A 131,362-nucleotide genomic window follows, 5' to 3' on the forward strand; every position below is an offset into this window, starting at 1 on the left:
TATCTCCTGCAATGCAATTATGCAGGCTCAGTAGAAAACTATTCTGCACATTTGGAGCTAAAGGACAATATAATAAATGACTGCAGTGAACTACATTGCTATTGCATCAGATTGCATCTGAATCCACTACTGGTGGGTTTTCTGGTGCTGGAAATCTGCCCTTCAGGATCTCATTGTCCTCTTGTTTGTTTGCTTACATCCTCCTTGATACTGCAATACCAGTGCGAGTCCAGGGTAGATTAGAAGCAGCTGTTTTGTAGCAAACAAACAAAAGCCGTTGTCTATTAGCTGTTATCACTTTTTTCCAGTGGGAAAAAAAAAGCCAGCTGTCTGTTTGCAGACAAGCGAAACTTCATCAAATGGTTGAACTTTTTACAAATGGAAAATTTGGAGCTTGATCCAAGAGCGATTTCAGGAAAACCTGATATTAGTGGAGCTTCATTTACTTTGAGGAACAATGCTAATTCCTGCAGTTCATGATACAGACTGTAGCTCTAAAGTCTCTGAGTAGTGCCATGAAAATATTTCCATGTTATTGTGCTACTGCTCACTTGGAGTGTGTCAAAGACTTCTACAAGCCTGACAGGAATATATTGAAAACATCATTTCAATAAATAAGCAGCATAAGATAGTAGGACTAGAGCTTGAAAGGGAAAAATGAAGTGCAAAACTGTCTGCCACAGTGGAGAACTAAAATGTAAAACAACTAAGTCTAGTTCTAAATGTATTTTTTAGCATATTGAAACTCTCCTCCAAATGATCATGCTAATCTAACCCATTGATCTCTGACTACAGGGGAACAGGGAATAGGAGGCAGTCTCTTCTGCTGTGGATCTCCCAATCTCGCTCACAGCACATGCAGTGAAAGATGCAAATAGGATTTAGACACCCAGGCCTTAATTTACTCCTGTAGCTCTAATGACTAGATGCAAAATGTACTGTTGGTATGTTCTCTGAAGAATAGGTGACAGAGTGTGAATGTCATAATCTTAATTTTCCTTTCACATTTTCTTGTATTTTAATTAGAAGATGGAGAAAGTCTAAAAAAAAAAAGTAGGACATCTTTCTTCATTACAGGATATCACCCTACCACAAGGGCCAGTTAAAATATCGAATTATTAAATTCAGGACATTTTATTTTAATTTATATTGCTGAACATTGTTCTTCAATATACTAATGTACATCTTCAGAAATATGCACAAAGTCTGGAAATGCACTTACTCTCTTCTGTGCAGTCTAATATAGGTTTGCTTTTACAAATAAAGGTAAGTTTGTATATTAGATTTCAAATAAAGGCAGTTTTGTCAGAGTAGACTAGAATGGTCTATAAAATCCCTTTGTAGATGGAAACAAACTAAAAAATTAACTTAACCGCTTTGAGTTCTAATTTGCATGTGTATTTTACACACTCTTTAGAACTTAAAAGTTCATGTTCATCTTGGGGACTTCCAGAGCTTTGCAAATCCCTGGCACTCTTAACATATTACCACATGGTTTTTGACTTAGCTTGAATGGGTAAGCATATGACTGTATTGCCAAGTTTTATGAGTCAAGTCATATGCAAAGTTTTATTGAGAGTCTTACAGTTTTTTAATAACCCTGTGATTTGGGGTAAGGGAAGACAAGACCTGGAATGACTCCTATACTGTTTGGAATAGGTTCTATTAAGATTAAGGTAGCTAAATAAGAGTGGAAGGTGTAACAGTGTATGTTAATGTAATACACATATATATATATGTCTCTGCGTGTGTCTGTACACTGTAATTTTGGACCTTTGAGAGAATAACTGTTGTATTCAGAAGTTTAGGAGGAAAAGTGTGGTACTCCTCAGAACACTTTTGCTCAAGCCAGTAGCTGTCAGTTACTCTGTCTGTATTTAGCAGCCTGAGAGAAGCTCTTAGGAGCCCTCTCCTCTAACCCTGTCTAACCTGTAGGCTATGTTAAGGTCTTACTACATTTAGTTAGATGATCTGACTCAGTTCTCATGAACCTTCACCTAAGAGATATCATTGCTTTCAGATTTAAGACTGGAGTTCCTCTTGCCAAATCTGGTTCAGTCCTGCATTAACAGCCAAATTAGGACTTTGACGGATAGTTTCCACAGGATGAAACAGTGGAAAGGAAGAGTAAACCTGAAGTAGTGTAACCCCTCTCTGAACACCTAGCTCCTGATAGGGGTTCCTCCCTTTGAAGCTAGTAGCTACCCTACAGAGTGGTTATGCTCACCTCTACAAGTTTACATCCCATGGTTTTCTCCAAATTGCAACTCACATCTACAAAACGGCATTAGGTATGGCTAAGCCAAACAAAATCTGTTAAGAATTTTTTGCCTTTCTTTTTCCCTTGGTCTTTGGGTTTGTCTGTTCTAAAGTTAAAATAGTATTAATAGTTTAGTTCTTCATTCTATCCATGAACCAGCTGAACAGTTGTGTTCTTTCTATGATTGGATAATTATCAAAAATTATTTGAAAGTTTTACACAAGTATCTTCACCTACAAATTCATTGTTTTGACTAGCCTTTAAACTCAGTGTTTTTTGTGTGTTGTTTATGTTTTATACAGTAATGTGTATACATGTGTAAAAATCATACAGAGATTTCAGTGACAGAAGTTTCTTCCATGTACTAATGAGCAGGTCCTGTTCCTTACTCCTGAGAAGCTACATCCAAAGGTAAGATAATGACTGCCAAGAGCCACCTTAGGCCTCTAATGACTGGAGTGAAAGACGAGATTTTTCTTCTGAAATGTGATGTGACTATGGACTCAGATTCTCTCCTATCTTCTGATGCTATTAAACCACTTTAGATAACCACTGATGCTTATCTAGTGCACTGGAAATCCTATAGTAAAATAATCCTAATATAGTGGTTCTTAAGCCGCTTCTGGGGCTGTTATTAAGGATGCAGACAGAGGAATGAAGGTATCACCATACTTGTTGATCTTTGCCTGCCATCTATGTCCACACGGCCACTGTAAGAGTTAAGCTGCTTTAGTTAACTGTAAGGAAAGAACAAAAGCAATTTTAACATCAGTGGTGTTACCATGTTGTAGGTACTCGTATAAGCATTATGTTACATGGTGTAGTTGCAGGCTGAATTAGCTCATGCTTTGTCACATGGCCTATTCCAAATTGAAATTCCTTCTGTTTGATTGTCCTTGCAGCAGCTGCAATGTACTTTAATAAATGAACAAGCTTGGGCAACATTTTTAGAAATGTCTAAAACTACAAAATTAGTCAATAGCAGTTCATCAGCATATGACAGAAGTGCTATTATTGTCAGGGAAACTACAGAGCCTGTGACTACAATTCATGATTTAATCTGGTCAGTTGAACATAAAACAGTTGTAATAATATTTAAAGCATAATATCCGATACATGTAAGAGAGACAGTCTAGATTCGGATGACTAACAAGAAAAAATAACTACTATTACATTAGGGACAGGAATTTCTTTTAACAAATTTAACAAATTTTGTAGGCAGTTCTTAAAACTTGCTTTCCCTTTCTCTAGCAGGGCATCCAGTTACTCTGTTTAGATTCTAGGCAAAGAGCTTACAAACTGTCTACAAACAGGTCCTCAGGTGATAAAGCATGGAGAGGAGCACTGACTTACTCCAAGTGCTCTGCAGTAGTTTGAAGAAACTAATGTGAACCCCAGAAGCAGCTAGTGGAGCACAGTGCTTAAACTAATATGCCCTACAAAATTAGTTTGGGTGCAAGCTACATGGATGCAGCTACACTGTCATTGACTACAGAAATACTTCACTTGCGTTAACTGAGCTACATTTGGACTGTTTTCCACTGCACAATGTACAGCATGTCCTATGGTCGTACAGTCCTTAGCATAATGGGACCCTACTCTTGATTGGCCTCTAGACCAGACAACGATACTAATATTACATACCAGGGAAATAAACGATCACTTAACACATTTGATATATCTCCCCCAGCATGCAACAGCAATACTAATATATACACCAGCACAATGCAAGCAGATTCTGATGCATTCTATATATTTTTAACACAATGGCCCTGATCCAGACATTTCTGGCACCATCTTCTACTGTCTTTCATCATTTGGCAGTGAAGTTATGTAGGGTACCCTAGATTTGAGGTAGCTGTGGTCGAATACTAAAATTAACACAGAATAAAAATCTAGTTTATTAGCACCCTTTAGACAACTGATGTGCAAACAACTGTTGTTTAAAAAAATATATAAATTACTGAAGAGATGGAACAAATCATTTTTGTCCAAGTCTTCATATGCTGTGCTGCAAAACAAATGCAAGTCTGGGAGAGAAATATGCTTCCTCTGCTGCCTACTTTTTTATTCTTTAGGTTTATAAATAATCAATTTTAAAAAACGAATATCACAATATGAGAATATTTAGAATTCTACTGATGTCCTTCTTATGATAAAGTACTTTATCTGCTGCTGCAGAAAACAGGTGAAGTAAATTCATATGTGGTAGAGGTCCCATCAAAAATTAAAGACTGATACTGAGTACAGCAACATTTCTTATGACCTTACCTGAAGGAAGGTTATGGGACAGAAAACAATGAAAATGGTAAACTACTGTTCTTTCATTTAGCTGAGATTTAGTTGACATCTTATATTGTCCCCATTCTTATTGTGTATTAAAATGGTGCCAAGAGGTCGCAGACAGGACTTGGCATTAGAGGGACACTGTAAGATTGTCTCCTACAAGTTTACAGACAGTCAGAGAAGGAATAGAGTGAAAGGAGTGAATTGGGGAGAACTTTTACAATGGGTCATAAAACTGCTGTTAAAACTGTGAGTGGCATTTGCTAATAGCATAGTCTGAAGTGATGAAAGGGAGAACTGAGAAGGGGTATGAAGAGAAAAAAAGAGGAAGGGTGGAAAGCAGAAAGCACATGTGGCAGGCAGCGAAGTGAAGCTGAAGTGACTGAACAACTAATGGTTAAAAAGAAAACAATGTTGAAAGTAAAACTATGGGAAGGAAAAATCATATGCTGATATCGTCAGTGGGTACCTGATAATTCTTGCTGAAGCTGTTTCAGTGGCTTCATGTGCCAACCTTGAGCTTCAGACAGAAGAATGACTGCCTGTTACAACAAACTTGGTTTGGTTCCAGGTGAACCATGTGTGCACTTTCAGAATGTTTTATCTTTTTCTGCCTTCAAATACAAAAGAAAAATGATGTCAACTTCTGTGTCAGCTTAAAATGATTCCTATTAATAAACTTTTATCAGTCATCTTCAGATAAGCATAAAAAAACCCCACCAAACAAAAAAACAGTCATGATTAGAATTTAATGTATATAAAGTTATGTCTTTGACTTACTACGTACTTTTCAGGCATAGGAGAAATAATATTCTTCTCCTGAAACATCAAAGAGATTAAGAAAGACAGCTCTCAGCAGAGGCCAACAGAAGAAGCAGAAAAAAAAAAAAGGAGTAAGACTTTACTCAGATAACTTTGCTAGGAAAGATGTCTTTTGAAATACTTTAAAGTTCATAGATTTGGTGAACTAGCTAAGGATGCTACATGGGAAGATGTTGCTTGACATCCCGAGTGTCTTATCTGGACTACTAACACATTTTCTTTCCTGGACTTACAAGATCCAGCTCATCTCATATGCAGGCAAACTGCTCCTGCAGAATTTTTTTCTCTAGGTCATTACTTCAGTATCACACCTTTTGCTTGCCAAGCTCATCTAGTACTGAGGCAGGACTCTTCTGCATGTTGTACTCCGCTCTGCATCTTTGAGAACAATGTTGAAATTAAGCCCATGATGCCAGGGGTTGATGCTTTGCTCTCTGCTGCCATGAACGACCAACCTGGGTACATGGTAAATGGTAGCCACTTGTTTGTGCAAGTGATTGAAAGCAGTTTTGCCAACAGAGATATTTGGGTTGTTTGGAATAGCATTTAATCTGAAAGGATAATTACTGTTGTCTTCTTAGTTATGCAGATAAAATCTATTGAAAGAGAATCATATCACATCTCTAAATAACATACAACTGGGTGGTAGAAACTGGGTTGAACTAGACAGACAAAATTAACTTTGGGAAGAGTGGAGGCAGGCTATGGATCATGTACTAAGTTGTTTAATGTCGACCTATGTCCATGGCAGAGTTTAACAGGTTCCAGTAAGGACTTGCACCCAGCACGTACAGCTGTAATTACAGTAGGAGGGTTAGAAGTCCCCGGGTGTTCATAGGCTCTGTGTGGTGTCTGTTCATAAAAGCAGTAATGCCTTTCTCAGTAGCTACAGACCAGATTTCCTGAGCATCCTTCCAGTGCCCCCTTGTTAATAATCAAAAATAAAAAAAGGAATAGGGTACACTGGGTGGAAAATAGGACATCTGAGGTTTCCCTGAAGAAGTTGGTAAGACTTCCAAGTAGTAAGAAACCAAAAATGTTGTTGGCTAAGGTGCTGTGAATGCTTAGTTGTATAAACCTATAAATGAAGGTTGTGTTTTCTTCTCCCTTAAATGTTAATTTTGTATGCATAATCACGGCTTCTGAGAAGTGAAGTCACATCCCTCATGATGAGTGGACACATTTACTGAAGACTAATCCATTGAGGATTATTAAACTCAGCTATTACATCTCTAGCACAGGGTCACAACTTCTCAGAGAGTTGGAAAGCATTCATGCTTGTCTGATTTACCTTCCTTTTTTGGTCACTACTATTAATGCTGCATCTTCATCCAGATGATCACCCTTAAATAAACCTCTCCTCCTTCCCAGAAGAGACATCCCCCCAGAATAGTTCTATTCCTTCCCAAATAGATGGTGATTGGGAAATAAATGTGGGAGAAATCAGAGAACAACAAATGAAACAGCCTCAAGTTGCATCAGGGAATGTTTAGATTGGATATTAGGAAAAAAATTACTCACCAAAAGGGTTGTCAAGCATTGGAACAGGCTGCCCAGTGAGGTGGTCTAGTCACCATCCCTGGAGGTATATAAAAGACATGTAGATGTGGTGCTGAGGGACACAGTGTAGTGGTGGACTTGGCAATGTTAACATTCGGATTCGATGATCTTAGGGGTCTTTTCCAACTTAAATGATTCTGTGGTTCTGTGAAAAAAGAAAGGAATACGGAGAAACAGTACAGAGCACTCCCCAGAGCAAGCACCATTCATGGAGCAAAAACTCTGGTCTGATCCTACACATCTGTTCTCGTGGTGTAGCTATAGCACCCTACCAATGTAAGTTAACTTTTGTTTTTCTCAGGAATGGTAGTGATTTGTTTTTCCAAGTAGATCTAGTAGAATAGACACAATAAGCACTTCTCCCAGTCTGCAACAGGCATTGCAAAATTCAAGCTAAATATAGAAGTTGATTTGTGAATCCTACTTGCTTGACACTCGGTTAAACAATTGAGAGCAATAGGTAACTGTACAACGGGGAAATGTTGTCGTTGGAGGGTGAAAAACGGGCAATATGTAATTGAACAGAAAGCGTCACAAGAAATGTCTGTGGGGTCCGTAATGTTGGATGCTGCGCACCTACAGCAGTTACGCTTTGTGCTCACACGGTAGTTTCTCCGTCTCACTGGTGAAACGCAGATTTGAAGGTCAGAAACACAGCGGCCGCCGGCTGCCGGGACGTCTCTGTGCTTTACACATCGGGTTTGATTTCGCAGTTTTCTTAGGGCAGAGAGCCAGGGCACCCAAAGACCCATCTGATTCTTTTCCGCGTACGCCGGCAATCCCGGCTGCTCTGCCGCCGTAGTGACGGGAAGAGTCCCCCTCGCTCCGCCGTCGGAACCCTTCCCCTCGGAGGACACCTCCCCGGGCCAGCGACACGGCGGCGCGGCCCGGGGGCACAGGCCGGCCCGCGGGGCCCGGACCCGGCGGACGCTGCCTCGGCTGAGGAGGGCGGCGACAGCGGCGGCTCCCGGGACGGGGCGGGCCAAGGGCGGGTCGAAACCTGCCGGCGGCGGCGGCGGAGGAGGAGACGGAGGGAGGAGGAGACGGAGGGAGGAGGAGACGGAAGGAGGCGGCGGCGGGGCGGCGCCGCGCCGGAGTGTGGCGGCCCGGGCCCTCCCCCGCCGTCTGGGGGCCGCTGCTCCGCCCCGCTCGCCCGCCCGGCCCGCGGCTGCCGGGAGCGACTCCATGCGCTCGGGCCGCCAGTGCGCAGCCGCGGCGGAGCCCAGCCGGGGAGGAGGAAGCGGCGCGGCGCGAGGGGAAGGAGGCCGAGGCCGGCGGCGGCTGATGGCTCCGCGGGCGGGTGGGCGGCCGAGGCGCGGGTGTGCGGGCCGCTAGCGCTCCCCGAGGCGGCAGCTCCGGGGGCGAGGGGGCGAGGCGCGGCCGGCCCCTCTTGCGGCGGCGGCTCCGGCTCCGTGTCGGGGGCGCGGCGGTGGCAGGTCCGGCTCCTCGTCGCCTCTCTGCGGGCTGGTGTTATGGCCCCTTGGGGGAGCGCAGAAGGCTCCCCGGCTTGGAGGTCAGCGCAGCTCCTGCTCCTCGTCGTCTCCTGCTGCGGTAGGTACCGGGGGAGTGACGCCACCCGTCCGCCTCCGTCTCCCGGGCCGGGAGGCGGCCGCCCGCCGCGGGGGAGGGGGGGAACAAAGCGGCCTTTCTCCGGGCCGGCCTCCGGCGGCGCGGCGGCCCCGGCCGGTGGCGGGGTCCCTCGGCCCACCCCGGGCCCTGGAGCCTCCCGGGACCGCCGCCGCCTTCCCCGCGGCGGCCCTGCTGGTGTCCCCGTACTTCCCTGCGCCCAGCCCCGTGTCTCCCCCCCGCCCCCGAGCGCGGCTGCTCCAGAACTCGCTCCGGGTGTTTTCCCTTCTGGGGGGTGGGCGGAAATCTCCTCAGGGAAGTCCTTAAAACTGAGGCTGGGATTGGGCCCAGCTGCCCTCGGCCGTCTCTCTCGCAGATGTACGTTGCCGGGAACTCTGGAGTTGGCGTGGGGCCGCGTAAACAAACCAACCCCAAATCCTCTGAGTCACGAATAATCGCAGTCTGTGGGTAATGGGGATGCTTGGGAGATGTTCCACGTCCGGCGGGGCTGGGACGGCCGTGGCCTGGGGTCTGGGGGCAGGACGCGCCCCTCATAGGGCCGAGGGGCTGGCGCGCTGTGATGAGTTTTGTGTCACATCAGCACAGGCCTGGAAGCCCTTCCAGGGACCTTTGCTGCTGCTCAGCCTGCTTTCAGTTCATGCGCGAATGCATTTCGTTTATGGTTATAAACCCATCTTTAAACACCACTGCTAATGAAAAAATACTTGTGTAAACGTGTTGGGGAACGTACTTACGTTGGCTTTTACAGTATGCAAAGTGGCCCAGGAATACACGATCGATCAAAACGCAGATACTTGACGATGAGAGTTGTCACGTGTTTTCTCACGGACTTGTGTTTGTTTACGAACTCGAGCGTAGGTTGTGTCCGTGGGCCCCCCGACGCGAGAAGCAGCCTTTGGCACGGAGCCGGGCATGTGCCTTGCTCTGAGGAGGACAGCAACGGGGGCTCTGGTTTAGCAGTTTCTGAAGTGGATGCCTTTGCTTTAAACACAAGATCAAGCATATGAAATTGGAATCTCTTTTACTGTTTAGGGAAAAAAACCTTGAGTCTGGAATATCAAGGTATTCCAGGTTTGTCTGTGCAGAGGGCTTTGTCTGGCAATGCCTGTGCTGCAAAGATCAGTGCAAAATACTAAATGTAGATGGAAATGTTCTCACAAATGTAGTACCATTTCATATTTACTTGAGTAGAAGTTAGGTAGACTTCTTCAAACAGCTACAGTTACGCCAGTACCTGTACCCAAATAGTTACTCTGGTACAGTTTAATTTTTGAGGGGGCCTACTTCCATGAACAAAGCGAGGTACTGACCAATCTTTGTACTGACCCAAAGTCAAGCAAGAGAGTTTTAATATCTATATAGACTGTTACAATTTTGGTATGTCAAAAGCTGAAGTGAAAGCATGTGAATAGGGGCTGGCTAATAGTAGAGCAGGAAGTGGCAGGGAAGATAGCAAGTCTGGATATATTAAGCTGTCCTTATGTTTGCATGCTTAATGTGCTTGAAAAATTTGATTTCTGTGCAGAGGTTTTTAACAAATTCTGTGTATTCATTTTATTATACTCACCACAGAATTGGAAGTAAAAAAAAATATAATTGTGATATATTTCATCAGCCTGACTTCAGTAGATAGGTTCAGATTGTGGTGCTGTAATTTAGACAGTATTGTCAGCATTTTCACGATAATACTTTAAACTACAAGCTTAATCTTAAAGAAAGAGCAACCAAGTAAAATTCTTGCTGAATAACGTTTTTCGTAGACCTTAATCAAGGCTTTCTAAAGTTCAACCAAGAATGAAGGCTCCATAAGTTTCTTCTGCCTTGCTGAGAAACACATCACCATCCATTATTGCCACTGCAGGGAAGAAGAAGCTGCTTCCGATTTTGATAAGTGGGCCGCCATATCCTCATGAGGGATTAATTTCTCTTAACAGTTTCTGTTACAAATATCTGAAGTTCTGACCAGTTTCACTGCTCACAGGAAAGGACCTTTCTCCTCCCCAGACTAGAGCATCCAAAATGAAAGCAAGTATTTGCTGTGTAGCGTAGCCCTATCTCTAGCTGTCATTTTGGTTTCTTCTGTTTGGGAGAAGGAAGTGGGAGTGGAAACTATGCCCTATGAAAGCATTTTACCTTCCTGTACAACTGCTTTTAGTTCTTCCAGACTAAACTAATTTAATATTGGCATCAGTTTGATCAAGGCACTGCTGACAGCAGAGCTCAGGACTGTGTTGTTGATCCTGATAGATCATTATGTTATTGCACGTTAAGGCTTTGAATACAGTAGGTGGTACTCAAGGTAAATGCATGTTTGGAAAAGAACTGGTGCGTCACTTCAGTTGCCTTCCATTATGCAGTCACACAGATAGAATATCTAGAATTTTCCACTAATTAAAATACTAAATTCACCAAGGTTGATATGTGGGCAATGAGCTCTCCAGAGAATGTGTCTCTGTTTCCCTGTAGTTGGTGAATTTTTCAAACCTTCCTTCTGATGATGACTATAATTATAAAAATTTGAGAAGGTGGAATACTGATGAGTGAAATATTGGAATAGCACCGACTAACGAGAATTATAGCTTGGTGGGGTGTTGGGCAATGTTATTTGTTTTTAATATGTCTGGCCTTCCTGTTGGCTTGAGAGTTTTATGTCCAAGAAATAATTGATTGTTTATGTCTCTATGTAATTCTGGCGTGGCTTTTATTGAGACACATACAAAGACATTACTGCATATCTCAAAGGCCCTAACAATTATCTGAGTTCAAAACAGAACCATATGTGGTACTAAGTAGGTTGTTTTTTATTTAAGGCGAAAAATGTCATTTGGGAAATCGGTCCTGTTCTTGAGGGCAGTGTTTTTCAAACCAGTTTGAAGATTGATCGAATGGAAATCAAATTAATCACAGAATCATTTGCGAAGACCTTTAAGATCAACAAGTCCGACCATTAACGTAACACTTCCAAGTCCATCACTACACCATGTCCCTAAGCACCACGTCTACATGTCTTTTAAATACCTCCAGGGATGGTGATCTTGTTTTCTTGTTAAAATATGAGTTTACATTGGAGAACTGAATTCCTAATGTTACCGTTTTGTTTGATTTTTTTAGTTAACCCATGGCAGGATGATGGTTTATATCTTACTGGTAGTGTGATGCAGCATTTTCATGGCCAGTTTGGGAGGGATTGGTGTTCCAGAGCAGAGGCTGAGTTCTGTAAAGTCTCTGAGGTGACACAGTGCAAAACCTGGGATGTGCTTTCCTTTGGATTGGAGTTCAGAAGCATGGGTACTTGGCTGCTTCAGATTTATAGAAAGTCCATTTTTTTTATAGTCTTAACTATACTTGTCAGCCCAATATATTAATTTGAATTTCTGTCCCCCTGAACAGGAGACCATGGGAAACTTTTACAGTGTTCTGTACAGTTGGTAGTAGTGCAGTAGTATAGTAGGCAAACTTCTCTGCTTCTGGCTTCACCAGATGTAAGGAGTATCTAAGAAAAATATTTACAGTAGTAGGACAGTGAGGCTAAAACAGTTCAGAGGTAGAAGTGGGGGCAGATAGAGATCAGTCTTAGTTCTCCTTATCTCCAGGATGGGCTTGGCTTTGGTGGGTACCTCTTGAAGCACTATTGACTGAGAAACATTAGAGGAGGTCAGAAAAGGCTTATTCCCCAAAACTAGTTGAAACGATGTTGTATATGTTGCAATGCTATTTGACCTTATTCTGTCCCATTGAAGAAAGACTTATTACGCTTATATAAGCTTTAAAATGCTTAGTTTTGGGTTAGAACAGTTCCAGGTTTCTGTGGTACAAATGTTGCTTGAGATTACACTGAGACTATATATATATATATATATATATAAATTCATTATTCATTTGGTTTTAAGATAAGGCAGGTAAAATTAGCATAGAAGTTCACTGGTCAGGACCCAAATTCTACTTATGTGTCAATCTGCTAATGATGTTATGAGGAAGAATAAATAATTCTTCAGGTTTGTTCACCTTGTTTGAAAGAATAGCCAGAATCATGTAAGCAAATAAAGTCTGCCAGCCAGTTTATTTAATTTTCTAAAGAAGTTGAACTGTAAAGCCAGAACAGACTGTCCTAAAGGAATGGCTTGACTTAATATAATTATTGTACCTTAAACTCCTGAATATCACTCTTTAGTGATACATTTGTGATGTACTGAACAGATACATTTTGCTAAGCTGTAAATCGTATTATTGGCAAAACTGCTGCATTTAATTTTAGAATGGTTTTGTAGTCCTTGAAGTGACAATGTTCTAATTCCAATGGCATAGAAATTGTCTAATAAATGGATATGTCAAGTTGTGCAAGTATGTACATATTCAACTGACTGTTCAGAGCCACAGTTAGGTCTGTAGTCAAAATATCTATGAGGTCACGTGGACAATATTCGAAGTGGTGCTCATCTGAAACACAAAGGGAAAAAAACACATCCTAGACAGTCTCATAGCAAAAAGTTTGAAAATTTAATCTAAGGTAGTTGGTGTGATTATTACTATGCACTAAATGAGAACATTGTCAGCCAGAGGAAGAGCAGAGAGGTACTTATAACTGGAATCAGGACAGAAACCATCTGACTCCATTCCTGTCATCAGAGCAAAGCATATAATTAGCATGGCTTTTTTGACTGTTTCTGTCATTGCTAGGAGAGAAAGAGCTCTGCTGGGTTAGTGTTGGAAGGGCCCTACAGGTGAATTTGTTTGACTCCTTTGCTTTAGTCACTCCTGTTTTAGTATCAAATAGATGTAAACTATTTGTATGGGTATTCTTTTCAACTAAGATCTAAATACGTTGTTTTATACTTGTCCTGGCTAAGACTTGCAGTTATAATCTGTCTTGTGGTTTGTTAATAGATCTCAAATTTTAAACTTAGCATCTTTGGTATGTTAGGTAGATCCCTCCACAAATAATTTATCTTTTACTACGTGCCTTAGTTTCCCAGGCTGTAGATGCTATTTTCATACTTGTCATGTATAATTCACTGATTTCCTTACAATTAAAAAAAAAAAAAAAAGTCACGAGTGCTGTTTGTACTGTGTACATAGCATGGTTTTGCTTTCCTAGATGTCTCTGCATTTTCCAGTTTTAATGTTCCATTTATGTTGTCCCAGATAGTTAATTATGGTGTTAATACTGGAACAGCTGAGATAGCTAGGCATTAATTGAAAAACTGTAATTTGTGAACAACCTGGGATTTTTTTGGCTTGTATGCATTTCAGAATTACTATCTGTAACATTTTGCAGAACTGATTATTACTGAGGTGTCAGCTGGTCGGCAAGATTCAGCCTGCTTAATTTACATGGTGGTAAGAATCACTGGGTACCAGTGCATTTGATACTAGGGAAGTTGGTTGTAGAACCAAGTTCCTATGTTTATCCCCTCAGTAAAAATAAATGCTCATAGAAAACAAATGTTTATAGCAGGCTATATGATACCATACTCTGAAGAACTATGTTCTGACTGCATTTTTTTCCTTACACTTTATTTTTTGTTGCAGTTGTTACTTTACTAATGCTTTATTACACGAAGGTTTACAGTTACATTCAAATACATAGTATTGATTCTTCTGAGTATCCAAGTTTAAATACTAAATTTAACATAACTGACAAATTGGTGCAAATACTTTAAAAAGCACTATTCTAAATTGTGGTTCTGACTTGTTTCTCTCAACAGATACAGTATATCCAAATTTAAAGTAACTTTTGTACATTGTTAATGTGTTGGTGATGACTTTTTACCAAGACAACCTTTCTGCTATTTTTTTTTTCCCTGCTATTCTATTTGACACTCTGAATTTTAGGTTATGAGAGAATTCCAGTATAACTTTCTCATCTGTTTTTTAAGGAACAGCTTTCTGGAACTAGGCAGGAAAAAAAATTTTAGACTTCCTCCCCCCCCCCCCCCCCATTACTGGACTAAAAGTAAAACAACAATCGAGTAAATTAACAATATGACACCCCCCACCCCCAATTTAAGAAAGCTTACAAGTAGAGCATATTTTGAAGGGGGAGTAAAAAGTTACATTAAAACATTTTGATTAGTAGCTTGGGTTGTCATAAGATGGTCTGTCTTTTCACTTAAGCAGTTTGTGACTCACCAGTATTTTACCAGATACCTTTAGTTGGTTGTGGCATTTTTTGATGAGCAAGAAAGCTGAACTTGCTCACTCTTGGTGAGCTGTGAGCTTTCCACAAAACGATGAAAGTGAACTAGTTGTGTTTCTCTAAGTGGAAAGTACACTTGAACTATGTATTAGGATGTGAACTGCATGTTTTCACCCATCTGATTGTGTGTCTGTAATTCATGACTACTCTTCCTTTAACCTCTGAGATGTTTCCTCTGCTAAGTGGAAGCCCCTGGGACTGACTCTGGGTAATCAGAGCAGACTTTTTAAGTCAGTTGCAGCCAGAAAACAGTAGAGTGATCCTCTAACAAGCAGCGTGAGCACACTTTGGCATGTGATAGAAGTCTATAATGAAGTTACTTGTGTTGAAAAGTTAGGAAAAGATGATTCTGGTAAAAGCTACTGTAACTTGGTTCATACAAAGCTGGAGTAATAAAGCCTATTGGGAGACATAGATAGCTCCCTCTGAAAGTACAGATTGTGAGAATAGTTCTTTCATGAACAAAAAAATCGGATTTTGATTTTCCTCTAATTTGTATAGTGTTATTAGTAATAAGATTGTTCTAGTCAATGATGTCTCTTAAAAAATTAATGATCTTACTCATTTAAGGAACTGCTTCTTTAGAAAGAACTTTTTAGTAACTGAAGGTGAGCAGTTCAGAACAGAAAATGGAAGTCTTGTTGATGCATCTGGTAGAAGGAAGGCATGTGCTTATACATTCATGTGCTTTGGCTTCTAGATTTTAGCTATGTATGAATTTTCATAAGACTTTGGTTAGTGCCTTTTTTTCCTATACTTTACAAAGTGTATTAGAATCCAGTGACTTAGTATACCCCGGTAGGATGTTTTCCTTCTATGAAATTGTATTTTGAGTATCTCAAGTAAAAAAGTAAAAGCTTCAGTTAGGGATATTGTAGTAAGTGGGTCTGAGACAGATAATGAATAGGTCATGTGGAGTAAACAAACCCATATAAGTGTTCCTCTTATCGCATAGTTTTAAGTGGAGGCTTTAACCCCCCCCCCTCCTTTTTTCCAGCACATAGCAACAGAGTCATTTCCAAAGAGAGAATGATTCTAGACTCCTAATTAATGTGCTGTTTTATTCACAATATTGTTGTATTTACTCCAGTCTGCTCTTCATACTACTAAGCAATTACGTTTTTCATTTGCTCTCTTCTAAAGAAGTGCTCTGTGAGAGTGCATAGGGATTTAACTCAAAATGCGTGTCTAAACCATATGGAAATATTTGTAACTGGATTGGGAGAGTACATCTTTCATTTTTTTTCTGCAATTGATAATTTTTTAAAAGTATGGAGACAGAACATTTCTCCTTTCCATGATGTTTAAAGATTTTGAAAGAGATGTCTATTGGTGAGTCTGGAAGATGCATGGTAAAATCATCAGTCACATGTCTCTTGATCCCAGCAGCATTCAGTTGGAAGTACTGACTGGGATGGATTTGGGTAGTTGTGTAATTAGTAGAAACGGCTTCCCTCATCAGACCGCCTTCCAGTTTTCATGTTTCCTACTTAAAGGTACTGAAAAAGCAACCAGTTCCATGGCTAAAGTTCAGCTAGTGCCTGTGGTTAGAGATATTCATGAAGACCAGAGTGCTGAGATGGCAAGGGAGGGAAAGACTGGGATGTCTTGGGAAGGTATGTTCACGACTAAAGGTGGCAGAGCCGTTCTTCAGTGTGGAAGAGAAACCCAAGCTGTCTGGGAGAGTAGCGATTGTTTAAGAGGCTGTACAAGTGGAAGGGAGGAAGGGAACTAGCCCTTTAATTTTATGGGGTGTTATGGTGGCTGAGTGAGATCTAATTAGTCTAGCAGGTAAGTTATCAGCAAGCAAGAAAAGGGGGTTGAGTGCAGGAGTGGTTCAGGAATCACATGAGGTCTCACTCTCAGGTCTTCCAGGTATTCTCAGGCAGTGGGATGTAACAGAAACATTAGATTGTTGCATTTTACCTGTGCTTTATAAAATAAGTGGATAAACAGAGATTTTTGAACATTTTGTAACTCAGCATATGGCTTTTGTCAGCGCTTTGAAACATCCCTTTTTGTGACCCTGCTGTGTGTTCCTTTTTCTGGCTGATATTGGCATTTGGCAATTGTGTACTCTTTAGCAGCTGGATGTGCCTAGGAGCTGTATGTTTCTAGAGTCCGGTTGCTACTGTCCTCCCTGTTGCTGCTGATCCAGCTAACGCTGTTTGCAGTGCCTGTTGCCAAATTGTTGTCTAGTTTGTCTCACTCCAAGCCCTGATTTCAAGTTATCTGTTGTGTCTGTCATCTGTGCACACTGTAACAAAGCTTCAGTGGTATCACAGTTCTCATGTAAACAGCAATCCAACATACGAAAGCTGAGTGATAATGTTGCTAATCTCTTGTTAAATCCACAATACTAGTTTTCTGGTTTTCTTCATCCATTGTGGAAATCTGGGAAGGTACTGCCTGTACTGCTCTTTCACCTTTATGCTGTAGATGAATAAGGCTTGGGAGAAGGGCTATACCTTTATTGTCTTGCCTTGGTGAGGAACACTGTCTGCTTTCCCCACTATCTGTTGGAACCACACAGCCTGTGTGTGGTGCTTCTGAGGTCCGTGAGGAGTTGTCTTGGAATAAGAGATCCTGTGTTCTAAATGTGCAGATTAGGAGGAGCTGCAGTGCTGCAAACTGTCCTATGCAATGACATCTCCCAGGGATCTAGTAGTGCTTGATTGTGAGTTTTTGGAATGAATATCATGACATACTCTGCTGTACATCTGTCTTAAAATGTTAATTAAAAACATGGAGGCCAGGAAGATGTATGTGGGAAGCAAGTGAGTAAGTCTACATTTGAATCTCTTTCACCAGTTTTCTGGAACTGTCCCTATTCTGTGGCTTTACAAAGGAGGTGGATCTGAAGTCTGGATACAGCCATTTAGAGTGTTGGACATGAAGGAATTTGGCATAAAATGCAATAGTTTTCAGGAATTATTAATGACCAAAATAAAACTGAAATTTAGGTTTTTAATCTGAGATCCTGCTTGCTGACCATACTGCATGTTTGGGCCAATATAATGCTCAAAGCGCCTAATTTGAAATAAGCATGTGCAGTTTCTCAGGTGTGTGTGTTGTTCATGTAGAATGATCGCATCAAACAGGTTTTTTCAAAGAAGCTGAGTTACTCTGATGGACAGGAGGTTTGAACTAGCTTTAAACTTGTGACTTTTTGAACATAGTTTATAAATTATTGCTATGAACATAAGGATCATGGCATAAGATTCTTTTTAGCAATTCCTTCATGCCTGTACTGAAATCCTTTGTACTTTGATGTATTTTTGAAGTGTCTAAAGATATTTTAATTTCTTTAGACATGTAATCAGAGTTTGTGTTTTGCAGTTTATGGGGTTTCATTGTTCTGGGTCTACTTTTCTCTATATCTGGAAATCTGCTATTAAACAGGCAGGACGTGTACTTAAATGAGCGATACACTTCATTATATAAAAGCAGATAAATAGAAATTCGAACATGTAGGCATTATGTCTGACATTGATCTTGTACTTGTCACCATGCTATGTCACATTTTTTTCTATTTTAAAATTCAGTGCCACCTTTTATAAAGGGTGTAGGAGCAAGTGCTGAATTTTGTTAGCAGTTTGGCTTTTAATAGAGTGAAATGTCTGCCTGTATATGTAATTTTTTACCCTTTATTTTACAGCTGAATTACAGAATCACAGAATCATCTAGGTTGGAAAAGACCTTGAAGATCACCTAGTCCAATCATTAACCTAACATTGACAGTTCTCAACTACACCATATCCCTAAGCAGTATGTCAACCCTATTAGTACATTGAAACCTAATTTACCCATTTTCCCCTTCAAGCCACGTTTCTTAGAAAGGAAACCAATAGCTATTTGAGCCTTAGAACCTTTCTGTAGCAGTACAGAGTGAAGCATCCCCTGTTGTACATGGTCATGATTATTATTTAAATAAAATATTACCAAGTACTATATTCTTCATTTAAACTTCTCAAGAGATAGGATTTACATATTTGTGTAGGGCAGACTAAGAACTTCTGTCGTTAATCCACAACTTTGTTTCCTAAGCTAAGTCTTAACTTTCTGTGTGCTTAAATTTGTCTCCTGTTAGTTTTGTTGACTGTTGCCTTAGCCCTTCCTTAGTAAAGTTAGTCATTGACTTAATCCATAATTCTGTGTTGGTGGAAGTTGAGAAAATTGAGGTAAATCTTTGGTTTTCCAGTGGGCATGTGATTTTGTGTAAGTAGTACTAAGTGCTGTGGTTGCTTTGAATATGTATATACATATACAAATATGTATATACGTATTTGGAATTTTAATCCACACTCAGCCTTGACTTTGCTGTGCTTGGTTGCGATGTTTAAATTTTACTGCTGGCATCAATAAGATCAAAGTCAAACCAGAATGAACTGCTTTTAAAAAAAGTGGTAAAATTATTACCTGCAGTTTGGTAATTGTAAGCAATTAATTTATCTTTAGAATTTAGGAACTTTCAGTGGTGTGTTTATTAATTCCGAATTGTCTTTACAAAAAACTGCATTTGAAAGTTTTACCCACCCAGGATTATTGTAGGACATTTATCTCTGTTGTAGGGGGTCCACATTAGAAACCTATACAGTTCGTTTTGCTTTGAGAGGACAAAGGCCAACAAGAATACCATCTGTACCATCCCTTTTAGCGAGAGCAAGCCCAACAGTTACCTTCTGGGGACTGAACTGGCTAAAACACTTCAAGAGTGAATACACAGGTCTCTTGAAATCAAGTTGTCTTGTTGCCCCAACACTGGTAATGACTGAATCCATGTGAAAGTTGCCTTGTAATGTCAGTGCTTAGTCTCTGAGTACTTCTGCAGACAATTCAAAAATTAAAATCAAGTAAATAGTCAAGTGGATAACAATCAGTGGTGAAGTATAAACAGTGTAAGAATTTGCAATATTCTGTTTTCACAGTATCTACTTTATCACAAATAAGCCTCTTCAGTTTTGCAATCTATATCAACTTGAAAGTATTTCTTAATTTTGGAAAGTAGTATATGTTTATACTATCAATGAAAGATGAGGAATGGAAAGTTCAGATACCATGAAATATTCCAGACTTCTTTTATACTTCTTTCCCAGAACTGTACCTCTTGTAGTGATATCCTCTTCCTTTTCAAATAGCCAACACACAGTGAAACCAATGCCCTTAAACTGGGCCTTATTATTATTCATTAGGCAGAGTTGTGAGTAAGGAATTGTAAGGGATGTAATCTGCTTTGTCAATGCACAAGTGTAACAGTGCTTTTCATGTAAATTGAAACAAAGTTACATCCAAAAGAATGCAACTGCCTGTCAAGTTTGGTAAGTGGTATTGACATAAAAACTAGTATCTTTTTCACATAGCTATTTTTCCAAAGCATTCTTAATCCTTTTCTTCAAAAAATCATTTCATTTCATTCATACGCAGGTTGAATCTGAGCGTCCCAACAAATAGCTGCTGTTTAAGTTTCTTTCCCTAGTTGGCTGTTACTTCATATGTGTCACCTCTTTGTAAAAGAACACCTGTGTATCGAGCAGTGACTTGCTGGTACTGAGCTTTCTCTTCTTAAAAACAGGCTTATACCAAAAGAATACTATTAACCTAACTTGCATCTGAATTTACTGTGCTTTACTGATGTGACATGCTTGGAAACAAACCTTCAATTAATATTTTTCTTTTAAAATATTCTTTGTGTAGTTGCCTGAAATCTCTTTTATTATCTGAGGTTTAAGTATTAAGATAGACTAATAACCCCTCACACAGACAGTATTCCTGAAAAGTATTGGTGTTTGCACAGTAGAAGCAGAAGCATAGAAAATAAATAGCTGTTCCATGGTTGTGCGTGAATAAAGTTTGTTAGTCCACATTTCTGGTCCTGTGCTGATTTTGTGTGTGAGTTTGAAGTGGGGAGCATTGGTTTGGCTTAACTTAAGGCAGAGTCAGCGTGGGAAAAGGCAGGCTTATTAAAGGGATGAGAGGCAACAGGAATGTGACTTACTGATCTGAACTGCTCTTCAGATAAATCTCAGTTCTCAGTGTAGGCAGACTAGTCTGTCCCTCAGATGGAAGATAAAGGATGAAAAGTGGTCCTGAAGTATTTAAGTGCAAACAGCAACCTTTTGGGAAAGATGCAGTTGCTGAGTTTTCATTGTGGAACTGGATATAGAGTAGTTTGAGAGCAGTGTGTCTGTTCAACTTTATTTAAAACTCCTTGTCTGTTTCTACAAATGTGACTACCAACTAATTTCTCTCATTCTCCAAATGCCAATCCTTTTCTGCTCATAAGAAATGGTCCACGTGTTTCAGCTGTTGTTTAAGTGAATAAGTGAAACCTGCTTTAAAATGTTTAGTGATGATCTGCTGCTGCCACTTAGAGAGCTCCTTCAGACCAGATACCTTTTATTGGCAGCAGACAGGTAGAACATTTTTTTATCATGGATTATTGTATTCTGTGTGGAATCTCTTACATTTAGTAATAAGAAATGTTACAAGGAAACCTTTACATTGGAACGCAAGTAGAAATGTACATTTTTTTTCTTAAAATACTTACTAACTGGATTTTTGGGACTGTTACTCTTCTACCAAACATAATAGAAATAGTCCAAAGTATTTGGAAGTGGTGGGGAATGTACAGATGTGCACAACTGCTCTTAGGCTGTGTAATCCATGGGAAATAAGGCTCAAGTTGATATTCAGATCACCAGATAACAGTGAATATGCACAAACTAAACAACTGAAGTGTGTTTTGGAGTATCAGGTTGTGGACTGGGTGGGCAGTATTTATATAACTTGACCTTCAGTCATCTGGTGTTTATCTGAATGATTCTTGGCAGGGATTTCCTCAGAGAAAGAGTTGAAACATGTTTTGATGTAGTATCCTATACATTTAATAAGATTTTTTAGGAAGCTGGAGTGCAGAAAAAAAAAAAATTGTCAAAACTGTTCTCAGGAAGGAAGTTAATGACTCATGTAAACATGTGTAGTGAGATTTTTTTTTGGTCAAGAAAGGAATAGATGAGAAGAGCTGGAAGAGCTTGTGTCAAGGCAAAAGCAGAGATAAGGTGTACTAGGAGTAGGGATAGCATACTGGAAGGTAATTATAAATATGAATGTCAGGGTAAATGGTGATAAGGATTTTGGAAATACCTGTTAGATCACATTCTCTCCTCCAAGGTGTTAATTCCTGTTGTTATGTGTAAGCCTCCCTTCCTATTTGTGCTTTTGTCATAGGAGCTCTGTCCTAGAGAGAACGTCTGTGTGTGTACGTATTCACTCGTGGCTACCTGCTTTTCCCTCACTGGAGAAGCTGGTGCTTTGGTAAGGTTTTTCAGTGTACTGCTGTGTGAGGCTCTCTCTGCTTTCTTGGTGAACGTCTCAGGACGTGGAGGGGCTGGGGAGCATGTACCTGTGTGAATGCCCTTTCCTAGTTTTGCTGGTGGGATGAGCATGTGGGTAAGCCTGAGAACAGGGGTACTGGAAATCGGCAGCCTCATGCCGGCCCTGTTGAAGCTGAGAGGGGTGGTACAGTCCCGAGTATGACTGTGTGAAAGGAGGCAGCTTACTTTTTGGTTATTCATCTCTCTAGGGCTTTTTCATTAAGATGGTAACATTAGGTGGAAGTGAATGGAACAGTTCACACCTCTCTAAATATGCCTATTTCAGCTATCTATCTTCTTGGAAATCTATTTGCTCTTTTGAATGCTGTGAACTTGCACCTAAAACATGAAGGTTGAGAGTGCAGTGGGACACCAAATCTGAGTTTATTTGACCCTGAGATAAACATGCATGATGAATTTTAAAGACATTCCCAATTTCTTGCAAAGTGCTGGGATTGAAATGATTCTGCTGTGCTGAGGTACCTGTATGTGGTTGACAGAGGGTCAGAGTGGGAGTAAGTGTCCATGTTTGAGAGGGAAAGCGGGATATAGTTCAAATTCTGTGTTAGAAAAAAAAAGAGTGAGATAAAGCTGAAGGATGCAGGACTTACTTTGCATGCTTACAGCTACTGTAATGTAATAAAACCTGGGATTTTGACCTGTACAATGTGAGACTCTTACCGGCTCTACTGAGAGTAGGCACAGAAAGTGCATTTAGGGTCATATAAACAGCCTTTATTGTACACTATGGCATCTACAAGTCACTGTGATTTCTTAATTACTGTGACAAATACTCCCCTTGCAAAAAGCCAAAACCAGAATCCATATAGTAAATTAGTGGTGTGTCTACCTTAACACATTAAAATTTTCCAGTGGTAATTTGTGTGTCTCAGGGATGTAGTTTGACAGCAGGGAGATGATACACTTAAGTGTTTTGAAACAAACTTTGTTCTGCCCTCCTTGACTAATGTTATGTACACTATGGCTGTCCTGAAAGTGTGCTGTACTGCTGAATTGCAGCTGTCTAAACTGGCTGTCAAGTGAAATGCTTGTTCAAATCTACAGAAAGGATTTGTTTGCTTCATTTTGCAATTGTAGAGTCACAGTACTATCCAACACCCTTGTTTCTAGTTCCTGGTAGTAGAAGATTGTGGGATTTTTTTGTCTTTTCTGACTACTGGAAATCACCATGGCAAGAGGCTCCAGTAACCTGCAGTACTGTGCAGTGTGAAGGGAAGTATTCTGGCTGTTTGACGTGCACTTATTGCATATAAAGGTGGCAGTGTTAACTGTCTTTATATTGCAATTACTGTTTGACAATGTTTTCACATAATCTCTCCTCTCTCTATAGCTACCTCCAGCACAATTAATGTAATTAAGACTTGCCTGAATGCTTCCTGAAGTTTCCACTTTGGGAAAGGGACAAGCCTTTACCTTCCATGTTCAGAATTTTGAACTTTGTTCTGAGTGATTTGGGGGAGAGAGGGAAGGTGAGGCATGATGAGTTCTTAGCACAGCTGTAAGTCAAAAGTTCTCTTTCACTTGGTTTTACTATCCTGTTGATCTGAAGTGGTTTTTTAGTACTAACAGTTTTATCACTTCTTAACAGTACTCAGGTTTAGCCATTCTTTCCTTTGTGCTTCCTACCATCTGGGTAGATCTGTCCATGAGAAACACAACGCCATTATATTTGCTTTCTTCTAACCCTTTTGACTCTGCTGTGGTTCCTATTAAGCACTGCCATTTGATTGTTTTGGCACCTGGTGTACTGGGATTTCCAATTGTTTTATGTATTGTACTTTTTTATTGTCCTTTCCTTCACCTGATAGAAATGTAAGATACACAGTTTTCAAAAAGCAGTGAGCTCTGTGGAGCAACAGTTGTTTTTCTTGTTTGTACAGTTCTTGACACAATAAAGCTATAATCATGATAAAAGCTTATTTGTGCTGTAATGAAAAAAATGCAGTAGTACGTTAGTGTTTTACAGACATCTTGAGCCAAGTAAAGAAGACTCTAAACTTTTTGCAAATTTCTTTTTAAGACACTGCATAGTGTTTGAAATAAAAGGTGTTAAACTTACAGGTGTACTCCTGCTAACGTGCAAGGTACAGCACCAGCATCAGACTTGTAGGACAAAAATAGCAGGATTAATATCAGATAACATGGAAGGGAGGGGGAGGGGGGGAATCCACTTTCCAAACAGAGGGAAAGAAATACCAGTTTGGGTGGTATGAGATTTATATCTGTTTGTCTATTGTTTTTTAATTATATAAATACATGGATATTTAAAAATAAAATCTAGACTAGTCCATGGGACTTTCTGAAGTTTCCTGGTTTAGAATCAATAACATGAATCAATGAAGTAGCTGTAGCAGAGTTTTCTCGCAGTATACACAGGTCTAGCATAAAACACGAGAGAGAAGATGTTTTCCTGAATTATAAGTTTTACTGAATATTTCCCTTATTTGTTTTCTTTGATGAAACTAATTTGTTTGAACAAAATAACATAAAAGTAGCAAGGCTGTCATACACAGAATTCTTACATGGGTTCTGAGCATACTCATGCAAGTATGTGTGCACGCATGTTCGTACCAGGAGTATGCCTTGGGTATTTTAAGATCTGATTCTTAAAGACGTTATTAATCTGAATAAAATCAATTTCATATCTTGTAGGCAATCTGTCTTCTATTAATGTCTGCCTTTTTTGAATAGAAGCAATTTGTGGTGCATTTTGAGGAATGCAGTGTGTTATGACTGACAAGTTATAGCAAGTTCATCTCTTACGCTTCCTAAGTCATGAGGATATTTAATAAACAGCATAGTTTAGGTAAGTCTAGGAAATTAGTGTAACTAATTAATAGCCTTTGCTATTGTAGTGATTGAAATTTTGAAGCTGACAAGTGACAGTAGGGAAGGAGCTATGTGGATTGAATGTCATTTTATAGTGAGAACGGAAGCATCTACGTGTTGTGGTTCCCTAGTAACTCAGTGACATCTCTACTTCTGTCTGCTATAACTAGGCCAGATCAAAATATTCATAATAATGAAATTAATTTTGCATGTGGGTGTTTGCATGAGATTAACAAAAAGCATTGTTTTACAGATGTTAAAGGCACAGGCAAGAAGGCCTTAGGAACTCGTCTATTCTTTGGCTGTGCTTTTTGCTGTGTTGCCGTCTGTAAGAATGATGGTATGCTGAGTTATGCTGTGCAAGTTTACTTCTACACTTTAATTACTTCAGTGAAGCATTACTAAGGGACAGAGACTCTGTTCTGTATTACTGGAAGATAGCTGGGCAGACTGCATGACATTTAGTGTTAAGTTCTGTTTCAGTCTGAATAGGTGCTGGGGGGTCTAAAAACTTCCTTTTCCAGACTTTGCATAAACAAGTCCACACAAGCATTTGCAAGGTCTGTGGTTTCTGTGAACTTTTTTTTTTTTTTTTTTCAGTTAAAGAAAACAAGCTTTCTTGGGAACTCAGCACGGCTTTTTAATTCTATCAGAAAGAAACTAAAACTCATTGAAGAGTATAAAAGGTTGTCAAAATCAAAGTCATATTTCTAGTAATAAGTAGCAAGAAGTAAAGAAGACAGAAGACACAGTTTTATCTTTCAAATGAGGGTATTTTTCCTACATGCAATAGACATGCTGTGCTCTTATGATTTTTTTACTTGATGTATGTGCAAAAAGTGCATGTAAATATACAGCTGCTTCACCACCCGTTCCAGTGAATGGCTTGCATTCCACTCAGTTATGTCATTATGGTGAATGCATCTGGGATGCTTTGCAGTTAATTCTAATTTATTGTTACCTTCATGAAGGCAGAGTTGAAACTCAGCAGGTATATACTCTTGACTCCAGTATTCCTTGGTTTGCTCAGGCCAATGTTCCCAGAAATAATCTAGCAAATCTGGAAATTATGGTTAGATTTCTTAATCCCCAATTTTTGCTCTGGTCAGAAGTATGAAATTTCTTCCTTGATTTCTGCCTGAATGAGCCTTTCTGTTGAAAAAGAAGTAGATTTTGTAATTATATTTTATGAATCCAACAAGCTTTCTGAATTTTGAAACTACTATTCTCTGGGTATATCTCAGGCAATTATTTTTAAATTTTTTTTCTTTCTAACATGACTAGTGTTTTTCTTTTCTGAGTTGTTGGTCACATGAGATTGTAGGCTCCATAATAAAGATGCATCAGTGGAGCAGTGTTTTCCTTCTTTTCAAAAATCCTCGTGATTCTCCCCCACCCCCCAATATCAAGTACTCCTACACTATTAAGTCTTTTTTGGAAAAAAATAAGTTCTAAGTCTGAGTCATGCTGTCATCTGGAACTAGAAGCTTGGATGTTTTGAGGGTTCGTGGTAGGGATTCATGGGGTAATAGCAGATATTTTCATTCCTGCAACCTTATAATAGATTTATGATGGCTGCAGTCATTAGTTTATGAATAATGATTTCGTGTCTTCTGTTGGCACTTTTCAAGATGGAATGGAATCAAATCATTTGAAGAAAACAGGATAACCAGCAGTATTATATTTTAAGAATATATGACCTGAAGCCCTACTGCTTCTGACTTCTGATACAGGCCTGAAATCTTCTGGCTGACTGTAGGTATTTGGGTTTTAGTGTTGAGGTTGGGGTTTTTTTTGCTAGATATAATATACAAGCTGTATGTAGACTGTTGCTTGCTGCCATTTGTTCCTGTAGTTACAAGGAATTGAGATGAGAAATCAATCTAAACCTGCATGGAGCAAAACCAAAACCAGGGGTTTTTTTACTGCAACAGTGATTTAAAGAAACTGTAGTAGATAAAAGTATGAAGCATGTAAAGAATATGAATCAAATCCGAAATGCTCTTCCCCCTACTGTATAAGCGCTGTGCAGCCCACACATCGAAATTTTCCCCTAGTCTAGCACTTCTCAATGTGAAATACTTTTAGTATCTGCAGTGGAATTTCAGAAGAATAGTTACATCAGTTGAACATGTATAAAGGCTCTGAACAGTCCTTTGTTAAAATAATTGAGTTTTATTATTTTAAACATAGCTTTTTAAATGAGGTGGGAACTTCGGCTTTCTCTAGGTTTGTAAGTAATATGACAGTGGAATGTTTTCAAATAGGAGGGCAAATTGTTAGGTTCACATTCATGATAGGGTTTAATCTGTTAAGAATAAGCACCTAAGTCTTATAAAGGAGATTAGTTCATTTAAGGATGGGTAGACAGTATAGTCTCTCTTGCTTTTATTTTTCCCACCTTAATTTCTGGTCTACTCCCTTTTCCTCTGATTTCTTTTTTTTTTAATTTTATTTAAGTTACTTGACATTTATCTGTAATTTAGAAGACTGTATTCAGTTTGAACTGTTTAATTGGTTTTAGTAATCTGTTTGGGGTTTTTTTCTACCCTCTGTCTGATCTGAAATGCTGTGCTAGATTACCACCTGAGAACACATACATTTTGCAGGCAGTGGTCAGTCAAGTAACTCCTTTATACCTGGCTGGGTAGAAGCATAGGGTTTGACATGAATAGAAGTACTTATGTGCTTAAAATCAGGAATCTTGTTGAAGCTGAGCCAGTGTCTCTGCTAGATTTCCAATTTCCACTGCTTGCTGCCAAGTATATTAGCGCTGTCTATAAATAGTTTGTGGAATTTTTGAGTGAGAATATAAAAAAAAAGTCAGGTTCTTTTCTGTCCCCACCTTTTCAAACTACAACTGAGAAGCCTTAACTATTTTGCTGAAACTTTCACAGAAAAATTCTTAAGTCACATTAGTTTAGTTATGAATTTAAAATTTTGTATTTTAATGACAATATAATCCAATTAAAAATTGTCTTGTGGGATTTACGGGTGTGACCAAATTTGTGGGTTTTTTTTTCCACCTTCAGCATTAAATCAGAGTTGCTATAGTTACTGCTGTAGCTTCTCTCTTGCAACCTAGGATAAAAGAACCTCGGGTTATCTTGGTAATTTGGTGCGCAAAGATCTCTTTCAAAAGTGTTTCTTGTTCTCTCTCTTGTGAGAGTCTTTCTTGCTGGTACACCCAGAAGAAGGGTTTGTGCTCCCTTAAAACAGGCAAGTACAGAACTGCTGGTTGCTTTGTATGTTTGGCAACAAGGGAGAGTTGTCTCTCTTCTAAGAGAGATGGAAGAGTGGACAGTGGCTGAGAAGCCACACCTGTAGAGTTCACACACAAGAGCTCACATTGTAGATCGTAGCATCTTCCAAATGTTTACATGATGTATCTCAGTGGTGCCGGAGGCTCTGTTTCAATATTCTGGCAGCATCTATTTCAAATTTACATGATGCTTGACACCTTGTTATGATTTATATGAAATTTTGTAAATTTTATTTTGTGTGTTGCAGCAGCATTCACAATTGGTGTAATATTAGTGAATAATATATGTGGTGCTTAATGAATCCAGGAAGAGAACTTGTGTTGCTCATGCTAAATGACTGTGGAGATTCTGCAGTTTATGCTTGAAGTTGTGGTGGAGCCTCCCTGGCAGCACTGGAGCTGCGGTGAGCAGAGAGCACACTTGGGATGTTGAGTAGCTGGAGATGTGTCTGTGTTGCCATGTCCCACAGTAGATTTGCAGAGCAAAACAAGTTATGCTGAAGATCTAACATTTGCTCTGTATGCATTTCTGAAAGGTTTTCCTTCGACTAGCTCTAGTGTGGTCCAGAGGACTGAGTACCAGTGGGAGCATGTCATCTAAAAGGAATCCAGTTTGATGGTTCCAAGGCCGCAGTGTAATGTGAACCAAAGCACAGGAAGTTTAGGCTCTGTGCAGTGAACATAGATTTGGAAACTGCGTGGCTGTGTTTTATTCATCAAGAGATGAATAAAGACCTGTTTTTCAAAAGTACCATGCAGCTACATTCATTTAAAATCAGTCCCTCTGTGAGGAGGGAAGAACAGTGTAAGAATGAGGGGGTGATACAAAAATGCAGTGTTGGACACAGTGCAGATTTTCAGCAGCACCATACTCATTGTTTTATGCCCAAGAAATAATTTTCTAAGTACAAAATGGTAGAGAATAGTTGTTGTAAACAGTAAAAATAAAAATTAAAACCTAAGTAAAACAGTTCCATTGCAGAATTGATTCTGTATTTCTTGTCTTAGTTTTCTAAATAATACTACATCACAGTTGGTCTGAAATAAAAATAGTACTATATAAAATAACAGCATTGAGTATTATGTAAACAAATTCTGTGCTTTATCTTTTTTTTACAGTGAAAGTTTATGTGTTTATTTCCTGCTTTTGTATCATAAACACATTTAAATAAGCCACTATTTCAGTATAGTTTCATCTGTTAGTCATTTTTATTCTTTCCTTAATTAAAGAAATTAATTGTGCCGTTGTAGTATTTGAGTATACAACACTTTTTCATTTCACATGAACATTTGCTTTCACTGTTTGAAATTTTACATATATTTACTATATCTACTTTGTAGCAGATGTTCTTCTGTTACAGGGATTTGGAATAAATCTTGTCACTCTGTTGCTCAGTTTACCTTTAGTAGATAATTCTGAAACATGTGTGCACAGCAATAAGGCTTTTTCTAAATGTTTGTCTATTGTATGCTTAATTTTATATTAAAAGAGATGGTTATTTAATCCTTCCCTTACCTGAAAGATAACTTACATCTTGCTGCACTGCTTAATGCTATATTACAATGGCCTCCTGAAATTCCTTTGACTCCAGTATTTAACCCTGAGGAAATATAGAAAAGAATTGCAGATAACTAGTTAACACCAAACTGTTGATTTAAAAATAAATAATATCAAATTTGTCAATAACTCTTGCAAAGATTCTTCAGCTAAACTGGAAAGTATTGATCAGTTAATGCCTAAAGTCAATACTGTCCCTTCTCATGATGCTTTATTAATTGCCTTTTGTCATTAAATATAGGAATTTATGCAAAAGCACGTGTTGACCTTTGTCAAGGAAGTAAGCAGCAGTTGGGTGTAGGACATATACTTCTGGTCAAAGATGCAGTGCACTATATAAAAAACAACAATAAAGATACAGAAATATGAGATGATTGGGGATCATGAATCCTATCTTGAGTAGTTAATCCAAATACGTATTGGTGCACAAACATGTTAATTTGATTTCATGCATATCTAGTCAGAAGATGCAGTGATTGCAAACGAAGCCATCAGAAGGCAGGAAGTAATAAATGGTCTCACTTGTAAAGGCTGTGGCTGGTTTCTGTAGGAATCTGGGAATGACACTGCTGCTTCACTTTGTCATTGAATATAGAGACATAACAAGCATTGCCTGGCTTCAGTGGACTTTGTACTCTGAGCTCTGCCACACCTTAACTTGAAGCATTTCCTGTAGCAATAATACTGTTTATTTCATTAACTGTTCTGGGAGGGTAAGTTTCAAATGCTTAGACTACTTTTTTTTTTTCTTTTCTGTGTGCTCCACTTACAGTTACTTGTCATGTAATGTTGATGTTGCACATGAGCTCTGTTCCTGCCTTCTAAGGAAGGCAAAGTCTGAATTTCTGTAGTAGCAGGGGTAGGAGAATACGTTCAGCACAGACAGAAGAGAGTACAGGAGGAAACCATATTCTCAGAGACTTTTCCAGGCTATAAAGGATGAAAAAACAAGTCTAGTCCCTCTCGTACCCTCACGTTCATTTGTGATTATAGAAAGTGGTGTTTTTTTCTCAGTTGCATGATTTCAATTTACTGTGTAGTGTTCCTCTGCAGTACAGGAGAGTTTGGCAGCAGTATGGCCATATACATATGGATATGTAGCTCTTTCCTGTTGTACAGCATTAAATCCCTGCAGCTAATGCATTTCATTCTAAATGCACAATAGTTTAAAAAATACAGGTGCAAAGTGTTCAGGAGGTGAGGAGGTTGTAAATGATGAGCCAAAAGACTGAGGAAAATCCTACCTAATTTTTTTGGCTCACTAACTGCATGTGACCCACATTTAAATAATTCAGTATGGTATTTTGGGTTACATACTGAACAAATGTTTTTATCATAGAATGGTTTGAGTTGGAAGGGATGTTTCAAGATCATCTAGTTTATCTGGAGGAGGGTGGTAGTACTTGTTTTTCTCTTGGTCTCCCACATGCCCTGCTCTGAGCTGTTACATCTTAACCTTAGATTAACTGTAGTCAGGGCGGGTAGGCAGTTAGCCTTTGCACTGTTCTCCCACAGACTTGGCAGATAGGTGTGACTGTGGATGAGCCTGACACGGCCTCTTCAGGTGGAGCTTGTTTCTGCCCCACTGTTCTTAGGTATTTGCAGGAAGTGTGGGTGGGACTGTCGACTGTCACAAAATGTGCTAGCAAAAGGGGTCGTTTCCAAGAAGCATGCTGAAATATTAGATGCATCATGGGTGTTTCCAGCTCCCAGATCTCTAAATCAAGAAGGATGTTGCTGGGTTTGGACTAGGGCATCATAGGACCGTTGCTAAGTGGCTTTTTAATGCGGTGATACATAAGGTTGTTCATGGAAGTATATTGTGAGATTCTTATTTTGATGGCATCACCCACACTTAGTTACAAGCATAATTTGATGAAGATTAATGCAAGGTAATCCCACGTGATAAGAGGCAGTGTAAACAAGTTAAACTACCCTTTGTAAGGTATAAAGTGGACAGAAATTTTGGGAGTAGGATGAAGAAAGCAAGTTTGGTCATGAAGTAAGTACGTTGTTTAACGTAAAGCAAGTTAAACATGTACCATGTAAAGGATGTTTGGAACCACATTATGTACAGGAAGCGTTGTTGATCTCATGTCCCTGATAATTGTGGTTCAAGAGAAATACCCTGTCCAGTGTGCTTATGTAGCACTCATTATGTACCACAGTACCTTTTAACTCAAGGCAGTTTAGAAAAAGCTCTCTCTGTAGCCATTCAGCTACAGCAGTTCCTCAGTTTATACCATTGTATTTATTTAGGGGGGGGTTGTAATTTGGCTGTTAAAGCTAGTAGCAGATTAATCTTGATATAGAAGAATTGAGCTTCAATGGAGATATGTGCGCATGAATTTTTTTGTGGACAATAACTACTTGGTATAACAGCAAAAATAAAAGTAACTTAAATGTGGGGTTTGCCACTATGGATTTTTGTTTTGTTGCATTTTCATTTCTCATTGAAACAGTCGAGTTAATTTCTCTGTGAAACACAATCTGGATTTAACTAGTCCCAAGATACATGATGTTCTTCCAAACAATTTATAAAATCCGATTTTACAATCACAGTGGAAAGTGTTGCATGTACCAAATTTTTGGGGTGCACTTTTACAATATTCATCACTGTGCATTTGTATTACTAGTTTTAGTCAAATGGAAATTAAAATGCAACTTTTGTTTAGAAGTCATTTGCTATCTTGACTATATCACTGTTTAGATAAACTACTTTGCCTGAAATCTCCAAGTTCTTATGTTTGGAATACAGAAGCTTGTTTAAGTGTTTTGGCTAAGGAGCAGACTTAATTATTGCGGCGGGAGGTTGGGGTGTCTGTTTTGCTATGCCATTTGAAAACTCTAAATTTGGGTAAAACTTAAAGCAGCAGCTCATTTCAGGACTGTAGGCTTAGTTTTATGCTCTGAATTTATATGCAGATAATCCTTTGATTACGATACTGATTCTATTTTGAGAGTGAGCTGTGCTGTGTAGGCTATAGGGAAGGAGCGATGTAGGGGGGTAAACACCCTAAAATCAACGCTCCTGTGTTGTGGTTAGCCTCCATGTTAGTCTGAGCATCACTGCTACTGTCTGGGTTTCAAATATATAGAATTTGGCAGCTATTTTTTCCAAGCATGTCATGTTTTTCAAGTGTGAAAGCACTCGTTTTTCTCCACACTTTCCCCTTAAGCTTTTCCTCTGCAGTTTGGTTAAAGTGTTTGCTGCTGTGACATTTTCCTTGTTGCCATCCCCACTCCCTGGCCTGTGATGAAACCCAAAAGATGCTAGTGAGTCAAATACCTTCCAAGCTATAGTTTTATCTTCCACATCGTTTTGTTCTCCTCTCCAGACTCCTTTTAGGAGTGTAGGACTCATGGCTCTTGGAGCAGCATGTTTGGAAGTGATGTTGCGAAGGTGTTGGTTTTTCGGGGGGGGGGGGTGGGGGGGTGTACTGTTTAATGTAGTTTCATGTAGACTGATAGGGACGAATGCCCCAGCCGCTGAAAAACCTGAAGTCAAGCCTAGTGTCTTGCCTGCTTCTGTGGTGAGTCATCTGTGAGACACAAATCAAAAGGAATTAATTCAAATGTTAATGGAACTACCTGTTGTCTCTTTGTCTCTGCCTGCTCCTAAGACAAGACAACATCTCAGCCTGGAGGATTTGAGTGGGGTATAAAACAACAAAGGCCAAAGGGACTAGCTTTGTGCTGTAAAAATAAAATAAAATTTCATGGATGAGTCTATCAGAATCAGTGACCAACTTTGAATGTAACCATACCTTGAACATTTGATTTTTAAAGTTATTCAAGACAGAAAGGCACCTCAGAAATTGGAGATTGTTCCATACGGTGAACACACTCAGTAACCAACTGGCTGATTTTTTTCATTGCAGTCAAGGAACCTTTAGAGGTATTACCTGCAGTGGTGGCAACCAACTCATGTGCACTTAAATAGAAAGCCATGAGAAGTACTTTCTATACTTTTTGTTTAACCTATAGATTACCAGTAGTTTAATGTATCTTGTGTCTTGCTTACTGAAGATTCTGTTGTGATTTTTTTTTTTTTTTTTAGAAAAAGCATAGGAAATACTTGTTTTTATCTTGAGCCTTGTCCATTTGAATTTAACTTATATGTGGTTGCTGAGTATATCTTAAGCTGCAGGACTAAAGTTGACATACATTTCTGTTTAATACCACTTAAAACAAGTGGTCCATTTGTCAAAAGTATTTATGAAAAGATATGAAGGAGATATGTATAATCTTGGTTACACAAATGATTTTTTTTGTTTTAAGAAGTCACCAAAAAAAAAAGGTGATGGAAGATGTCAGTTTTTGAATAACAACCTTGGTTTCTTGAAGGCAGAATGAATTAATGAAGGACTTTCTTGGTGTTTGTCTGCCAGTGCTGTGCTGTCACACATACTTAAAACAGCTCCTGTGACTGATGTGGACAAACTTTGTGTCAAGTTTTGTTTAGGTGGCATCTGTTTCAGTTTAAAATGTCAGGTTCAAGTGGGAACGAATAGTAAATATTTCTTTAAAGCATCAAGAAATATGAAAGCATACTGGTGATCTAAGAAAATTTTTTTATATACTTACACTATGCTGTATTAAATAGACGAACAGGAATTTCAAAGATAATAGTGTTCCCGTATTTTAATGGAAATTATGGATTTGTTATCCGATATATTGATATTCTAGTGGGCTCAGTTTATATGGAACCATGTGACATAATTGTTGAGATCATATAAGGATCACTGCCTAAAAATTTCATAAAGGTGTCAGCAGTTAGTAACACTTAAATGGCATCTAAGCACACTCTATTTCAGTGACAATTTCCAATAAAAAAGGAATTAATAGTCTGAGAGGTTTCTAAGGGTCATCTTTCATGTAATGAAGGATTATTGGGAAGGAAATAATTTTTAAAAACACACCTTCTTTTGATACTATAGTACTTGGATCTGAGTTGAGGCTTCATTATCACACATAAGTCCTTCTGACTAATAAATGAAGTTTGACAATAAATGTGACATAGTTTTATGTCAAGAGCTTAACTGTTAGATCATAAAGCATATTTAGATGGAAAATATTAAAGTGTTCTGGTTTTGAATATTGACTTAAGTTTTCTTAAGTCAATGTATTAATTCTAAGTCAAGGTATATACAATTTGGATGGAGTTCCCATTTTAGTACACTTTTATTGATTTATAGTTTTTGTCAATTCTTTATATATACATTGCTTTTCTTTTTAACACTTCAGTGTTATGTCAGTATTGTCATATTTTGTTATTGTATTTTTGTCAGAACTGATTTCATTAAAATTCAAGGAGTTTTGTTTTCTTGGTGTTTTTGTATAGGCAGTTTGTCTGTAATTCATATGTTGGGGGCATCAGTGGAGTGCCCAGATATTGACTGCCTTCAGTGTAAATACTTCAGTGTTTTTCATATTTCTAAATGTTTGTGAATTCCTTCTTTTCGGTCATGCTGTTCATTTTCAGTGTTCAATAACAACTACAGATGTAGTTGTATGTGCTAATAACCCCTTTTTGAAAATAAAAAAATGGTGAATAATCCCCACGGTAATTTGAAAGATGAAATACCAGTAAGCTATTTTTATTTTAAAAAAAGAGGTCGTGAAATGCGTTAATGTTTTCGTTATGTTCATGGAAATAATAGAAAACAAGACAATCAGAAATGTCCTTCTCTGGAATCAGTTACAAGTAAAATCACTTTACAGCAAAGATGGTGTTTATTTTGTAAATTTAGAGCTAAGTGTTACTGAAGACACGAAATCAGGGTGGCAATCACTGCTTAGCATCTCAGTTTATGTGCAAAATGGAGAATTACTTGGAGAATAGCTTTTCAAGACTTACAGGTATATTTTACTTTTGAAAATAGTTTCATTGGAAATTAGTTGCTCACTAATGCAATATTTGAAATAGTTTTTGTTTTAAAAACTTTTGTATTTTGAACATCGAGGGAAATTGCTACAGTGTAGAATATTTTTAAATTGAGACAAAGCAACTTGGTATGTAAATATATGCAGTGAAATTAGTACATTAAAAATGGGAAGGGGAACATCACTTCTAAGAACACAAGAATTTGGTGGTTTTTTTTTTAAGTAGATCTGCTATTTTTCTGCAAATTCTGATTATCAGGTTTCTAACTGTATTGTGTCTTTAGGAAGTAAAAAATTGCATCTTTGTGCATTTGGTGTCAACCCTGGGAGCAACTTCTGAAACATCTTATTTGTAACCACTGCAGTGGAGGAGCACTGAGATGCTTGCTTAGGTGTATATGTTTTATGTCAACTCTTAACAGTCTTTAAGCTTGGTATAGAAGGAATTTGCGTTTTCTTCATGCATTTAAGGTTCTTGTTATCCAAATATCACACTTACGTGGCAGTGCTGGTAGAAGAATTGATTTCACATGTATGAAAATCTGACGTGGCAAATATTCAATATTACAAAACTTTGAGGGATTAAGAGTTGTGGTTTTAAAGTTTTAGTGATCTGTTTTATATTATAGATTCACCGCCTATGTTCAAAAGAGTCTATTCATGAAAGTAGCACTCTCTTTGCAAAATGCCTGGAAGATTTTGTTAAAAATTTGTTGTAAAGGTTAAAAGAAGAGATGTTGAATAAAGGAGAGGAGAATGGGAGCTGTTCTGTGGGAGGAGTTGTGCACAAATACAACTTGATCTGTCACATCATGTAACAGGGCTACCTCCTGTCAGCAAACTTCAGCAGACTTTGGAAGAGTACAAAGTAGTATGAGGTTTGGAGGAATAACTTTCTTGTTCTAACGTTTGATGACCACAGGGGTCTCATTGTAGAGTACACCTAGTTTTAATGAATGCTGGTGGTGAGCTACTCTTGAAGGTAGATAGTTCCTGGTTGTATCTTAAACATCTTTCTGGATAAAGGTTATAGGGTGCAATTCATTATGAAATAAATGGATGTCTTCCCCTGGATGTCTTTTATTTGCATAGCATTTACTTAAAAATCTTGACCCAGGAGGCAATGGGGAAAATGCATTGAAATAAAGCTTTTTTTTAAAAAAATAGCATTTGATGCAAAAGTCATACAAAGTCTACCATCTAAAATACCTGAAGTTTCTCAAAACTCTTTGCTACTGTCAGTCTCTTATTCCTTAACTTTGTTGTGTATTTGTTCCTAGTACACTAATGATGCTTGTTTTTTTATATCCATTGTATAGTAACTTTTTCTCTAGTTTTTCCTCTTTTATCATAAAATGAACATAGGACCTTTAATGTTTAATATTAATTAAAATAACTTCAGTTTTGTTCTTTCTCTTCTGTAAAAGGGTATCTGAAGAATTTTTACAAATTTTATCTTGGAAATTAGCTTATTCATTATGTTTAATTTTAGGAAATGGTGCTCTTGCAGAACATTCTGAAAATGTGCATATTTCAGGAGTGTCAACGGGTAAGTCATTTTTTGTAATGTTTAAATTTCATGCATGACTTAAATAGTAAATATTGAAAGCCACCTGGTATCTTATGAAGAGATATTTGGCTATAAAAATTATTACTGCCTTTTGCAGCATGTAATAAGGAATGAAGCAACTGGAACATGGAAAAATTCTCATAAGATAAAATTGATACCTGCATGCTCATGAACAGATTATGCCTTTCTAAGTGGACTGCTTAATTATTTTTCCATACAAACATTGAACTAAGAGAAAAGTTGGTTTAAGTTGAATTGATATTTTCTTTCCACAGTAAAGTTTTTGTGAAATGAAATTTATTGAAATGTAATTTTGGACAGTGCTACTATCAAATAATATAAATCCAGGAGTTATGCGTTTCACCTGATTAGATTGAAGCAGTAACTGAAACTACTGTACACTTGACTGCACAGTTTCCTTAATACAAGAAAAAAAGAATTTTAGAAATCATGAAACTGGGAAGCCATTGAGATGCTGAGAGAATATGAGGTATAAAGGCAGCACACGTTGCTCAAAGGTTGCTACTTCTCTTCCAGTATGTTGGGTCTTAGGCATCTTCTGGACAGCAGCCACAGCTGGGACTGTTCTGTGTTAGTGATGTGACTGTATGTCCCTGGAGGCATTAAGCAATACCAGTGTATACTCTCTGTTCTTCGGATGTAAGCACTGTTACCTAAACTGCTGGTGTTATGTTTAATGATAGGATACTCAGAGTATGTGCAAATGGGGAGATAAACACTCTTCTTCAGTGGGTAGAATATAAGCCTGATTCTTTCTGTAGGGAAGCTGCCACTAATCCCTGGAAATCAAACTGAATTTCATACCCTTCTCCTAAAAAAGGAGTCAAAATGCAAACTCATACTTTTTGACAACAGCTTGCACATCTCTAGTTATCCTTGCAGTATCACTTCAAACATTACATTGCTACTTGTGCACGAGGTTATGTTTTTGGATGTGTACAGCCAGTAGATGGTCTGTTACACCATACTGCCTTCTTTTTCCCTTTCATTGTTTGCTGGTCAACGACTGGCAAAGATCTAATTGTAGAAGATCTTTGCTATCCATTCTTGTGCTGCACCATGAAGAATGCTGCTAGTTTCAACAGTAGCAATGCAGCAAGTATCATATATAGTACATTTATGTCACACTGAAAATAATAAATAACAACACAAGTATTGTTGGAACAATAGTTGCTGGAATTGGATTGTACAAGATACATAGCCTAAAATCTAGCTATGCAGCTTTCGGGATATATTTTAACAACCCTTCACTCCTTTGTTTACTGTAACACTTGTCACAGGTCAAAATACAGGCAGAAAGGCATCTGCTGTGCAAGAGGTAAATGGAATTTTGACTTTGCTTTCAGTACTTCGGCCAGCATGCTTGAATAAGCGGTGCCAGGAAGAGGAGAACACAGTGTACTTTCTACACAAGATAACAGCAGCTGGTAGATAGACCTTTAACTACGGAGAAGAAAGATTCAGTGAGGACCTCTATTCAAAAATAATAAAAAAAAAAAAATCCCATATATATATTTACATATACATACATATATATGAAGAAGTAGTTCTGGTGGTCCTGTGTTCTAAAATAGCTTTCCAGCTGGGGAAAAATAAATATCGTACTCTTAAACTTTATATCTTAATATGAAATGAAAATTTTTCACTTGGAGAGGTTTGAGATAATGGGGATGAGGGTGGTCCGTTGATGAGAACCAGAAGAAAGCATGTAGACAGACCCCTTGGCATTTTCCTTACAGTTCTTTGTATGTACACCTTCAATGTTAGGCGTATAACAAATGGGGATTGATTTAGATGGTTTTTTGAGTTCCTCTGAAACAATCTGGGTCTCCCAAACATGTTTTCTGAACTTGCAAATGATATATTTCATCAAGCATACCAACTTTATAGTTATGAGCAGAGTTTCTGTAAAATAGAACCAAAACCATCTGGCCTTTAATCTTTCTAAATCCAACTTTAACTTGGTGTTGAAACCAAGCGAGTGATTTTTCTGGACAGTTGCTACTGAGACGGGATTTAAAATGAAAAGAGTGTCTTGATGGTAGATTTCCTGTCATGCTGCCTCTGTAAGGCTACATGACCTACCTTACTAAATTATGTTTTAATAACACAGATCTCTGTGATCTTTGGTATTTATGCTTCTGCTGTATGTTATATCTGCCAAGTTACAGGTACACCTCTTATATATGAACATGCTTTTTTCTACCAACAGCAGTAACAGAATGTTGTCTCATGTATAAGCTATCACTAGAGAACAAGTGTTCATGCCTTTAAAATCTGAAAAATGGAGAAATATTTTCGGGTCTGTCTTTGGGGTGTGTTGCACAATAATTGTTACAACTGCAAAACAGATTACCCCCATCACCACCCCATTTTAAAGCACTTCTACACTGTCGAAAACACTTATTCACAGCAATTTAAAAAAAAAAAAAAAGTATAACGATACCTTTTTACTGAGCGTGTGTCTGTATTGCAGAGTAAAGGGCATTTTAAATGAAAGTCTTACATCTTGACCTGCAGGCAAAGATTCCTATGCCTTCTTCCACGGTAGTTCTCCAAATAAGACTTTCAGTGGCTCCTGAGAGTTACAAATGCAATAATTATACTCCCTATTCATGATTTAGACTTTATCACAACATTATTCTCTTTTTACTCTAAGCTGTTTTAAACACCTTCAGATCATTTATCCAGCTGTATTCATGTCCTTACCATGTCCAATATAATGCATACCTTATCATCTTGTGGTTCACATTGAAAGCTAATTCTTTTATCTTTTCAACTAATCTCCTGGCATTACTGTGAAGATAAATCCCTAATCTCCCTCTCCCTGCTTTTCTGAAGTGACTTTTTTCCTTGACATGTTGTTCACTGTTACTACAGGTACTTTACTTCTCTAGATCTTGCTACAGAATTTCTGCATGGGTTTCTTAATATTTTCTTGTTATAACTGGCAAGTTGAATATGTACTGTAAAGTTTTCATTGACTCTCTTCTGTTTACCAGTCAACATTCCATAGGTAGTTTATGGTCATGTTCTGTATTGTTGGGCAATGAACAAATTTCAGGAAGAAGGGAGTAAAAAAACATGTTGTATATGTTTTTAAAAAGTCTGCAAGGGAATCCATACACACCAAAAAAACATATGCACAGCTTATCTTCTCAGCAGGTTTTTTTGATCATTATTTTGCACCTTAGTCTGTGAAACATCTTCAGTCCTAATTGCAATATTGCAATCTTCTTAACAGAGTTATAGAAAAGTAACAAACAGAATTGGAAGTAGATTATTAATAAAATAAAGGCTCACAAAGGAGAGCATTTAAAACAGGTAGGAGATGGCTGAGCATAATTGTACCAAAGAATGTAGGGGAATTGAGAGGAATGTAGGCAGAGACAACATGCATATAGAAATGGTTGTGCAGGAGGGATTTGTTCCCACCCAGAAGTCTCATAGGCACCAGCATGAGATTTGAAAACTTCTTGGGCGTACATCACTGTGTGTCTTTGCTTCTCTATGATGCAACCTTCTCAGTTTGTTTTCTGCTTCTGCCTCAGTTGCAAATTCATCTCCTTTTTTGTCTAGCTACTCCAATTTTCATTCTGCTATTTTCTTATATATTTTTAATATTTGTAATAAATTATTCCAGTTGGTTTTCCTATAATTTTAAGTACCTACAGACATAACTGACCTGTATGAAAAATGCCTGCAGGGCCACTAACAATTGAAATTAGAAGTGCAAAGTCTCCACAATTTAGTGTAAAGATGTTTGCCTCTGTTGATACATTTCTGTTTTTCACACTTGTCAGTTGAATTGTTTTTTTGATTCTCATGCCTTCTTGATGTTGCTCATGTTCTCCGTGTTTATAAACACATTAATAAAATGTATGTTATATTCTCAAAAGCTTTAGAAGAAACATCCTATTTAAGCAGAATCAGGAATTGATTTTAAAGGGCTTGCTATTATTTTTATAATAAAGTAGATTCCCTTTAAAACTGTTCTATTTCAAAAGGTTACCCTTGATTTTAAAAATCTTTGAGAAATAGAATTTCTCTCAAAATGACAGCACTTCTGAGGTGCAGCTTGTATACACAGCTGATCTTGACTGTTACACACTTTTTAAGCAAATAGGAGTTTTCTGTTGTCTCCTGAGTTGTAAACAATTTCAGTGCATGAACATATACCAAGTGTGCAAGTTCACTTAGCTTATCTAGTTTACCTGAAGTTAAGGAAACTGTAATTCCCTTTTCAAGTCTACTCCATTTTAGCTTTTGAACCCCTACTTTCTTATATACATATTTCAGTTTGATTTTTCTCTCTTCTGGTATTGTTCAACCTTTATTTTACTACCTGTGATAATTCTTGCTTCCTCATGCCCTCCTTAGTCTGCTTCTCTTTTCCCATATTGGATGGTGCTAGAAGTGGTCATATTTTGCCCTCAGCTCTTTAGTGGAAACGGAAAAATCCATGTTCTGTATAAGGATGTGGCTGGTATTGCAAATAAAGGCCAAAAAACCTGAATTAGAGTAAAACTGGAAGTTTTCATGGTGCTATGAAAATACAGCTTTGGTTATACAGGCTTTCTATATGTGGAATTTCTTCCACTCAGACTCATGTAACAAGTAAAAGTTACTGCCTGTACTATTGCAGGGATTGGGTTGAGTAGATTATAGTTGTTAGGGTGCACTGTGCCAGCATAGGAGGCTGCAAAGCTAATTACATAGTAATTTACAGTTGTTAGCAGTGTTTGGAGGTTTCTATTCGATGGAGGCGTGCTGTACATATAATTATAGCACGCTTAAGATTTTGGAGGTGAACTTTTGTAAAATCGAATGAACATATGTTGGATGGATTATTTTTATCTTTCAGTGTAAAGTTTTTCTTTGTTAGGCAAATTTAAAAGCTTCCTTAGAGGTTCTCAGTGACAAAATCTCATATGTCAGTTTGTAAATATATAGAACGAAGTGGATGTTGTAATAGTATAAATTTCACCTAAAGGCAATTTATTTTAAGCTGAGCAGTTTTTCAGTAGCAACCAAGTAGTGTGTGGAATTGCTTGCCAACGTCTGCAAACTCGCTACAAAATGCTTTATACATTCTTCCATTTTTATGTATGTGTGTTTATTTCAAACCTGTTAAAACTGCTATTCTATTTCGACGTTTAATTGTGAATAACTTTTTTTTTTCCTTCCAGTCCCTCCATTTCTTGTCTGAACAGATGTAAAATATATTCAAATCATTCATACAGGAGCAGTGTTCCAAAATATGGTGTTAGAGCACCACCTACAGGGTTTGCTCAAAATGAAAAGAAAGTTTCCAGTGAATAGTTGATTGAATATTCAAATAAAATATCTTTCTGTATTTTCAGATTTTATCCCTAGATATTAGGATAGGTCATGTGTTCTATAGCTAAAGTATGTTAATACTTAACTTCACAGCCTGAGAAGCTCTAATAAGTAACATGTGAAAAACTATTTAAAGCAATGTTTTCTTTCAGCTGTACTTGAAAACAGTAAATTTACTGAGTTTTGATTCTAAATTTCTGTATTTAAGCTAATACAGTAAATTCAAGCATACACCAGTATTATTGTCCTTCAATCCTTTTAAGCCTATTTTTGAACACGTATTTGTTATGCCATATCAAAATATTTTTAGGTAATAATAATTTAAGAAAATAACTTTTTATTGTATTAGAACTAAACAATATTTTCAGGTCCCTGTAGTGTTGAAAAAAAAACTCTTAAAAGCTTGATTGTGGATAAAAATAGAAAGAAAAATAACCTGTGTACAAATTACATTATTACAAGTTTTGCACTATGCAGCTCATTCTTCATCACGTTTGTTCACTTCATCAGTTCTGTTTTGTTATTTTAGTCGAATACATATTCAAAATTTTTAAGAATTCTGGAAGCTTTTAATCAGGCAATGAAAATGCTTCATCTTTTGAAATAGTTCTTATGTTTGAACTACTGTGTGTAACTCTGCTACCAGTAAACTTTGAGAGCTTGCAGGTTTTGGACTAGCAGTGAGGAAACTGTAAAATAAAAGCACAGAGGGCAATTATTTTTAATGTGGTTTCTGACCTTTGAAACTTCCTCATAATTTCAAGCTCAGTAGCAAGAGTATTCTAGCCTTCCTATTTATGTGAAGGTTGTGAATATGCTGTATGACAGGTGTTGGATATAAGGCTACTAAGGGGGGAAGAAACCACCAGCAAAACAAAACCACAAAGCTAGGAAGACATTACTTGAAGTAAAATCAGTAGAGCTGAGAACACTCCAGCGAAGGGAACAAGCAGCTGAGTTAAAGCTAATACAGGAAGCTACACCTATAATACGGTAAGAATATAGATGGCTGAGTTACTTCAGTTGCATAGAATTAGTTCTATAAATACAAGCTTTCTAGTTCATTATCAGAAATACAGTTATGCAAGTTCCTCTTAGGAATAATCCCTTGTGAACCTAACTTTTAATATTTATAATTGAAGTGTGCTGCGGTAAGTGCTCTTTGCCTTCCAAGCATTTGGAATTGTGTGTATGAAGATCATTTCCATGCCAAGGACTGGAAGCAGGTATTTAAATGTTGGCCAGGCACTGAGTCTTCCTAAACCAGGAAATTTCAGCTACTTGATTATTTAGCTTTAACTTATTTTTCACGTTCTAATGCATTTGTCAGTATAAGGTGTAAATGCATGGTTAAATTGAACTGAATCTTTGTGAAGGCTAAAAATGAAATTAGGAAATGCAAAATCTTTCACTTTAAAAAAATATTATTCTACACAGACTTTGACAACTTTATTTTTAATCTGTAGTACTGATTGACATTAGTATAAACTTCTGCACTGGCAACAATGGAAAACATCTTTCAGCTGACTTGTTTCATTATTAACTCCTTTAGACCTTGTTCTTATTGCTACATCATCTAACTCAGTGTGATTTTTCCTGATTAGTGCTGGCTGATATTTTTTTTTTTTTTTCCTGCTGGCTTTTAAAAAAATGGAATTAATCAAATTGCTTTCAATATATATGTGTATTTTAGCTTGTGGAGATATTCCAGAACAAATCCGATCACCAAGTGGGACAATCACAAGTCCAGGGTGGCCCTCTGAGTATCCTGCCCGAATCAACTGTAGCTGGTACATCCATGCAAACCCAGGGGAGATCATTACTATAAGGTAAGAGTGCAACACGGGTTAAAGAATTACTGACTAGATGTTTTTAACTGTCACTTGTGTAGGTACCAATTTTTTCTTCCTTCCTGTAAATGTAGGATTTCTGTTTTGTCTGTTTTCTGCCTGATTTACTCTCACAGCTATGTAGCATTTGTTTTCAACTGGAAAATTGGCAACTAGAAAAAGTTTCTGTGTGCTTATTTTTTTAATTTCTTTTTAATGTCTCTGAAATACAGAATTTTGTATTAAAAAATGTGTAGGGGAGAATCTGTAATGCTTCATTGTTATGAAGTCTCATCTTGTACTTAAAAATGACAGGGTATAAATAGTAAATCAATAGACATTAATGCAGTCTTGGAAATGCTGAGTTTTTGTCCAGGGAGCTCCTCAGAGTTTCACCTGTCTTGTAGCTTTTCTAAAGAAGTAGTGTAAAAAAGTTGTAGGCTCAAGTTCTCATTAGTTCATTCCCCATTACTGCCACAAGGGAAATGTAGGCTTGTTTTAGCATCAAGGTACAAATTAGTAGTGCTTCATAGGCTGATCATGAAACTGTATTAGCCGCAGATTTACTTGAGTTTCCAGTACAAACATGCTGACCTAAGAAGCAGCTTTTCATCGTGAAGTATTTGCTTTGACATCAGTTACTCATTTAAAGTACTCCTTTTTAATTGAAACAATTTTTCTACTAAATATTAAAACGGCATAAATGCAATGTAAAGTAGGTAGACATGTACTATGTTCCATGTCTACTAGATTGCTTTCTGAACTTTTTCATACTGTTTATTTTTAATAAAACTTTTTTTTCCTCTTGCATTGTTTTCTACCATTTATACATTTCCTGTTTCATTTCTGGTTTACTGCTTTGTTGTCTGTACAGAATCTGTTTTGCCCAGACTGTCTTCCCTTCATACTTCATTACCCTGACAGCATGTCTTGATATAGTTGTAGCCACACTGTAACATTCCATGACATACCTGTTGGGTAACTGAATAATGCAAATAAGGGAAAATCTTATCTGAAATCATAGTTTTGAACAAGTGAATCAAGTCAGATCATTGGCTAAGTGCAGCATTAGCTAAAGTTCTGGTGAAATTTGGGTTAAATACAACCACTTCGTAGTATATGAAAGTCATTAAATAAGACTCATAAAGACAATTTCATGAACAGAGTTTTTCATTAGTTTTTAGTTGAAGGCTTGATGTGGTTTTTGTAGCAAAACTTAGCTTCTTAAATAGTGGATCCAGTATTTTGGTTAACAGAATGAATTCTTGATGTCCTTGTAACATAAAAGTATCATCACCACAAGGTTAAATCCTGTTTTTACATGGGTAGAGAACCTGTTCTCTTTATTTCAGACAAAAAATCCCTTGCAACTAATTTTCATTTTTATGAGTAGTAATTCATCAGCTTGGTTATGCAACATCCAGTTCAGTAGCAATTTTGACCTTTTTTTTTTTTCTCTTTCAGCTTTCAAGATTTTGATGTTCAGGGATCACGACGATGCAGCTCAGATTGGTTAACAATTGGAAGCCACAAGAATATTGAAGGCTATAGAGCATGCGGCTCCTCCATTCCTTCACCGTACATCTCTTCACAGGATCATGTTTGGATCAGATTTCATTCAGATGACAGCATCTCCAGGAAAGGCTTCAGATTAGCTTACTTCGCTGGTATGTTTCAAATGATGTCTAGTACAGTTTCATGGTTTCATTTTTTATTTCCTGTTCAAGAATATATATGTATTTCTATGTATAATTATGTATTTTCTGTAGTCAATTCAAGGCTTATTAAAATCAGCGAAAATATACATTGTGTGCATGGGATCAAAATACTTTACAACTTGAATATTCTAAGTGGGATTCAGTGATTATAGTAATAAGCAGAGTGAATGATTTTGGGGAGGAAGAAAATTCACTACTAATACTAGGCAACTGGAATTTGTTCTACCATAGTTTAAGAATTTAAATATTTTCATCAGATTAAAATTCGTTTGTTGAAATAGTTGGATACACTTCTGAGTATCATAAATATGACAAGAGAGCAGAAACAACAAGGATTTTTTACATTTCTCATAGAAATTGCATTACATTTTTTCCTATTTCCAGGTGTACTATCTTTAAGAAAAACAAACAAAAAAAACCTATATTAATACTCTAGTCAAGTATAGACATGCACATGCAGAATTTTTCCTGAACAATTCAAGTATGCAATGAAGCTAGTTACTAGTAGTGATAGTTTGAGACTGTTTTGTAGGCAATTCTTGCTCTAAGTAGCTATTGCCAAGAGAGAGGAGGAAGGAATGGGTGAAGACTAGTTCCAGATTTTTTTTCTGGCCTTGAGAAGTATTACAGTTTTATGTACTAGCATGATTAGGGTGTTCTACGTCCTGATCATCCCAAATAACTGGATTTGATTCTTCTTTGTTTTCATGATGGTTTCACATTCTCTTGCTCCCTCCCAGTGTATGCCTGTATCCACTATTTGTGAACCTGCGTACCAACTTTTAACTCCTTCATAAAAAAATTCACACTCTTACACCTATCCATCCATCTACAAAACTATTCCACAAAGATTCAGTAAAATGAGCCCTGATTTCCTCTAGCCTGAACCGTATTTGCTCTTGTTCTGTATTCTTCAGTCTTTCTACCTAATGGCTTCCTCCACCCTGTCAGAGTCTTTCACAAACCTGAAGTTTCAAGGTGGGCTTAGCCCTCTTTATCACCTGTTTTCAAGCCTACAAAAAAAGTTCCTTCTAAGGTTCAGCTCCTTGTAGCTTAGCAAGTCTTGGGGAGAAGTAATACATCCTTGCATTTGATGCTGGCTTTCAGGGCAGTGTTCTACCTGGGTTTTGCTTACTGTCTCACCAAAAAAAGATGGAGAGGAAAGCCACTGTTGAATGAGTCATCGTCTCCTACTTTCTGCTAACTACCCACACACACTCTGTTATCCTGTGTGAGGCATCAGCTTCTGCCCTTTTTATCATCCTTCTCCTCATAGGCACAGAGGGAAGGCATCATTCCTGCCTGAGGGGCTTTGAGAAGGAAGGACATTTTGGATGAGGGTGCAGAATGGGCAGGGGAGGCAAGCCACAGCCTTAGTAGAGTTTTTCTGAAAATCCTTTTCTCTCTTACTCTAATCTTGAAATAATTTCATTTTGTAACCCCTCTTGGAAGAAGCTGTAGCATTTTCAACAATAAGCAGTTTTTTCTATTACTTGATTTCTTGTTCGTGTCATGCAGTAGTACTTAGTTTAGAGTACTTAAGGCTTTAATCTTATGTTTTTAAATTTCTTTTTTAAGAAAATTGGGGGGTTTTGGGTGGTAGTGGTGGTTTGTTTTTTAAAAAGTGAACCTTACTAAAACCTTGGTTTGAGCTTGGTCCCTATGTTTCGTATGATGTTTAGGAACTATTTCACTGTCGAGGTGGAAGTGTAGTATTTCAGTGATCAGAGTAGTCTTGTAATGTTATAAACTGACCTGTATATAGGAGAAGAGTTGACAGATTTGCTTTAATAATAATCTAATCGTTTCTGCTTTTGAGTGTGAAAAGGAGACTCCTGAAATACTAACAACATTCTTGCTATACATTCAACTCTGTCATTACACTGTTTGATTTCTTCTCATTAGCATCATGCAGCAGTGCCCAGTTCAATGCCTTAGAAGACTATTTAACTCAGTCTTGTTAAGTGTACTCTCAAATGTGGCATGTGATCTTAGAAAAAGGGGAAAAATAGTAGCCCTTTATTTACATGGGTGCAAGTTAAACCTACTTGTGCTGGAATGATAGAAACAATGTAGATGATAGGCACAAAAGGACCATTAGGGAGCTACATGTTTAAAATCTGACGTGGAAGATAGGCCATGTGAATTGTTTGAGTTAATTCTTGTTTAAAGTAAATAATATCTTCCAGGTAAGTATTCATATTTCATTTTAAACAAAGAAATAACAAAAAAAGCATTATAGTTAGGAAGGGTACTTGACTAGAAGGTAAATTTTGTGTCATGTCACTTGCCTGCCTTCCCTCTTTCTTTCACCACTCTTAATTTATGAGCCCCTTAAATTATGGGCATCAGAATGGAATAGAGTTTACTAATGGTGATGTACAGTGGAAAATAGAATTAATAAAAGTACAGAGGTCTATGTTTACTGTAAATGCATGAAAGGATTGTGTTAGTCCTTTGGCTGCAACTGCACATGGGTTTTGCTAGTTATCGTGTACTATCCTGAAGCTTTTTGTGGTACAGCTTCCAGAGATAGTCTTGCTTTGTACATCTCTTATTATTTTATGACTCTAATTTTTGATTTGTACATAAACTTCTCTGTCATAATGACTTCATGATTGGTGATTTAAAATGTTAAATCCTGAGCAAGCAGGCAGCTCTTTTCTGGGATGTTTAAAAGCCTGCAGAAGTTAGTTTGAAATTGTATCCTGTTTTGTTACTACAATATTGCAGCTAATATCTATGACTCACGTTATAGCTTTCTACTCAACCTTTTCCAGGTTTTACAAGGTAGAAGCATTGAGCTAGTCAGTACTTGAATAAGTTCAATTACTCTTCTTATGCATATTCTACTATATTGCCCTCCACCTATGGTGCATAGTCATTCAGTTTAGGCAGGACAAGTCTACTAGTTCAGTTTTGCAGGTTTCAAATTCGAGGCCGAGGTTCTAAGTATTTGCCATATTAATATCATAAACAATGTGTGTGTGAGTGTATAGTATATCTCTAAAAATACATATAGATCCATATGTGTAATAGAACAAGCAGATCATATAATAAAACTTAATCACTGGCAGCACATACCTTTTGCTCTCCTTTCACTCTGTCAGCAAATTCCTGGACTTAAACACTCTTCAGCAGTGCTTATAATGTTTATCACTCTTGTTGGTTTCATTTTTTCCTTCATTCATTTTCAAAAAACCTTAGCATTTGTGAATTTTTAAAATGCTGACATTGCACCTTTTAAAAAAATTATTTCAAGGTAGAGTGTTTCTTAAGATACTGAAATAGTAAAAAGGAGAACAGAGGTGTGATAGGAATTGGCCTATCACAGCAGATTAGTTGCAGCAAGGGAAATTCAGGCTAGATATGAGGACTTCTATCACTTTGTGTGGTTAAGCACTGGAACTTTGAAAATATTTGATTGGACAAGGCCCAAATCAGACTTCAATTAGCCTTGCTTTGAGCAGGTGATTTGATTAGGTGACCTCCAGAGATACATTCAAATCTGAATTGTTCTCTTGTAAAACAAGATAGAGCCCACTTATGGGAAGGTCCGTACCTCAGTAAGTTCCTCATGTTGTCTTTCTTGTTCTGTATTTTTTAAACCCTAAGTATAGTGGTATTTAGATTTAGTATATGTTTGTCTAATTTATTTCCCAAATTAATTCTGTGTAGGTCCATCTGCATTGCAGATTTTGGAATTGTTTTGGAGGATTGACCGCAGCAGTTTGTTTTATAGCAAATTTTACAGTTTGTATCATGTTTTTTAGAAATTGCAGTAATTTTAAATGTTATGGCGGTATTTGACTCAGCTAAGCCATTGCAGAGCTAAAATATCTTTCTTCCCAGCTTGCTTCCCATGCATTTAACATGGTTGGAACTCTAACAAGTGAAGGCCTGGAAAAAAATATTTTTGATCTTGCAATTATGGTAGTAGCCAGTAGACCACATTTCCTTGACACACCCCCCAAAACCCAAAACAAAAACACCGCCCACCCCCCCCGCCCACTTCCATGTTTTCTAGACCACTACGTGGATCCTTAACTTTTAAAGTATAAATTTCTCTTCAGGCAAGCATGTATTTTCTAGATTTGCTGCACCTCTCCCCTTAGTTGCTGGAGGAGAGGTGGGAGCAGTAGGAAGAGGTGAGGACGGAGGTTTCTCTTCGGTTGGTTGGTAATAGGTGATCTTCAACCGTCATCTTCTCTCTTACCATAGATCCTTTGGTACAAAGTAGGAACCTACAAAGACAGGAGAGGTCTGACTGCTTTTACAAGGTAAAATTTCAGGAGGTAACCGGTACTGCAGGACACAATATTTCTGTATTTTGAGTGATAGAGGAGAGAAACGGTGTTTTTCTGACTTATTTTTAGCACTTTAGAAGCCAGATTTTTCAAGCACTGTAAATGAGCATTATTTTCTTGCTTGGGTTAGTTATATGACTGAAAGCAGCTAAGGTTGAGGCTTATGCTGATGTGTTAACAGAATTTCGACTTGAAAAAACTGTTTTATCTTGAAACTTACTTGAAGTTGTAGTAATTTACAAAGACTTTAAATAGTTGTTTTGCCTTTTTGAACTAGCTGGTACCATGAATAAATGTGATACAAACTATAAAGTGCTAAATTCTAAATAGATACGTTTTATAATTTCATTTGTTTCAGGGAAATCTGATGAACCAAATTGTGATTGTGACCAGTTTCATTGTGCTAATGGGAAGTGTATTCCAGAAAGTTGGAAATGTAATAATATGGATGAATGTGGAGACAACTCAGATGAAGAAATCTGTGCCAAAGCTAATCCTCAGACAGCTTCTTCCTTTCAACCTTGTGCTTACAATCAGTTCCAGTGTCTTTCTCGCTTCACCAAGCTTTACACTTGCCTTCCAGAATCTTTAAAATGTGATGGTAACATTGATTGTCTTGACCTAGGAGATGAAGTAGACTGTCATGTGCCAACATGTGGGCAGTGGTTAAAATATTTTTATGGTACTTTCAGTTCTCCCAATTATCCTGACTTCTATCCACCTGGAAGCAACTGCACCTGGCTGATAGACACTGGTGATCATCGCAAAGTAATTTTGCGATTCACTGATTTTAAACTTGATGGTACAGGTTATGGAGACTATGTCAAAATATATGATGGATTAGAGGAGAATCCACGGAGGCTGTTGCGTGTGCTAACAGCGTTTGACTCTCATGCTCCCCTCACAGTTGTTTCATCCTCAGGACAGATAAGAGTTCATTTTTGTGCTGACAAAGTGAATGCTGCAAGAGGATTCAATGCCACCTATCAAGTAGATGGCTTCTGTTTGCCCTGGGAAATCCCATGTGGTGGAAATTGGGGTTGCTACACAGAGCAGCAACGATGTGACGGCTACTGGCACTGTCCAAATGGAAGGGATGAAACCAACTGCACTATGTGCCAAAGAGATGAGTTTCCATGCTCTCGAAATGGTGTTTGCTACCCCCGTTCAGATCGCTGCAACTACCAGAATCATTGCCCTAATGGGTCAGATGAAAAAAATTGTTTCTTTTGTCAGCCAGGAAACTTTCATTGTAAAAACAACCGCTGTGTGTTTGAGAGCTGGGTTTGTGATTCTCAAGATGACTGTGGTGATGGCAGTGATGAAGAGAATTGCCCAGTCATTGTGCCCACTAGAGTAATAACTGCAGCTGTCATTGGGAGTCTTATCTGTGGATTGCTGCTTGTCATTGCACTGGGATGTACTTGTAAATTGTACTCACTCAGGATGTTTGAGCGAAGGTAAGTAGAACAGATGGTCTTGAGAACTTAAATTTTTAAAGTACTTTCATATCTTCTATTGTTATACTTGAAACATTTTTATTGATATGCGGTTATTGTTGCATGTGATTTCTAAAGGCATTGTTCCTTCTTCTTTGACAGTAAAAACATTAGTTGGGAATAGAAGTATTCTGATCGCTTAACTATTGAAAGTTAAGCTTTCAGATGTTGCTACCAAAAAGAAAGTGTGGAAAATCTGCATTTCTGCAATTAAATATCTCAAGTCTATATTTAACAGTATGTTTATTCTATTGTAGACTATCTCATACCAGGATTACACATTCTTCAATTTTTCTAAAATAATATAAGCATCTTTCATGGTGCCTTTTATATTTAGTCCATGCTTTTTTTAAAAAAAAAAAAAAAAAAATTATAGTCAGGTTGATATTGTTGTTCGTGTCTCAGCTGGACAGACCCATAGGAATGACTGCAAGGACTTACTGTATATTCTTTGTCAATTAAATTAATAAAACTTCATCTGCTGAAATTTATTATTTCAGATTATAATAGTCTGATGTATTTCTAAAATTATATATTATACACATCATAAGTCTTATGTATTACAAAATTTATTTTTCTCTTTGAAAGATCATTTGAAACTCATTTGTCAAGGGTTGAGGCTGAACTGTTAAGAAGAGAAGCTCCTCCATCCTATGGACAGTTAATTGCCCAGGGTTTAATTCCACCAGTTGAAGATTTTCCTGTTTGTTCACCAAATCAGGTAAGATTCCAAAATAGCAGACAGACCACTTAAATTTTAAGGAGACTGAAATAAAGATATTTTAACTTTCATCTGCATTTTCTTATTCTATAGCATTTTCTTTTCTTCCCTTCATGCCAATACTATCATACTAAGGATTAGCAATTGGACAAAATCATGATACGGCAGCATCACAGTTTTCTTTGCAGGCTTTTTTTCTTGTTAATGAATACCAGCGATTCACTCTATAGAATCCCTCTTGCATGAAAAGTAAAAGATTGGTAGATCTAGTTTTGTGTTCTGTATGCATGTTGCTTATAAATTAAGACTGCAAGCTGGCACCTTGAAATTTAGGAAAGAAGAATTGAGACTTCTTATACAAAATGATAGTTCATATAACCTCTGTGTATGTTTTTAGGTACGATCATGCCCACTATGCATAGATGATGGCAAAGGCAAGGCTGTAACACCATATAAAATTAACAGGAATGACTAACAAAGTAAAAGCTAGTAAATGGGAGTTAATAGTGTCTAGGCATCTTGATTCTCGGATGGATTATGAGCACATTTCTTATTTGGCTGATGAATGAGCTTCTGCCAAAACAACTTTTTCCTTTAAAAAAAAAAAAAAAAAGGCTTATAACACTCTTGTCAAATAGAAGAAAGGTCTCAGTCTAGGAATCCTACTGTGGTGATGTATTATGGTTGGCATCTTGTATTGTGTGTTGCAGTTAATACAGCAAAGTTTACTCTTAGCTAATATTGCTGAGTATGTAAGAAAATACAAGACCATAAGAAGAGGAATTGGTTTTTTATTTTGAACAGAACTGATTTCATTACACTTATTCTGCCATAGATGTCACTTTTTCTTTCACACATACATCTTCACAAGCAGCATCTGTGATCTGTCACAAAGGATTTTTCAGAGAAAAAGAGGAAAATATGTTGCAGTTTCCATGAAAGACTCTGAAAACAGAAAGAAGACATTGTGAAATTTTTCAGTAGTTAGATTAGCACTAAAATTTATTAATGAGCTTATTAATGAATGCCTATAATGACCACTGTAGAATCCCTCATTCTTATTGGATGGGTTATCATGGTTATAATAAAGATCAGTATGTTTCTGTTCAAAAACAATTCTGTGCTTTTACAAATTTGGCTTGCCTGTCCTCTTTTCCAAAATTAAGCTTCACCAGTTTGTGATGCAGCTATGCTCACAAGCCTCTTGAGGTAGGGTTAGGTCACGGAAGATTAAGACAGTGCAGTTGTCATGCCCAGATGTGTAAGTCCTCTGGTACAGGTAACTTAGAACAAACTAACTTAGCTGGATTTTCAAGGATGGGTAGCAGTCCCTCCAGTAGCCTTTGAAAGTAAGGCTACTGAACATAAGTGTTTATGTGCTTGAATTCAAATATAATTCTGTGAACTATTGGAAGAGGTAAGTTTTGCATTAAAGTATTGTTTGGATACTGTGCTGTGTATTCCCTGTGACATCTGAAGGATTGTGGAAGGGATCCGAAGGTAACAGCATGAGAATACTGAAGTTCAGTGTTTGTAAACAAAGTGAAATAATATGCCTGTATATTAAATGTTCAGTTGGGGAGGGGGTGGGGGGGAGGCTCTTCTGAGGAATATTCTATATTTTTGCCATAATCTTTATTAAAAAATGTGAGCATACACTTTGTCATGTAATTAAACACATCAGTGAATGTTTTCAGAATTGTGGGCATCTGGCAGAACTTACACCCTAGTGTTTAAGAATTGATCTACTTAGCTGAGACACCGTTTTCTGTAAGTTTGAGTAAGGGAGACCTACATCAAATGTGTTAATATGTTTGTGTTGCCTTACAATTTAAAAGTTACATAAGGTTTTAGGCAGAAGTCAGGTATGTGTTCTATAACTGAATGACTAGAAAATGTATACTGAATTTGTATAATGTATGGTTTAGAACACCTAAGATAATTTTACTTAAACAGAAGCATTAAAGTGTTTTGAAACAAGATTTAACTAATTATGCCAGAACAGGAAAAAAATCAGACTAAAAGACTCTGCTAGAGAGGATGTTTAATTCAGTCTCTATTACAGGTAGCCTTGTGATAGTAGAAAAGGAAAGGTCACCTCTGTTAAATCTTTCTGAAAGATTTAATTTTTAAATACTAAACTTTTTAAGGCATGTTTCTATGTCCTGTACTCTAAAATCCACAGTGACTACTTCATCTTCTTGGTAAGACTGTGTGTGACAGATCTTGCATACCTGCTGTACTGGCTCTGCACTGGGTTTGTGGATGTGCTTCTCTGTAATCAGTGTTCCATATTCAGGTCATAGTGCCTTGGTTTTCACTTTGGCTTTATTTAGAGGTTCTTGATTTGGGCAAAAGTGTACTATCTATGCTTTATTGCTCTGTTATTCCCCTTTTTCTTCCATGTGTACCTCTGCTTAATTTCCTGGTTCCTAATGTCTTTTTTTCTCAAGAGAATCTAGACTTTTTTCATGCCTGCTTTGTTCATAAAATAGCCTATTGCTACATACACCAGATCCTCAATATTAAAGATGCAGCATTTTTTTAATATTTAAGACTCTACATTTAACTTTGTGGTTATATGCCATTTTGCACAATAGTTGTTCTTCCTTTGTTAGAACAGTGCCAACATAATGTCAACACTTGATTGTTCCTTGTCTTCTCCTTTAGGCTTCAGTTCTGGAAAACCTGAGACTAGCAGTACGATCTCAGCTTGGATTTACCTCAATCAGACTTCCTATTGCTGGCAGATCAAGTAACATTTGGAATCGAATTTTTAATTTTGCAAGGTCACGTCATTCTGGATCATTGGCATTGGTCTCAGCAGATGGAGATGATGTTGCCAGCCAAAGTACTAGTAGAGAAGCTGAAAGAAATAATACTCACAGAAGTCTGTTTTCAGTGGAATCTGATGATACAGACACAGAAAATGAAAGAAGAGACACAGCAGGAGCAGTTGGTGGTGTTGCTGCCACCTTGCCTCAGAAAGTCCCACCTGCAACAGCAATAGAAGCAACAGTTGGAGCATGCGGGAGTTCCTCTGCTCAGAGCAGCAGTAGCGGTAACACGGATAGTGGAAGAGAAGTGACAAGTGTAGAGCCCCCAAGCACAAGTCCCGCACGTCACCAGCTCACTAGCGCACTAAGTCGTATGACTCAAGGCTTACGCTGGGTACGCTTTACTTTAGGGAGATCAAGCTCAGTGAATCAGAACCAAAGTCCTTTGAGACAGCTTGATAATGGGGTAAGTGGAAGAGAAGAGGATGATGATGTTGAAATGTTAATTCCAGTCTCTGATGTAGCATCAGACTTTGACATGAATGACTGTTCAAGACCTCTACTTGATCTCAGCTCAGATCAAGGACCAGGGCTTAGACAGCCTTACAGTGCAACACATCACGGTGTAAGGTCATGCAGTCGAGATGGCCCCTGTGAGAGCTGTGGCATCGTACACACTGCCCAGATACCCGACACTTGCTTAGAAGCAACAGTGAAAAATGAAACTAGTGACGATGAGGCATTATTACTCTGCTAGGTACGGATTGTTTAGGAAAGATTGTGTACAAGTTGGAGCAATATCTGTCATTGTTTTGTACTTCACAGTTAAAACTAGTTTTTAGTTTTAAAAAATCCAGGACGACATTATGTTAAAACTATTTTAGCCTGTGTGGTTGATTAAACATTTCTTATACTGGATGATGTTATGAACGTTTTAATGGTTCTGAATACACAGTGTGTGTATCCAGTATAATCTGATTACTCTTTAAACTGAAGTTATCCCAGTTAGTTTCAAATTTAGTTTATCCTGGTATTGTAGTTCAAACCAGAAACATGGCTGCTCAAGACTTATTTGGCTGCCTGTTTAACCCCACATTAACAGGTGAATTTGTACAGAATTATTTTCCTTTAGGAATTGACTCTGTTGTATTATTGCCAACATACTTGTAACTTAATATACTAAATACTGGTAAGGATTGTTAATGTAAAATATGTACTTTTCTTTGAGTTTTTACAACACTTTGTCTCAATATTCTTGAATTTCATCATAATGTGAACTTATTTAAAGGGAGGAGAGACTTTCTCCAGGAGCATTCTTTTTCTTTCAGAAGTACAAAATGCGATGATTTGTGAAATCTAGATATAATAGATAAGCTGATGGAAAAAGCTTTTATAGCACTGACTTTCCTAAACTGCAATCTAATATGGTACAGCCAAATAATACGTAAAATCCCCAGTCATTAGTCTTTTTGATTTGAAGTTAAAAAGGGCCGAAGATATTACAATATATTAGTTCTTTGAATATCCGATATGTACAAATACACTACAGAATAAGTTCCAACTGGTAATAGATCTTTCCCTAATACTGTAGGGTATAAAGCTTGTTTGGACTCAAGGGATTTGCACTAAAATCATATTAAGGTCTCTAATGAGCTTAGTGCACAAGCACTATCACTTTAAGTACTATTATTGTCTAATATTGCAATGGCTATATATTTCCATGGCTCTTTTCTTGGGGTGTTGCATTTTTGTTGCAATTGAATTTGCTTTACTAATTCCCTATTTATTCGTTGTATTTAAAAACTGGTTTACTTGGTTGCAGACTGGTTGTTTAAAAAAAATAAATCCCTTTTAATGTATTTTTTTTATGATACTACATGTTGGAGCAAAACAGATCAGTGGGGAAAAAGGCTCAAAACTTCCAATTTTGTGATAAGCAGGTTAATATGTGGCTACTAGCGTGACAAGAAGAATCTACACCTTTGAAAAACAAAAATGTCAACTACTGTTTTATTTATTCTTTGCCAGTCTGTTTTTAGTAGGCTTAAAGATCCAGTATGAAATGTATTTGTGTGTGATTGTATGCTATTTATTAAATTTTAAATACTTTGTTGAATGTCATTTTAAAGCATGTTTAAAGTCTTGTGCATTTCTGTCTTGTTATGCTGTTGGGCAGAACTGACTAAAATGTTTTAATATGTATCAAAATTAAATTGAATTTTTGTTACACTTTTGAGGTACTTTTAAAGATCAATCCAAGGTCTGTCTGGCTTTTTTTTTTTTTTTTTAAATCCTCATCTCTGAAGTACAAATCACATGCAGAAGAAACAAATAATGGAATGGATTCCAAAGTGTATATATCTTCTCCCTCTTCTCTTCATTCACAGACACTGGGATGAGAAAAACAAACAATTTTACCACCTGGTTGATTTTTTTCATGAGAGTTAGCAGGTAAATTCTGAGTTCAGGACATGGTTATGTAGATTTGTGCTTTTGAGGAACCTTATGTGCAATACAGCTGTAAAAGATTTTATTATAATGACCCATGTGGTTTCAAGTTTCAGAATAGATCACATCACACTGGTACCAGATCAGGTACAGATTGGCCCATAATTACACATACACAAGTAAAAGTCATCAATGGCCATTTTTATTCACATTGAATAATATCTAAGTCTGTGAGTAATCTTTAGTCTGATTTCAGTGGCGTTGCTTACAGAGCAGGCAACTTTGCAATATGAACATGGTAACACACCCTGAAATATATGTGAACGGTATATCCTGGTATAAAATACTGGGTTTTTAAACCTTCTAAGTAATTGTCATTAGAAAGTGGTTATGGAAGTGTTTGTCCACGAGGCAGATACATTTTGAAGAAAGAGTCTTCACGGAATACCTTTGGTGTTAAACACACACAGTGATCTAAATTTGTTCCATTTGATGCCCCAAATAGCATGTACCAATGGACTCCATATTGCAGATGTAAAAAGAACACAATGTTTGATTTGTTTTAAAGGAGAAATGCTACACATTTAACTGAGAAGTTGGATTTGATTGAGAATTTGGAAAATTGTAAATAAAATTCATTTGTATGAGGCTAATTTGTTTCAGTGATTTTTTTTCTCAGTAATTTTAAAGGGAGTGATCAGTTTTTCTTTAGACTGAGTTGAGGTTCTTTTTTGTTTGGTTTGTTTTTACTGAGACTTCCATTAATCTTATAATAATAAGTATAATATAATAAGTAATAATCTTATTACTTCATTTCTTTTTATTCTGGAGAGCTTGAATTAGTGTTTTCTTCAAATGATTCTTGATTTCTCTGTGCTGCAATGCTAGGATATCTGAACAAAAGTCAGAATGAATCACTGTGGGATTATCTTGTTTTCTGTAATAAATCACCCTAATCTGAAATCTTTGAAGAATGTAGGTTATTCTGAGGCGAGTTTTCTCCTCATGTAAAGTTTTCTAAGCATGGAAAGAGTTTGTCATTGTTCCTTTTCACATGCCACACTTTTCTTGTCATTTGATTTGCATTGGAACATTAATGGGGTTGACTGAGCTTCCGATGCTGCAAGGGCTTATTTTGTTTCAAAGTGAAGTCCATATTCAGTACAAGTTCAGGCAGTATTGCTGATAACTCTTCTTTCAGAACAGGTTCCGGGAGAGAATGCTGGAATTAGCTACAGTATCTTGTGTTCCACTTCCTATCCAAATGCCAAAACAAGAACTGTGACAAAGCTTTGGTTCAGTCTAGGGAAATCACAGTTCAAGTTTGAGACACAAGTACTTTTTAAGTCTTTACATTAAATACTCACTGCAGATTAAAGTTAATCACAGCTTTTCCTGTTGGGATGAGTTTTTGCTTCCTTTCTGAAGAGTGAATGTTTATTGGCCTGTTTCGTTCTCTTGCAGCTATTTGACTGCTGTAGTTTCTCATAAAACTTAAGTCAACAGCTTTTATCTTCCTGTAGTTGTGATGAGACTTTTTGTGGGGTCTGTTCTGTTGGTTTGTGGGGGTTTTTTTCCTCTACCTCTTCTCTTCCTCACCTGTGGGTTTCTGAAAATAAGGAGTTTGTAACTGAACTTCTCCAGAACATCAGCTACAATTCAGTTGCCCAAAGTGGGGTATGTTCTGAAAAGACAAGGGAGAGTCTGTCCTGTTCTTTTGCCAAGTTACTGAAAGTGTGGAGAGGTAAGCAGATTGATAGTTAAAACTCTTTCCTTTCTATCTTCATGTGGGATTTGACTACTGTAGTTGCCTTTCCCTCATCAAAGTAAATTAAAGTCTGTAATTACTGGACTTGATATAGAGAACTTTCATAACACAACATTTCTTTCATGTCAGTAGATTTGTCCAGTTGAGGCTTCCATTCACTTCCAGTACCACGCTATGGTCTAACTGGTGAGTAGTAACTTGGGGGGAAGACAATGTAGTATTCACTAAACTGAAGTACTGTCTAACAGTTTGGATAGCAAGACTTCCTTCATCACTGATGGAGGAAATGAGAAAAGAAGCTGTATAAGCAATCTGGTTAGTGATTCCTAATCACACTTTGAGAAAGGGCATTTGAGGAAAGCTAGCCTTAACAAATTTGGTTAATCTTTTGTGAATATCCAGGCAGAAATTAATGTTTATAATATTTCCACACACACTGGAATCCAGTAGAAGAGCTTAGCTTTCATCATTAGTTCCTTCTTGTGACTAAGTTGCATCATACTATCCAAGTACCAAAAGATGCAATCTGAAATACTTCACTTGCATTCAATTTGAAAGATTATTCCACATTAAAGTCACCCTGTATGCTGCTTATGCAGGAAGGAAAGGGGTGGAACACAGGAGGCAAAAAATTAAAAGATGAGTCACTGTAGTTTGAATTTGAATGATGGGAGAGTTGTAATAAAATGGACTAGAAACTGTAAAGGAATATAATTATAATCTATTATATGGCACAAAGAATTTTTTATTTTTTGAGATAAGCAATTGTAGGACACCCCCCCCCCCCCAAAAAAAAAAAAAAAAAGTCAGAATGGGTAGGGTATATCAAATAGGGAATGTATAAGAGAAGGAAAGGAGGAGTTCTGGTTCAGGGTGCACTTCCTAACAAATAATAGCGCTTTCTTGTGCAAAATGTAAAGGGCAAATGAATAAGCTTGTTTTAAGGAATAAGGAAAAGATCCCTGAAATAAGCATATGTTGTAGATATTACCTAAAAGGGGCAGGTATCTGAATCCAGAGCATAAATCTCAGATTTTGTCATAGCATTGTTGACTTGTGGTGTCACAGAGGTAAGGCAGAATAATTAGTAGAATTAACTTCGTACCTTTGCAACCAAATGGTCATGCATCTAAAGGTATGCCAACAGAAATGTTGAAATCATTTTTAGCTGCTTCTCCAGGTGTAGAAAATTGAGAACAGCCGGTAAAATTTATTGTTTTAAACCTGTGCTTTTTATTGTCAGTTAAGACAGCCCCAGGTAGAGGAAGTGGTTCTGGCACACTAGATGAGAAAGGCAGGAGCAATATACAGGATAGCGAGGAAGGTTGTAAACACATTTCTGCAGTGGTATAGCAAGGAACAGAGGTGTTCAGCTTTGCTTTCGCTTGCCTGGTATGTTGGGCAGCAGTTCTAACTCTGCATTCATGCTCCTTCAAAAGGAAGAGGTTGAGTTTGATAACTGGCCAAAGCAATGTAATATTTTGCAGTTTTTTTATAGATAATATATTAGTAAGTTTCTAATGTGCTTTTGTGGTTATGTTTCTTGGAGTTTGGAAAAATTCCACTTATGAACAGGCTTTCTTTGGCTGAGATTACCCATCAGGAAGCAACTGACAGATCTGAGTATTCTTTTTTTTTTTTCCAGAATGTCCTGAGACCTCTAACTTCAATGCTTTCTCCCCACTGTTCATCATCAATCTCTAGTTTTCTTCACAAAACATCTTTATTGTTTGTCCAAAAGCCTATTTGTCTGCTTCTCCTACATTTTGAGAAAGCTCTGCTTCACCAACTTTTATTTGAAGCTTAATGGCAGTAAGAATCTTTGGGTTAAGAAAAAGCTGAAGACTGAGTGATGATAGAAGGGCTTTTCAGAAATAGAATACGGTAGGAAGGATGTGAAGGCAAATAAAGAGTAAGGTGGGATAATTACAGCAGAAGGTAGAAATTAGTAACATTTTATGCTGGGATACAGCATTCAAGGTTCCAGGGAGAGGTGGTGAGTATGTGTGTCTCAGAAGGCTTTAAACTGATTGTGTCTTCATTATAATGACTTCTAGAAGATGTTCTCAAAGTCTTCTGAATGTTCCAAACTTCACTTGTCCATTTCTTGCAAACCTATTTTCTTAATTTGCTGAATTATTTTCTTTTGGTAAATAATAGATCTGGATTACGTTTTCTTCAGGGTTCTTCATCTTAAATCACTTACATTCATCATTAGGTTACTGAGAAATCTCTTTGATCATACTTCTGTGCTAGCTACACTAAACAAGACATTCCAATATTTAGATTTCCAGGATTATTTGCTTTGTTACAGGCCACAAAAGCATTCACATAAGATTCAAGTTCAGGGTTGCAGTTGATGACTTTCTGCAATGTCTCTCAAGTCATTGAACTACTATGTAATATTTTAGTATGAGTAAATGTTTCTTAACAGGGAACTTCTCTGCATGGTTGTGTTTTAAGACAAGCTGGTAGCTAAGCACCACAGAGCTGCTCACTCATTCCCTGCCATGGGATGAGGGAGAGAATTGAAAGGTTGAAAGTGTTGAAGCTCATGGTTTTGAGATAAAGACAGTTTAATAGGTAAAGCAAAAACTGCACACACAAGCAAAGCAAACCAAGGAATTAATTCACTAATTCCCATCAACAGGCTAGAGCCATCTCCAGGAAAGCAGGGCTTCATCACATGCAACAGTTACATGGGGAGACAAACGCCATCACTCTAAACATCCCCAGCTTTTATGGCTGAGCACAACACTGTATGGTCTGGGATATCCCTTTGGTCAGTTGGGGTCAGCTGTCCCGGCTGTGTCCCCTCCCAACTTCTTGAGCACCCCCAGCCTACTCGCTGGTGGGGTGAGGTGAGAAGCAGGAAAGGCCTTGATGCTGCATAAGCACTGCTCAGCAGTAACTAAAACATCCCTGCGTTATCCACACTGTTGTCACAGATCCAAAACATAGCCCCATGCAAGCTGCTATGAAGGAATTTAACTCTCTCCCGGCACAACAGTGCAGAGTCAACTAAGGATTATAGAGCAAAGATTTGTTTTAAACTGTGCAAAGAGGAAAAAAAGTGTAAAATGTTTGTGTGTGAGTAAAGGTTACAAAGCCAATTAGGAGACAGAAGCCTTGTTGCAGCAGCAACATGTATTCAGTGATCACTAAGAGTATGGGGCCATTTGTCTTTTCACAGTATTATAAGGATAATTTCTGTTCCACGGGTGAAATTTTGGGCCATTCTTTCCAGGGACAGCTGAGCTGTGAAATATCAAATATTTACCAAATGTACATGAATGCAGGTAATGTGAGATTACCTTGTTCCTCCAAATGGACTAAATACAAGGACTGCTTAGACAAAATGTCATTATCTACCAATAACCTATTTAATGTGTTCAAAGCCACCTGTGGGATAAATTCAGTTTTCCCAGGCACAGCATTCATAAGACCTCACACTTGATTACCTTGCCAGTTTGTGGGACCTGCAGCTCTGAGTTGTGCATGAAGTTACAGTTAGGAAGTTATAGGCACTCGAGAATAGGATTCACAAAGTCTAGATTAGCCAGGAGAAAAACAGAGGAAGGGAAATGGAGCTCAAGCCTGATGCTGTTCAGAAAGAGAGGTAAATAGGATTTTAAGCTGTGCTAGTCTTCATGCATTTAGGTGTCAAAGTCATGTCAACTCTTTCCTGTGCAACACCCAAATAAAAGGGAACTGAATACCCTGGTGCTTAATATAATCTTCTGGGATGTGGCAGGCCTGCCTTCAAATCTTCTTCTGCCCAATTTGGAGGAAGGATTTGAGCAGGAACAGTTTACCACTGCCACTAGCCCGAGAGCATACTTGGAGGAGATCTAGGTCTGTCATGTAGAAACTAATTTCATAGAAATAAATAAATATTCATTGGCCAGAGAGAAATAGTAAGAAAGTGACTATTTTAGGTTGGCAGTTTCAGAACCAAGTTGGGAAATTCAGGATGAAGTCTCTTTGCCAATAAATACTGAATAATTTGTTGATTTTGTCCCACGTGAAATCATTAAATGCACATTTGGGCAGATATATGAACCTGACTGCTGCACCCCACATGGCTGCCCATGATCAAATGAACCTCTGTTTCTGCCACCCCCTCTCCACACTTAACAAAGGTTACTTCATTTATGCAAAGTGAAACTTTTGCACCTGAGACGCAGTCATCTCAGATCCCCAACAGTCCAGCTATTCAGGTGCCCATCTGCATGGCGTGAGAAATGGGTCACTGCCTCAGCAGCAGCAGAGATTCAAAGTATAGCCCTGTTACCCCATTTCAGTGCCCATCTGAACCTCTTCCATCCTCACTAATGTTCACAACTCCTGTTTTAGAGCACCTTAGTTTGACTTTACTCCTGCATCTTTGTTCCATAGCTCTTCATCTGAATAATCATATTGCTGAAACTCAACAGTTCATGGCTTCTGAAGTCATCGTCGCTGACTGGAAGAGGTCAAGGGGATGATGATGCTGGTGCTCAGCAGAATCGGGGACATGCTTGGGCAGCGCCTCTGCTGAGTGTGCACACCCTGGGCTATTGGAGGAGAGAAGCAGGTGCCTCTGGGATAGTGTAAATCAGGTCTTTCCTCTTCTGCTCCAAGCATTTAGCTCATTTTCTAGCTTAATTTTACTTTCCCACCTCTTTTTCTGGGTCTATATTCTGAAACTCACAAGCTACCTCTCCCAGCCAGGGTCACACCAGCCCTGTACGAAACCCACGGCAGAAGCCCCGGCTCTCCCTTTCCCCCTGGATCTCAGTGCCCTGGAGCAGGTTCTGCCACCTCGGCCATTGGGAAGGGGTCCCTCAGGTGGGAGAGGCACCAGATGTCAGGCACAGCCCGGAGCCATCCAGGGCAACTGGTGGTTGTGTGGGCAACAATAGAGCGTAGGGTGGGGGCATCAGAGGGAGCGCTGGCCTGAGCACACAGAGCAGTGTCAGAGGGGGTGGTGGTGCAGATGGCGGAAGACAACAGCTACCGGAAGATGATTTTCATGTGGTCCTTCGACAGCAGACATGTGACCCTGGCACCTGAGCCTCCTGCTGACAGGGTGAGGAGCAGCCTCCAGAAATCCCTGTAGGGCTTCTCCCCTCAGGCCGGTCTATTGTCCAAGTAGTGGCATTAGGGGCAGGGAGCAATGTTTTTGGGTCCTGAGGGTTGTGTGTCCCAAATCATCTCCTGAGAAACAGCTTAGGAGCAGTTCCTGATGGCTGGTGTCCTCCAGCAGTGTCTCAGTCCTGTGGCAGCAGAGTGGACCCACCATAGCAGCCTTGGGGGGCTTGGCTGAGATGGGTGTGACATTTGGGTCACCGTAGCCCTGCGCTCTCCTGGCCCCTCTGCACAGGCAGGACTCACAGGCTCCTCGGGCACTACTGCAGGGAGCTGGGGTCACCCTTGGGCATCCCAGTCGCTTCTGTGGAGAGCTCAGGTCACCCTTGGTTTCCTCAAACACTGCTGCAAAGAGCTTGGGCCACCTTTGGGCATCACAAGCCAATGAATAGCCACATTTTTAAAACAGCCCTGCATGTTTCAAACCCCAGGGTGTACAGGGCAGCCTGGAGCAAGTGCCATGAGAACCCGTCCAGACCCTCCTGAAAGCCTGACCCCGCTTTCTCCAGGCAGAGTCTGGAGCAGAAAGGGCCCAAAGCCAGCACTCTGCCACCAGCCTGCGCTGCAGCTCGGCTGCCTGGGCACTGGGGCTCCACTGGGGGTGGTGGGTGGAGCTGCCGGGGGCAGGAGGGGAAATTCCTCTGATGTCTGTTTAAAGAGCAATGAGTGTGTGTGTTTAGGGCCATTTGGAGATAACTGCTGCTCTGGGAGAAGGGTGGGCAGTGGGCAGTTTAAATACTCTCCAGCAAAAGCAACTTTCTGAGCTGAGGCCTCAGTTTCACCTTCTAGGCTCCCATGCCACACCAAAAGCTGGCTCGGCAGAGACTTTTGATCAAGGGGGGAAAAGTCGTGAATGACGACTGCTCTGTGGTGGCTGATGTATATGTGGAAGATGGAGTGGTGCGACAAGTGGGACCAAACCTAAACCCTGAGCCACGGACTGGTCTCATTGTGCTGGATGCGACCGACAAGTTGGTGATCCCTGGGGGCATCGATACTCATACACACATGCAGTTCCCTTTTATGGGTAGCAGGTCCAAAGATGACTTCTACACAGGAACCAAGGTGGGTGCACATATGCGTGTCTGTGTGTGCATCTTGGGCTTTCTCAAAAGGGATGTCTGCTGGTTGTTCAATATTCTAAAAGAGAATAGAGTGTGAATCAAGTGCAGGCAGTGGTTCCTGTTCCTTGTCTGGGACAGTTCAATAAGCAATTGCGGTACTGAGATCCATCTTCAACGAGTATGTTATTTGGGTCCCTTCAGAGACTTTTCTGGCTGCAGGTGGCAAGTGTTAAGCCGAATTATTTACCCTGGCTGTTGCCATGCAGACTACAACTTGCACTGGTACATGCAACAAGCTACGTATTTTTCTGAGCAAAGGTTAACTAAAGCAACAGTTTAATTCCCCAGTGCATTGGGAGCACTTCTAAGGTCATCTGATCTTTCTCCTCTGTTAGCATGAGGGAATGCAAGCTTTTCTACTTCATTCACTTTGGACCTTACTGTGTCTCTTAGTGAAAGGCCAGTTCAAATACACTTTCTAAAAGTATCTCCCAGTTTCACACTTGGAGTGGTTTTTTTCAGCTTTTTAGCCGATTCTATTACATTCTCACTGCATTAGCAGTGTATCAATTACTAGTATTAACAGTATTATGCATCACCTTCATACTGTAAAAATACACAGAGCTCCCTAAAATTGGCAAGGGACTTTTCAAAGAGCAGTAACCACACAACTATTAAGAACCTTTTAAAGTTTGCCATCTTGCTTAGATTGACCCTATTCTTTAACAGGAAATGTCTTCTCTTCCTTCCCCATCATGTCATGAAAGTTAGATTGAGTGGCATAATAGTACATTTCCATACTCTAACAAGGATTTGGCTTTTTTTAATGTTGAGTACTGAAGGGAGGACTACAAATGACCTGTATGCTATCATTAAATTACTGTCATATTTCTTTCAATAACTATACTTATTCAACTCAAGATAGATTTGTTGGTGTTGCTGCTGTTATCTGAATAGAAATATTTTACAATGGATAGTTTTAAGCAATAGAATTGTTCTTCTCAATGAGTACAGAAATCATAGTGGTTTATTACAATAGACTGTAATTATTCTGCAAAACTTTGACGCAAAATTATTGTGTCCATCACAGCAGATCTTTTCTGCCATACCAAAATGGCTATGTTAAGCATAGCATGTCTCTCCAAGTTAAACATAAGATGTAAAAAAGAAAGCTACAGCATTGAACTTCCACCTCCAAAACTGATAGCTGGCAAGGGATTATAAATTTGATCATGTAAATTTATTTCCCCAGAGTCAGTTTCTCCCATAGCTATGGACTACCATTCTGGTAGAAATGAATGAATCTATTATTATACAGGCCTAACAATGCTGTCTTTCTCAAATGTCCACAGAAGAGAAATATTAAAAAAAAAAAAAAAAAAAAAAGTAGTTATAAAATGGCTTCCACAAACAGTTTTTGGTCTTCACACTGGTTTTGGCAAAAAATGGAGAGAGAAAAATCAAGTCCACCATGTCTATTCTGCTTGTCTACAAACATCACAAAGTGATGGCTGAATGAAATGCAGAATTTGATTTCTGGAATACTTAGTTTACACGACTTCCAGTACACAAATATATATATTAATGTTTTGTTATTTTCTGCAACAATCCTTTATTTATCTCTGAAGACCATTTTTGTAAACTAATTATCAACAATGTATTTAGAAAATTGGCATTGCAAGAGAAATCAAACAAATGTGACTTGAAGCCAGAATATTATTTTGCTTGACAGAAGAAAACGTGTAAAAGAAACAGCAATGACTCTGGCTTTCTCTTAAAGGACCTAAGTGTAAGTGATCTCATTCTTCAAGTGCCTCCCTTGACTTTAAAGAGAACAAAGATGCAGACTAACTCAGATGTAGGTGCCTATCCTGTGAAATTCCAAAGAAAGGGAGATAAATTATGTGCTAACTTGCAAAAAAAAAAAGAAAAAGTAATAGTTTTTTGAGGTTCTAAGGTCTTTTTTAATAACTTTTGGAAACACTGGACAGGGAAGCTGCAAATCAGAACCTGATTTGCACAAAACAGGATGTTCAGATAGTTACTCTGGTGCCTGAAAGGAGACTCTCGGTCTTAACCCAAACTGAAGCGTGGAAAGTGTTCAGAGCTACTTACTGAAGGTCATCATCTAACAAATATTTTGGCAAGAGAATCACGGAGACAGAGTTGTGTTCCAACTATTGCAAAATATGCTGCAATTATTAGCTAATATTTACCCATTCAGTTGGATAAATAAGGGCACAGAATACCTCTTTTTACAAAGAGGGGAAAAAACATGTTAGAGGAAAAGAGACTGAATGGAGTTGTGGAACCCATGACTATTTTTTCTTGAAGCCTATAAATATTCTTTAATTCTAAATCCTGTTTAATAAATAAGAAGTCAATCTGTCTTGTTGAAAAAATCTGACAGTTTGAAAACTTCTCTTGGAGAAAATATTTTGCTAAGTTCATCACAGATTCACAAATGATTACATCACTCTTCAAACTTCTTTTTTTGCAAAATATACTGACATATTTACAATTATGCTTCTGATTGCTAAGTGAAGGGAGAGACTGATTGATGTAGAAACAGGAAGAGTAATATAGCATGAATTTGAACTGTGTATATTCTGATCTGAATTGGTTGTACCTGTTGTGCAAGGGGATGTTGTTCAGAGCAATAGAGAGTATTTCTCTGGCTAATTTGCAAGATTGCAATGATTAGAGCAAAGGAATTTCTATATTGGATCAATTTCTGTTAGTCAAGGATCTGGTTTCTGGGAGTGACTAACAAATATTCAAAAGAAAAAATAATAATCCAATTGTCCATAAAGCAGAGTGAAATTTATTGGCTAAAAAGCAATATCTGATCCTCATAACATAATAAAAGTAAGATTTTTGTTTGTTTATTTATTTACTTGTAAACATTTTTATCGAGTATGTAAATACCTCACTCTATTTCAAAACTGGCTATGCAGTTTTACTAAATGATACCCTGTCAGTAACAAAAATATTTTTACAAACTTTAAAAATCCTTTTGGTGTTAGACAAGAGTCTCGGGATTTTCATACTGTATTTTCAAGCTGAATCTTTTATTTTTCCAAAGTATATTTTCCCCTTAATACTTTCCTGTGACACAGGCTTCTTTTTTCTACTACATAGACTCTGAGGAAGCATTTCTCAAGTTGACTATGGTCTTCTGGTGCTATACTTTCTTGGTGATCCCACCCACTTAAGGAAACTCAGTGCTGCAGACTCATTTCCAACTCTGATAAGATTTTGTACATGTGTGAACACTTCCTCAGTCTGAGAATTTCCCCATGATTCTCCTGAATACATGTTTGAGAACATACTTCTCAAAGGAGGTGAAATCTATCTCCACAATCATTTTGCAAATTCAGACTTTACTCAGAGAAACTCTTCAGTGGCTTTTGGCTTTCCAGTGTATCAAGATTAATTGTTGCACAAGGAATGGGAGAGAGTGGGATGGAATTTGCAGTCTCTCTGATTGCTAAATACTAACTTTATTCCTTTCAGGCTGCTATAGCAGGAGGAACCACTATGATCATTGACTTCGCCATCCCTCAGAAAGGCTGTTCTCTTACTGAAGCCTTTGATACATGGAAAAGCTGGGCAGACCCCAAAGTTTGCTGTGATTATGCACTGCACGTGGCAGTTACGTGGTGGAGCAGCAAGGTAGACACAATAAATGATTTTCAGTTCCATAAATTGGTACCACATCTGCTTTGAATTGGTCCTCACGTGCTAAATACAGTTTGTTGGCTGTGTAATAGTTAGTATTTTTGTGTAGAAAAAGTACATTTGAAACAGTCCAGACCCTATTAAAAGTACATGTATATGAAAAAACAAAGTCTTCAAAGAGCTTGTATCTTTAGATAATACTGCACAAAGTTAAAGGAAAATGAAGCATTTTGCAAGATCAAGACCAGGCAGGCCAGAGGGGGCAAGATATGTTTGCATAAATTTTGCCTTTTGATACTTGCACAACTTGATAGTCTATGCTCCTGTTGAGTCTTGGTGTGGTCTGTTGGTTTTTTTTTTTAATAAGGGTATACATGAAAAATATGGTACATTTGACTTTATTTGTAAAGGAAGGATTCTGTTCCTAGGTGACTGCAGTAATATCTCCTTAAAGTAAAGCAGGACTGGAGCCAGTAATTACTTGAATGGGAGATTATCTAAAAAACCTTTTTGGAATTTACATATGGAAGAATCGTCCTTGTTATGTGAATGTTTGCTGAAAGCTGTACTGAATAAATTAACTTTTCAGGTGCTTGACATCTATCTGAACCTGACCCATGTTTTACAAGACTGCTTTGGATCCTCAGTGAACATGCATCAATATATAGATATCTTAAGTAAATTCCATTTTAAAATATGAGTATTTCCTCTAATTTTTAACTATTAAAATATATAAACTGAAGCCTTCACTCTGCAAACACCCCATCTTTGGTATTCTGTGCACTAGGCACTAAATAGACTGACCACAACTTCTAGCTCAAAGCAAAGACATAAAATAAATTATCCAGTGAAGCTTGAGGAATGTGCATTTGAAACAGCCTTAGTAGAGAACGGTGGAATTGTACTGAAAAATCCAATCAAACTAGGGAGGTGTAAATCAATGAAATGTTCTGGTATATGCTAAGAAGTTAACTGTTTTTAAAGGGCAAGACTGAAAGAAATAGAAAGGTCTGATGTTTTGAGCTGTAAAAGACCTGGGTAAAGACAACTGATATTTCATGCCCTTCTAATTAGCTATCATCTCCTCAGGATTTAAAGTATTGATTAAAAACATTCATTCTTTACAATGCCTTCCTTTAGTCATAGTAGTCAGCGAAGAAGAAAATAAATTACATGCCTCTATATTTGTGCTAGAGCAGGGCCTTATGTCAGGTATTGATTTGTTTGATAATTCCCACTGGAGGTATGTTCCCATCCCTTCTTTGGATAAATCCAGAAAATTTCCTTGAGTTTTATATCAATATCTCACCTTCCCTGGGCAGATCCAATCAGGTTATTAGAGAGAAAATGAGTAATAGTGTTTTACTTTTTGAAACTAATTCATCCCATGGAAATTGTAATAGCATCATAGATACACATCAATTACTGTCACCATCATTTTCCTGGGAAGGGAGGACCAAAGTTAGGCACTGGATAGTTCTTGCTAACCAGCTGTACAAGAAACCATTGGGCTAAAATCTGCATCTTTCTTTCATGTTTTGTTGGGCTTCACATACCCTAGCAGACATAGGGAATCCTATCAAGGAGTGCGTACAAGAAAAAAAGCAGCTTTGCATCTAGAGTCTTAGAGATATTTTGTTTGATGACAAAATATTTCAAAAGTCTGTGTGTTTAGAGTCAGGACAAATCTCTAGGAGATAAGATCTTTTCTATCACTCTGTTATTTGCCAGAAGATGAAGCCTATTATGATCCAGTTTTGAAAATCAATTTTCCACATATCTCCATACTGTGTAAGTTTGATACATTGATTGTAATATTGGACTGTGTTTTCAACATCATAAAATTTACTTGGAATAAAATTCTGCTTTGCTATCTTTTGTAAAAAGCCTTCCCTTCCTGCAATTAGCTTGTCCCTCCAGTATCAGCACTGCAATGGTACTGATTTATGTACTTTGAGAATCAATTTGATATATGAAAAATAGTAGAAGTCAGTAAATATGTGACTTGGGTTGTTTCAACTGAACATGTGTTTGATGGATGAGTAAAGGCTCACCCTTCACACTTAAACAATTTCTTTGTACAAAATTGTTAACAGGTAAAATATAATATTGCTGGGTTTTTAAAATTGCTGACTGTCTTTTAGGTGAAGGAAGAAATGAAAAGTCTTGTTCAAAACAAAGGCGTCAACTCCTTCAAGATGTTTATGGCCTATAAAGATCTATACATGGTCAATGATGAGGAGTTATACGCAGCCTTTTCCTGCTGTAAGGAACTTGGAGCAGTTGCTCAAGTCCATGCAGAGAATGGGGAGCTAATTGCACAGGTAGGCTTTTGATATTCTGTCCATTAAAGTCAGGAATATAAATGATCTTGTTACCTAAGCACTTTGATAGATGTATTAGTACCGTCATTGTATCATAGGAAAAGGCTTTTCTACCCTATTTTACTTCCAGGGATCTGAAGACAAACATCTTGCTCAAGATCCTAAAGGATGCTCGTGGTGGGCTAAGAAATTGTAACATGGAGACCTGGATTCAAGGTAGACAGGAGGCAAATGATCCTGTTATAATGAGAGTCATACTTGCAGCATAATATATATCCGTGCAATGTAATAAGTATACTTGACTGACAAAGAAAGCAGCTGTCAGAGCCTCTCCATTGACCAAGTCAAAGGGGAAACACTCAGCCAAGTATTTAGATGTCAGGTGTGTGATGCCTAACCCTAGGTCTCTCCAAATATAGTCAGCTCAACTAATAGGAATGAATCCAGAAGTATGGAGAAAGCTTCACTGACTGGGCACAGAAGTCTCAATGTCCCTCTATGCGTAGTCAGGCTCACTGCACACTTGCACTGCTGTCTCAGTGCTGTGTAGAGGCACTGGGAGTATAACTACACTGATGTCTTTGAGTCTCTTCAACTATTCTAGTCAATAGTGCTTTGACTCTGCCCCAGGTCCCATAACAGAAATTAATTTATTGCTAAGTGATCTCAAATCAACAAAGCCTAAGTTCCTGGAATATAGTAGGAACAAAATCTTACACCTTTTAAAACCTTAGGGCCTCATTCAGAGGCTCTGGATGTGTATCGTTGTGCTTAGTGAGGTCCTTTTTTTTTTTTTTTCAAGGAGGGGTTAGTACTTTTGTCTCTTTTGCCAGTTACTGGCGTTCTCTGCAGTCTGAGACCTGTGTTTATTGAGAGATATATTGGATTTCAAAGAACACAACAATAACTTACCTAGAAAAAAAAATCTGAACTGCCTTGGGTTTTTTTTGTTTTTTTTTTTTTTTTTCTCAAAATAGCTGCAGTGGCTGGTTTAGGATCCGTTTGGCTGACAGCATGTTCACAACACCATGTTTTCACTTGAACTCACTCTTATATGTTTTTGTGTGGTGTTCAGGGTGCAAAGAAGATGCTGGCAATGGGAATAACTGGCCCTGAGGGGCATGAGCTGTGTCGTCCTGAAGAAGTGGAAGCAGAAGCTACACAAAGAGCAATTACCATAGCAAATGCTGTAAACTGCCCCCTTTTTGTAGTCCATGTAATGAGTAAATCTGCAGCAAGGGTGATAAGTGATGCACGAAGAGAAGGTAAAACTCCTCATTCTTTTATGCTTGGGCAATGGCATTGGAGGAAGGGTCATGGAAAACCAAACATGGCATCAGTGTCCTACTTGTCATGGGTGCCATAACCCTCAGGACATGGATGATTTTCTTGGAATGGGATGTCTAAACTGTGTGTGTGTGTGTGTGTTGTGGGGCCCAAGGGGAGATAAGCAGTGTGCAGAACAGCAGCTAGGATCAAGAATTTCCCTTCTCCCCATAGCAGACTTTTTGTCCTTCGTACTGTACCTCCAAGGTCAAAGTGATGGCCAGGACAGCATTATTACATTGAAAATGGTGTGACCAGTCTGAGACAATATATCTCTGCTATTCCCCTTCCTTGTGTTATAGTCTGCAAGCCTTTACCAGTTATTTAGATGAGAAATTCTACAGCAGAGATCACACCATGTTTTTACTGACCCTGCCAGGACTCCTGTTCACTGGGCACTTAGAAATCATGGTGATGATGACAGTGTCTGAAAGCCTCGATTCCCTTCAGGGAAGGGTTTCCCAGGTCATGCACTGCAGGGTTCATAAATAGTTCTGGTCAGCCAAGGGAGCCTGACCCTCTTGACCATCTGTTGGGCAGGCTAGAAGCAGCCTGAAGGTTGTAGGGATTCAGGATGTTTTACCTCTTCATCAGTAAGGTCATCCAGAGCAGCCTGTGGAGCCACAGCACTGTGAGGAGACATTATATGGGTGGAAGGAGCAGTACAGAAGCCTGTGATTTGGAGGGCCTAAAGGATTATGGAGTATCTGTCCTTTTTATCTTTTTACATCTCAGTTTGTGTTCATCTGACCTAACATGAATTGCATACAGACCCCACTTTCCTTATTTGTTGACTTTAGATTCTTACACAGGGGGTGTAGATTATTAATATCAAAATGCAGAGTATGAGAGCTTGAAGAAAGTGCAATCAAAACCAGAACGATATCATTGTGCTAATATAGATGGATATGTTTACGTGGATTATGTATTGAATATGACTCCTAGTAAGACTTTTCTGTAATTTAAATTTATAGAAGAATCTACCAGAATATTTTTTACTAGCACATCTTTTGGCACTGTGCTATATTAGACTCCTCCACTAGATGACAGTGCTGCTGGCAATGTGGTCCGTCAGTGTATGGTTGGTTGTATATTCACAGGTGTGGTATCAACACTAACTAAAAGAAGCTGTTACAACAGTTAATAGACCCAGATTAAAGATGGCTGTGAACATAAAACAGCTAAGATAGGAGGTGGTGTTTTATCATACACTATTCAAGCAAAAAATTCTATGCTAATAGTAAATACTGTAAAGTATTGTTAGGCATGTGTTATAAGTAGTCTGCAGTGCCAGTGTGATAAATGACTTCATATATGTATGCTTCTTCAATGTGTTAAAGGAAAAATTGGTATAATTTATGCTTATTGTGGTGCAAATTGGATCTTACAGCTTCCTGGGTTGATGCAGTCAGAATCATCAATGTTTGCCTTTGTGCACAGAACATATAACATCTCTCCATAATTAATTTCTATTTGCATATCAGTATACTGTTAAGGAAACAGAAATCTAGGATTGATTAAGAAATTTTAAAAGCTATCTAGTGTATCATAAAGATATTTACAACAATCTCGTTTTTAATGAGACTGACCTGTATAAATTCTGGCAATTAGAAATTCGTTGTGGTTGGTTTCAGTAAAAGCTATTTTCCATTCTTTGGTTAAAAGTGGTAGTACAAAACAAACAAACAAACAAATTCTCAAAGTACTGTATGAATGACATAAATAAACCCCAAATATTTTGCTGAAAGATATTCAACCTGGACAAGTTAAAATCACTTTAATGTGAAAACTGTGTAAACTCCAGAGGCTCTCAAGCATTTGAAATATTCACTCTGATGTAGTTTATTCATCTTTTCAACATTATTTCTCCATCTCTTGATGCTATATTCCTGCTATTTACAATTGTGAAATTTTTCATGTTCCTTTCCAAGCACTTACCATGAATTACAGTGTGGGGGTGCATATTCATCCCTGCCCATGTCAAAGGAAGATTGATAGCCCTTCCTATTCTATCTCTGACCTCAGAAAGGGAGAGACTGGACTTCAATGAGCATAATCTATTTTCTGGGTGACAGTGTGACACCAGAATTGAAGCATTGCTTCTCAAATTCTGTGGGATGATGATTTTCCTAGTCAGAAATATAAGTCAGCCCACTTCTTCTTTGTCCCTCATTTGGCTACACAAGGTGAAAAATAATATTAGAGCTAGACACTGAAGGCCTGATATAGTTTGCTGAAGACAGTAGGCATAATTCTGTTTTCTTCAGTCCTTAAAGGCTAAAATCAGTCATACAGACTGTAAAAGGATACTAGTTCTTATACCAGAATAAGCAAACTTTATGGAAAACACGAGTGACTGTCTTTCCTTTTCCTTTCCATGCCAGAGTTCACCATCTATGTCTACTCTGATCTCCAGCAACACCGCTGATGGGAGGAAATCTCCAGATTGTAGTAGCATGTTTTTCATGAACACCAGTAACAGTTACAGTGCTACAGAATATTCAACAGGAAACCCAAGATTTCCATATTGTGACTGTGTTGGGGAGGGACAGGTTAATTCATGCTCTTATTCTGATCTTTTTCTGGGTCTTACCAGCCTGTTTGTCAAAAGCAATGGTTCACCAGTTCTCTACCTGAGGGAGTCAAAGACAGCACCTCTCTGTGAGGACTGTTCTTGTTCATCTCAGTGGGCTGTTTCTTCACCCCTGTGCAAAACATGATATTGAATCTTGATAGAATAGGTAGAGGAACCGTCTGCTTCCACAGAAGGGGAGGTCTGATATCTCTGTGTGCTTGACAGTCTTGTTGCCTTGAGTGGGAAGACAGAGAATCCTCTTCCTGCTACTGTGTAATGAGAAGGCAAGGCTGTAGAGCGCTGGTGGCAGGCAGCACAGCTCCCTCTCCTTCTTAGGACTATCTCATGTGAACTTACTGGGGAAAACTAACGTGGCCCTGTCACCCATTCTTTCAGCCAGTAATGCCTGTGAGGAAGCAAGGCTAATAAAATGTGATTTAGCAGTATGTGATTTACATTGCATCCCACTTAAAAATGCTTTCATTCTAACTGTACTAAAGTCTAAAGATCATATCCATTTGCCTATTTAACTCTGGTGTTACAGCTAAGGAAATAAGACTTTCTAGCGCAGATCAGAACTGGAGAGCAGAATCTTACTAAAAAGTCAATTTTTAGAAAGGTTTCTCCCTTTTTAAAAAAGTGCATACAAAAATATGTATTTGCTTAGATTACAAGAAGCTTGCTTAGACTTATAAAGTTGATACCTCCTACCATCAGTCATGGGTTAGGTCTGCTCTTAGTGAGAGGAAGGGCATGTCCACAGCTCTGGGTATACACATTCTCAAACTGATTCTGAGCACAGGAGTGTAACTAAAAATGCAAACTTTTTAGCTGTCTCATGCAGGACAGCTTAGGTCCAGACTGAAAGTAGTCTAATTGATGCAAGGCTATGCCTGATTCAATAAACCCTGGCATGCAGTTCTACTTCTTTCAGATCATAGCTGGTCAGTGAGTATCTTTGCCCCATATGACTATCTTAAGTGCTTCTGAAACTTTTACTAGAATAAGCACACAGGGACCAGTTTTTCAAGCCTGTGTTAGTTGGTGGTCTTCAAGTTTATAGTTCTTTTTGAGTTCTCATAGGTGGCAAAATAAATTGCAGTAACTTGTTCTTCTTTGTTATAAAGTAATTTATGTGAAAATAGCTCTAGTCAGCCAGTTTAGGCAACTGATGAAGAAGTCACCAAATTCACAGCTATTTCCCAGAAGCTCAGAAATGTCAGAAATAGCAAACAGCAGAACACTTTCTGCTTACTGTTTTTACTGAATGCAGAAAAACATAACAAATGGAAAGACCTGATTTATTACTGAATTTTTCCACTTTTATGCCTATAGGCAGAAGCCAATTAAGTAGAAGAACCTTAATGCAGAATTTCCTTGTTATTTCAGTTAAAGCAGTATCTTGATGTTATTGTACCCTTCAATCTGGCTAGTCACGGTCCAAATGAAATGCAAGAAATTACACGGTCAGCAGAAGTGCCCAGATGAAGTCCATTGAAGCTGCAATGTTCAGATTCAAAATCACTTGAGGAAATGGCTTGTACTCCTTCCCACTTATGTGAACAAGGAGAGAAGCTCAGGTCAAATTCTGACTGCAGAAATCCTGTCATCAGCCCTGGTACATGAATTAGAATCAAACTCAACATATATGACTGTGAGCTTGGAGACTTCTTTTCATTTTTATGTTGTGAAACTGAGATAAGAAAATTATTTATGGAACCTAAACATCTACTCTTCCTACCATTTTCACTTTTATCATTTATAGCTATGTCCTAATGATTCATAGTTCAAGTTTACTGTGGACAGAAGTTTCTTTAGCTTGTTTATATATAGTTGGAAAGACACACACCACACCACAATTCCCCCTCCCCTCCTTTCTACTGACTTTGCTCATAAAAATTCTCTCAAAAGTCTAATAGGTAAATATCGAAGATTGGTTATATATGCAGGACATTTTCTGTATATATCTAGGTTTGTGGTGGCCTGCCCTCAAATACTGTGTTTGGAATTGATCAGGGAAGGCCAAGATCCCCCTGAGTTCTGCAGCAGCTCTGAATTATAAAAAAACTAATCTGACTCAAATCTCCTCATTCACTGACCTGTCATATCACTTCCATGGATGACTTCATATTCAGGTCTTCAAGTTTTGAAAATAAGATGCAAAAACCAGTAGATAACTTCTTAAGTCATTATTTCAAATCTAAAAACTTGTAGCAGTCTCCCTCTGAGCCCAAGTGTAAATCTGTAATATATGTAGATAAGCACAACTGGGAGCTTAGAATGCTTCAAGAGAAAGTGTCAATGAGACAAGCATGTTCAGCATGTCAGAGCATGCTGGGGTGGTTATAGCAAATTAACAATGCTAATAAAGAGTCTTTAGGTCGTGGAAGAAGTTATACTATGTAGTACTTGGAGTAAATGTACAGTAAAGTAATGTCAGAGCAAGTCTTGAAACCTTGTGGAAATAACTGGGACTACAAGGTTTAAATGGTATGAGACCTTTTTGCTAGTCTAGCACAGAAGATTTAAGGAGTGGCACTACTTCAGTGGGAAACATATTGTGAAAATAATTTAACTACTCAGTAGCTGCCTGTGCTAGTGTAGCAGCTATAATCTGGTAGCTCACCGAAGTACCAGAATCTAACATACAGAGAGAAATCTTCAAAGGTTTGCTTTGTTGTTTTCCATGAATGTATGACTTACACACAGAAAGCCAAAGAAAGGTCACTCACTGCCTTATATCACCAAGCAATTACCAGCTGAGCCCTTGCTGGGGTAATGCAGTGATAGTTCTAATAAAAATTGTGGTTGGAGTGAAACCTGGGACCCACTGTCTGTAGGGAGCCGGGAAGGGAGAAAGCTCTTGTTGGGATCCAGCAGAGGCTGCCTTTAACCAGCACCAAGCAGCCTATGAGTGCGTGTGCGAGGTCGAGCTGACTCTGCTTCTCTGGTGAGCATCACAGTCAGGGACATTACCACCTGTCACCTACAGAACAACAAAGTGGCTGGACCACCTCCTCAGTGAGTGAAACATCTTGTTTCATCTCCCATTTTGTTCTGATGAGTTTCAAACCCCTGTTTCCTAGGAGGAAAAAATAATTAAAATGTTAGCTCTGTCCAAAGGCTAACAGCCACACTGGGTTGGTGTCCTCTTCTGAGAAATCTAGAATACTGTGCAACAAAGAATTAAAGATTAAAATTTGGGACATAAATTTTAGAATTATTTATAATTTTTTTATTTGGGACATATTTTTACACTCTAATTTATATCTGGTGCTATATTGTTCTTTCTGGAACAGTTATAGCCTGACAATTAAAAGCACCACCTTGCAAAATCTGTATGCTGTATATATTATTAGTCAATAATTTTAGAACACCAAACAGGTGCTACCAAGAAATATAATTAATGCAACTGAGGACTGTGTTCCTTTTGAAATCTCAATCATATGCCTGGTAAACAACGTGTAAAACCCATTATAATATATCTGTCAGCAATTTAATTAAAAAACTTGCCCAAGCAATGTTTTTATGAGGAAATATATTGGGAGATCATCAGCAGAATATTCAGAACAGAGATGCTGTGTTATAGCTTAGTTTATTATGTTTTTCTAGATGTATTTAATTTGAAATACTCATACAAATTTAAATCCATTGCCACCAAAATAATCCAGAACAGAGGAAATACAAGATATGTATTTTATGTGTTTGATGATGATATTATTGGTTTACATTTTTCAGGAAAGGTGGTTTATGGGGAGCCTATTGCTGCTAGTCTTGGCACCGATGGCACCAACTACTGGAATAAAGACTGGGCTCATGCTGCAGCGTATGTCATGGGACCTCCACTGAGACCAGATCCATCTACTCCTGGTTTCCTCATGAACTTACTGGCCAAGTAAGCATATAAACAAATAGTGACAGCTGATGCCCAAATATGCCACAAATTCTTTCTGAAGTATATACTAACAGGTTGATGCCCTGGAGATTTTCTAAGCACAGAATGGTACATTATCAGGACAGAGAAATGGAAGGTGAAACCATAGGTGAAAAACATTTTTTTTACAGAAGTTAGAAAGTGTTCAGATTTTGTTTCTCTGAACTCCTGTGTCCTTCTGCCCCCATTTGACTTTAATCAATAACCCTTTCTTTGTTAATACTGCAACAAAAATTGAAACATGACCAAGGGGGACAGTAAGGCTTAAGTCGATGGAAATGTATAAAAAGTGGGGTCACAGCTAGGGGTTCAGGGTTTTATTGTCAACTTCCTTTTTCACTTGAAATTTGCATGCTGCATAATAACTAAGCTTAGTGACTTCTGAAGGTAGATATGTTGTCCACTTCATAACATCACCTTCAGAAGGAAGTAGGAACAGAAGTATCCTTCAGATACCTGCGGTTAACAAAATCTGTGGTTTGATGGTATTTAGTTACTAATAAAGCTTAACTCCACAAAAGAGTTGAATTTGACCAAAGAGTGAATCTCATCTGTGAATGTATGCCTGAACACTGGCTGATGGTTGTGCAGATCCACAGTAATTTCACAAGGTATATGTAATTACACAGTCTAAAATTACCCTAAGTGAGGATGGAGCCAAGCCCTTTGCTCTGGGCAAAGTGGGACAGTCCTCAATTTGTGAGACACCTTTGACATATCCAAAGTAGAAGTGTTATTTTTGGTGCTTCATTTTTTCCGAGGGGTTTTCTGAGGAGGAAACTACTTCACAGGGGAACTGGCTGTTACTGTGGAGCTCCACTTGGAGGATGGAACTGAAGACAGGCTAGCAGGGCATACCAGTTTTTCCTTGCAGGACAGATGGCCAGATCTACCCAGACTTGCAAGAGATTTTCCAGTGTGGTACTGTCTGGTACATGCTCTGATTCATAATGAAATTTGTTTCTCCTTAGTGATGACCTATCTGTGACAGGGACTGACAATTGCACCTTTGACATATGCCAGAAAGCTCTGGGGAAGGATGACTTCACAAAAATTCCTAATGGAGTGAATGGTGTGGAAGACAGGATGTCAGTCATATGGGAAAAAGGCGTTGTAAGTATATCAAGATGTCTGAACATGGAGGTAATTGATTTCTCCATCAAAATGTTATCTCTCAGCAGTTATCAAGTTTCCAGTTTTATCAAGTGTATTTATCATAAGATAACTCCTTTGATCATACAACAGAGTCTTTACTAGCTCTCACTGTATTGTCCTGGGAGATAGAAGAAGATTCTTAGTGCTTAAAATGTAGCACTAATCACTTCAATCGTTTAGCAGCAAAGGACCACTATTGTTTCAGCAGTAGCACACAGTACATTTACTTGCAGCATTTTTTTCGACAGATAAAAGGAGAGTGAAAGGAAAGAGATGCATACAGTTTTGACTTGGTCAGTTCTATATTTTTTTTTCTTTTTGATTTCTCTCAAACTTAGCTGTTGGAGGAACTTCTGCACTGGGTGTGTGCTTGTCAACTTCTACTGTGTGTTTTCAGCTGGAGGAAACAACCTAGAGATAAGAAATGCTTCTCTAATGTATGGCTCAGTCCTGTGACATGATGAGATGCACCTTCAAATGCCATTGACCAGATTCTCAGTGCCAACACAAGAATGCTCAGTGTTTCTAAGAACAATGCACTTCAGGCTCTAAACAAATATAAATATGAAAGCTAGTGGCCAGGCTTTTTCGATATGGGGTAGTCTGATGAGGGAGGGAGGTAGGGCAGTCTGGTGAGTGATCTGCTGCTTACTGGATGTTACAATTGCTCTGTCTAATACTGTTAAATTCCAGAGGCTCTAGTTTAACTTTCTAATTAATAATAAATCCTTTTGCAGTAGTAAAGTCTTGTTGATAATGCAATACAAAGCATATTTATTTTTCACAGTAGAATTAATTTACCTCACACACTTAGTAAGGATGGGGTTCAGAATATCTCTCGTTTACGTCTATTTGGGATTCAGCTCCAGCTGGCATGTACAAAGCAGACTTCTGCCTATATCCACCTGTGGCATAGATCTAGTGAATTATTTATGGTGTAAACTGGAATATAATCTATCTTGTGGTTAGTATGAAAGTGAGACATGAATATGTCCATCTGTGCAGTTTTGAACAGTGTATCCTCTTGGGCAAGATAATTTTTCTAAAGGTTCTTTAATCAGTAATATATTCTCTTTTCTTGTAAAATATTACACAGCTGTGAGTTTGTCTGGAAAGCTTCCCTCCTTTTCCGTACACCATTATTTAGAAGAGCAGTTTTCACCACTTTCATTATGCTTCTCAGATGATTGCTCACAAGCCACTATACAGATATGTTTTTATGACATTCTGATTCCTAGACTGACCTATGTACAACATTACTGCCAGTATAGCTGGCTTTCCGAGCAAACAACAGTCACAGAGGCTGGATTAAATCAGTCGTGTAGCAGTGGACATCCTAAGATATATGTATATCCATTATTATTTGCCATTTTGCTGATGTGTCACATCAGCAAATCTGATTCTTGTACTACTTGATCTCAAACATGTACTGAACAGTACTATCCTCTGTGTTATTGCTGAAGAGATTTGCAAATCACCTTTCCTATATTACACACTGTGCCTTGCCTCTCTTTTATCATCTTCTAGGCTCTTCTTAATACTGTCTCACCATTTTCCAAAGCCTAGATACTTGAGAGATGTCAAACCTTCTGGAAACTGCTGAGTAGGACTACAGATTCAAAACCAGCTAAAAAATTTTACTTCAGTTGACTTGGGACTGGATCTACAGAGCATTGGGCTATAAAGTTGTCATTTTTTTCCCTTTGTTGTGGGATAAAGTAAGATAAAGTTATCATTTTCAGTGAATGTACATATGTGAATCTGAGACAAAGTCATTTTTATTTCTTTTAAACTCTTCAGTATACATTTTAAATAAATATTGATGTGATGTTGGTAGAGAGCTGTCACCCATCTTAGCCTTTCAAACAACAGGAACGTTTTTTTCATTCCTTGTTTAAAAAAGTAATGAGTTTGCTTTCGCGTACTCTTCTGCAGTACAGTGGGAAAATGGATGAAAACAGATTTGTAGCTGTTACCAGCACAAATGCCGCAAAAATCTTTAACCTTTACCCAAAGAAGGGGAGAATTGCTGTGGATTCTGATGCTGACATCGTAATTTGGGATCCTAAAGCTACAAGGTATGTATGGATAGTTATTTCTTTCTATCCAGTTTCTCTGCAGGAAAAAATAATCTCATATTCTCTGTACAATAAGCCTTTGGGCTGAGGTTATGGCGTTTTCCAACCACACTTCACGTGAATTATTTACAGGTTATTTGTCTCCTACAATGGTGTATGTAAGCAGAGATCTTTGATCTCCAGATGGATTTAAAAAAACTCTCCTGGATGCTGACAAAGTGAAAAAATAACAAGGACTGTACATTATGCTACCAGGGTTTGGTATCTTAAGACTAAAAATAAACACTTTGGGATTTTAGAGTAACTCTGTTAAGTGCTGGAGTATGTTTAGCTTCCTCCCACTGCAAAGAGCAGGGAGAGAATCCTTCCTGCACGATGACCCATTACAAGCTTCTGTTTTTATTTACAGCTACTTTAAACATATACAAAGGTGGTCAGGATGGGTGGTGAAAGTGTGGGGTCTTGCCTCCCTAATGTCTTCTCCCTAGCTGATAGAGCAAATATAATGATAGAGCCAGGAGTGAGTTTAGTTCTAAAGCTCAAGCTGTGCAGGCTTATGCTTTTATTTAAGAAGTTTTCTGATTTTGTGCACAATAAGTCTGCTAGAGTAGAGCTTGCCACACCAACAGCAGATGTGTAAGAGGTGTGCTGATATCTCACTCTGCATGACTTGATGCCATGGTGCATTTTGGCTACGAAGGGTATGCAGTGTCTTTTTAGGAGCTTCAACTCACACAGCATATTGTGCATTACAGCTGATTCCAGTCTTCAGGCATATTCACACCATCAGCCAGCTCCATACTCAGGCCACTATAACTATCTCAGGGATTAAACATCTTGAGTCTTGCTCTGGCTCTTGTGCCCAACCTGGTCTTTTTTAACTGCCTGGAAATGGTCTGGCAGCCGGCTGTCACACAGCCAGCTTACCTGGGGAGTTGCCTTTCTCAGCTGAGATGCCTATGGGCAGTGTGTGTGCATCCTGCTGCTCAACTGCTGAGCAGGTTAGTTTAAATCTGCAGGCACTTTAATCGTCAAGTCTGCCCCCATGAAGCCCTGCACACAACAGCAACATCAGGTCAGGAGGTGTGCTGGGCTGGTGCTTTCATCTTGTGAGCAGTGTGAGCATACAACTGTGCTGATGGCACATGTTTACCCTCCTTGAAATCTCTTCATCACTGTCATCCAAATAGTAAATCCATAGAAGATAGCAATCACTAACCCTAGATGAGCTTTGTGGGGTGTTGGGCATGTTGACAGTATGGCCAGTTTTCATCAAGGTTATCACAGTGTTTGGTGTCCCTAAAGCCCAAACTGTTGTAACTCCGATGACATTAGATTTTCAGCCTTTGGTTTTTTAAAAAAAGAGTTGCAGACTCCCCTCATGGTAGAAGTAAGTTTTGAAACATAACTGGGAAATCTGATTTTGAAAACCAAATGGAGGAAAAAAAGCCCTAATCCTAGCTTTTCCTTATACAAAATTTTCTTGACCAGTTTTCTGGTTTTTGAATTTTTTATATTCTCCCTCATTTTATTATACTAATGAGTACCAAAATCATGTGAGCGTAAGAGAACAAGCATTCTGTGTTTTAAGCGGCAAAGCTTGAAGACATGGAGGTTGCTATTCAGAAGTCCTATAAAAAACTGGCAGCACCAGCAAAAGAAGTTTCAGGAGCGTCAGCCCAAATAAACATAGAGGCCTGCTCAGCGCTGGGTCAGAGAGATTTTCATGTGCATTATGCCTTCTGGCATGTTGAGCAAGCGTATTTTGAGATACTAGCAATGAGCTATTTCAGGACAGTGGAGCTATGAACTCTGATTAAAAAAAACCCTAAAGGATTCTTTTCTGAGCTCACTTCTGCTCTGCCTGGGAACACATAAATCTAGAAGGATAGCAGAGTTCTGACATTGTTCTCAAGGTGCTTTGTCAGCTCCTGTAATTATCCTTTAGCCTTCCAAACATTCCTTCTTCTTCCCTTCACTCTCCCCTGAGTGCTCTAATTGCTTTTTTGCCCACTGCAGCTGTGAAGGTGCAGTTTTTCATCAAGTATTTTTTCAAACATTGAACTGTACATTCTTACTAAGCAAGCTGATTTTAAGTTCAGGCAATGCTCTTCTCCTGATCTGGTACTGTTCCCACTGTTTACCCCTTTGGCTTTGCTGGGAACAAGCCTCTCTGCAGGTACAATTGTGTGAACTATACGGATAAGTATTAATAAATCTCACTAGTGCTTGTCTATTCATTTCACTGCAAATCCTGAAGAGGGCACAAACAGCCCAGCAGAAAAAAAAAAAAGATCTAGCTAATGGACTTCAAACATTTAAGATATTACACAAGGTGCAGCCTCATGTACTTTGTTGACTTGGGAGTGATTTTCAATTTCACAATAGGCTTGTTCCTCTTTCTGGCTAAGTTCTTCCTCTTTTGAGCATGACTTTTTTCCTTGTTTGTAAATCTAAATTTTGTAAGAGGAAAATAGAGTTTTCCAGTTCTGATTTGAGGCTGCGTTGCTGTAATCTTAAAATAGTGGCTGATACTAGCCTAAAGAGTTAGACAATTGCTGAAGTATTGCTGTGAGGAACTGGTATTATCACAATCTGTCAGAGGAAATTTATAGGGAAGATTCTGAAGTTATTCTGAAAGGTAGTGAAGCCCATCAAAATACAAAAACTTATATCCCTACGAAATGGGCTGCATTTCCCCTCCCACTTCATTGCACAACAGCAACATGCTGGGTGCTATCTGGGCATTCAGGCTTTTCTCTTTTCTTGGTTTCAAAAACCTAATGAATTCAACGTGACGGCTCTGCAAGCTGGGAGCAATTGCAATTCAAGGTTCCACTTCCAGCTTTCAGCTACTTTCTACTGGTCAGCTTAGCTGACTGGCCTATTTCTGCAGCATTTTCTGGTAATTTCTGCAGAAAATATATGAACAGTTATCAGATTTGCTGCTGTATTTAAAAGTTTCTAAATACTGGTTGTAGCGGGTCTGCATGAAAGCAAGCATTATTGGGAAGAAAGGCATTAAATTTATAAATTAGTTAGAAACTGCATTAGAAAAGATGGGTTATGAGTTCTGCCAGGTTAGGTCTATTTCTTAGCTTCCTTATACTCATTGCATATTCATTAAAGAACACACAAATACCAAAGGGACCTGTTGGTTTATTGCAGCCATGTGCTACCAAACATTATCTTGCAGACCTCAACACCCTCAGCATCCCAAGTACAGCCTGTGCACACAGGATTGTTTTGTGAGAACTCCTTGGAAAAATTCATGTAGGCAGCAAATGTCTACTCAATGTACCGTTTTATTTTAATCTGTGCTTTGATCAAGCATGTTCACTGACTTCTTTCAGCTGTACACAAATAATGTAACAGCCCCAAGTCTGTGAAACAAAAGCAACTGTAAAGATTGTTCCAGAATGAGAGGGCAGAGTAAGCAAGGAAAAGGGAATGTCACCTGTCAGCAAGCCGGTGTCCTCTATAGCTGATGCCTTTAGCTATTTTAAAGCAAGCAATACAAAATCACTAGGGCTCGTTTCAGAAATGCTCAGCAAGTAACCTAAATACTGCAGTACCCAATTCAGGCCATGGAAAGAGCTAAGCATCCCTTGTAAAGTAGGGGCAGAAGGTACTAAAGATCTCGTAAGAGACATTCAGCTCCTGGCAGATATTAGGGCTCAATAAACTCACTGTGGCCTGCCAGAGCTTTGCAAATAAGCCCTGGATCAGGCCCCATAGGCAACATCAAACACCTGTAAGTATAAAAAACCTGCCTCAAATGAAGTTTAACTTTCTAAGTCCAGCCATTTCATTATAGCGACATGCAGTCTGGGAAGCCTCATGCACTGGGTTTTTTCCACTCACTAAATATAGCCTAAAAGTAAGCTAGTTCTGAATGCAGAGGCAGAGCTGGCTGTGCACGTAGGAGTCTCTAGCCTCATCCTCCTTGGGCTCTGCTGGAGTGGCTTCTTTGGCAGGCCCAGTGTGTGCCCCACATGTGCCCAATGGAGCTGGGCTCAACCCGGATCACAGCAGTGATGGCTGCATGCCCAAGCACACAGCTGCTGGAGCCGTGTCCCTGATTAGCAGAGTCCCGAGGAGAGGAGGAGAGGGAGGAAGAGGACATGTTACTCTGTAATCTACCTGCTATGACATGACTGGGAACAACAGGGTTTCTAGCCCATTTCCACTGTTGTTTATGCATTTTAGGGGAAACAGTCACCGGTCACAAACTAGTGAGAAGTCAGACTGCCCCAGTCTGCTGGCATATGTGCCCTTGTGATGGTTTGACTCTGGCTAAATGCCAGGTATCCACCAAGTCGCTCTATCACTTCCCCCCCCCCCCCCCCCCCCCCTTTTCCCTTTGTTTTCTCAACAGGGTAAAGAAGATAAACTAACCCTAGTGGGTGAAACAAAAGCAGTTTTAATATAAGCAAAGCGAAGCAAAAGTCCACGCGCGGAAGCAAAAGCAAACAGACTTATTCTCTATTTCCCATGGACAGGCGATGTCGGCCCTTCTCAGGAGCAGGGCTCCAATACCCGTAGTGGTTGCCTCGGAGGACCAAGGGTGCCCCCACTCCCTTCCTCCTTTCTCCCAGCTTTATACTGAGCAGATGTCACATGGTATGGAATATCCCTTTGGTCGGTTTGGGTCAGCTGTCCTGGCTGTGTCCCCTCCCAAGATCTTGCCCACTCCGTCCCACTGTGGGGGGGGAAATGTCAGAAGGAGCCTTGGTGCTGTGTAAGCACTGCTCAGCAGCAGCCACAACACCAGGGTGCTACCAACACCCTGCCAGCTCCAGCATAAACCACAGCACCGTGAGGGCTGCTATGGGGGAAAACCGATTCCAGTTCAGCCAGACCCAGTACAGCCCTCAAATGCCTTTGTTTGTATGTAGATATATTCATGGATAAACCTTTTGCATTTGTTAGAACCAAAATCTGCAGCCTATGTCTATCACGTTTGTAGTCAAGTCTTCAGGCTCAGAGGCTTAAGTGGGGACAAGTTACAACATTTAAGCACTCTCCCAAGCAATTGCCTATATTTTGTAACATGAAAGAAGAAGAAACCAAGATGTTAGCAGACGATTAATATAAATAACACTGAAAATGTCTTACTCTTTTGATGAATGAGTATAATTTTGAATACTGGTTATATGGATAACAGCATCTAGACACAATGAGGCAAAATGAAATAATGTCACATACAAATATATGCATGGGACAAGTACATTCTGGCATTTTCAATAGCCCCATATTCTTTTGCACAAGTGCAAGTGTGTGCATGCATGAATGCACATTAATTCACTAGAATCAGAGTTCCTGTCAAAGGCCTGTTATCTCAAATTAAGGAGACATGGAGAAAGAAACAATAGGCACAAATTAAAATACAGACAATTCCATTTAAACGTAAGAAATAACTTTTTTGCTGTGAGGATGATCAAACACTGCACAGGTTGTCCAAAGAAATAGTGGAGTCTCCATCTTTGGAGGTACTTGTAACCAGATTGGACACAACCCTGAGAAATCTACTTTGCTAACCCTGATCAGAGCAGAAAGATTGGAATAGATGATCTCCAGAGATGCTTTCCAACCTCACCGACTCTGTGGTTCTGTGAACTGTAACAAAATAAGCCTTTCCAAGAGCACGATGTACGTTTCCTTAGTAACTTGCTGTCTCGCAAAATGTCAGCCACTCTCTTTAGAGAACAGAATCTTACAAATGTTACCCCAAAAAATTAAATTGTCCTTATTTTCTCCTCATATAACCTTGCCTTTTTCTCCCTGGTAATCACTTCCATATTTTCTTTAGTCATTGAATAGACTAATACGTATTTTCCTCTCTTTTGACGCTTTTCTGCAAGCTTAATTTCTCGTTACTCTTTCCCTCCTGCCCATTATACAGTTTGACAATTTTCACTTCCATCTGATAGCAACTTAGAGTGATTGATAGGACCAGATGGATGGTATTGTTGACAAATGAGTTACCATAATCAGAAAAATAATTTTGTTGTCATTTTTTACCCATCTTCAAATGACAAATTCTAGGAGATACGATTTCATGAAATAAAGATCCCATCCCTCAGATAAGACACTTTGACCTGAAGCTCCCAAACATTAACTTCCTAACTCGCCTTGAATCTGTTATTTTATCTACAAATCTCCTCACTTCATGTGGCTACTTAAAGGTAATGATTATTTAAAGATATTTTTAAAGAGACTAGGAATACAACTTCACTAATAGTTGCCTGCATATATATGCATGTGCAGTTACTGCAATTCCTTAATATAAAATAGGCCATGGGGTTTTTGATCTACATTATAGGCTTAGAGGTAGCATTATAAAACTTTCTTCTTTTTCCTCTCTTTTTTTTCCCACCCTTGCTTTTCTTTTTAATAAAACCGACTCTAACATTGACGAAGTTCAATATAATTATCAATATAAATGAATAGACAGCACAGAAAGGTGAACATTCTATTTATTTTTTTCTAGATTTTAGAAAAGCAGGTTAACAATATGGAGAGTTCAAAGGCATCTGAAAGTGATGTGAAGAGGCAGCTTGCAAAGGCAAACTGGCATTTCTCACCTACTCCCATCTCCAAAAAGCTTAGAGATCCTGCACTGTAAGCACTGAGACAAGTTGCTTACAGCTCAAATACTCCCTCTTACATAAGTGGATTTTCTATGGCAGCTGTCAACAAAGCAGTTGTTTTCAGCAATGTACTCAGATAATTTTAGCTGCCTTTATTACTATGTTTTAAATTAATTAGTTAAGTAATTATAAGATAGGTGTCCATGCCCTTTATTGAACTGTTCATCAGCTACTCTTGCCTAAGGGCTATTGACTACAGAATTCCTTCATATTCCTCTACCTGGAATTTTAAAAGAAAACTGTGAGGTATGCATCCAGTTTCCATCAAAAGTAATTAAATTCTTTATTTTCTTATGCCCACCTTGAAAATTAAAGTGATAATCCTCACAGCAGTTTAAGTACTACTGCTCACTCTTGTCCAACAGATCCACCTTCACTCGGCTGATGTAGCTTCCTTCATGTCCTGTGCATTATGAGGGGTAGAAGATCACTCTAATGTCTAATGGTTTCTCTTCATCCAGTTCCCCTCTGCCTGACTGTAACTCACTATTTAGTATTTCAGGCTCTGACTGAGGAGTAGACATGTTTATGATGCTCCTGAGTTGAGTTTGACTTGAATGAAAACTGGTACCTCTAACTTCTTAACAAAGCCTCAGGGCATAACTTTTTTCCTGACCACCTGTACAGTCTTGAATTTCACCCTACAGCTTTCTGTATTAGTCTAATCTGATGCTCTTTTCTAAATTTCAAACTTCATTTTATAGTTTATTTAGATATAATATTCTAGGAGTGGCAATAAAACCCATTCTCACATAGAGCATAAATAAATACAGCATTACTAGTCATTGAATCCTCACACAGTCAGAGAAAATCTGGTAATAGCTCTCAGACTAAAATAGTTGCTATTTGACTGAAAATTAGTTGAAGAGAAGCACTGCGTTGAAAAAAAAAACAATTTCAGAAGCATGTCTTCCTCTTTGGTACTAGGGGAATGTCAATGTTTATATCGACACCGTAAAAACTCTTTGCAAGAGAGGTGTATTGAAAGCAGCTGAAGTGAATGACATGGAAACACCAATGTAAGTAGGAACAAAACAGGGCCTTATGACTTTGCAGTATCCTCTTTGTATAGGAGAATGTTCTTTTAAATGTTGAAGTAATCATTCTGATCTCAGTTTCTATTTGAGAAAGAGTTGCTTGAAACAAGAACCACTGTAATTTATAACCAGCATTAGAGAATTTTACAAATTTCACTAAAAATATCCGATACAGGCTTTTGACGCCTGGAGTCAGAATCTGCTCTCTCATGCTGAGTAATCCCTTATGTCAGGCTTCACTTAGGATGCTGCAGACAGCTGTTAGATTACACTTCACTACAGTGGCATTCCTGTTTTTTTGGATTATAAGTAGGTTAAAGCCATTCTTGCCATTAGCCGAGTGGTCAATAGTGTTCAGACATTCAGAGCAAACATTGGAATTTCACTGAGATTCCTGGCAAGCTGTCTGATACTGAAGTGGCTGATACAGCAGTAAACAGTCTGTTGCATAAGGTTGCTGTGTTGTGAGCTTCAGACCCAAGCATACCGGCTAGTTCTGTTTTAATTGATTGCTCACTTGCTGCCTGAACCTTTCACTGCCATCGATACCATCAAAAGGTTAAATCACAGACAAATTTTGATTATCTCTGTCAGGGAGAATGTGCTTCACCTTCCAGAAAGGGCACCATGATCTAAGGCTTGTTTCAACCAAAAAGTTATAAATGAACTTCTATATAAGTTTGTTGTTGAGACAAGCTCTGAGAAATGTGGGTTTTTTGTATTGTAAGGTTTATCTGTACCAATGGATATTACTTTTAAATGTGCTAACTTCCATTCATTTTGTATTTTTTATGAAGGACATACTTACCTCTGAGATGTGTTTGCCTCTAGCAATCCTGCTCTAGCACATTGAAACAGCTCACATGTTGATTTGAAGGTTTTTGCTTATTTTTCTGTTTGCTTGCTCAAATTACCTTTTCCATTTTTCTTGTTGTGTCTCAATGCTATTGTGCAAATAGATATGATGTATACCCAGAGAATGTGAAAGATAACTATATTAGTTGTTCTTACTTACTGCTCTAGCAATTGGACCTATAAGGGTAATGTGGTAAGCTAGAGGAATATGTTCACAAACTCTTTGTAGTGCTATTATAACACCCATGGATAAAGTTGTTTGACAGTATTCATAGGACTGGTGAATACACGAGGTCTGACTTCTATTGCTCACACTTTCCGCTGTGAATTTACATGATGCTGATACTGGTGAGAAGGCATGCAGAAGTTTTCTATTCAAGGTGTGCTGAACAAGGAAGAGTTTTTATTCCTATGGGAAGACTGGTCATAGACAGTACTTCTATATATACAGCCCTTGAAAAGTCAGTTGCTACCAAGATTTAAATGTAGCCCTTAGCAGAACCAATTTCTCTTACTTCAACAGAACAATATGAAAGGAAAAATAAATATCCATCCATAAATTAATTTTTCCTCTGTATAAGTAATCATTTGAAATATTTGATATGTGATTGCTTTTGAAAATACCTATGTTTCAAGAAAGATACAGATTTTTTTTTGGTTTTCTCATTTTGATAAGGATGTTAACTGAAGTTTTAGAAAATTAATCTCCAAATAGATCAATATTTAAATCTATTAATATTTCACATTACTTTTGACTTTGATAATTCTTTTGCAAAAGATGTAGTCTCTGGAATAATGTTAATGCTATATATGCATGATAGGCTTTTCACTGTGTGAGCACCCATTCTGGAAAATTCTGACCACTAGCCAAAAGCATGAAGCTTTCTTCCTTTCAGAAATTACAGATTACAATGAAAATCTAAAGTCTGAAAATTAAAACAAAACAAAACAAAACAAAACAAACAACAACTCAGAAACAGGAAGTTAATAAAATAATTAACTAAAATTCAAAATCTTGTGCATCATTTTAGACACAGTAGACAGTAAATAGCTCAGTAGGGAAAATAGATAATGAAGTAAACACAGCCTGCCCTTCCAGATGCTAATGTCACCTCTAGCACTGGCTCTGCCTTTAATGTAACTAGTTAGGGTTGGAGAAATTGGCTAGAAAAATGGTGATCATAAAGAATGAGGTCTATGCATAAACAAAGAGATAATACCATAGCTCAAATAAGTAATGTTGAGGTCTATCATTTGCTTAATACCCTTGGAGGAAAGGTATGTGGAAATTTGTTGTTGTCATTATTATTTAGCAGCATTGAGATATTGGGGCTGTCAGTCACTGGATCAATCCAACCCACATGAAGAGTTACCAAATACATTACCGTCTACTGACTTTCCAGTGAAATAATTTTTGTATTATTCGTGAGTCTCAATCTTTGAAACTTTGCAGCTGTACTTTTCAAACTTGAAATTGCAAGCCGTTCTAGCTAAAAGGTCAGAGCTTTTCCTGACCTTAGCATACACAGATATTTGCTTGACAAGGAAGAATGAAATCATGCTATCCAAATAAAATATTGCAACCTGATTTTTTTCCACTAATCTCTTTCTAGTGGAAAATTTTGCATTTCAAGTCTGCAAAGTTCTGTCCTTTTGACTCCTTCTTCATTTTTTTGAAATGCAATTATTGTTCAGTGAAATGTTGTTTCTCTATCCTATTTTTACAGCTTTTGATGTACTGTACAATGTCGTGGTTAATAATGCTGCTAAATTTTCTTTATCAATTTCTTAAAAAATTTATAATTAAGTAAAATTCAAGGATCATAGTAATTTGGGGTGTTGTTTTGTTTTGTAAACACAGGACAATATCTGCAAAGACACATCACCAGGCCAACAACTTCAATATCTTTGAAGGAATGGTCTGCCATGGTGTCCCAGTTGCGACAGTTTCAAGAGGCAAAGTGGTTTATGAAGGTGGAGCTTTCAATGTCACAGCAGGAGAAGGCAAATACATCTCCCGTCCACCATTCCCTCCATATGTCTACGAACGAGTCAAGCAGCGGGAGCAGGTTAATTAAACTAATAAATCTCTGTAATGCTTTGTACAACATGAGGATAACTAGCTCTTGGGAAGAAAGGATTGGGGATTCAACAGTAATTTCCCTTACTAATCAAAATCTGCTAAGGTGGGAGGAAATTAAACTAAGGACTCAATTTTTATTGCTCTTTATCTTACAGAAAAATATCATAGACTAGTTCCTGCCCTTAGAGTAGTCTGTACAGCTCATAGACTAAGCTTGGGTACTTTTTAAAATAAACATGTCCAACTTGCAATAAAAGCAGACAAAGTTTTGCTCCACTTTTGAGTGGGTGAGTAATCTGACTAACTGCTATGTTTCATCACTGATTTCACTAAAAATCAGAGTGGCTTAATATCCTATACAGGAAGAAATCTGACACCGAGGAAGAAATCAGTAATTTTCTAACTCTTTCATGGATCAGATATTTGGAGATAAACCCTGCAGAATATTGAACATTTGGCTCTGTTCCAGAAAGAAAGCATTAAAAGCTGAACATCTGCAAAATGTGCTACTAGACCAAGAAAGATATCTCTGTTCAAGTTCTTGTTCTTTTTTTTTTTTTTTTTTTTTATTGAAAGAGAAATATTGCAAATACACGCAGACTGAATTTTCAGTGCCTATTTACCATGCAAGCATTCAAGAAGAATGCTTTTGCGTACTTAGTGTTGCTTACTGTGAGTAGGATTTTCAAAACCACTCAAAGTACATTTTAAAATCACAACCTGAATCACTGGGATTCACTGCAGGATCTGAAAGTTGAATCAGACTAGCATCCATGTGAAGTGTGGTCCACTGAAATTCTTCCAAGATAATTCTGTATATTTCTTACTGCTGTTGTCTTGATGGATTGAGAAAGGCATGTAAAAGTGACTGAGTGAGCCTTTCCTCCGAAGACCACACTTTCACAGGAGCTAGTGTGTTGCCTGCAAGTCGATACACATAATACACTGGATAAGCAGGAAAGTCCTCTCATGAGCACACACAGTTTTTCCCTGGGAATAAGAACAGAAAACAGAATATTGCATTGTTTGGTACCAGTACAAGTCAGTGTAAATTAGATAAACTAGAGATATTTTCACTTGTGTTACGTTAGCACCTAAATATGCTGTTTCTACTTTGCTTTTTATTTTGAAACCAGATTCCTTATTTAAATCTGTCCACAAATTTTATATATTCTGTTCACCTTTTCAATGTGAACAAAGGTTAATGTTTTTAGGGGAAAGGAAGGGTAAAGAAAATAACCTGTATCTGGACTTCCCCAGCCTAGTAGAAAAGTGAATCAGTAGTTCTAACTGTGAATGTGTCCAGGGAAAAGATCTTCCCTTTCCAATGTACAAGTAAATGAATTGTAACAATTGCTCCAAAGGTCATCTAGTTCCATGGCCAGCTGCAGATAAGATGCTCTCACAGGCTAAATATTGAGAGCTGCTCACCTACAGTAGACTCATTCTACATTTTTAATCTACGTAGATTCTCTTTGCAATGTTCCTCTTAGAAATCATAGTCCTTTGGATCTGTCTACAGCAGAATATGATTCATTGCACAAAGTTGCATGTGCCTGTGATTCTATTTAATCCACTGGACACTGAAGCTATTTAGTACTTTGTTAATGAGGACTGCTTATTACTATAGCGTTTTCTTTGTTGTGCAATGCTGATCCCTTTGACTTTTAATGCAAAATAAATGCCAGGTAATGGTAATAGATAGAAACTAGCTATTGAAAACAGATTTGCACTAGCATTACACCAGCAAAAACTTGGGGCATTCCTTTTCATGTAAGAGAATATGTTGCAGTTATTAAATTATAATTAGGTGCTTCCTCAAGCATAGCTGAGTTTTAGTGACTCCAGATCCTGGTGTCTCTGCTAAAGCCTTATATACCATGTTAGAGGAAGGTTAGTATCAAAAATAAACTAAATTTATATGAAATTTGATAATTACAGAATCCTGAAAGACTTCAGTGAATGTGGCGGTTTTCATTTCTCATCAAAGGTAGAGAAACTTTTCCCTTAACCAAAATATCAAGAGCAGCATGTCTTCAGAAGTGATTTTTCAACCAACTCAACCTCCTGCTGTAGCCAGCAGTTGGGATGGTGGATATTAGATACTCACACAAGGCAGGATTTGCTTTCTTTCACTGATGTTCATTAACCCCTCTTACCTGTATTAAGAGCATCACTGAAAAATGTGATTAACAAAGAACAAGTTTATAGCTTGAACACGCAGTGAGTCAGCTGTTCTGGAGAGAAGATCAGGTGTGTTTTCTCCGTACCTGTTCTCTCCTGGGATATCCTGAGGTATCCGAGTCAAGATTGAAAAAAATATACAGAAGCAACCAGATTAACTGATTTATGATTGTGGTTTAGCGTATCCTGATTATTTATGTGCCATAATTTCTGAGGTTTTGCCACTCCAAGATCTGTTTGGAGTAAGGAAGGGAGAAGCATCCGTAAAATGAGGTTGAACATGGTCAGTTGCTTCTTTAAAAAAATGGGTTTAGAATTGCTTTTTTACAGTGCTGAACAGATTGAGCCACCCAAATCCCAATGAAAGCTGGCAACTGAACAGTTTAATCCCAGTGTAAGGGACATTTTCAAGAGAGAGGTTTGATGAAGTTGTTGGGATGCAAGCTGGGTTATCATAGGACTGCTATTTTAATTGTGTCCAATTAGCAATTGCAAGGGGAAGACAAATAATAGTGAAAGATTTGAAATATTTTATTGCAGGTCTGTCAGCCTGTTCCTGTCAAGAGAGAACTGTATACAGGCGTCGTCTCAGGAACATCTGTCACAGCAAAATAATGTTTTGGCTCTTGCAGGTAACAGTCTCTTTTGATTAGTGAAAACTACTTTACTTAATGCTTCTCTGAAACTTCAAGAAAACAGAAGTGCAGCAGGCCATCTAGCTTGTGACGGGCTTTTCTGAAATAAGCCCTTTCAGAAGATTAGTTGTCTTGGTATCTTTAAATTTCATGAAAATACGTGGCAGCCCAGGTATAGAGAACATCTTTCTGATTGGAGCCTCATTGAAAAAGTTCAGCTGAGAGAAGCAAATGAAGTTTAACTGCTAGACTGAGGCATGGGTATGAAGGCCCATAGAAAACCTGAGTTCAGTTAAGACCAGGGGTACAAACAAAACATAAATGTTTGGCTTGCAGATTTATAGAAGGAAAAACAAACAAAACCAGCTTGATGTGAATAATTAAGTTCTTTAGTGTCCCTGTGTTACAGACAATAACTAACTCTCCACCAGTTATGCTGTTTGGGTTAAGCTGATTGATAGATCTGTTTTGCAAGGACAACTGGCTTCATGAAATAGAGGTGTTGCAGTCAATGTCAGCAGTGGTCTAATGGATGGTTAAGGTGCTGTAAGGCTCAGTGCTGCTAACAGGGAATAACTCCTGGCATCTCCCCTTCCCTCCTCTCCAGTGTCCACAGCGCACAGCTTGGTTAGTGACACTCCCTCTCCTGTGTATGCCCTGGTGCACTGTAGATCTTTCTGTGAGCTGATTATTTCCTAAGCCAGCAGAAAACAGTTAGCTTCCTTTTTCTGGGTTAGTTTTCTGTTGGCTTAGTGAGTTGAACTGTCTGTCAGAAGAACATAGCAAGGCTCAGTGCAGTGCAACATATGGTTGGGATAAGGCATCTGGGGAGAAAGACTAGGCAACAACACCTCACTCTTTAGCTGTTTAACAAGCAGAAGAAATGCTTCAGGAAAAAGTAAGAGAACTAGGTAAAACCTTCAGCAAGCACAACTGAGACATGATGCTGGTGTATGCCAACTGCAGCTGAAATATCGTCTGCTACAGCAGGGGAGTTGATTAATATGGATCAGGGGAACAGTGGGTGGCAGCAAGCATGACGAAATCCAGGCTGACTTTGTGGGTGCATATGTGTACCAACAATGAGATCAGCTAGTTTCAGAAATTATTTCCCAATAGATGGATATAAAGCCCCAGTTCACACCTAACATAAAATGGCTTTGTTCTTAGTGCTAATTGATATGAGGAAAGGAACACAGCTGCAATGGTGGGGGGTGAAGTTAGCTTTTCCACATTTCATTGTATCATTCCTTTAAAGCTACCTCACAGTGAACCTCATCCAGGCCATCAGTAGCAGCATCAGAGTGCAGCATCCTATTTGTTTTCCTCTGTCATATGGGAGAAAGCATTTCTAACACAGAGGACTAAAGGCTAGCAATACAGTGAGGGAGCAATAATCATTCTTCCTAGCTCCTAGCACTCTTTCTCCATTATTACCTCTCTGAGTGACAAATTGCAAATCAGATATTTTCTTTTGAAAGATTATATCATATTGTCTTTTCCTTCTCTGTAGATAAGAGCAAATGAAAATGACCCCGCTGTCCCCACCAAAGCAGTGCATTCTGGGTCCAACAATCAATCCACAATCAACTTCTCAAGAGACAACATGAAAAAACAGTAACAAATAAATATTATACTGGGCTTCCTGCATGAAAGCTATCATTGCAATTTCTCTTTAAAAGGAATTTTGTTATAAGAACTGAAAATTCTTTTTAGAAAATAGAGTAAAAATAATAACTACAGTTATAATGTGGCAGCATCTCTGTAGGTTCCTAAAAGTAGGTAAGTTTGGGGATGGTATTTCTTAATATTTATCTTTAGAAAGTATCAGCTAATCTATAAAGTCAAAGCAATCGAACAGTGGCTTTTAAGCACACTTTCTACATTCTTGCTCTGTTAGGTCACAGGAGATGAATCTTATTTCTCTAATTTCATGTGTTAGGAAGATATCTGTAGTGCTTAGCAATGCAGAGAATTCTGACAGCAGATACTGAATTTGATTTTTTTGTTTTTCCCTTCCTGGTAGGGGTTAGGTACAGAATAATGATGATTCAGGGGAACTGTCATTATTTTAGACCTGCTGCTACATCTCCCTGTTCCTGTCTTTAAAGGAGTGTATAAATTTTGTCCCTGCCAGCTGCACAGCCAAGCATTTATTGGTGTGCTTAAGTGTTTCCTTTGTTATACCCTAAGCAAACCTATGCTAGCCATACTGATGAACTCACCTAGGATACTGTGTTCTGGCTTTATAGAGAGACACATACCCTTAACTTGAAGGCTTATGAAGAGGGATCACCAGAGCAAGAGCATAATGAATTAATTTCAGAACACTTTTTAAACTGATATGAGATTTTTCCCTAATGTAACTAATACTTTGGGTTTTGTAGGAAAGGATTCCTAATTTTTTTTTTTTTTAAATTGAAATTGTATTCTTAGAAGCATGATTCTTTTACCATGTTTAGACAGGTTTTGCCTTGGAAATCTAGAATGTTAGTTAAAGCTGCATTTTCACATGTGATAGCCCTTCTTTTTAGGCAACTGTTACTGGGTAATATTTAAGAGAGAAATAGGGCCAACACAAAAACACCTGCACAGTGAGTTTATTGTCCTATGTGTAGAAACAGTATAACCTATAGTTTTTTGCCATCCATAAGCCAATCAGACACAGAAAGACTTTCATATTTAAAGACAGATACAGAAAGAATATGATGATTACTGTTATTTTAAATTTGACAGTGGAAAGCAGAATTGTAGTTCCTGCTATATTCATAGGCATACAGAGACGTATGAGCTCATATGAGAAAAAAACTACTAATTGGTAGTTCTTGTGTCTCTGAATAGTAAAGGAGAATTTTATTTGTAAGATGATGGAAGATAAGCATGGGGATGTTCAGGAAGACTAGCACAGGTTCCTATTTCTCACGTTGTCTTTGGGGCAGCAGAAGAGCAGAACCAGGGATCCATCACTATTACAATGGCTATTACAAGGGACCGGGGTTCACTGTTCAGTGCAGACTTCTATACCACAATGGTCTGCATTTGAGTTTGTTGTCTAGTCTCCCTCTGTAATCAAGAGAGATAAAGGTACTTCTGGAACATTATACATCTGTGCTTCAAGATCTAAAACAGGCTAGATGAGCCTGTCCAGAGCTGTTCTCCTTTGGGATAATTTTCTTGCAATGCCAGTTTGTCTACATTGACTGCAAAGAAAGTACAGTGTGTCTAACTATGGTGCAGATATCTACTGTGCAGCCACCTTCCACCTAGCCTGTCTTTGTTTTTTCTCCTCAAGAGTGCATGTCAAGTATGAATCCCCTCTTTTTAATTAATCTTTTGCTACCTTGGAAGTAGAGCAGAAATTTGGGAAGAATAGGGGAAAAAATGGGGAGAAAGGACCTGTTTCTACTTTTAACAATAACATATTTGTGTGGAATCTTTCATCTGAGGCTTCAGTTTTTAACAATTATTAGAGCCTTGCAATTGCATGATATACCTGAGAGACAAGTAAATATAATTGGAATGTTACAGTTGTGAGAACTATGGATACTCAAAGCTCTGAAATCACTCAAGTGATTGAATGTGTGAAATTACCTTATGTTTAACATTCAGTGTTAGCTTAAGCGAGTTGCTCAAGACCAAAATGACTCTATTATGACAGAAATGAAATGCAGGAGTAAAGGCTGTCAGTCCTCTGGATACTGTGGATGGGCCCAGGACTTTCAAATTACTTTTGGGCTCTTGGGACACCTACTGAGATCAAAGTGATACAAAAGACTACAGATCATGAAAGCCCAAAGTAACAAAGTTAGTGATTTTTCTAAAACCAGATGTTTTCACAGTATGATAACATAGTAGTTTTATGAGTTATATAAACACCCATTTTGTAAATTGAGCTTTGCAAATCATGAAAGTGTATTACCTGTAGAAAAATATATAATCTTTTTAGGTTTCCTACATATTTTTTATTAGATTAGAACAGAGGCAGCTTCTCCCCGTAAAATTAGAAAAGAGCTCCTGGTCCCTATGTTGGTATTTACTGCTCTGTACCATGGATTATTCTCCTCATAGGGGCTATCCTTTGGATTTTTTTCTTAACAAGTACCTACTGTTTAATTCCAATGACTGTTTTAACTATTGTGCAGATGTCATGAAAAAAATTACCTTTGTATTGTGAACTGGGATTTACACCAAATCATCTGCTGTATTTTTATGGCCTTGAGTCCAACAAGTTATTGAGCCTGTCAGGTTTGTGATATTTATGAATAATTGTTTTGCCATGACACATGTTGGTCTGGTCCTAGTACCTGAATCCTGCCTCTGACCACAAGATGCCAAGTAATAGCCCTTGAGAAACTCTGTAACATCAAATGTATTTCAGCTGTGCTATTCAGGTACTACTGCTAAAGATGAGATTGTCAGGCTCCAAATCTCTGTGGTTCTGGTTATTTTTCCACTTCTGTGGGTCACTCTATAATGGTGGAATCTTCACAGCACTATAATTTCGGAACCACCCAGGTCTCTATTCCAAAACACCAGTAATGAATGACAGCACAACTGAATATAGTAGGATGTTTTTTCTAGTAGGCCTATAGTTATTTTGGGATGCAATGGGATTATAAAATACTTTTCTCTCAGTCCTGCCTCAGTCTCTAGATCCTGACAAGACTTCTGAATTTGTCCTACAACCTTATATCAGCTACTGCTTGTTTATTACATTGTCACAGAGTTGTCGCTGGGGCTGTGCTATAACTGTTGTCCTAAGAGAACAGATGCCCCACGCTAGGTTGGAAAGTTGGTTTAGAGATGATTTCTGCAGCCCACACAGTTTCCTTGAGCTTTTCATGGGGAGGTAAGACAACAACTGCTTTCACAGATGTTTGAATCATACCTCTTAGCCACCATCCTCAGGCTTCTCCAGTGCCTACTGAGAAAAATGCTTTCTTTGACTCTTTCTAAGACCATTGGTCACTCAGCTAGAGTAGGCTATCTCTGATTGCTTTTAGAGGTGGTATTTCTGCATTAAAACCCTTTTTCTCTGAATCAATACATCTCAGTACAGAGGAGCTGAGGATCTATTTTGTTGAGGCTCAAACACAGGACATCCTTTCCTTGCTTAGCACTTCTCTTTGGGATTCTGCTGTTTTCCCCTCTCTCTTGCACAAAAAGGTAGAAGACTCAAATACATTGTTAAAGTAAGAAAAAAAACTATTAATGACTTTTTTGTCACTCTCCCCAGCCAGACAGAAATTTGAGATCTTAAGTACTCCATTCTCCCTGGTGATATGGATTCTGGGTGCAGGAACAGAGACATTTGGGAGATCTGATCCTTGCATACCTAATACTGCTTTCATCCCCATCATTTGCCGGTATATCTTTATCACCTGGTTGTCTGTTGGCTATCATTTCACTACCTGTGAAAAGCTCATGGCTGTGGTGCAAGCACCAATTGCAGTGCTTCTCTCTTCAGCCTGAAGTACCAGTACTCTACAGGGAGTAGCAGCACGGGGGCATGTAGCTTTACTGGGCCACTGGAGGGCAGAGCTGGTATTATGTATCAGGAATGAAATGAGAAGGAAGTTACTCTCATACACAGCATCACCCACATGAAGCGTCTTCACATATTTTGAAGTCTGTGCCCGTAACGTCGACCGTAGCATCCCCATTTTCAGGCTTTATTGCAGGATCAGCAGAGAGTGATCCTTCGATCCTTACTTTACATTTTTGCCATGTAAAACAGAAGGAAAGGCTTTGCTTGTTTGTCTTTAACTGCAAGCATCTCTGGGCTATTTAAACTGTGATGAAAACACAGTGAGTCAGTGTGACAATATTGGCAGAGCAGGGATCAGGGTGAAAGCAGCTGTGAACCTCGCATCCTCTGACTTTGCACAGCCAGCTGCCCATACGAAATGCTGCAACAAAAGTAGCAGAGAGGAAGCAAAGCCTTTAGCTCAGCTATGTACCAAGCAAAGTTTGGGGGTATGGGGTGGTGATAAGGAGAGTTCCACAAACACAATTGTTGAAAGGAACTGACCTCATTTGTATGGTGCTTCAGGAGGGTCAGGAGCACTAGCATGTCTCTCTGAATTGTCTTCGGAAGAAAATCAGGTCATCCTTTCATTAATTTTACAAGCCAGATTTGATCCAATTGTGAGATTTTTCACAGTAAATCAAACAGCTTCTACACTAGCAAAGGATGTTTAAAAAGGAAGCTGAACTCTGCTGTGAGCTGGGGGAAGGAAAGGGATGAATGAGTCAGAAGCCAAATCCAGACTTCTCCTCAGACTCTTGTTTTTAGTGTTGGTGGTATATGAATACTTTTCTGACAAGACTTAGATAGGCAGTTAGAGACAATGCCCAGTAATGTGAGTTATTAAAAATTTCCATTAAGCTAATAAATGAATAAATAAAATCCTTAATGTCGACTATACCTGTAGTTCACTTTTGGTCAGCAGAAAGAAAAAATGCATGCTTTTATGTATGGGAAGAATGATCTATTGAAGAGGACAAAGACATACCAGAAGAGGAAAGAAGAATTTGAATGACAAAGACAGGGAAAAAGAGGCAAAATAAAATGTAGAAAATGAGAGGAGAGAGCAGGCAAGAAGAGGAACAGAAATACTTGTGGATGGAATACTGGTTTTTATTGTAACTTGTAGACCTTTTTTTTAAAAAAAAAAAAAAAGAAAAAGAACAATGTAATCATGTGGTTGAGAGTTATGGTAAACAGAGAGGCCAAGGAAATAGCTGAACAACTTGCAGAGGAGACAGCTGAAGATAAACAAACCCCCAGACTTCCCTAGCTCACAGGACAGAAAGAAATGGGAGAAAACAGAAGCCAAGCAAGGTCTGCAGAGAATGAGAAAATTTTCTCTGTGTAATGCCAGGGAAGAGATAAACCTTCCATTTTCTTCTGTACAACTAAAGAGGATGACTGGGCAGCTGAAGGAATAAACCTAATACTGTAGATTGAGGTAAGAAATGTTCTACCACTGAGATAAACCTCAATGTCTTTGAGATATGGAAGGTAATTTTGTTTTAGATGTAAAAAAAAAAAAAAAAAGGTGCAGAATGTGCCATTTTCCCTGGTAACCCACATTTAGGAGATGGGGAAGAGCAAACTTACCTCCTTTGTCTGCCATTCAGCTCACCTTCAGCACATGGGTATGCATGTGCATGGTCACAGAAGCAAACAGTACATTAGTCCACTCAAGTGTATTACTCCAGTATGAGTGTAATGGCAACAGTACTTTTCAGGTGGCACCCTGATGTTGGCCTAGCACATTTACAAATTAAAACAAGCTTTTGCTGCACATGTCTAATATGTTTTCTGCAATGCTTTGTATAAAAGTCACCAAATCACAGAGTCTCTGAGGCTGGCAGGCACCTCTAGATATACCTGCTCCAGGCCCACTGCTTTGCATTGCTCAAAGCCATGTCTTGTTCAGTTTTGAATATCTCCAAGGATGGAAGCTCCATAACCTTCCTGGGCAACCTGTTCCAGTGTTTGACTACCCTCACAGTAAAAAATTTTTCTTATGTTTAGGTGATGTCCCAGTCGAGTTTCTGGTCTTTATGTTTGGAAGTAGCTTCCAGGGGAAACTGCTCGATCACCTTCTCACAGATTGAGTTGAGGATGACAAACCTGTAGCTTCACAGCTCCTCCTTCTTGCCCTTCTTGAAGACGGAAGTGACATTCACTTTCTTCTAGTCCTCAATAACTTCTGATCACCATGACCTTTCAAAGATAATCAAGAATTGCCTCACAAGGACACCAGCCAGCACCCTCAGCACCCATGGGTGCCTCCCATCACGTCCTATGGACTTAATATATCCAGTGTGTTTAAGTGCTTTCTAAGCATGTCATCCTTCACGGGATGAGTAAGTCTTCCTTACTCCAGACTTTCCCTCTGGTCTGAGGGGCCTGGCATGGCTAAAGATCAGTCTTACCTGTAAAGACCAAGACAAAGAAGTACCTTAGGCTTTTCCATGTCATGTGATACTGGTAGTGGGGTCAAGCATCTAGGTAAAATGTTTACCAGAGCTGAACATTTTGCATGGAATTACAATTAGCTTCCCAATGACTGGGTTTTATCACTGCCATGACTCTTGCCAATTTGAGGGGGCAAGCTAAGTAATAGTAAGCTGCCCTGCCAGTTAGCGTTTGAGAGCCCCAGTATTCAGATACAACACTGTTCCGTAAACTGCAAGATCTCATCTGTCCTGCCAAAGGCTCTTTTTCATAATCAGTCCTTCCCACTAGGGTTACATTCCTTAAGGAAATGCAAAGTACAGAGATAGTACTGTCCTGAAAGCATACTCCAGAACTCAAAATCCTAACAGATTTAGCTATCTCTCCCAACCATTGATCCCTGTCTGAGTCATTTTGATGAACCATTCCCATGTGCTGCAAAGCTTTCACTTGCTGCTTGCAGAACAACAGAGAGAAAAGGTGTGCTGGGTGGCAACACACCATCAAACAGGAAAAGCGAGAAACTCCAAAACAAATTTTGCCTTCCTGATGCCAAGTGAAGCAGGTAGTGTTTTGTGGTAATGCTGTCAATCAGACCGGTCCCTGCCTTTGGATATTGTAATCACTAGGAGATCGGGGCTCCTCACCAGCCTGTCCTTTGGGATTGAAAGCAGCACATCCAACTCCTACCAGCAATGAACTTGTCAGAACTCAGCCAAAAATGCTCAGCTCTTGCTGACATGTAACTCTTCCCTTCCATCTGCAGTGATAACAAGAATGAACACTCTTGTCAATAGTATCTGGACAGCTAGTCTAGGTACAGCTAGTCTGTTGTGTGAAAACAAATTTAGAGCAACCTTCAAATAGCTGCTTTTCCACCAGAATGCTTCTTGCTGTGGGTCCTTGACAATAGTACCTGGGATATAAATGGTGTTCTGCTACTATCCAGGGCTGTCCCACTTTAGTAAAAGAGGACATAGTCAGGCCACACAGAGACATTCAGCACACCCCTTAATAATGCATGGATTTAATCTAGCACCTCATTTTTTTAGAGGCAAATTTTTGGCACACCAGCAACCTGAATCATCTGTGGCCATGAAGGAGTGAGGCTTCATTTGGAAGACCCAAAGGAAAAAAAAGACTTGGCATTTTTCAGTGTTACAGGTGGGAAATAACTCCTGACACTTGCTACTGGAAAGTTTTAAATAAGTCTTTATTCATTCAGATAACAGAGACATCAATCAATGGCTGCCTTGGGACCATGCACATATTACAGAGAGTACAGTTTGTTATCATACAACCTAAAGAAAGGTCGGCTGTGGATGAAAATCAAGAGTACACTGCCTGTTGGGTGGATTTTTAGCTCTATATTAAATCTTTACTGCCACATCAGTCAAGCCATTCCTGTGTCTTTATGCTTTTAGCATCTGTTCTTGTGTCACACAAAGGTAGCATCACTGATGTTAGTTGAATAGGTGAATTACTCAGTATTAGCTCAGGTTTGTTTCACTGACAAAAGGGTGGCTTTAGCAACATAATTAAGCCAATTTTTACCACTTCTGGAAGTTCCCACAGACTGCAAGATTCAAAGCATTGTTCACCTCTGTTTAAAAGCTCCTACACCTCTAAAACAGCTTGTTTGGACCCATGGCACCTGATTCCTCTGTTTCCTAGCTCTCGTGAGCATCCTCACTTCTGCATGTGCTACATTACCTCTCTCATGATCATCAAAGGTACAGAACAATCTGCACTAACTATGTCTATGGATACGTGAAGATGGGAGTCTAAAACCAAGTGTTCTGAGTGGGAGTATGGGATTAGAAACTTCTGAGAGACAAATCATCAAAAGTAAGTGGGAGAGCTGAGGTGGGAGGGAGAGTTTGGCTGGGCTAGAAGTTTGACAGAGCATATAGAGTACTGGCCCTGCAGAAGAGACAGCTACAGAGGCCGGAGCAGGTATAAGAAGCTAGGGATGGGAGAGAACCAGGCTGAAGGGTTTGGGGCAGTTGAGGGCTGACAAATAGATAGAAAAGTCTAGAAACATCCAAGTCCTCTAGTTAGACGCTTGGCCAGAGCAGAAGCCAATGGGCAGCCTCTGCTGTGTCTTCTATCTCCTGTGTCTGGCAAACGTGAAGAAGACAATCCTGCTGCTGCCAGTATGTCCTCTGTTAGCTCAACCCAAAGAGGTTTGTGCTGTAGTCCTAAAAGCTCCAAGCTGTTTGACTGTTCTTACACAGAAGAACAGACCCTCCATGGATTTCTAAAGTACCAGACAGTGCAGACCCTAAGTGGAAAAATGAGTATTAATGCAACGTGGAGTACTCTGTGGTGAAGAGCACAATATCTCCCGTGGCTTCTTTTCCACACTTTTCCAAAATACTCATGATTAGCCTTTGATCCTAATTTTTACATTTCAAAATTGACATTCCATAGGAAAGATGAGTGTAAACCAGAGGTCCCTGTGGAGCTAGAGCATCTCAACCTTATCCAAATATTCACTTGGTCTCTTTCACACTGTGTTGTCTTTTGCCATACTCTTCTTTCTTCTTGACTGCCTTTCTTGCCTTGAGTATTGGAAACCAGAAGCTGACCTGGAAAGAAAGAAATATGCTGCTATGATCAAAGTATTACTGAGTTAGAGATTGCCCAGACACAAGCATCCTGTGTAGTCAGTATTGAAGGCTGTTAAAAAAACCCAAAACAAACTATATGTGTCTGCAGTATCTATATGGATTTTCCATAAATATATGCATGTTTGTTATTTCCACAAGTGTATATATGCATATATATACAGGACAAATGTTTCTGCAAGTAAAAAGTTCTGTTTTCTAATGGTATTTGCAGTTGCACTCCTACTGTGTTTTAAAACAGAAATATATCACCTTCCATTTTGCTAAGCAACAACTGAACATCTTTCTCAACATTAAAAGGCTGCTCACAAATGCCTAACATTTGCTGTCTAGACTGCAGGAATACCCTTTGTGCTAGAGGTGCTTTTCATATGTTCATGAAAACCAAGTTTCTTCTCTGGAGAGCTCTAAGTCTGAGGAGTATTTTCCTGCCAACATGTAGTATTTGGGTGTACCCATGTCATATCTGATGCACATGTGTTGCAGGACAGAACAAAACAATTATATATGATCTAATCTCACCAATAGGCAACCTGTCAGTGGCTTCTGTGCAGAAGAGCACGGGGGAAAGTCTATTAGCACATAACTGAAATTAACAAGTGTTTAAGTATTTCCTGGATCTGGCTACCACCCTGAGAGTGGGAGATTTTTTTTTTTCCCTGGAGCTGATGGCTTACCGTTCTAGCAAACGTATTCTTCCCAGTTTTCTCTTGTAGCTTTGCTCTTTTCTTGAGTAATTTTGCATGCAAATAATGTATCCGTTTCATCTCGGTGTCAGGATAAAATGAAGTTGAAATGAGTATTTTAAGTTGGGTCAGGAGGCCAGAGAATAACCCAAAAATGATTAAGAAGATGATGATGACTCCAAGCTGGATCCATGTTGTGGAGAGAACAAGTTCTGGCTGAGGAATGCAGTCATGCTTAAACAAAGAGATCTTGAAAGGATTAGTCTTTTCAATATGCTCTCTCATACCAAAGATGAAGCTGTTCTCATTCCTCTGCACAAGAAAAGGGGAAAAAAAAGAGTTGGTTATAGTACTCATTCCCTCCTTTCTTAATATTTCTCCCACTGGACATTCATATTTACCAAGGACCATAAATCATCTAGTCCATCCAGTGTCTATATATGCTATGCTGATAACAATATATTTATTGGATATTTATAAATGTTTCAGACTGCATTATCACCATTTGTTTTGGGAGACCGTGACATAATTTGGACTATTAAGAGCTTACTTTCTCAGTGGCTCTGATAGACAAACATTTAGCTAATCTGACTATAATGATTTAATATATTACCACTCCCATGAATCTGCTCAGATCCTCCGTTAGAGGGTCCTTCCTTCAGAGTAAAACAGCAGAGCAGAGTGTGCTCATCTCTTTGGTGGTGGCTCAGTACGTGACCAGCAGTGCTTCCACACCCACCTAGGCAGAGGCTCTGACCACGAGGTTGTCACACAATGCCACCTCTACTAGATGCCTTTGCTTAGAAGAGCTGATGTCTTGCACTGTTTGTGGACTGCAATGCTGGATGAGAGGGACTAAATTAGACATGCTTTTGGGACCAGTATTTCATACTGGCAGGCAACATTCTGCTCTGTGTATAGGAATGCTGTAGGGAACTGATTCACCCAGCCCTCTTTTCTGACTGTGTCAGGGGGATATGTAACTCTTCCTTGTGGCTCTTCTAACTACCCTACAGAGGCCAGGCACTTTGCTTACATGCTCATTGGAAGAATCAGGTCCCCAAAGCATGCTATCCATTTTCAGCCTGTTTGCCTTTTCTTGACATTATCCTGTTCCTGTCTATCTCAGTATATTTTGTGCCTAATCTGAACCAATGTTTAAGCAAGGAAAAACTGCATTAGGGACTCAATGTGGAACAGGGGTACAAGTGCATGAAGAACTTTACAGGTCATACTAAACATCTCAAGAAGTTGCTGAGTCTGTCCTGCTCACCCAGCCAGCTTTCTAGACTCCCTGAGATCAGCAGCCCTGAGGCTTTTTATGACAAACCGGTTGAGATTAAATTTTAAGTTTTCATGTGGCTATCAGAAACAATCTGAAGAAGGCATAATTTTCTGTTTTGGGAGAATCAAACAGGTTTCCACTGGAGTGAACACTGAAACACATAAAGAGACCAACTTCATAGTACAGGACTCATGAATCAGCCAGACAGGGTCAGGCTCAGGCCCTCTGTCCACAGATGGTGGGACTAAGCTCCTTCTTTGTCCTGACTTGGGTCACACCTAAGGCAGGTGTTGTGGTTTAAGCCCAGAAGACAACTGAGCACCACACACCTGCTTGCTCACTCCTTCACCCCCAGAGATGGGGAGGTGAATATAAAACAAAAGCCTCAGGATCAAGACAAGAACAGGGTGGGATGATTCATCAGTTATGGTCACAGGCAAAAGACAGACTCGACTGGGGAGGGAAAAGAACATCAACTTAATTTTAACACCACCACCAACAACAACACTAAGTTACCAATCAAACAGAGTAGGACAGTGAGAAATACCACTAAATCTTAAAAACACCTTGCCTTCTTCCCAGGCTCAGCTTTGCTTCTGATTTCTCTACCTTCTCCCGTCCAGCAGAGCAGGGGGCAGGGTATGGGAGCTGCCATCAGTTCAGCACCCATGCTGCTCCTTCCTCCTCAGGGGGGAGGACTCACACTCTTCCTCTGCTCCAGCATGGGGTCCCTCTCACGGGAAACTCCTCCATGAACTTCTCCAACATGACTCCTTTCCACAGGGCTGCAGCTTTTCATGGATTGCTCCAGTGAGTCCCTTCCATGGGGTGCAGTCCTCTGAGCAACAGTCTGCTCCAGTGAGGGCTTACCTCAGAGTCCCAGCCTTCTTTGGGGGCAGGCATCTGCTCTGGTATGGGGTCTTCCACAGGCTGTATGTTGGCATATGCTCCACTAGTGACCTCCATGGGCTGCAGGGGAACCTCTTCTCTGGTGCACCTCACTCTCCTCCTCCTTTCTTCAACTGGCCTCAGTGTTTTCATAGGTATTTCCCTCACAACTCCTTCTCCTCCCAGGTTCCCCTTCCTAAAAGCATTGTTGCAGAGGTTCAGCTAGTATCACTAATTGGCTCTGCCTTGGCCAGAGACAGGTCCAACTTGGAGATGGGGGAGCTTCTAGAAGCTTCTCAGAGGATCCAAACCTGTAGCCCACTTTTCCTGCTAACAAAACCCTGCCACACATTAACCCAACACAGCAGGCCATGATAAGCGGCTGTCCTCAAGGTATTCTAATCAAAGGATTAGAAACACAGGCAAAACCGTACACAGCAGTACAAAGAGAATAACTGAAGATACAATAGGTTGCTTAGGGTTGTGTTCAGTCGGATTTTTAATATATAGTGTTTGATCACCTGAAGAGTTAAAAAAAAAAAAAATTTGAACGTTGAAATGGAATTTCCTTTAATTTGTGCCCATTGCCTCTTGTCCCTGCAATGGGCACCACTGAGAAGAATCTGGCTCCTCTTTCTTACACCCACACCCCATAACGTATTTATACACACTGATGAGAAACTCCCAAGCCATCTCTTTCCCAGCTGTCTCAGTCTCTCCTCACATGATAGATGCTCCAGTCCTTTAATCATCTTCTTGACCATTTTCTCAACTCACTCCAGTATATGCCTCTCTTGTACTGGGTCTCATCAGTGCTAAGCAGAGGGGAAGGATCACCACTCTCAGCCTGCTGACAACACTCTGCCTAATGCAGCCCAGGATATCTCTTTATTTGCCAGAAAGGCACATTGCAGGCTTGTGGTCAACATGGTGTCCATCAGAACTCTCAGGGACTTTTTCTGTAAAGCCACTTCCCAGCCAGTTGGACCCCAACAGTGCCTGGGGTTATTTCTTGTCAAAGACCGCAAGACATGGAATTCCTCTTCGCGACTATTGTGAGGTTCCTGTCAGCCCAATTCTCTAGCCTTTCCATGTCCCTCTGAATGGCAGCGCAGTTCACTGGTGTTTCAGCCACTCTTCCCAGTTCTATATTATCTGCAAACTTGTGTGGCTACAATCTGTTCCTCTGTTGTTCATTAATCAATAAGTTAAACAGTATAGGATCCAGTGTCTATTCCTGGGGGACATCAGAAATTACTTTGTTCCACTAATCAGAATTTTTTAGGTTCAGCAGTTCAGCCAAATTTTAGATCACATCATTCTTCATTTATGTAGCCCATGCTTCATCAGTTTGGCAATGAGGATTGTGGAAGACACTGTCACAGACCCTAATAAATGCAGAATCAGCATCCACTGTTCTCTCTTCATCCAACAAACCAGTGATTGTATCATAGAACGCTGTTAGGTTGGTCAAGCATGATTTAGCATTTATAAATCCATGCTGAATACTCCTAATATTCTTCCTGGCCTTCATGTGTTTGAAAATGGCTTCCACAGTTATATTCTCCATCACTTTTGCAGGAATCAAGGTGAAGTTGACCAGACTGTAGTTCCCTGGATCCTTCTCCTTATCTTTCCTGAAGATGGAAGAGACAATTGCTTCTTTCCAGTCCTCAGGAACCTCTCCCAGGTGCCATGGCCTTTCAAAGATAATCAAGAGTGGCCTCACAGTGACATCAGCCAGCTCTCTCATCACCTGTGGGTGCCTCTGCAGGGGGGACCATAAGGTCCCATGGACTCTGTTTAAATGTTCTCTAAGCTGATCCTTGCTCCAGACTTCCTCTCTGGTCTCAGAGGCTTGGGATTTCTGATGGCTGGTCTTCCTAGTAAAGGCAGAGCTGAAGGTGACATTGAGTACTTTGGGCTTTTCCACGTCCTTTGTCACCAGAACCCCTAGTGCACTTAGCAGTGGACCTGTATTTCCCCATGGCTGTCTTTTGCTGTTGATAGGCCTGTAGAAGCCCTTTGTGCTGCCCTTTACCTGACTCCCCTGATTCAGCTCCAGGTGTGCTTTGGCTTTCTTGCCTGCATCCCTATACAATCAGTATCTCTATGTTCCTCCTGGGCCCCCTGTACCTGCTTCCACCTCCTGTATGCTGCTTCTTTACATTTGAGTTTTGTCAGGAGCCCCTTGCTCATCCATGCTGGTCTCCTGCTGCTTTTGCTTGATAAAGTCGGCATGAATAATTCTTGATCTTGGACTAGGTGATTTTTGAATATCAGCCAGCTCTCCTGAACCCTTTTTCTGTCAGGGACCATACTGCAGGGGACCAGGAACATTTCACATGCTAGTTTGGTGGTGCTAGAACACAGCTGCTGTGCAGCAGCAAGGTTTATATGAAGTATAAAGGCCCTTTAGCATGCATAGCAATCTGTGTCCTCAGTATATCTCACATTTGACTGACCAGATGATGAAAGCCTCTCTGCTTTTGCACAGGAATCTAAGCTCTTCCAGATGGGTCTGACTTGCTATACATGTGGCTATTGCAGAATTACAGTGAATCCAATGGCTTTTGCACCTATCTTCCTAACAGAAAATTTAAGTAACAGTTAGAAGGGTAACAATTAGAAGTTGGCAGCCTCTGTCCTCTAGGAAAGTGATTTTCCACTGACACAATCTGGGAACCTTTGGTTTGCATCTGCCGTATGGATACTGCATTTTTCTACTCTTCATTTAGATAAAACTGGACAATAATTTAATTTTTATCCCATGGAAGAGTTTGATATTTTGATATACAATACAAAATATCATTATCTGAATTTGACAAGCAGCTTGACTTCATTTCAGCTAATTTCATTAGTAGTTCACATTTGCCTGAAGTGCTCCCATTCCTCAAGGATTCTATCCACTACATCTCCCTTCCCCTTCACGGTTCAGTCTCAAACAGATAAATGTCCTATGACACACCAGAACCACCAGTCTTCCACAACACTGTCTAAGCTGAACTTGCAATGATTTAACAGTGTGTCATAGAAAACATGGTCTGACTGAAGAAGCCAACACACAGGTTCCGTATGTCACGTATGGAAAAGTGAGAATGAGAATCTATCTGCCAAAGATTGTATGTTTTCTTCTCTTTGCTTGTAAATTCAATCAACATATTTATTGCATTGCTCACCTTAATAATCTTGCTCTGTGGAATTGCTTTTGGCTAGATGAATTTTGGGAGGATGGCAGAATTGGGAATGGATTCTCATTATTATGAGCTCTAAGAGGAAGTAATAGAAAATGCTGAGTAAGAAAAATTTGACAGAAGAAAGAGCATATATCGTATTGTACTAACAGTCAAGCATCCCTTTGAAGTCGTATATCCTGAAAGTATCAAAGGGTTATATGCTTTTGGGAAACATTTTAAGCCTGACCTTGCAAGCTATAAAACTGGGCAGCTTTCATGTGCCCACACAACATCACATGGGTCATACACTCCAGCAGTGAAACCTCCAGCTTTTGAACTATTCACAGACCGTGAGCAATCTGATCCGACTCTCGAGTTGTCCCTGTTTTGAGCATGAGGTTGGTCTAGATGGTCTCCAGACATCCCTTCCAACCTAATTACTCCATGGTTGTCTATGCCACTGATTAAGCTTGAGATTTTGGCAATGTGTTATTATTTCATGTGTATGCAGCCATGCTTTTTTAAATTATGAGTTCCTCACACTACTCAGCTAAAGAAAGCTAGGTACCTCTTACGTCGGTGTCACAGTGGCATTTTGACTATAAAAGTGGTGTTTCACGAAAGTCAGCATTGTGAGTTTCCAATTTTAAGTTTCAGGTCTTCTCCACATATATAAATGGACAAATGAAAGCGCTTCTTCCTATATTTACCATTTTCTAGAAATATGATGACATTTTGGAAGGTGATTAGAACTGTCAGGTTCGATCCAATGCACATATCTGTAAAGGCAATGGCCTTTTTTGAAACAAATTATAATTTCATGAAAGAACTGATGGCTCATTGGCTGTATGTCTGCTCCTGCAGCTGCTGAAGATGAAGAAAAATTTTCAACGCTAAACTAAGAAATATAGAGTACTGATAAGCACTTACTTGCTGAGAGAGGCTGAGTTGAATCTCTAGATCCGGTACTTCTCGGAGATGTTTATTCACAGAATTAATTAACCAATAAAACAAATAATCCAGTACAGCAAACAGAAGCCAGATGCAAAGATGAATAATTACAGGGAGAAAAAAATGCTGCATGTTTTTTCTGTCCTTCCTTGTGAGGCAGAAAGATGGAATTGTCACATAATCTTTTTTTTCTTTTCGGTTAAGTGGCAGAAGACAGGGTCTTTGCTCTTGCTTTTGGTGCTCATCAAATGCAATGAACTGTTTTGTGATATAAATATTCTTGAATTTGGCACTGTGAGGGCCCACAAATTTTTTGATAAAGAGGCCAGTTCCAAAAGAAGCTAGAAAAATCCCCACTACAGGCAATACTTTCTGGCCTATATCGGGCAGTATAGTCAGCATAAAAGATATCTGGTTAGCAACTCTCTGGATTTCTTGCTTTGTGTCATTTAGCTCTTGTTTTAATGCATCATCTAAAATCGAATAAGATGATGTGAATTCATGCCTTAGGAACACTATATATTTAAATAGTTCAGGGGAAAGCTTGGCCATCTCGTAAATCCATTTTACTGCATCAACATAATATTTTATCAAGTCAAATTTCTCATACTCTAAATGACATGTTATACTGTCTGCAAGAACCTTTAGGTTATGAAAAATATTTTGGATGTTGCCGGCCACCACGACACCTGTGCCAGCAGTAATAAGAGCATTTCTGCCATTTTGCAATCCACAAGAAAGAAGGAACAGGACACTAAAACAGCGCAGGTGCTTGAAACATGAGAGTGCAATAGAAAGTGAGATCCAGATGAATACAGAAATCAGTAAGGGACCCAAAGGGTGGTGTGCCAGGGAGAAGTACATGCCAAGGAATAAGAGAAAGCTTGAGATGAAGCCAACTGCAGAGCAAACTGCAAAAAGTTGCATCAGATACTTCCAGCCAGGCTTCCTTTCAGATATAAAAATTCCCCATGCATTCTGGGCTATCGAGACAAATGTTCTCATTTTCTTCTGATTGTTGCTGACACTGCAATGGCACAAAGTAAAAGGAAAGGAAAAAAAAATACTGTTAGTTATAGGGTCACACTACTGACAATGATGTACTTTTAACTGAACCACCCCATGTGAGACCCAAATCTTTGTCCCCAGTATCACATATATAAACACGGAAGAGGTGACTCTAAGAGGTATTCTATCTTTTTTCCAAAGGATTTTTGTCCCTTTACTTTTTGTTCACTTTGATTTCTCATTTGCTATGTATACACAGAGGTTCATATGTACATATATGTGTATGCTTATGTATGAGAGGGACACAAGTCTCCCGTAGCACCCAGTGCTTCCCCACAGACTCTACCTTTGCCTTACAGGGATGCCAGGAAGGGCAAGAGGGGAGCATAGACACTTCCCATGGGTACCCTGATGCAGTGGAGTGCAGGTCATCCTGCAAAGACCATCCAGAACAGATGCCAGGGAGGGAGGAATGGGCAGAGCAGCATGTGAATGCTCCCCAGGGTTGGGGAATGAAGCTCTCCTTTTTCAGCTGGAGGTAGGTCAGTACAGAGGGAAGAAACTGTGTCTCAGAGGGATCATTCTTTCTTTGGGTCTCTCCTGGGATAGCACAGCTACAAATTGGTCCATATACACTTTTAATACCAATTGCTTGCACTTGTCACCATCTCTCCTGCCCATCAGCATACCCATACTGTAAATTACAGAGTATTTCTGTGAGATTCAATTGAGTTTGATGGGAGACAGTCCAGTGCTCACTTCTTTCCTTCTTCTTTTACAATATAATATTTTTAGTGCAAATTGTCCAAAGATGCAAGATCAGTTTATGTGCATATTAGCCTTTTAATATACTAGAACAAATGAGATACTAATTAAATAAAATAAACTGCTGCAATTTTATCTTATAATAAAGAACAGTTGATTTCACAAAATCATCCTGAATATATTACTTGTCTTTTGTTTAGCTTGAACACAGCAGGTAGCCAGGAACTAAACCATTATTTTGGACACATACTGAATTTTACTGGCATTTGACTTTATGAATTCTGTGAGCATTCACTGCACCATTTTCCCCTTCCTCTCACTGTAATTAGTTATTAGTTATGTCATTGTTGGCTTTGCATACAATGGAAGGTGAGGATGATTGGAGGAGGCGTCTGACCCCAGCTGGGACCTTCTTGGACTGCTGTGCTCAGTGTGCTGCTTTTTCTTAGCCCCACTTGAGCCTGATCATTTCTAGTGCTATCCTGAAAGATGCTGAGTGGTTTTGGTGCTTAATTGCTTCATCAGTGATTAACAATGGGCAATAGGTCTCAGGGTGGGCTCAGTCCCTGGCACTATCACCACTCTGCTTGGGAAGGTTGAGGAAATTGCTTCCCTCCAGGACCTCAGTGAACAGCTGTAAACAGAGTATAACAGCAATTAGCAGCTCCCTTGCAGGAGTAAACTTAATTAATTACCGTCCCTGAAATATGTAGAAGTTACCAGGTGTTTGGGAAAGTGGTGCAAGCGAAATGGGGGGTAGAGGTAGCACACAAGTCACTGGACTCCAGCTTTGCCATGAGTAGAGCTGTCCTCTGCTGACATGGATGGCTTGCTTTGCCCTCTTCTTTCCAAGCTAGAAATTAACGAGGCATTTTCAGGAAACATAATTAAAATGGAGATGTTCATAATCCTGGAGTCAGGCAGAACCAGACTTAACAGCCAGCAAACCCTGCCAGCACATCCTGAACTTTCTAGATGAGATCATTAAACAGTACCTGTCACCACATCTTCTGTGTAGATCTAAGAAAAATTGCCCTGTACAGTGAATAGATCTGGAGTTCTGTTCTTGGTTTTAGAAGCCATAAAAAAATCAAGTGCAAAAAAGTTAGCATTTATGTAATATTATGCCACCAAAAAAAAAATCCATGTGAGAAAGTAACATGTTTTGAGCTTTCTTTTGCAGCACTGATTTCACAGCTGTTCTTAAGTGTAGTTTCTGCATGGTTTTGTGTGTTTGTATGTATGGGTATGGTGTGTTCCTGTTAGTGTGTATAAGCATTTGGTAAATGGCTGCAAAACGTGACTGGGGGTTTGGCATGACTGCATCTAAGAATTGGAGAGACAGTCAAGAACAAAGTCTTGGAACTAACAAGAGCCATACTTCTAGACCAGGAAGCTAAAGACTTGCAAAATATGGACAGAACTTGAAAATAATCAAAAAGTCTCCTTTACTGGGCAGATTCAATGCTGTTACATGAGATCACTGCACTACTCAGCACATACATGGCATGTTTGTCCCTAACCTGCACAAACCCCGTTTTAAGGCAGGAAAGGCATCATAAGAAGCCACTGAATTTTGGAGCCTGTGGCACAGATACTCAGGTATCTCAGCATGATCACTGAAGTTCAGAAGGGAGCATTCCCATCAGAGCACATCTCTGAGCTCAGCCGCCACCAGGGTCAGAGTCAGGCTCACAGTGTGTATCTCTGTGGCTTGTCTGACACCTCCAATTTCCCCCATAAGACATCAGCAACAGACATCGATATCCAACACAGAAGAATCACACAAAAGATGAAAACTCTAAACCTAAAAAAATGTGGAGGCTGAAAATTCTGGTATCAGCAGGCACTTAAACAGCTGTGAATGCTTAGGAAGGGAAAATAACACTCTGGCTCGGAGGTAGAAATAAATCTTTTGCTCAACTAAAGAGGCTAATTCAGCGTTTAAAGAAATAGTAAATCTTCAGAGCTTTTTGGAATGATTCCTCCTGAAAACATAAATCACAAAAGCTCTTCTGAAGCTGTTAGGTGCCAATATGAATTCTAACAGGAGGCTGACAAGAACAAAACCTTCATTTCAATTGCAGTCTGAAGCAAAGTATTTTTTTCTTCTGTCCAGTAACATGAACTAACGTGGGGGCTGCTGCCATTATTTATGTAGCATAAGAAAAGAATTATTCTTGGAAAGCAGTTTCTAGCTCTTAAGTGCCAGTTTCTTTCCACCATAGTTTCTCATTCCTTATGCCACAGAGGGGAGCTGGAAACTCTTGTGCTCTAGCTCTGCCTTTGAACCTGATTTTTCTGTAGGGTCCAAGGGGAACCTCTCTATGCCTTTGTTTCCCTCTCCAGGAATTACTTACTCAGATCTGGAAGTGTGATACTCATCTGCCATATGGCATGCTGGCAGGAGTAATTATAAGAAAAAAAATTTCCAAAAGGAGCCTCTCCAGTTTGGGCTATACTTCTTAAAGCTCATGATGTACTGAAATTAATGCAATACAATTAGAGGTATTTTCCTAGTTTCATTTTAAAAATAAAAGTAATTGGAGGATAAGTACATAGCTTTAAGAGTCCCTAGAAAATGTCTTTCCAGGTCAGCCATAAGCTCTGTACTAGAGCTATGTCTTTTTTACACAGTACATGCTCACACCGTGTAGGACTTCTTCCCTGCCTGCAATGGATATTCTTCCATATTAATTGTCCAAGAAGTTTTAGCCATCTTCACTACCAGGTTTGTCCTGTCCTAGTCCCTTGTTCACCTCATATCTGATGATGGCTTACTACAGATAGAATAGAAAGAATAGAATAGATACAATAATCATCTAGTCCAACTGTGATAGACTGAAACTCCTTATATTTGCAGGTAGTATTTCCGAAACCTCCTCTACCTGGGCTACCGCTTGTTTAGAGGTGATTAACAGGCCAACATTTCTAATTAACGGACTAGCCATGCATGCAAACTCTTTGCCAATTTTTAATGTAACAGAAGAAGCAGATGTTTCCTAAAAACATATAGTGAGAAACAGAATGAGATTACTAAATAATTAGCTTTTTTAATAGAGATACAGCTGATTTGGCAAAGCATGATCAACTGAGTCAGATCTTTAAGTCTCAAGACAAAGCTTGAGAACTACAAGTCCCATTGAGTTAGGACCGCTTAGTACCACCCAGTTTTTGTGCCCACACACAAAACCTGACTCAACTTTTCTCTGCACAGCACTGTTGTTTGAGCTGATCTCAGAGGGAGTACAGCAGTTTGCAGGCCCTTTTCCCTGCACAGCGCAAAGGTTCCTAATACAGAATAATAAAGTCTTGTTCAGAGAGGCATTAGATTAAATGGGAAATTTATATCCCATTGGTGCTAAAGCTTTAGCTACACAGTGATCTTCATAAATCCTCTGGATTTTATACAGGAATTAAGAAAGAGAAAGTACACAATAAGAATATAAAACCAACTATTTCCTTTTTTGGCAGTTTCAGCAGCCTTCTCTCCCAGCCTGGATCAGTTACGTTGAAATGTAAGAGAATTACTTCCCTTTTTTGGATACCATCAGAAAATACAATGCTGAACTATGGTAAGAGGCAAAATTACAGGAGGGGATCCTACATGGTTTCCTCTGGTCAGTGTAGGACATGCAGCAAAGAAATAAAAGCCCAATCAAAAATCCAGCAACATTACTGTAATTATCCCTAGGAATTTGCTGAGACCCCTGTCATTTCTCATGTTCACATTATTTGCTTTTAACTGCAGGGGGAAGGAGAGGGAATGGTACTAAACACAAAACACAGGCGAGGGCTAAAATATCTACTCAAATATGTGCACACAGGAACTTTAAATACTAAACAACACAGCAATGCAAATAAAACAATGATTTATACACATGCAAAACCAAACAAAAATAACGACTGACCAAGATCTCTTCTTCTTCATGTATTTAAAATAAATAGTTCAGGAAAATTCCGAACACTTCAAGATATTATCAGGTCTTTAGGCTGCCACAAATTGGTTACATTTCATCTAATATCAGAAGTCTATAGCATTGAGGGTTGGACTAGACCATCTTTAAAGGTCCCTTCCAATCCAAACCATTCTCTGATACTGTAATGACCACATCTGAGCTATCCATCTTTATGTCAGTGAGGAGAAAAAGGCAGTTACCCACAGACATACTTTAGACCTGTTTTAGAAGTCAGCCCTCATGTGAGATGGATTGCATCCTAGGGGAAATTTTTCTCTATCTCAACTATGAAAAGAGTCTGGATTACTCAGAGGTATCCAAAGCCAGGTGAGATGAACCTCTCCCTGTGTTTCTCTGTTGCAAATACAGGTTGTATCTGACTGAGCTGGGCACTCAGAGCAGGACACAGGAAAGGTGTTGTGAGCAGCAATAGAAAATGGACAGCTAAGGAAGGAACATGGATCAAGAAACCAAATTTTCTCACTTATACTGCTATGGTCTGTATTAGATTTGGAAGCTCTGTTGCAGAAGACCCACAGACATATTCTTCCTTTAAAGCACAGGCAAGAATGGAGGCAGTTTGGGAAACCCAAATGGTAGTTTGCTATTTACAAAAACAACTCTACAAAGCACAGAAATTTCCAGTATGAGGGATGGAAGGGAACATAAGAGGTTACATAGTCCCTCCTCCTACACATAATATTACTGTACATAGTTTTGGGAGAGCTTAGGACTAAATTGTTTCATGAACTTTAGGAATAGACCCTCCAATCAGTAAGGTGACAATTAACTTAAAGCAAGTCCTTTTACCTGAGAACAGCTAACTCAGTCCATGATTACTATCCACAGTTCCTTGATACTAATCCTAAAGCATTACTTACAGGCCCTCCTGTAAAGCGCATGAAGGATCTTCACAGTTCTGTGTGTTTCTTGATTTTGGTGAGGAACTGAGAGGGACACCAGTAAAAAAATTTCACATGAGTAATTTTTTTCCCATACACTCCCTCAATGAGTCAGGCACACTACAATTTTGAAATTATTCTGGTTTTGACAGAGATTAATGAGGAAATAACTTATGCACAAGACCAAAATAGTATATAATTTGCAAGTGCCACTTTTCACCTTTCTTCTGGCAGAGTAATAGATATCAGCAAATGAGTTCATGGGTCTAGATTTCAAAAACTTAATTTTATGTTGAATAATGTCTTAAATCCAGAACTTCTAAGCTATTTTGGTGCTTCACAATGAAACTATCAGCAATTCAGTGCCCAAATAACTTTGAAGCTCTAATCATTCTTACCATACTAATGTTCCTACTGAGATCTGTGCACATATTTCTGTAGACAATCTGTCAGAAAATGACCCTTGGAATGATACCCACCTTAAATATCCAACAAAGACACTCAAATTATGTATGGCAAGTCCTTGGTTAATAAAGATAATTGATACACAGCAGCATAGAGCTACTATTCAGAGGAATTTTGACAGGCTGGAGAAATGGATTGACAAGACTCTCGTGAAGTTCACCAGAAGAAAATGCAAAGTCCTGCTCCTGGGGAGGGGGCTGGAGCTGACTGTCTGGGAAACAGATTTTTTGAAAAAGGTTTGGATCTCTTTGTGGAAAACAAGTTGAACCTAGGCCAGCAATGCACCCTCATGGCACGGGTAGCCAATGGGATCCTGAGCTTATTGCCATGACTCTTACCTGCAAGTCGGGGAAAGTGATTCTTCCCCTCAACTCAGCACTGGTGAGACCACATGTGTAGTCCTGTGTTCGGCAAAGAAATCCCAGTACAACAGAGCAGCATGATCTAGCTGGACCTGCTTTGAGTGGGGAATTGAACTAAATGGCTTCCAGAGGTCCCTTTCGACATAAATTATTTTTCACCAGATGCCTTACCAGACAAGACCAAAATATCAAAACCATTTAAACTTTCTACTGATCTCTACTAGTACAGTACCATGTATATGTGCTGTGTTCTATTCTCCATTTGCTCCAGATAAGTTTAAAGAATATTACACACCTATCAAAAGTAAAACATTCTACCTCAATAATAAAAAAAATCCCCAACAAAATATTATTACTTCAGTAGCTTTGAGGTCCTAAAAAAGGGTGAAATCAGTCTGTCTTCCAGGAGTTTACCTGCATAAAGGACTGCAGAGTAACAGACATCTTAAATACCCTACTGCACTTGTAACTTGACTAAGCAGATATATGAACTCTTATTTTTGTAAGGCAGTAGTTTTCCTGCAGAGAAATGAAAAGTTCATTTATTTGGTGTGGAAAATGGATTTGCTCTTGCTTGTGGTACTGAGAAAAAATTGGTGAGAAGTGCTAATTTGTGTTCAAATATGAAGAGTGTTCAAATATGAAGAGTTGAAAATCTGGGAGAGCTTTCATTATCACAGTGATATGGGAACACAACACACAGCAGAGACTTTTAATAACTTCTGATTCATTTGGTAGCCTAATAGATCATATTTCTTACAACTTTCTGGAAAATGCCTAAGAATCTTATTTTGCTTTAACTTTGGTACTTAAAATTTTACTTTAAATAAACTATTGATTTCTGCAGACACTACAGTCTGTATGCATATTTGTGCATATGGGAGAGAAATAAGATAATTCTGGACACCCATACTCTCCACTTGAAATGGGTCAGACAGATCCTACCAGTTGTCAGACTGATCCACTGTCAGTCCTTTCATTCAGTTGTCATCAGGGCCATCTGATAAAGAGGACTACAGATTTACTTTAAAGGAAATAAAAGGCTGATACACTGCTTTACCAGGACAACAGCAACAGAAAGAGTAAGAGGAGCCTTACAAACCATCTACTAAGCACCTATGATACCTTTCCAATAGCATCTCCCACACACTGTCTTATACAGCCACTTTCAGAATTAGCTTGTTATAGGTTTACTGTTTATGTTTAAACTTCCAGATCCATTTTTGGAATAAAATGTATCCATTGCTTTTCACGGCAATGTTGTGGTGGTTAGATCCATTGCAGAGATGTTACCTACTGCACCTAAGGAATTCTAAATTGGAGACTGACTCTCATTTAAACTCTGATTTCAAAGATCCAGGGCTGTACACCAGGCTCAGTTCTGTCCTTGGTCTCTTTGTAGAGTCAAATCCAATCAGCAGCTACTAAAGTGCTGGCACATACATTATCTACTTGCCCCTGCATGTAATTTTCCAGACAGCTGTTTTTCCAGCAGGTATTGATAGCACCGAAGTAGCAGATCTTACTGTCTCACTGTAAGACCAGGTTTCCCCTCCACAGAGCAGCCATACTCCTGCTTTTTCAAAAGCAGCTACTGAACAAGTCCAGAAAGCTGGCAGGCAGCAAGATGAACATAGAGTAATGTTCATAGCACCTAAATTATGCATAATATAAGGATATAATTAGATACAGTGGACCATCTATAACTGCAAAAAGTCTCTGTTCATTATAGGATGAATGAATGAAATTATCTTTTAGTAGAACATATCCTTCATAGTATTACATAGGGGAAAATTCTGTAAAGTGGTCCAGGTAAATGCATATTAAATCAGACCAAGTGTCCATTGAGCCCAGCATCTCAGCCTTGATAGCAGCATATAGCAGATGTTTACAGAATCACAGAATGGTGATTCTGGACCATCTGGGCATGGTCTAGGTGACTCTGCTTGAGTAGGGGTGGGGAGGGATTTGGATCAGATGGCCTTCAGAGGTCACTTCAAACCTCAACCATTCTACAATTCTGTGATTCTGTGACAGCTGAGATTCCTGTTTGTCCATTTCTCCAGCCTCTGAGGCCACTGCAAATAGCAAGACCATCTGACTGGACTTTCTGTTGACCCCTGAGCCTGGCAGTTCAGCCAGTTTTCAGTCCATCTCATTGTCCATTTATCTAGCCCATACTTTGTCAGCTTGTCTATGAGGATGCTACGGGAGACAGTGCTGAAAGCCTTTCTGAAGTCAAGGTAAATGACATCCACTGCTCTCCCCTCATCCACTAAACCAGTCACCTCATTGTACACTCTCAGGTCAGGTAAGTATGACTTCCCCTTTGTAAATCTTTGCTGAATACTCACTGCAGATGATTTCCAGGATTAGTTGCTCCATCACTTTTGCAGGGATCAAGGTGAAGTTGACCAGACTGTAGTTCCCTGGATCCTCCTCCTTGCCTTTCCTGAAGATGGAAGTGACAGTTACTTCTTTCCAGTCCTCAGGAACCTGAAGTCCCATGGACTCTGTTTAAATGTTCTCTAAGCTGATCCTTGCTCCAGACTTCCTCTCTGGTCTCAGAGGCTTGGGATTTCTGATGGCTGGTCTTCCTAGTAAAGGCAGAGCTGAAGGTGACATTGAGTACTTTGGGCTTTTCCACGTCCTTTGTCACCAGAACCCCTAGTGCACTTAGCAGTGGACCTGTATTTCCCCATGGCTGTCTTTTGCTGTTGATAGGCCTGTAGAAGCCCTTTGTGCTGCCCTTTACCTGACTCCCCTGATTCAGCTCCAGGTGCGCTTTGGCTTTCTTGCCTGCATCCCTATACAATCAGTATCTCTATGTTCCTCCTGGGCCCTCTGTCCCTGCTTCCACCTCCTGTATGCTGCTTCTTTACATTTGAGTTTTGTCAGGAGCCCCTTGCTCATCCATGCTGGTCTCCTGCTGTTTTTGCTTGATAAAGTCGGCATGAATAATTCTTGATCTTGGACTAGGTGATTTTTGAATATCAGCCAGCTCTCCTGAACCCCTCTTCTATCCTGTGCCATAGCCTGTGAGATTCTTCCAAGATCTCTGAAGAGACCTGGGTCTTTCTCAACGTCCACCAAGTATTCATTGCTAATCACATTGCTAATCATCTCTTCATGTAGTCTAGAGAAGGCACTATTTTCCTCACCTGGGATGTGGTCTGTCTCCTAGTCACTCTTTATATAGTGAAATAAAACAGTTTATAGGCACAGCTTTTCTATCTTGGCCATGGAAATTTTGCAGCATTTCTTAATCTTTTTGGGGCTCTGGGAAGAAAAAAGGCTCCCACAGCACCATTACAAGCAGTGGGAGAGTGCAAGAGCACCTGTCTTCCACGACCAGCCAGTTATGGTACTGAAAGATCATTCATAATAACCCAAATGCTGGCCAGATCAGCATCTTTTAGTAAAAGAACTGGGCCCAGAGAGGAGGGGAGGAGGAAGGAATTTTTGCATCTCCTTGGGCTATATATGAGAAAGAAAGCAGTCTGTGGTCATCTGGGTAGAATAACTTTTTTCCACTCTTTACTAGTTGAAGAACAAGGAGTTGTGGACAGGCTTTACCCATACTCACCCGTTTGAATCAAGTTGTGGCAGTGATTGGCAGTCCTCCTAGCCTCTCCTAAAGAACAAAATAAACCCGTAAAGTACATACAAACAATGCAGAAATCAATCCTTTAGCCTGACAAGTGTCCTGACATTTCAATTACCTAAGGCCCTCGCTCTCTTCAGTGATACAGCATGTTGATAAAGAGCCTCAGCTGATTTTTTCCAAACCATATGCTGAAACCAGGGACACCTCTTGGATGTTCTGGTGTCACTGGGTTTTTCTGGCAGTTCTTTTAAAGCAGAATATTTTAGTCACCCACTCACAGCACACCCTCACAAACTGTTGTGTCACTACAACAGCCAACCATGTTCTCTGGGACCAAGGTAGATGCCTGATGGCTGAGGGTGACTGAGGCCACCAGGTCACAAACTACAGCATGAGCCTCTGTTGGGAGAATATTTTCTCTAGCTAATAGCAGTTGCTGGGGCTGCATCGTTCCTGGACTTCCCTGCTGATGTTATTCAGTACTGGCCACTGATTTTACAGTTCACTAATTTGAACAAGAGTATGGTAATGGCTGTTGTTTTTAATTCCACTCTGTGTGCCAGTGTAGTAGACCCCTCTGTCTGCACTAAAAAAGTGAGGATAGTTTCAGAATTAGTGTATTTCTGACCTCTTTTCCCCCTTTTCTTCTTAATCCCTGCAGAATGACTAGCAAAATATTCTTGAGCATAAAAACATTAAAAATGTCACGGCTCAAGATCCTACTGTTCTGGCAGTTCCTTAATGCATTTCAACAGATAACGATGCTGCGATTAACACAGTTTTGATAACAATGTGCTTCAACTATTCTAACATGCAAGCTGGATGCATATTTCTTTTGCTGTAAGAACAAAGCAAGTTCGGACCTGTGAACACCGTGTTGCATTGAAATCACTCAATATTCTTCTTTGACTACTTTTGCCTAAGGAATATCAGCTAACAACTAATCCTTCCTTGTGGCTGGCTTCCAGAGAGCCAGGAAAGAAATAAAGATCAGTATTTGTAAATATTTGTGCCCTTGTTTTTGACTAATGGTTTTAATTATGGTTTCTGTTTTACTGCTACAGCAGAAATTTAGATTAAAATAAGACAATTACATTTTCTTTTCTAAATATCCGAGGAAATGAAATAATGACAGTGGAGCATTACTCACAGTGAGCAGAGCTCCACCGGATGAACATGACACCGGAGTATGTCTGGAGCCAGCAACAGCTATGAGTAAATGGTTCTCTGAGTGAACCGGGATTGCAGAAACTCTCTTCTGATGGACTCCAGTGAAAAACTCGATCCAAATACTGCTGAGCTTGTATCTGATGCTGGTAGCTGAAGCTAATCTTTGTATGATATAAAGGTAGTGTTTGAGTCACGTGAAAACACTAACTTGATGTTTCCTATAAAGAACTATTTCTGAAGTTGAGCTGGGGAATGCTCCTAACAGTCTCCAGGAAAGCAGTTTAGCAGGGAATTTTCAGCTGAATAATCATCACTGATGGCCACATAAATAATCCTGACTTGGTCCCAGGAAAATGAGATCTTGATACCTCTCTATGGAGTCTTGATTGAGTGCCCAACAGATATCATTAAGTGACTGCCCAAGGCACAGATTTGTCACGTCCTTCTTCTTTTAATGAAAACTGGAAATGCCTCTCTTCACTGTTGCAAGTTACTTTACTTTGTTTATGTTTCATAACTTCTTCTGTGTTGGAGTCGTCACTCCCAACAAATTATGCAGCCAGCTACAGCTGCTACCTCCAACTACAGAGAGAACAGGCATTTCAAATGAAACATAAAATCAACATTTAAAAAAGCACCGGTAGCAGTTTCACAGTTATAATGAGGAGCTGCACCTGCCTAACTAGCTCTGTTAAAAAGGAGGAGGCAGCCTCTGTGAGATCCTGGGTTAAGGGATCTGTAATAATCACCTTAATTGCAAATACATGCTTGCTGGGTCATGGCTGCCTGTGGGATCCCTGTTCTTCAATCCACAGCCTGAATCTGTTGGGCAGATTCATGGACACAGGCTTTTGTGCTGGAGCTTCCCCTGGTGCAGTCATGCACCTTGTTTTGGCTTATGTGAGTCCTTGGCCCAAGCATTCCCACTCTCCTTAGAGTCACATACCCAACTGCTCATGTATTCCTGCTTTAACTCATTTCAAAATCATGTTGCTTAGAAAAAGTCTATTCATTAAAAAAACCTTAAAATAAGTAGTATCACTTTGACATTGTTAGACTAGTTAGAGATTGCAAAGGAAGTTATTCCATAAAATCTGAGAGTGGAAGTAATCTCTGCTGAGCCATAATGATGGGCATGGGCTGGGGAGACCAAGGCAAGTTTTCAGGCTGAAAATGTTGTGTAAGCCCCTGCTTAGTTGGGGATACTCACAAAGCACATTATCTAGAAGTGGATTTCACATAATTTTCATCAGTTTAAAGTAAACCCCAAGCTATTCATACATTGATAACTGATCTTTCATTCCTTTTCTTTCTTTGTCTTTTTATCCTATTGTTCACTCAATGCCCTATTATCTTTTTCACCAAAGCAAAATGTATGCCAGACATAAGAACTGACTCTTTTAAATTACTAAGGAAATGAAAAACAAATATGATGCACCACAAAAAGGTCTTGCCCCAGACAGTTAGATTGTAATGAAATACCAAACTATTCCAATCTAATTTTTCCATAATATATGCTATTCCAGATAACTGGTCAGCACTGCTCCAGTGAAGGAGCCTATACAGCAATGACCGCCAAAGTGATAAAAGAAAAAGGTTATGTGGAAAAAGAAGAAAAATGTAATAACAGCATTTGTTGGACCATATCTTACCAGAAAATCTGATATATTACTAATAAATTCCGTACAGTATGCTATGAAAAGAATCAGTGAGATAAGGAAAGAAATAATGTAGCCAAGGAACAGCAACTGGATAGCAATCTTTGCTTAGAATAATGTAAGTAGAATTTATAATGGATCTATAAAAGCATCCAGCAATGTTGCTGTAAAATAGGTCTGGCGTTTCCATCTTTACCCCTCAGTTACTTTGAAGGTGTTTTAACTTTGCTAACTTGGTTAAAACTCACAATAAAGTATTATTTTCTGGTCTTGGATGTTTGGGTTTTGTTAGTGACTAATAAGAAATTTCCTTCTGACAAAAAAGAAGAAAAAAAAAAAAAAAAATTAAAAAGTAAGACAGCCTAAGGCTTACAAAACAATAGTTGACACAGTTCTTTCCAAAGCCTTTCCTTGTGTTGTCTACTTTTCGACAAAGACTGAATCTTTTGTCTTCTGTTTTCTGACTCTCACATGGTTTAGCTAAAGAATGGCTTATTTAAATAAAAAAAAAGGGGGGGAGGAAGTGGTTGATGCAATAAAGTTAGTTCTTGTGCACAATGAGTATATGATACTAAAACCAGTATAGAAATAGAGTGGTTTGGGGAAAAACTGGTAAAACAAAGGGGAAGGCACAGAATGAAACCCACAAAGCATTATAAAACAAACCTCAACATATACAGGTTTGCAGAGTTATGGAAATAGAAGTTTATTAGACATTCATATATAATCTTATGGGTTCCCATCTGTCCTGTAACTTTACAGGACATGCTACCTTCCCAGACATCCACAGCCCATATCAGCTACAAAAATATTAACAGTTTTCTTGTTATTAAACAATTAACAGCATAGTTCATCTCCTCAGAGGTATAAAACCAATGGAGGTTTGAGCCTGAACCACTTAGGAAGTGAGAATGCATTATCCAGCAGTTCCCCCAGATAATTAGGGCAAAATCTATATTTTAATGCTTCTTCATGGATGTGGAAAGGGGTAGTGATGCCTTCATTTTAACAAGAATAAGAAAGAAAATAGAACGTTAGAACAGGAAAGGGAGTGATCAGCATATAAATGGTCCTAAAACTTAACCTTGACCCTCCCTTGTGACAAGCCTCCATTAAAATGGTGCTCCCTTTTCTGCCTCTGCAGGGCCCTGAGTTTCAGGACATCCAAGAGCACAGAGAGAAGACAATTATGAGCAGAGCTATCTGGGGAAGGACCCACAACAAGAATGATGAAAAAGTGAGATGGGAAAGATTCGTATCAGGACATTACAGCTTCAGTAATGGATTTTTTTTTTTTTTTTTAGTTTATTTGGTTTGTCTGACTGGAGTCAGCTAAATTATTCTTTATGAAAACAAGCAAAGAGAGACCACATACATTCTACCAGCTGGAAGTTGCAGCTCATGACAGTTCTAGTCAGAAGAAAGAAGATAAATATGAAGAAGTGAAATGTTTATTTATAAATGATGTTACACTACTAGTAAAAAGTGATCTCCCAGTGCAAAAAACTGAAAGGTAGGATGCTGTTTTTCTTCTGACCTACACAGAGATTTTTTGACCCCAAAATTCATTAATAAAATCAGAGGATTAACTGTACAACATTTTCATAGAAATTTGGTGTAATGCAAAAATAAAAGAAAAACTTTTTCATATTGATGTTAATAAACACAAGACAATACTGCTAGTTGTCTGCAAAGAGGGGGAAACGAAAGAAATTATCTGTGGTTGTGTAATTTTTGGAGAAGATCATTATAAACAAACATTATAAGTTTTGAAATAAGTCTGGTACAATGATTGCATCAATGAATTATTTAAGTTGTTACAGGTAAGCAATCATAGCATATATCTAATGAGAAATATAAAAAACAACAGTGAATGTTAAAGTACATGATTTTTAAGAAAATAAGTTTCTATTCTAGCAGATTTACTTCCTCCTGCGTTTCTTTGGAAGCAACATTCAGGCTTCCAGTATATTATCCTTTCTTCAGTAATCACAACTTCAATTAACATTTATCAACATTTGTACTTTGTTAGGAAGAAAAGAGCTGATCAGCCATTTCCTTTCCTGCAATCAAGCAAAGATTGTGTTCAAGATGTGATAAGCCACTTTGGAACTACAAAACATTCTGTAAATATGGGGAAATTGGGGGAAACAGATTTTATGATCAGCCAACGGGTTGCAGCATGAAAGATTTCACAGGGCATTTGACAGAAAACAGGGGGTGAGGAGGCAAATTTCCAGCTGAAGTTAGTCAGCCAGAGACTGATTTTTTCTCCACATACTCAAATAATACAGATCATATGCCAGTACCAAGAAACTATGGTTAAAAACTGATTTTAACTGAGAGATTTATGGGAAAGACGTCTTGAGGACACATTTGTGCTGAACTGTAATTATTAACAGGCTGAATTACACTATGCTGAAAGAGCTTGATAATAGCCATGACACTAATATTGTTTGGAGACACCAGTCAAACCTTCTGTAAGCAGGACAGGGAGAGATACTGAGGCTGGTTCCTCCCCTGTGAGGACCTGTGGCAGTAGAGAAACACTTTGCAAAGAGAGTTAGCCTGGGATATGTTAAAAATCTAGAACACAGATTATGTTATCACAGAATCAAAGAATCATTCAGGTTGGAAAAGACCCTTGGGATCATTGAGTCCAACCATCAGCCCTACTCTGCAAAGTTCTCCCCTACACCACATCCCCCAACATCTCATCTAAACGACCCTTAAACACATCCAGGGATGGTGACTCCACCACCTCCCTGGGCAGCCTATTCCTCTGTCTGACCACTCTTTCTGTGAAAATTTTTTTCCTAATATATGTTAATATGTTTTTCCTAATATATGTTAAAAGCTCTATCATATGATAATTAAAAACAATAATTCTTGCTGAAAAACTTGCTCCTATCTTACAAATGCCCTATTTTGTACTTTTCAATGTTCCCAAAGAAAATATCAGTGCTATGACAGAATTACTGCTTTTTCTTTGCTTCTGGTATGCTGTAAATGTTTGAGTCAATTGGATGGGAATAAAGGAAGATGTTCAATACACTGTAATTACTTTTTCTTTTTCCTGATTTACCAGTTCTCGATGGATCTTTCCCTCTCATCACAATTATACTGAAAGCTTTCGTTCTATTTTCTTTATTCATTCAATGGAGATCGTTTACATATTAATGAGGTGAAATGTCTGTAAAAGGAAATGCAACCAAGCCTTCTCAGTAAAAGTTGGTGAATATCCTCCTTGTTTCACTGAAGCTTCTTAAGTAGATTTATATCTTAGTTACTTAACTATTAGGTAGACAGTACAGCTCAGATTAGGAAAGAAAAAAACCTTGTCATGCTTTTAATCAAATTGATTTGCTACCATTTACTCAAGAATGCCAGTGCAATGGGGATTTTAATCTTGCTTCAATATAATGAGTAACTATGGAAGTCTGTTATGTATTAACTCTTCATTTCTCATAGGTTGCTGAATGTTTATTCTTTTAAGATACAATTAGTTCCTGTCACATTTTTAATGGGA

General features: G+C 38.8%; 3 protein-coding genes across 3 annotated transcripts; 2 read left to right on the forward strand and 1 right to left on the reverse strand.

The window, feature by feature from the left end:
* Positions 1–8,108: 8,108 nt before the first annotated feature.
* LRP12 (LDL receptor related protein 12) lies at positions 8,109–58,523 on the forward strand. The gene is made up of 7 exons (XM_074898553.1): positions 8,109–8,479; positions 37,133–37,189; positions 44,265–44,400; positions 45,865–46,067; positions 50,784–51,885; positions 52,513–52,645; positions 55,316–58,523. The coding sequence occupies exons 1-7, from the start codon at positions 8,401–8,403 to the stop codon at positions 56,177–56,179; spliced, it is 2,574 nt and encodes an 857-aa protein (XP_074754654.1). The 5' UTR covers positions 8,109–8,400; the 3' UTR covers positions 56,180–58,523.
* A 7,040-nt stretch (positions 58,524–65,563) lies between these two features.
* Positions 65,564–96,332, forward strand: DPYS (dihydropyrimidinase). The gene is made up of 9 exons (XM_074897620.1): positions 65,564–65,833; positions 69,349–69,507; positions 71,658–71,837; positions 72,913–73,102; positions 79,477–79,633; positions 80,644–80,785; positions 82,763–82,905; positions 93,312–93,519; positions 96,258–96,332. The coding sequence occupies exons 1-9, from the start codon at positions 65,564–65,566 to the stop codon at positions 96,330–96,332; spliced, it is 1,524 nt and encodes a 507-aa protein (XP_074753721.1).
* Positions 96,333–106,816: 10,484 nt separating this feature from the next.
* On the reverse strand, positions 106,817–114,942 carry DCSTAMP (dendrocyte expressed seven transmembrane protein). The gene is made up of 3 exons (XM_074901131.1): positions 113,917–114,942; positions 107,629–107,949; positions 106,817–106,912 (listed from the first exon to the last, which is right to left on the reverse strand). The coding sequence occupies exons 1-3, from the start codon at positions 114,940–114,942 to the stop codon at positions 106,817–106,819; spliced, it is 1,443 nt and encodes a 480-aa protein (XP_074757232.1).
* Positions 114,943–131,362: the final 16,420 nt, after the last annotated feature.

Source organism: Athene noctua, chromosome 2 (genome assembly GCF_965140245.1).
Source record: "Athene noctua chromosome 2, bAthNoc1.hap1.1, whole genome shotgun sequence".
NCBI lineage: Eukaryota > Metazoa > Chordata > Aves > Strigiformes > Strigidae > Athene > Athene noctua.

Excerpts from the sequence above, each read along its gene's own strand:
- LRP12 (XM_074898553.1), top strand. The coding sequence starts at position 8,401 with ATGGCCCCTTGGGGGAGCGCAGAAGGCTCCCCGGCTTGGAGGTCAGCG. Across the intron at positions 8,480-37,132 it reads CCTCGTCGTCTCCTGCTGCG|GAAATGGTGCTCTTGCAGAA; the intron begins GTAGGTACCGGG and ends GTTTAATTTTAG. Across the intron at positions 51,886-52,512 it reads CTCAGGATGTTTGAGCGAAG|ATCATTTGAAACTCATTTGT; the intron begins GTAAGTAGAACA and ends TCTCTTTGAAAG.
- DPYS (XM_074897620.1), top strand. The coding sequence starts at position 65,564 with ATGCCACACCAAAAGCTGGCTCGGCAGAGACTTTTGATCAAGGGGGGA. Across the intron at positions 79,634-80,643 it reads CTCATGAACTTACTGGCCAA|TGATGACCTATCTGTGACAG; the intron begins GTAAGCATATAA and ends GTTTCTCCTTAG. Across the intron at positions 93,520-96,257 it reads GAGTCAAGCAGCGGGAGCAG|GTCTGTCAGCCTGTTCCTGT; the intron begins GTTAATTAAACT and ends ATTTTATTGCAG.
- DCSTAMP (XM_074901131.1), bottom strand. The coding sequence starts at position 114,942 with ATGAGAACATTTGTCTCGATAGCCCAGAATGCATGGGGAATTTTTATA. Across the intron at positions 107,950-113,916 it reads AACTCAGCCTCTCTCAGCAA|AGGAATGAGAACAGCTTCAT; the intron begins GTAAGTGCTTAT and ends TTTCTTGTGCAG. Across the intron at positions 106,913-107,628 it reads AGAATACGTTTGCTAGAACG|GTCAGCTTCTGGTTTCCAAT; the intron begins GTAAGCCATCAG and ends CTTTCTTTCCAG.